This window comes from Choloepus didactylus, chromosome 4 (assembly GCF_015220235.1).
Source record: "Choloepus didactylus isolate mChoDid1 chromosome 4, mChoDid1.pri, whole genome shotgun sequence".
Taxonomy (NCBI): Eukaryota; Metazoa; Chordata; class Mammalia; order Pilosa; family Megalonychidae; genus Choloepus; species Choloepus didactylus.
Window position 1 is genome coordinate 16,276,440 of NC_051310.1, and position 144,179 is coordinate 16,420,618.

Here is a 144,179-nt window from a genome sequence, read left to right on the forward strand (position 1 = left end):
AAGTCTCTGATGAACAGTCAGGGTTAAGAACCCATTGTTATAAACCCTATAGAGAAAGGGGGACAAAGGTGGTCCAAGCTCTGGCCACCTTCACCTCAACATCTTTTCAGTTCATTGTGGGGCTCATCATCCTTTTCCTGATCAAGAACTTTGGATTTCCTTCAAGTCTTGGAGCCCCGGGCAGGGGCAAAGGGAACCAACTGTGTAAATCACAGACTGGGTAACAGTTGTAGGAAGCTGCCCAGTGGCTCATCCCAGGAAATCCCCCAAGGCCTTCAGAAGGAGGGGGTGCACTGGCAGACACCCCTGGCGGCCAACGTTGAGTCTATAAGATAGATCTGTGCATGCTCTTCTTGTCCTTGTTGGGGATACATTTATTAAAAACCTACCATGTTCAGGCACTGTGCCGTGGACTCATAGATTTAGTAGGGGGTTTCAAAGATGCTTAAGACTGGGTTCCTCTTTGGAGGGGAATAGCGTGTTCAGAACCTGCAGCCTGCGAGGTGCTGCAGGTCCACCTTCCTCATCCAGAGAACATTTCTCACAGCCTCACCACATAGCTATCCTTGCTGTTGACCGTGGTAATTTTTTTCTCTAACGAAAACAGAGCACATCCAGAGCATTTCTAATTGTGCTCCTTCAGACAGGTTCAAGTGGCATTAACAATAACATCACCAGCAAATGGCTCAGAACGCCCCAGTTTCGGAGCTTGGAAGAAAAACGATTTCCCACAGGTTGGCGAGCAGTGGGTCCAGCTCGGCTCTCCTCAGAGCAAGACCAGAAGGTCGCCCTTGAGCCTGGGGCTCCCCTGCTGTGGAGTCAGGAATTCTGAAGGTGTCTCTGAGCCCTGTACCCAGTCAGCTCCAAATTGCTGGCTTCCTGGTTCAACCACAACGCAAGAAGTTTCCTTTCGCTTCTGAAGAAGAAGGAAGGGGAGCTCTGTCTTGGTGGTTTGAGGACCCATTGGTTTCAGAGGTGCCACATTTGGAACCAGACTTGAGTCTCTAGGGCTTGCGATTTATTTGTCCATGTAAAAGCAGACTCAAAGGGTTTCTTGGACCTCGGATTGCTCTTTTCCAAACATGCTCTGATGAGTTCAGTGTAAATGAATCAGAAGCATGTGGGATCAATTTTCCTTAAAACACACTTGGGTCTAAAAATTAAGGGGAAAACAGCTTGGGGCAAAGTGTGTACTGTAAGGCCAAACCCCAAACATTTGGGAGTACCAGAACCCAAAGAGCTGTTTTCTTCACCCACCCCTTGAGAATAGTTGGATGTTATTATTTTCACAAGATTTAGGATAAGCCTGCTCTTTGCATAACAGCATTGTGCTCTGCTGTGGCGTCTGATAGGGCCGGCTGCTCCCCTGGACTCTGAGATGTCTGGGCTTTCCCACCTGTCTCTTTGTCCTTTACAGGAGCTGGACCAAGAGGTTGTCAAGGTTGTCAAGTGAAGCCTTCTCTGTGCTACTCCATCCAGTCCTGAAGAATGAAATGTCCTGGTGGTGCTGGATTAAGAGCTGGGTCACCTGCAGAAAAGTCTTTGTGTTACCACCTAATCTTCTGGATCCAACATGGATGAAAACGTCCATTCAGTTCCTTCCAATTATAAACTTTTGTGATTCCTTGAAACGTACTTTGGGGATGACAGCCAGCATTTCCATTAAACTTCAATTTTAGAGTTTCACAGTGGTTTGCCAATCACAACACTTTCTAATTGGCATGACACCCACCTACCTGGTGCCTCAGGCTTGGGCGACTTACTTAGAAATTTTCTTAAGTAACAGTCTTGGCTGTTGGGTGTTATTTTCCCAGATGGTGAAAACATTTAATACGGGTTGATTACTTCATTTTCAGTGTTTTAAATGTATTTTTGTGGCCCGGGTGTTTACTGTGCACAAAGTGTTCAATTTGAGCCAAGAGGGTCACCCAAGAGAGAGATGACATGACAAAGGAGCAATTATTCTTTACTCCCCATAGCAGAAACCCTGTTTGTGCAAGGTCTTTGTCTCAAGAGGGGGATCTTGGTGGCGCACCCACCCATCATATTTTGGTTGAGCCGGTTGCTGAATTTAGGGAGATGAACAAGATACATAAAGTCCACAGATAGTACAGTTTACCCAAGGGCTGACACAGCTTAGGAGACAGAACTGGAACACAACGTAATAGGAGCATTTCACCAAAGTTATTTTGATTAGGTTTTAAAATTACTGACACATCCATGTTATACAACAAAATTCCCATGCACGTCCTTGGACACGTTTAAAATTTCAAATAGGATGCCTCTGCTTAGATTATCAAATACATATAAAGGAAGCACAAAATCAATGTTAGATGAAAATTTTCTTTCTTTTTGATACAACTTGTAAGTACTTTGAAATGCAGTATTTTCTTGTCTGGGAAAAAAAGTGAACCTTTAGCAAGGCTGTTCATTACTTGGGAATTGGTCAATGCTCATCAACTACAAACAAATATACAGATTGTATGTTGTGCTGATAATTTTGTTCTCAAATTACTAAGTCCCTTTAGTTAACAGATGGCTGATATCTTCATTAGAATACCCAAGTGTAACCGAAAGGTTTTTTTTTGCTTTTGTTTTTGTTTTTTTTTTAAATAATGAAGAGGCTGTATGGACAAAGGGGTGCATAGAGGCAAGATTTATCACTTTAGTAGTTTTTGTTGTGATGACAGCCTCTAGTTAGAATCTTTTACTTGCTAATGGTTCCTAATAAAGAGTCTTGGCCAGCAGCCAACAGTGAAATAAATCATTAGGGTGAGAAAATAGGTATCAACACAGGAATGATCTATTAAATTGCCACTGTTGGTGCCCTTTCATAGAAGAGAATTGCATGTTGACAGGCAATGGCTAACCGATTTTGTCAGCTTGGAATGTTTTTGAACAATAATGCAAAATGAAGGTGGGAGTAAATTGTGCATAGATGCAAATGTCAAGGTCATTATGATATTTATCAAGGTTTGATAAATTATTAATTAATACTGATTTAGGGCCAGAGTCATTAGATAGCTTGATTCCATTTGAAAGTGGGTTTTGTTTGGGAAAGATTATTTTGGCTTCAACCTACTGCATTTTCTAATTCTTACTTTTTTAACCTGAGTCACAAGATAACTACAAAAATTTAAAATAGGTGCCTTAAGTTCTGAGTTTTAATGTACAATCCATTCATAATTTATTCCTTAAGAAGAACATAGATTGCTGTTACATTTAAGAATGTTCTCCATCCCCTGCTCTTAAAAACTTTGACAAAAAAGCCATCATTGAAACCAAGCTGTGGTCTTTGCAAACACCTTTACGTGGATCCTGTGGTCTTTTTTTGTTTTTTTTTTTTTTCGTTTTGTTCTAGCTCCACATTTAAAAAGATCCCCTGGTGGTTTTCCTCCCAGACCTGGCATTTCTACACTGCATCTTGCCAGCCAACAACACAGCTGCATTTTCATGTGTAAATACATTACTGAAATCACAATCTACTGTCACTCAAACCACGATCAGTCAAGGGGATCCATTCAGCTCATTTGGGGAGAGCTAAACTTCCTTGCTTCCTGCTTGTTTTTTTTTTTTTCCTGTTGGAACTCTGGAATTTATTAACATCTTAGAACCTTCTGTGCCATTTTAAAAAAACACTGGTGGCATCATTTTTCATCCTGGAAGCCAGGATTTTTCACAAGTAGGTTGTGTACTGCAAGAATTTTGGAACAATCAGGCACACAAAAAAGGAGTGGTTGCCTCATTTGGAATGGGGCCATTGGACAGAGGGGCTGGCCGGGTTGGAGAGGAAGTAGCTCCTTCCAGCTAACGCTGAACCGAAGCTGCCCCTGCTCCTCACACTCATTCCTCATGCACAAGCTTCCATCTTGTGAAATCTCCTCGAGGCTGCTCTTGTTCTAATGTTCACCAGATTTCACCTCATTCCTGTCCCACTCCGGTGTTGGTTCCTCAGTAAACTGCGGTGGCAAAGGAGAGGAGAAAGGAGTGGAATCCTCGGTGTCCCTGCCTCGCTCTGAGTAAGGGTGCTTGGGAGCACCCTTCGTTCCCCTCTCCCACACTCCTCACTCTTTCCCTTTCCTCTCTTCCCTTCTCTTCGTCCCCTATCTGCACTGCTTCCCGCACCTGATCTCATCTCAAAGGGAGAAGGGTAGGTCCTGTCCAATGAGAGCAAAGCTGGGTCCGAGGGACAAAGTACAAAGCTAGTTACACATTTTTACCTCTTTTCCTTCCAACTCCTCTTTCTTCCCTCTCAGTCACGTGGAGCTCTTCCCCAACTTGGGAATATCCCTTCCTGAGCAAAGCCATGGCTGCCTTTTTCTTGACCTTCTCCTGTTTTCCTTGCTCAAAAAAAGAAAGGATCTTTATCTAATCATCTGAATATGGGTCTTGCTTGTGGCTCTTCATGAGGATTCGTTCTCAGGAATTTTTCCAACCTCAACTCTCCATTCCAGGATTGACTTCCTTCCTTCCTTTCAACACTCATTGTCTGGAACTGGGCTTCCCCCACTCATTCCTGGAAATGCATTCTACCTGTTCAGCACTCCCTCTGTCCTGGTGCATCCTTGGCATCTAGAGGCTTGATACAGCGCCTGTATTCTTCACGAATGTGAGAAGAAGCTGGAAAACCTGGAAACTCTTTAAATACAGGAAGGTGCACAGTCTCTAAAGGCCAGGGTCTCTTTGTCAGTAACAAATAACTCTTGACTTTTTTCGTAAAACTCATTTTAGCACTCTTCACTAATCCACAGATTACAGAATTATTCATTGAAAGTATTCCTATATAGTACCAATATAAACCATAGTGTGGTTTTATCAACAGTAGTCTTTATTCATGTCAACCTACATCTCAGCAACCTGCACCCATACATCATTTTTCACAGTGGAGCTGATGTATGGCTATGACTTTAAGGATAACAAAGAATTTCTCAAGCATAGAAGGAGGAAAGGGCACTGAGAAGACCCATGTGGTAGAAGCAGAGGATGCTGGGGCATACGAATGGCAGAGGATGATGGAAGTTAAAGCTAGATCATTTATGACCCTGTTCACATCGTCAAGTTTGGACTTCATTGTGGAGGCCAGTATTTTCAAAGGACACTAGACCGGGGAGATGTTAATCAGTGCTCCAAGAACAAAGAGCGTATTTGTTTCATCAATTGGGGAATCTAAATGCCAAATCCCCTTTTTGAAAATTAAAGGCTCTGAGAAGTCCTGCAATGAAAAGGAAACCAGTTTAATTTTGAATTGAGTTTAATCAAACTTACTTGTAAGGAAAATGTATATATTTTCCTCAGCACACCTATTAGTATCTCAAGATACAATTTTCCTTAGAGTTCGAGAATTGCTGCTATTCCCTATGGGGAACAATGGTTAGGTTTCAATTTAATTTCACTTTGTTTCATTTTTTAATTAGGGAAGGGACATGATCTTGTTTTTAGGAAGAACACTTTGGAGGTAGTATATGGAGATGGGAGAGATGAGAGTCAGAAAAATATTACAATTGTTCACATAAGAGATCATTATCTCTAAAGTGGTCTTTATAAAAAGTTAGGCTGACCATTTCCTTGCTTCAAACACTTTATTGCTCACCCTCTCAACCCCTATGGTATGTTTCAAATTACTGAACATGACTGGCAAAGCCTTCCATGATCTGACCCCTGCGTACTTCTCCAGCTCCATCTTCTGCCACTCCCACCCCCCACTTTAAAACAGATTCTCAAAAATTACTGAAAGGCAGATATATTCCCTCAAGCTCTTCTTGTCCATGCTCTTCTCTGCCTGAAATTCAGTTCTTTCTTTGTCTGCTTGGCAAATGCCTATTCCTCTTTCAACATTCCCCTCAGATGTAGCTCCTCCAGGAGCTTTCCAGACCTGTCCCTGATGCCCTCCAACTGCACTGTCCCCCTTGCCCCCTCCTCGTGTGCAGAGTGAATCACTCCTTCTTTCGTGTTACCTGCACCTCGGTGGTTGGGGTTTATCACATGGTGTTCTGGAGTGCAAACTACTTCAGGACACTGTGTGCTGTTTACTTCCGTAGACTTACGGGCTAGCACAGTCCAGTACATAGTAAGCAGTTAGTGTCATTAGAGGTGTCGCTGTCATCAGTAGGATGTAATGATGGGAATTGACAAGAGAAAATGGACAGAAGGGGAAAGAGTCCAGAGAAATTTAGCACATGGAATCAAGAGGTGCTTGTGTGGGGGCGGGATGGGGGATGGAGGCTTAGGGAGCTAAGGAACCCTGAACTGAGGAGTTTTGATAGTGGAGGAAAAAGAATTTCAATTTTAAACTTGATTTTTTTTTCTTTCCTTCTTTTTTTTTTTTTTTTTTGTTGAGGTATAATTTACACACAGTGAAATACATAGATCTTAATTGCAGAGTTAGATACACATGGATGAATAAAACATGCTGAACTTGAGATGACTGTGAGACATCCAGGTGGAGATATTCTGCAGGTGGTCAGAAGTATGTATTGAAGGAGAAAGTTTGCAGTTAGGGACTGAGCCCTGGGGTCCTTGTGAGAAGCGGAGCTGGGGTGCAGAAGAGCTGGTCCCTCCAGGACAGGAAGCCTGACGGCCCATCAGAGAGTGTGGGTTAGAGCCCACCTCTCGGTCCCTGGGTATCTGCAGCCTCTCTCCCAGATCACTAGGATGCTTTTTTCTCATTCCTTTGACTGTTTTTTTCTTTTCTTTTCTTTTCTTTTGACTGGCTTTGGCTGGGCTGAGGGTTCTTTCTGTTGTTAGTTGAGGATGTGGAAAGGTTTAGAAGGTGTGAAGGAGGGAAGGGGCATGGGGCTGGAGAGCCGTTGCTTCCATGGGGACAGCAGCAATTCCCAAACTATAAGCAAAATTGTCCCTTGTGATGTTAATAGCTGTGCTGAGGAAAAAAAAAATCTAGTTCCCTTGCAAATAAGTTTGATTAAATATATACAAAATTGAACAGGTTTCCTTTTTCATTGCAGGACCTTTAATTTTCTAAAGTCAACTGTGAATCTCCAAAAAGGGGATTTGGCATTCAGAGTCCCCAATTTATGAAACAAATACATTCTTTGTTTTTGGAGCATTGATTAACATCTCCACGGACTAGTCTCTACCTTATTAATTGGGAACATTTGTGGAGGATCCATTCCCTGATTTAAATGGCCAAATATGCCCGTGAAAGCTGTGTTTCCTCATGCACTGAGCCACATTGGTCAACTGCTTCCTGAGTGAGTGAAGGGGCTTCTGTCCCCAGTGATCATTGTCACCACATATAACACATGAGGAAAGAATTCTAGGATAAACAAAAATGACTCATAGCCTAATATGAAAACTGAAAACATTAACCACTCATGGAATGCTCTTTTAGTTTCCTGAAGCAGCTGAGTCATTTTCTAATTAATCAATTAAGTAAATAAATCCTCTCGGTGGGAGGTTAGCATTCATTTCCTACCAAAGTTTAATGTATTTAATTAAATGAACAGGAAGAACTCTATTGGCCAGAGGATTTATGATGATGTGAAGGAAAATCCCTAGCCTGAAAGTCAACTTATCTTTGGTTCTTTTGCCAGCTCTCTCTGCTTTGTGACTTAGGGCAAGTTACTTGGCTTCTCTGAACCTCAGGTCCTTCTCTAGGAACCTGCAGAAAATATTCACACTGAATTTTGTATTCATTCAACTCCTCAATAAGTATTTTCAAGCTTCCACTCTGTTCCAGGCATTGACCTAAGAATCCTTGCTCTAAGGCTATTATTTTCAACACAAAAGCAGGTCTGTGATCTGCATGACAAAGGATGGAAAAGGGGGCTGTGCACCACTCAGGTCCCTTGTAGAAATTTTGTTTTTGCTCAGATGACTGGGGGGAGTAGTGCCATGTCTGGAGAGGTGGAAAGAACATTGGAATTGGAGTTGAAGAGAACTGGATTTGGGTCTCAACTTTGCCACTTACTAGGTTGAGACTTGGAGTCTCTGAGACTTGCTTTCCACATCTGTTAAATGGGAATAATAATACTCACCTCTCCCAGTTGTTTAGAGTAATAAGATGATATGCGGGGAAGTGCTTGTTACTTTTCTTCCTTATTTTCTTAGCATGCAGCAACTATCTGTCTTCACCTCAAAAAGCCCAAAGGTCCCAGCCCCTCACCTGAGCCATTACTTGGTTTATAAAAATTTCCTGGAACCTGGAGGACCAAAGTGACCCCTATTCTATTACTACACCCTTAACACTTTTCTTCTCTCCATTTCATTTCATTTCATTTCATTTATTTCACTTATTTCATTTCGTGACTTGAAATGTGGCCCATTTCACCTCTACTTTCTACAAATTGGTGTGCTGGTTTAGATGTATTATGTCCCCCAAAACGCCATGTTCCTCCATGTAATCTTGTGGGGGCAGAGGTATAAGTGTTGATTAGGTTGGAATCTTTGGGTTACGTTGTTTCCTTGGAGATGTGACCCACCCAACTGTGGGTAATACCTTTGATTAGATCATTTCCATGGAGGTGTGGCCCCACCCATTCAGCGTGGGAGTTGATTTAACCATTGGAGTCCTATATAAGAGCTCAGACAGAAGGTGGTCACTGCTGCAACCAAGAGAGACATTTTGGAGTTGGTCATTGAAAGCAGACTTTTGCTCCAGAGACGCTAAGAGAGGACAAAACGCTCAAGAGCAACATTTTGAAGAATGCACAGGAGCTGAGATTGGAGCTGGAACACAACCTGGGATCAGCAGATGTCAGCCACATGCCTTCCCAGCTAACAGGTTTTCCGGATGCCATTGGCCTTCCTTCACTGAAGGTGTACTCATGTTTATGCCTTGGTTTGGACACTTTTATGGCTGTAGAACTGTAAATTTGTAACCCCCTTTATAAAAGCCAATCCATTTCTGGTATTTTGCATAATGGCAGCATTAGCAAACCAGAACAATTGGGAATATGGTTCCTAATAACATTTTCACTCTTCACTACATTATGGCTGTGCCAGGGAGGTGATTTTAATGGAATTTGATTGATAATACTACCAAAGAATTAAAGAATCATAGAACATGACAGCTGAAAGGATCTAGAAATTATGACATGAGTGCCAGTCACCTCATTTGCAATGAGGAATAGGAGTTTGAGGGTGGGGGTGTTGACTAGCTCCAAGTAACAGATCAAGTTGGAAGAAGACTCACTTACAGGTTCTCTTGTTTCCTAGTCTAGTTCTCTTTCCCTGAAATCTCAGAATCTTTCCAGTTTGAAGCTATTTTAACTGCTTGTAGCTCAAATGATCTGAAAGCTATTTGTTTATTCCACAGGCCTTCCCTCACCTGTTTGTGTTGAAGGACATCCACTAATGTAGAACACTTTAGTGACCTTTCATGGGAATTCAGGTCCCCTCCGGCACCATGAGGGACATCAGAAACCACAATGGGACCAAAGTATGTGGCAACTCAAATTAGAGTTTGCACAGGATATGCATCATTGGAAAAGGACAGAAAACGTTCAGAGGCCTTGGGTGGAAAGCGGTCTTGCAGCCTCTTCAGTCTAAAGAACTGTGATGCAGAGAAGCAGACAAGGGCTCCCACACAGCTGTGGGCTTTGGCTGAACTTTATTAGGATCATGAGCAGGTGGCACTGGGTGACAGTGGAGGCAATTGCTGGGGACCCCATGTGAGGCTGACCATGCACGTCTATCCTTCTCTCCCTTTCTCTCTCTCTCTTTTCCTTTTGACCTCCCCAAATGTATCTTGGGCACTTTTTATATACCAGATTCTCTGCTGGATTCTTTACCCTGGCCCCAAAGAGCTTGCACTTTATTTCTCCTTGGTATCCCTTCAAAAATGCATCCATCTTTCTTACTCTTTCCCCCTTCTTTTATTCCTTTTGTCTTTCCTTCTCCACCTCTCTGTTTTTTCCCTCTCTATTGTCTTTTATTTGTAAAGCAGGAATCAGCTATGTGGTCCTGACATATGAGATCTAGAAAACATAGCCTTGAACTCCTCATCCTCTTCCCTGTGGAATTCCAAAGGCCTTCTAGATTTCTGAAAATTCCCACTGGGGTGAGGAGGCTTTTGTTTTCATGGTTTCCTCTGACTCCGAACTCTGAACTTTTCTTGAATTCGTTTGGTTCATGGGACATTTCAAACCCCCTTCCCATATACGATGCCCTTGGCAATTGATCCTGATGTGAAACTCCTCCTCTCACTTGATTTCCACGAAAATAAAATGAAACAACATCATTTTCCTTGGGGTATATGGCCAACTGTCCAGAGGCTTTGACAATGGAGGACAGGACAGAGGAATTCACATTTCAGTTCTCCTCCCCAGTCACTTTGCTGGCTATCTCTTCCATCATCTGTTCTTCCTCTTCCATGCTCTACTTGCCTCCTCATCCCTCCTTCCCATGTAGTCCTGTTCTGGTTTGCTAGAGCTGCTGTTATGCAAAATACCAGAAATGGATTGGCTTGCATAAAGGAGATTTATTAAGTTACAAATTTATAGTTGTAAGGCCAGAAAAGTATCCAAAGTAAGGCATCAACAAGAGGATAGTTTCATTGAAGAAAGGCCAACGGTGTCTGAAACACTCTGTCAGCTGGGAAGGCAAGTGGCTGGCATCTGCTGGTCCTTTGCTCCCAGGTTTTGGTTTCAAAATATCTTCTCCAAAATGTCTCTGGGTATCTGTCTCTCTTAGCTTCTCTCTCTCAGCTCCTGTGTATCCTTGCTTGTTCTCCCAGGGCATTTCTCTCTAAACATCTGGGAGTCCTCTCTTAGCTTCTCTGGGGCAAACACTGGGCTAGCAACTCCAAATGTTTTTCTGTCTGCTTCTCCAAGAATATCCGAGCATCAGCATCTGTGTTGGCTCTTGAACTCTCTTAAGTACTCCAGTGAACTAATCAAGACCCACCCTAAATGGGTGGTGTCCACCCTCCATGGAAATGATCTAAGCAAAAGGTCTCACCCACAGCTGGGTGAACAACATCTCCATGGAAGCATGCAATCAAAAGTTTCTACCCAACAAGATCGGATTAAAAGATCATGGCTCTTCTGGGGTCCATAACAGTTTCAAATTGGCACAAGTCTCAAATTCCAAACTCATCCTACTCTATTATGCAGATATCCTGCTCTCAAACTCAGTTCCCAGCCCTCCATGCAGATCAAAACCCTCCATAGACTTTGCAGCACAAAAATACTTTGCAAGGAATAGCAGCCACCTCTCACAAGGGAGACGTAGATTTAAAAAGCTATTCCTGCTCCCCTTTTGTGGGGACAGATTCCATCCTTACTTCCTGCCCTTCAGTCTGCCAGAGTCGATGGGGTGTGCTTTGTCAGCCTTTACCTTCACCCACCCCTTAGAAGGCTCAGAGGAATGTATTGTAGATCTCGAGAGGGGTCTGCTGGTCTGTCAGTCAGTCTGGACTGATTGTGCCTAAATGGTGTCCTGGGTGCTTTTGGAGGGAGACTAAAGGATTGCAAGTTGTTGTCCCACCCTCAAGGAATACTTCAGAAGACCGTCTTTCACTCTTCGTCTTTACGAGCTTTGATCAGTTTGTTTGGTCCTTTCCATCTTCTTATAACAATCTCTTGCATTCTGCTTCCTCCTCTTTTTCCCCTTTATTTCCTTATCACCTATGTGTCCATATGTATAGTGCTTTTGAAAGTCTTGTCACAATTATTCTATTTTTTTATGCTTGTAAATTTCTAAGACCTGTGGGACAGTATCATTCTTCCCCATTTTTATAGGGAATAAGGAAACTCGAGCCCAGAAGTAAAGCAAGTTGCCCAAGATCATCTGCGGTTAAGTGTTAGTGCTGGCCCTAAAACCCCAGGCCATTGCCTGTCCTGCAAATTTCAGAGCCTCTCTTTCACAGTGGTTGTGAGCTGCAGCCTTTAGCCTGGGAATATCCTTTTAATTTAGAATAGCTGTCTTCTTGTTAAAGGTAAGGCTCTGGATACTTCCTTCCAGTTAGACATCATGCTGGGTTTTAATAACAGATTTCTAGCTCAATTTTAAACTAAGTTTATTAATTGTCTTGACAAATGCTGTATTTTGACTCTGGCTTAAGATAAATATTCTTACTAGGTTACACAGATATTTTGAAACATAGTCCTTACTCTTTTTTTAATTCAATAAAAGTTTTTATAAACAATGCCTCCCATAGGAAAAACTTATGCCAGATCCCAGATGTTTAACACGTTTGCTTCAGATATTAGAGTTCATGGCCTCTTATGCTTATTAAACCAAAAAATGTAAGAGCATAGAAATAATTTTTAATAACTAGGAGTGCTGCAAGGTCAAATTGAATTCAGACAATTGCAATATTTCAACAGTTTAAGAATTCAAGCAGAGCATTCCAAGTTGTGGGCGGGGGACGATGATGGAGAGCATGAACGCTTTAATTTTGACTCAATTCCAGTTCAGTTCCATTGATCTACCCAGAAATGTTCAAAAAGTTCCTTTTCTAATCCTGGCATTGACTTTCTAGTTTGCAGTCATTCACTTGGGTCTGCCATTCCGTCATCCAACCATTTATTGAGGAGTCCTGGGGTCCAGAATGCCATAATAATAGGGAGCCTCTATTGGGGACTGTCGTTATAAGCAGTCATTATGCCGTTTTCTTTGCAGATGTTATATCATTTAAGTCTCACACCCAACACTTTCACTGCTAAGACTTTGGTCCCAGTCACCCTCCTCTCACCTCTCAATTGTGGTCAGAGCTGCTAGCTGGTCTATCTGCTTCCGCCTTTGCCCTCCCCCATGCACCCACCCCCTCCCCCAACCTTGCAGTCTCTTCGCAACTCAATGGCTAGAGTGCTCAGGATAACTGGCAAGTCAGTTTATGTCATTCTTCTATTCCAAACCCTCCCAGGACTTCTCATCCTGTCCAGAGTAAAAGCAAATGCTTTACAATGGTCCATGCTGTCTCCTTCACCCCTTCACCCAAGCTCCCACCCCGTGCTCCTCTGTCCCCGATTCCTACCCTTCACCCCCTCTTCCTCTTGCTCTAGTCACTTGGCCGCTCCAAACACGCCAAGCAAGTTTCTTTTGTATGGTCCACTGGTAAACGAAAGGTTAAATAAAGCACACATATTTTATTACATCTCTTAAGGCAGAGGAAAGTGGGTGATAAATTGTTTTGAACAGTTAACAACAAGCTAGTTATCGTTTGGTAATCACACGCCCATGACAATTCATTTTTTTTTTTCCAACAGTCTTGACTGCAGGAAACTAGGCCAAAGACAGGTTTCCCTTATAAATTAAAAACTAAAGATTAGTGAGAAAAAGCATTTTGATTCCAACACAAAGTTAAGCTTATTGCCGAGTGATTGTTCATTTTCATCTACTATACAGTGTTGAGGGTTGTGATCATTTAAGTGGAGTTATGCAAAATTTGTCCTTTGGTATTTGGCTTATTTCACTTAGCATAATGTTCTCAAAATTCATTCATATTGTAGCATGTATCAGAACATCATTCCTTCTTATGGCTGAAAAGTATTCACTTTAGATCATTTTTTAAACCTCCTTCTTCTGTATCCTCTCCATCTTGATGTTACTGCAACTCTTTCTAGCAACACTGGAGTTTGAGCACTTCTAGAACTTGGGACCAGGGATACTTTGACACCTGTTTAGACCACACAGAAGGGGGAACAACCAAAGAGAGCATGGAGGGGTACTGCACACAAATTCCATTCACTTCATAGTTTGATGATGGGAAACATTGTTCACAGATACCGACATTGTCATTAAGCCTAAGACCAACTTAACGTGCCGTTGCAACTCTTCATTCAAACACTCCTCTATTGTGAAGTGGTCATAACCATATTTATTCACATTTAAATAATGCTTTAAAGAATAAAAAACTGCTTTCCTGTTTTTTCCCCCTTTCATTCATCATTTGTTCAGTATCTACACCATTGTCCTGGGTCTTATGGTAGACATTAGGAATGCAAAGATGAATATGGCTGCATCTCTATGTATTTTCTTATTTTGATCATCATAATACCTCTTTTGGTAAGAGAGTTGGAAAGGACTTCAGACCTCATTTTCCCAGAGACAATTTTTTTTCCTTTTCCACATATGCTCCAGTTAAGTCAGTGAGCCTAAAAACTTGTCATTAGGCATTTGATATTCTCTTTCTAGTTCTGATGGTCTTTCTGTGAGTAAGGGAAGGAAAAAAAAATTCTTCTTGATCTTCTACATTTGTCTGTCCTACAAGGAAATCTATCTAATAAAACAAATCATTTTTAAACATCTGTGTGCTTAGCAGTCTGCTAGGTTTTGCAGATATAAAGACAATAAGATGTGGTTTTCTAGGAACCTAAAAAACAAATGGAAGGCAATTAGAGAGCAATGGGAGGCTACTTAAAATTAAACGCTAAACCAGGCATTACAGCTTGGAAGGAAAAGGGTAGTGAATAAGAGCTGAAGCATTTACTGGATTTCAGAAGGTCTGGCAGCAGATCACTAGACTCTCCCCTCCCTAGCTACCTCTGACTAGACCAGGGTGAGCATCTTTCCCCCGGTACCCAACCAAAGATCTGCCAGCAACCCGTGGCTTGTGTGTGGACTGGCTGGAAAACATGAGCTGAGCCAATCAGATTCATCTTCTAGGAATCTGGAAAGAGAGAGACGATCGCTTCTTAGATGGTGGGCCCTGAGCAAAAAGTCTAGGAGATTTAGCATCAAAGAAGTCATTATGGAATCGGGTGCAGGCTGATGCTTTGAGGGACTAGAAACATGCAGAGAGAAGCAGAATTGCTGTGCGTTGAGAAACTGAGAGGAGTCCAGGCTGCCCCAGACCCTGCCCTTTCTGACTTCTGCTTGTTCAGATTTCCTTCAATTCCTGAATGGCCCCATCGTTTCCTTACCCCGAGTTAGGACTAGGACTAGGACACCAACCCTGCCTTTTACTTGAGCTAATTTGAGCTGGTTTCTGGAAATTGTAACCAGCAGAACTCTGAGTGGAACAAGCCAAGATTTCATAGATGAGATGACAATTTCAATGGGCCTTGAGTAAACAGTTGGGTTTATGAAAAATAACTGCTATGTCTGGGGCTTTACAGTTTACCAATCAAGCTTATAGCTCAATGATGGGAGCTTGAGCTTTAAAGTCACACACAGCCTTGGGTTCAAATCCCGGCTCCTTGATTGCTTCTTTGTGATCTTGGAAAGGTTACTTCTCTGTAAAGTTTAGATAATCATACTTACTCTGCAAGGCTTTGGAAAGAATTAAAAATATATGTAAACTATTAGCACAGTGCTTGGCACATGGTAGGTTGATGGAGAATGGCAGGTATTATCACTCCAAAGTATTTTTATGTACATATTTGGGTGGGAGAAGGGAATTTATTTTCAACCCTGCTCCCAGTAATGTAAGGTGGTTTTGCTTGAAGCATTTCATATTTCCCAACCTTTTAAAAATGGCTTTATACATTTGCATGTGTGCATTTCTGTGTTTGCATGCGCTTGTGTACATGCATGTTTGCTTGGCAAGGGTTGTTGGGCTCCCCTTCCCCCCTTTCCTATTGAAGCTGTATTCATTATGGCTCAGACAAGTTACTGTTATAAATCAGGCATGTGGTATGGGATGAACAGGGGTGATGAGTCGGTTAGGCTGCCAACCAATTTCATGTTTTGCAGGAAACACCAAATTGTTTCCTGAGGGGATGTTTTTCAGGAGTAGAGGAGTATACTTCACTGGACCTCACAGCCCCTGTCCCATTCCTGGACTCCTGTCACCTTGCAGGGCAATATAATGGCTCTTTAAAAGCCAGCTGTGTTGGAAGAGTGTTTGCTTTGTTTTTGTCTTTTGCTAAATCCAAGCCACATCAAGTGGGAAATGAATTGCAGACCTCCCTCATTTCCTCAAAAAATATCTCAACATCATCAGTGTACTCATAAACTACAAGGGTGGGGGAAGCTAGTGAAAGGCTGGGAGTGGTGGGGAAAGAAAGCATGCCTGAAAAAATAGGATTATAAAGCATTTTGAGCATTTCCCATCAGTGCTTCTAACTCACCAATGCACACGTAAACTAACAGACTAAGATTTAATTGCCATAAAAAATATGTCTTTGGATATTTGGTTCATCTGCCAACCACATTTATTCATGTATTCTCCTTATGTACTTGGAGCAGATTTAAAGAGAGGAGGAAAAAAGCTCTGGCAGCTTAAGCTGCCCAGGGATTGTGTGAACTATCCCAGAACTCTGACGAGAGCAAAAATGACATGATGGGCTTCAGATTTTATTTCAGATAGTAATTTTGAGTGGCATTTACAAACAACCATTAATATTCAGAAGTAGCTGTGTAACACTTCCAAAGAATTTTAACTCTCCTCTGCTGTGATGTAAATTTAGCTTTACCTCAAACCCCAAGAAGAGAAAACATTGAAGAGAATTTTGCTGAGGGTAAGAGGCTGAAACCTCTAACTTACCACTGACCTAACTAGTACCCCCTGGGCAGGTTAATCTGGGGCGCACTGCTCTGGACCTCTGAGACCACAATGGAGTAAGAGCTCCCTCTACCCCATTTCAGAAAATCACAGTTGTAAGATGTATCAGAGAACTATTGCTGTGTAACAAATAGTCCTAAAAAATGCCAAGGCATAAAACAAGTCATTTATTATTTCTCACATGTCTTCTGGTCAGCTGGGAGTGAGCAAATAACATGGTTGAATCCAAAATCAAGAAGTAGGGAGATATACTCCACCCCTTTAGTGGAAAGGACTTCAAAGTCATGGCAAAGGGCACAGATTTCTTGAAGGATGAAGAATTGGGGCCAGTTCTGCCATCTTGCAGAGAGGAAGGGACAGGACCATGAGTGTGCCTCCTGAGAGTGGAACCACGCAACTTGTCTGAGGCCGTGACAGGTTGGTCCCTTCTGTGGTATTAATGATAGCCATCATAACTTGATGCTACTAAACATTCCTTCTACCTCCCCTAACTCTGGGTCCATGTTCCTCCTAAGTAACCTTCTGTTTATCAGTTAGCTTCCTGCATGTCTTCCAGAAAACACATGTGCCTGGGCCCCACAATAATTCTATTCCTCACTCTATATTGATAATGAAGCACCTTATTGTCTACTTCAGTCTCTAGTGAGCCTGGCTGAGTCTTCTTCAAGAGATAGATTTACTTAGTATGTTAAAGGGGGAAAGAAGCCAGTCTCTAAGCTTGAAAAGCTGAGTGTCACTTCTTGCCCCATGTTAACTTCACACTATGAAGCCAGTGGACAACCAATCCCCTCTTCTAGAGAGACCTCTATCGTGGTATAATTTTTGCCCAGATTTCTGTATTTCCTATATGTAACCCCAACACTTTGCCTTTAACAGTGGAAGAGTAATAGTCTTACTGTTGGGTAGCCAAGTGCATGTATGGTGTATCAGAGGGGTTAAATCAGGGAAAGCACAACCACTATGAGTTTTACTGAATAAAGGATTGACTATAGGAATAAGGTCTTATAGAATTGTGGGGGGAACTGGGGAAGCAAAGGACTGGAAGGAGGAATGAAGGATCAGAGAAAAGTCACTCACCAGTGCTGCTGAAGCTCAGGGGCAGGCGGGCTTGTGGGGTCAGAATTTGTGAGGAATCTAGGAAGTTGAGCACATCCAGTTGCTGGAGTGGGACCCTGAGTTGGGAGCTGTGGAAAGTCTATGTATAACTGTTACAGACTCATCTGGAGGTCTTCAGCCAAACTCTGGTGCTGGGTCTAGAGCCTCTGGGGGTCACCAAGGACAGCAGGTGGGAAGAAGAGCTGGACAAGCTGGAACCTGCCAGCACCTCTGTGTGTGTCTGTCATTGCATGCAATTGTGATGATCTTCAGAGTGTAACAGCTGCTCCATCACTTCTACTCTCCAAACCTTGCCAAATTCTTCTTTTGAACAAATCTAACTCAGAATCATACAGGGAAAGAAAGGTGGGAGAAATGTGTTTATGGCTTAAGCAAGTTGATACAGTTCAAATTATGGCACACAATGTTGCAAAGAATTTGGAGTCACTTCAGGTTTGATCATTTCTTCCTGTTCTTACAGAGAACACAGGGAATGGGGAGTTAGGAGATGTTTCTCTGCTCTATTTGATGAGTCTGGGGGATTTGTTCTGAAATCCCGGGGCTGTTTTCATGATCCACTCCATGTGTCTCTCATCTTCTTTGGACAGGTTGCCCAGGCTGGTGAGCTGTTCTTGCCGTTGGTAGAAATCTCTCTTTTTCCAAATCCTTTCTTTCTCTGTTTCCTCCTTCTAGCTTCCATTGATTTCTCTGGTGCTATTTGTCCTGTGCTAGTGCTCACTATTTTTCAATTAGGCCTCCAATGAAACTGTCAGCATTTTGATGCTATGAAGTTCCATTTCTTGTAGTGGTTTGGAGAGAGGGGATAGGGATATGGCAAGGAAGGGCTTTATGGGGAGGGCACTGAGAAAAGAGATCTGCATCACGATTTAGGCTCTTGGTGGAGCATTTGTGACCAGCCGTTTCCCATTGTTATCTCAGATTTAGTAGTTGCCAGGTACCCAGGAGAGAAGATGATGGAGGAAGGAAAGGAAAAAAAACGAAGACTCACTGTGGTAGATTGAATCATTCCCCCTCACCCCCCAAAGACATGTTCAAGTGTTAACCTCTGGTTCTTTGGGTATGGATTCCTGGTAAACCTATTTAAACCGTTGAAGGCCCTATTTGGATGAGGCCAAATGGAATTGGGGTGGATCTGAATCTAATATGGCTGAAGTCCTCATAGGCAGAGGGAATTCGGATGCAGTCAGTTAGTAGAAGTCAGAAGGAGAAACAAGAGGAAGAGACAGGAAGAGACAAATCATCACATGATGGGGGATTGCTGGAAAGCCAGCGCCAGAATGCTGCAGACACTGGGAGAAAGTGTGGCCTGCAGACACCTTAATGTTGGCCTTCTCATCTCTAAAACTGTGAGACAACAAATTCCTGCTGTTTGAGCCAACCCATTCTGTTATTTGTCATAGGAGACCTGGCAAACTAAGACATTCAGCCCATCACAAATAGTCCCTAGTTCGTTTCACCTTGTATCCTGTAGGTTAATGTGGAAACTCCTTGGTAGGATATCAAGATCCTTCAGGCCAACCTTCCTACTCCTATCTTCTGTCACTTCACAGGATATCCCTTATTTTGAGTAACTCTGGATGTCCTGAAGGAAATCCTACAAAGTGTATGAAAGAGACTGAGAAGGATTGATAACGATGAAGATGATGATGAGATGGTGACTGTTTGCTTATTTTCAGGTCAAGATGTCAGCATTCGCATCAGGTGGCCATCTGAGAGAGACCAAAGGGCTATGTATCCATTAAGATTTTTCTTGGTGCATTTGGGGAAAACTTTAGTTTCTAGGACCTTAGTACCTTCTTGGATAAATTTTCATGTTCTATGTTCTCCTGTTTTCCACACAACGCCTAGAGCAGGAGACAAAATTTTCTAGTGTTTTATGTAATCATTCATGACAATGTTAATCAGGGTAAGTAAAGCTAGTTGGTGGGGGAAAAAAGTCCCTGCATATCAGTGTTTTAACACAATAAAGTTTATTTTTCACTCACCTATTACAATTTAGTCAAGATTGGTGGGTGGTGGGAGGAGCTTTGTCCCAGGAAGTCAATCAGGGACCCAGACTTCTTCCATCTTGTCACATTGTCAGCTTTAGCAATGACCTCCAGGGCTGTGGAAGAATGGGAAGAGGGAGCGAATGGGAGTGAAGGTTCACCTGTTCATAACTGCTTAGATCCAGGAGTGAAACTCTGCTTCCATTGTTGAGAACCGTTCATGCGGCCTTACCCAAGCCTGAGGGAATGGACAAAGAACCCAAGGAGAAGATCAAGGTTTGGTGAATGTTCTAGTTTGCTAATGCTGCTGGAATGCAACACCAGAAATGGACTGGCTTTTATAAAGGGGTTTATTTGCTTACACAGTTACAGTTTTAAGGCCATAAAGTGTCCAAGGTAACACATCAGCAATCGGGTACCTTCACTGGAGGATGGCCAATGGTGTCCGGAAAACCTCTGTTAGCTGGGAAGACACGTGGCTCGTTTCAAAATGGCTTTCTCCCAGAACGTTCCTCTCTAGGCTGCAGTTCCTCAAAAATGTCACTCTTAGTTGCACTTGGGGTATTCTTCCTCTCTTAGCTTCTCCAGGGCAAAAGCCTGTGTTCAATGGCCATCTTCAAACTGTCTCTCATCTGCAGCTCTTCTTCTCAGCTCCTGTGCGTTCTTCAAAGTGTCCCTCTTGGCTGTAGCTCCTCTTCAAAATGTCACTCTCAGCTGCACTGAGTTCCCTCTGCCTGTCAGCTCATTTATATGGCTCCACTGATCAAAGCCCACCCTGAATGGTTGGGGCCACACCTCCATGGAAATATCAGAGTTATCACCCACAGCTGGGTGGGGCACATTCCAAAGAAACACTCAAAGAATTACAATCTAATCAACACTGATAATGTCTGCCCACACAAGATTACATCAAAGATAATGGCGTTTGGGGGGACATAATACATTCAAACTGGCACAGTGAACATCCATGACTCTGCTGAAATGTCACTTTCTCTCTGTAGCTAGTGCCTACCAATGTACCTGGTACAACATAGGGGCTCAAAAATGTTTGTCGAACAAGTAAATGAATGAATGAATGAATGACTATGTATTGGCTTCTGCTGTCATGTTTTTTAAGGCAGAAAATGAAAAGAAAATGTTGGGGGCGGGGGGGCAGAAATCTGTCTGCCACCTACCATTGTATTCATAACCACCATTTATATTTGTGAAATTATTTCTTTAGGAATTCATTTTCTTTTGAAGATTTGTTTTTCATTCATTCAACAAATATTTGAGCATCTTTTATGTGTCATATGTTATGCTATGTGCACAGGAAACAGGTGGGGTTAGTAGGAAGAGGGAAGAGAAGCCAATGATCATGGTTATTGTGTAATGCTACAAATATTATGTCATGGCACCTAATTCAGTCTGGGATGGTGTTCCGGTTTGCTAATGCTGCCCTTTTGCAAAACACCAGAAATAGACTGGCTTTTATAATGGGGAGTTATTTGGTTATAAAGCTACAGTCTGAAGGCCATGAAGTCCAAGGTAAGACATCAACAATTGGGTACCTTAACTGAAGGATGGCCATTGGTGTCCAGAAAACCTTTGTTAGCTCGGAAGGCACGTGGCTGGTGTCCTCTTGCTCCCAGGTGGTGTTTCAAAATGGCATTCTCCAACAAGTCAGTGTCAGCTTTCAAAGGTCATCTTCAAACTGTCTCTCATCTGCAGTTCCTCTCTCAGCTCCTGTGCATTCTTCAAAGTGTCCCTCTTGGCTGTAGCAAGCTTGCTCCTTCTGTCTGAGTTTATATAGTGCTCTAGTAAACTAATCAAAGCCCACGCCAGATGGGCAGGGCCACACCTCCATGGAAATTATCCAATCAGAGTTATCACCCACAGTTGGGTGGGTGGCATCTCCATGGAAACACTCAATCAAAGAATTACAATCAAAGAATTACAATCTAATCAACACTAGTAAGTCTGCCCACACAATATTGCATCAAAGATAATGGCATTTCGGGGACATAATACATTCAAACTGGCATAGATGGGTGTGTGGGTATTCATCTTCCAGAACATGTGATACTTCAGCTGAATAAATGTTAAGTTTGCCATTTGATACCCATAGGGGTAAAGGGAACATTATGTGCAAATTTGGCAATTTAGGGAACTGAAGTTAGTTCAGAATGTAAAAAAATGTGTGTTGGGGTAGTGGGAGATGATGCTGGAGAGGTAGGCAGAGACGCTTATAAATAGCATTAAATGAAAGAAGAATGAGTGGATTAGAAATAGAGATTACGCCATTTGTCTCTATCTAATAGAAGCATTGATACACACAGTAAAATCCAAACAACAGTGTTATCCACATCAACCAAAGTCTATTTTTCCTCCCAGATCTGCCTCAAATAATTTAAGACAAGGTTATTGGCAACAAACAAACAAACACTAAACTCAGGATGTTGCAACACATCATTTATGGGGAAAGATTAAACTTCAGAGCACAAAGAAAGGTGTACAATATCTTCTATTCATCTTGATGAAAGTAGAACAGGAAGGAGACCCACTGCAAGGAAAAAAAAATAAAGGAAGTGGTTTCATTAATTTCAATGAACTATATCTGTCAACAGAATGTATTCTTCTAAGAAAGCTTTTTTAGGTGGAAAATGGAAGAAAATGAAATTTGGGGAGCTCCTGCTCTTGGGATTTCTGCATCAGTAAAGAGGATATTAAAGTTGTTCAGTTAGAGAACCAAGTACTCAGCCCAGTTCAATCCGTAATTATTGAGCATTCATTCATTTATTCTTAGTTCATTCAGTACATTTTCTGAGTGACACTTTTGTGCCTTGCACTATGTTAGGTGCTGCTGAGGTGTAAAAGGATGTGGTCCTTGAGAAGACTCAGCTAGTACATGAACTAGAAGTTTCTAACCAAGGATGTGGTCTACTTGATTAAGGGTCAAATGAGCAGAAAATTAAATTTTATATATATATAAATAAAACTTTAAAAATATACATAGTGTAGTCTAAAAAGCCTTTGGAGCCAAAAGTCGAGAGTCAATTCTTGGCTCTATACTTGGGCAACCACTAATTGGTTTTGTGATTGACCCTCAAGTATCTCAACTGTAAAAAAGTGCATAGTAATAGCTACATCACAATAGCAAGGATTAAATGAGATGACTCATGTGAAAGTTTTGCATAAACAGGAGAGAATTTTGCAAACATTCAAAATAGAATGATACATAACTGAAGGTGAGTGTACTAGGACTTTAAAGCATTGTTTATCCACCTGTTTGTTGAGACACTAATTGCCCTAGGATGTCAATAGGCATTTCTCAAGTAAAGGGTTCTCTGGTCAAATAAATTTGGGAAATGCAGGATTAAACAAAGTTAAACATGGTTCTTTACTGCAGGACTTCTTAAGCCTGTAACATGCTAATGTGCACTGTGAATATCAAGGAGGGCTACCAACTTGTCTTTTTCCCCTAATTAATTTGATTTTATAATCTACCGCTCCCCTCAACTCCGGTGTTTCTAGGAACTGGAGATCTATGGAACGTACTCTGGGAAACACTGTTCTCCAGGAGGAAAAGCATTACCTTTGCTTCAATTTACAATCCATCTCTAAAAGCTGAGCCATTTATTAGCAGATAATCTAGAAATTCATTCAACTTTCCAAGTACAGTGTTGAGAGTCCCACCACGGGAGGTATATAAAAAGGGGGCCAGATTTAGAGGGGATTCCAGCATGGAACGGCAGGATTTAGAGAGGATTAAAGGTAGTGGTGGTGGGGAGGGTGTTGATATACCTTCTAATACAGCTACAGGTGAGGCAGTAGTAGACACAAAGCAACAAAAATGAGAGACGCGGGCTCATTCTCAAATGCTTTATAATTAGTATAGATAAACACTAAAAGGTGAAGTAACAGTAAAAGACAACTAAGAAAACTTCTCCGTTTATTAAGAAAAAGTGCAGAAATACGTCTGGCAAAAAGGACTGCTCCCTCCTCCCCTATTCAGAGAGGATCATCAGACCAAAAGCTTTCCCTTCGTACCCTTCCTACTGCTTACCTCCCTTCTAAGCCCTCAACACATTCTAAGCTCTACCTGTCTCCATTTTAGCGCCTGATCCGAAAGAGCAGCGGAGTGGAGTTGCCAGGAGCGGAGGAGTCCAGCGCGCAAGCGCAGCGCAGCTCAGGTAAGCGCGGGCGGCCCCGCTCCATCCCCGCCCTCCGCGCGCACCTCCCGAAGGGGGGCGCCAGGGCGGACCTGGGGGGCGGGGCTTCGGGGCGCGGCCGCGCGAGGTGACCGGAGTGGAGATCCCCTCCCGCGACACCCGCAAAGCGCCTGCTTCCTGGAGCCCCACGGAGCTGCGCGTGGAGATCCTGCGCAGGGCGGCGGAGCCCCGTCGGGGAAAGGTACGCTTCTCCCGGGCTTGCAGCGCGGCGGGGACCTGGAGCCGCCGTTGACCTCGCCCTCCCGGGGTCGGGGTTCGGGGCTCGGGGCTCGGGGCTTGTTGGGTGAGGGAGTGTGTGCGAGAGCGCGCGAACGAGTCTGCTCGTCTGCTCGGCCCCTGCCTCAGAGCAGTCGTCTCACTCCTAGCCTCGCGGGACTGGATGTGGAGCGACTGTTTCGCTCGCGAGCGCGCGCGCGGTTTCCTTGTTTGTCCTTAACTTTTTTATTTAATGTCGCAGTGGCTGGGGGGCGGGGGGCTGTTCCCGGGTCTCCTCAGCAAAGCCTGCCTCGCGGGAGCCCTGAGGGAGGTTCGGGTCCCCTCCACCACCGCGACCCCGGAGCCTGGGGGGCAGAGACTCACCCTGTGGAGGCAGAGCGGACGGCGGGGGAGGGAGACCCCCGAGCGGAGAGAGGGGTGACCCCAGCCCCGGCCGAGATGGCCGCCGCTGCGCTCCGTGCCCCGTGCTCGCGCTTCCGCGGACGCGCGCCCCAGGTGGGCTCTGGGCTGTGGGGAGCGAGAGAAGCGGATTTCCTTTCCCCGGCGAGGGCTGCTTAGAAAGCGTTGACGGAGTGTTTTCATCTGTGATGATTGTGGAACTTTTTGGAACAAAGAACAGGTGTTAAAATATCGTTTTCCTGTGGGTTTTGCAAGCACGAATTATCAACCAAATAAGGATTTAGATTTGTCTTCTACCTCTTCCAGTTATTTGTTTCTTTTTTGTTTGTTTGTTTCCTTTTTCTTTGCTAGGAAACTGCTATGGATGAATTGTGGTGTATTTTGCACACTGACAGACGTCTGTCTAGGTATAGACAAGATAGATGCCAAACCAAAAACATTGGTTCCTTCAGATTATTTAAAATACCACATGTAAAAAGAATATTTTACCTTTAAAAATATCTCTGGTTCTCGCTTCAGGCAGACAGTTAATAGAGTTGTGTCTGAATTAATAATATGAAAAATATCCTGGAAAATACGAAATAAACTTATCCCTATTTGCCAATTTAATATTTTGACGTATCATTTTATCATGGTTAAAAATTGCTTTTTCTGGAAGGAAGTGCTAATCTCGCTTACCTTTGAGAGCTGGGATTCGAGGAGATTTGTTTTTTATCATCTATTTTAGTATTCTGTAGTTTTTGCTAATGAATATGCGATACTATCCTGTGGGGGAAAGTCTCAATAAAAATTTTCTTTTTTTTTAACCCTTCAAGAAAAAAATGTATCTTTTGTATTTTATTGGCTCCGTATGAATTGTAATTGTTTATTCACAAATAAAATTAACAAATTGAGAGATTAATTCAGGTTGAGAGAAAATGAGTTTGAGATTCCTGTGGGACATTTTGCAGAGATGTCCAGTTGGCAGATATATTTGTATGGAGTTTTTCTGAAGTCAGGATCAGATTTCTGAAGCATCAGTAGATTTGTGGTAATTAATCCTGTAAGAGTGGAAGAAATAATTCAAGAAAGTGCACAATAAGAGAGAAAGACCAAGGAAGGCAAAGGCCAAATGCCAACATTTAAATGATGGTTGGAGATGGCCAAGGAGTCTAAGGAGGAGCATTCAGGAAGAAAGGAGGAAAACCAGGAGATAATGGTGTCACAGAAGCCAAAAGAGGAAAGAGTTTTAATGAGGAGAGAAGTTTATCTCTGAGTCAGATGAGTCAGAGGGATCGTGAAGATAGGAACTGGTAAGTGTCTATTGTCTATGCTAGTTAACAGTGGGTCATTGACGTCAGCAAAAATAATCCAAGTAAAGTGATAAGGAAGGAAGCCAAATTTGAATGAATTTGAGAATGAACAGAGGGTGAAGAAGTAAAGATATTAAGTATAGACTGTTTCTGAGAAACATGAAGAGGAAAGGTGAGAGTGAAAGGTAGGTGTAGTTTATAGTCAGATGAGAACCATATGTAAGAACCAAATGTAAGAACCGTAGAATACATTTATGTTAATATGCATCTCATGACGTTGTTCCTCTCTCATGGTTAACTATCAGAAGCTAAGAGCAAGTAGCTGAGTATATTGAATAATAAAGTATTTCATCTCCCTGCTCCAAATTATGAACACTATTTTGGTGGTATTTTGGTCTGCTCGGTTCCTGTGCTAACTATTAATATCACATTCACTGTACTGGATTATATTTCATTGTGTTCCGGTAGCTTGATACTCCCACTTACTTTTAAGTCATGTGATTTTTTTCATCGATATCTCAGTGACTCTTCTAAAAATCTTATGTAGAAATCAGACGTTTTAACTAAATCAGAATCTAGGAGGCATTACATCAGGTAGGGGGCCTTCACTTTAATTATTATTATATATTCTAGGGGAAATACTCTTTAGATTAAAATTTCTTGCTAATGAGTTTCACTTCAAAACTTCATTGAAAGTTTACTAGTTTTTGTTCTGTTCTATGGTTCAGACATGTAGTAGTATGCATGTTTTCTTTAGGAATGTGGAAAAGAAAGACCAAGATGGGAAAGACTGACAATCAAGTGTTAACAAGGATGTGGGAGCTGGAGTTCTGCTTGGTGAAGTGTAAATTGGTGCAATCACTTTGGAAACCTTTTTGGCATTATCTCCTAAAGTGCAACGTATACCTAAACTATGCCTAAAATGTACCCAGCAGAATTCTAGAAAATGCAGACTAGTCTAAAATGACAGAAAGCAGATCAGTGGTTCCTGGAGGTGGGATTCAGGAAACATAAGGAGGAATGGGACACAAGGAAAAGGAACATGAGGAAACTTTTAGGATATATTCATTTTTTTTTATTGTTATGATGTTGTAACCAAAGTATATTTATGTCTGACTCATCCAATTGTACATTTAAATATATGCAAATTATTATTTGTCTATTATACATCAATATAGCTGTAAAAAAAGATTAAATAGAAACAGTGAAAGAAAACACACCATAAAATATATTTATCTCCTTTAAGTACTGTAGTTATCTCAGAATGATGGGATTGTGGATAATTTTTATATTTTTCATATATTTTTTGTATTTTTCATATTTTGTACTACAACCATGTATTAACTTTGTTTTTAAATGAGAAATTATTTTCTATGTGCAAAATAGTGCTTTCAACACATCTACAATTGTAAGAATACAGATACAATACTTAGGTACACATATCATGCTTAAGAAATAATGGATTATCAATATTTTTGAAGTCCCCATATATAGTCTCCCTGATTGTATCTTTCTCTTTCCACTTCCTTGATTTTCTGTATAGGTTTACCATGTATGTATGTATTCCTAGACAATGGATTGTTTAGGTTTGCCTTTTTTGGAATGCTTTATAAATGGAATTATATTACATGATTTCTGTGACTTGCGTCTTTTGCACATTATATTTGTGACACTCGTCCAACTTGATGTGTTACAGTATGTTTACTTTTTATTGCTGTATATCCTTCCATTGTATGACTTTTGCTACTGCCTATCCGTATTCCTGTTGATGGATATTTGGGGTGATTCCAGTCTTCTTTTTTTTTGTAATTTAATTTTTACTTTTTGCCATTAAACACAATTTTGCTATGACCATCGTATTATGTTTCTTTGTATTCAGGTTCAAGAATTTCTTTAGGCTATTTACGTAGGAGTAGAGTTGTGGATCTTCAGTTTTACTAGATAATACTGCATTGCTTTATAAAATGATTGTACCAGTCTACTCTTACAAGCAGTGTGTAAGTGTTCCCTTTGTTTCCTTTCTCAATAACATTTGTAATTACCTGAATTTTTTCTTTTTGGCAATCTGGTAGGTGAGAAATGGTACTCCGTTGTGGCTTTAATTTAAATTTCCTTAATTATTTGAAGTTTTGAACCTTTCTTAGTTCTTTTTCTACGGGGTGTCTATTTATGTCTTTTATCTAGTTTTTTCTTTCCTTTTTGTCCTTTAAAAAGTGATTTCTAGAAGTTCTTCCTATATTCCGGATACTAATCCTTTGTCAGTTATGTGTGTGGCAGACATCTTTTTCCTGTGTATAACTTATCTTTTCACTTTCTTGATAGTGTCTTTTGATGAACCAATTTTATATTCTAATGTAGTGGAATATGTCATCGTTTTCCTTTATGGTTTGTGCTTTCGGCATTTTGTTTATTAAATCTTTCCCATCCCTGAGGTCATAAAGTTATGTTTTGATATTTTCTTCTAAAACTTTTAAATGCTGCCTTTTGTATTTATGTTAATCCATGTGGAATGCATTTTCATGTGAAGGGTGTGTGTGGGGTGTCTAGTTTCATTTTTTTACGTATGGGTAATCAGTTTTTCCCAGTATCATTTCTGAGTATTCTGTTTTGCCTTCCAGTGATCTATAAATCTTTATCATATATCAAATTTCCATGTATTTGTGGATATGTCCTGGGCAATTCTTTGGTCTGTTTGTATATCCTTGCAGCAGTCTTACTTACTTTAGGTGTTTAAAGAACCTTGATACCTGATAAAACAAGTTACTCACCCGTGTTCCTTTTGAGACTAGACTCCTTCTCAAATTAATGTTTTAATTAAAAGGTTAACCTTTATATAATGTGTTATTTTATTCTTACATATCTACTGTAATCACCTGAGGTCACAACTTAACTGGAAGCTACCTAATGTAGACTGGATCAGGCTGTCTATAGTTTTCACAAATCCTTTTTAACTCACTAGAGTTAATTTTAACTTGAAAAATAAATATAGGATTTTCATTTTGGGATTATAGTATGTTGAGGTATTGAAATCACCATGAAAACAGCTAAAAATTCTGTATTTAAAAAAGTCCAAAAAGTTAGAAATTAATGCTGAAATTTAAGAGAGAGCTGAAAATCCAAGAAGCTAAAGGAGTCTTTAGTCTTATTTGCTCAGAGGGTATTTGCTAAACTAGGGGAATTTGAACTGTGATTTTGGTGGATTTGCAGAATGAAAGAAAAAGATAGAAGTCGGCTCAGGGCTCATTCAAGGTAAACTAACAGGAGACTTTCTGTCCATAATTGTGGGATCCCGAAGAGCTGTGATATCATGGTAGGGATGAAAACTCACTCTACTTCCTTCAAGAGTCTGCAGGGAAAGTTGCCTGATGCCAAGTAAAACAGAGGGACGAACTCTCCTTGGGAAGTTGTAACCACCAAACAGACGATGAGGGAAAGTTTACATCACTTTGGTGGTCTCAAAGAATTTCAACATATAAATTTTTTGCCTTTTTTTGAGATATAATTCACATACTATAAAATTCGCCTATAAAGTATACAATTCGGTGGTTTGTAGTATATTCATAAAGTTGTACAGCCATCACCACGATCTAATTCCAGAACATTTTCATCACACCAAAAACAAACCTCATTCCCCATTTTTCCCCCCCTTCAGTCTCTAATCTACTTTTTATCTCTATGGATCTGCCTATTCTGGATATTTCATATAAATGGAATTATACAATATGTGGTTTTTTATGTCTGCGGTCGCAGCTAGGGGCGGGCAGCCACGGAACCCTCTGCGCTCAGCGTTGCTTGAGGGGTACCGGCAGCAGCTCTTCCCGGAGGCGAAGGTGAGGCGGGGGACTTGGCCGAGTCCCCGGCGGAGGCGTGCAAGGTGTGGAGGGCGGCGAGAGAGGGACGCGAGACACTCTCTTTTCAAGGTAGTAGAACAAAAAGCCTTTATTCAGGGGTGAGCACAAGTTATATAGGGTGGCATAGAGGGTGGGGTCGGTGTTAGGGGTGTGGGGTCCTTACATGGCAATGCTGAGGGGATAAAGGCTAGGATTGGTTCTGAGAGGGCGCGGAGGTCGTTTGAAAAGGGCGGGAGTTGCTCTGGCAACGGCGTATGCGCACTGGCGGTGGCGGGAGTTGCTCTGGCAACGGGGAGTGTGCGGGCAAGATAAAGGGGGCGGTTTTCTCTGGCAAGCTTCCTCTAATGGTTGTATTTTGGGTGAGGGAGATGGGGCCTGTAGCCGGCTCCACTTTCTCAGGCCCGGGGGGCTGTGGAGGGTATTACTGCCCATGCCCACTACCCTCTCCAGGGGCTGGCCAGGTTCCCTGGGGGGGGGCTGTGGAGGGCGCTACTGCCCATGCCCATCGCCTCCCCCAGGGGCTGACCAGGTTTCCTGGCCCCGGCCCGCCAAGTTGGAACTCAGCACTAGCAACCCGCAATTCCCCCTTCTTTTCTAATTAGATGAAGAAGCTCACAGGAGAGATCCGCCAAGGGATGAGGGAAAGGGGAGGCCGGGGAGGGGAAAAGGATTGACGGCCGCTCAGAGAGGCTGGAGCTCGGCGTTGGTGTGGCGCCCGGGCGCTCGAGAGGGGCCTCGCTGCTTGCGGGATGGACGAGGGTGGTGACGCTGCGGAGGGCTAGCTTTTTCAGTAGAGGCAAGTCGTTGATACTGGGCTTGCACAAATGATGAGAAGACAGCATTGGCCTGGCTTTTAGCAAGTTGGACAAGTCTGCGGATAACACAGGGCCCTAGGGTGAGAGCTAGAATAATTATTAGTAGGGGGCCGATGAGAGGGAGGAGGTATGGGAGGAGGGGGGCAAAGATGTGGGACTAATAGTTGGTGGCTTCACGGTCCCTTTTGCGTTGTTCTAGTCCCTCTCGGACCTTCTTTAGGCTGTCTTCGGCGAGACCTGTGGAATTGGCATATACACAGCATTCTTCTCCTAGGGCGGCGCAAAGGCCTCCTTCTTTGAGGAGAAGAAGGTCGAGACCTCGGCGGTTTTGGAGCACGACCTCAGAGAGGGAGTTAACAGAATTTTTAAGATGGGAAATAGCGTTTTGTAGGTGACGAATGTCCTCGTCAACAGCCGCCCGGAGGTGAGTTAGGGCGGAGCCTTGACTGGCTAGCGCAGTGATTTTGGTGCCAGTGCCTGCAAGACCTAGGAGGGTGGCGACCGTGAGGGCGGTGATGGGCTCTCGCTTTTGCAGAGGGGCAGGAGTTGCAGTTCTTTCTAGGCGGAGGAAGAAGTCTTCCTCGCTGTGGTATAGGACCCTAGGGATAAGGACAATTAGGAGGCAAGTTTCATGAGTTGTATTGAGAGTTCGCACGTTAAGGCAGGGGGTAAGTCCTGTAGAGGAGCAGAGCCATTGGGAGGAGTTGTGGGGAATAAGAAATTTGGCAGAGCTGTCGGGGGATGAGTAGTTGGCACAAGCTGTGAGGTTGGGAGAGTTGTATGAGAGAGGGCGGATGCACTTTCCTGTGGAGGAAACTGAATGAAAGGTTAGGGGGACGGCAGAGGTATTTCAATTGCATTTCGAGGGGCTATTCTCTGTATTTTCCGAAAAGGAGAGGTTGGAGGCGACGGGCTCATACAGGGAGGAGGAGGTGGAGAGGCAAAGCCAACAGGAGGAGGTAAGATTGGGGTGGGAGGAATTCACTGAGGTGAAGGCCGCTTGGATAAGGCTGAGGAGGGGAGAGGAGTAATGAGAGGGGGGCAGAAAAGGTTGGGGTGGTGGGGTTGGCGATGCGCTGTTTGCAGCTGAGGTGCGGCTGGAGGGCCGTGGATTAAGGGGGTTAAGGACTTTGTTGGGGCCAACGCCGCTCGGATTGGTGGCGGTGGGGTGTCTTTTTTGTATGGAGAAGAGACCACCCCAATCATAGCCCTCCATGTAGAGGCGGAGGCCATATGTGCGGCCACTAAGCCAATTGTCCTCGCCGGGGTTTTTAACCTTAAGGGTTATATTGCGCCAATTTGGCTTTGTCCATGACACTTGGAGGTGCTGATCTCTATTGGGAGCTCCAGACCATCCGTAGGCCATTGTTTCACACCCCCAGGAGGGGCAATAAAAATGCGAGGGGTCAGCACAGCCTTTGCCTGTGGAGGGACAAATGTAATAACCAGAAACGAGGCCGCCTTGACATTGATTACGTAACCAATTATTGTTGTTTAAACCTGTGAATTGAACAAAATCACAAATGCTGGCAGTAAACGAAGGAGCCTCGGCTGTAACATTATAGAGGAGGTCCTTCTCTATCCCCCCCATGATATGGACTGTCCAGTTAAAAGGTTGGTGTAGTGAGTTGGCCTGGGTGGAAGAGGCGAGGGCAAGCATGATCATTAGAAGGGAAGCAATGCTTGGGTGGGGGTTATGGAGGTGCAGGGGGCTTGCTTTTGCCCGTCTGTATAGGCGCATAATCTCCATGATTTCTTGTCTCTCCGGGGGTATCTCCGGACTGGGCTTCCGGTCTAGGTGCAAGGTTGTCATCTGGTACACCAGGTTGCGGAGACGACGGCGTTCTCGTCTCGTTAGACGCGTGGCTGCTGGTGGCGGGTCGGATTGCTCTTCCTGGGATCCAGATTGGCTGTGATGCATCATCTGGGAAAACACAAGCAAACCCGCGCCCCTGGGCGAGGAGTGGGGAGGGACCCTTCCAGGCATTACTCTCTGGGTCCTTCCAGTAGACCATCGGGGCCTGGATGGGCCTATACGAGGGCCCCCAATGTCTATGTAGGGGTGAAAGCCCTTCCTTATTGAATGTGAATAGGTTAAGGTGAATAAGGGCTGCTATGATAAGGTCCCCTGGAGCTGCCTGGGGGAGCATGGCCCTTTTTTTTTCAATTTGTGTTTTTAAGCGGCGGTGGACTGCTTTCACAATGGCTTGCCCCTGAGGATTATAAGGGATGCCAAAATGATGGGTGATGTTATATAACTGAAGAAAGGCCGCAAAGGAGGCACTGCGATAGGCAGGCCCATTGTCCGTTTTTATGTCCCAGGGGACTCCCATGAAGAGAATTCCTTGTCTCAGGGCCTTGATACAGTGTTTGGCCGTTTCCCCGGCAAGGGGGACTGCATAACACATGGCCGAGAAGGTGTCAATTATTACATGTACATACTTGAGGCGCCCAAAGGACGGAACGTGAGTTACGTCCATTTGCCATCTAGAATTGGGTTTTAGGCCTCGTGGGTTGACTTCCTGAGGTTGCAGGGGGCCAAGCGGCGCGAAGGGCGCACAAGTTGCGCAATTGCGGACAAGATGTTTACAGGTGTCTAGGGGGAGGCCACATAGATGATGCAACGATGCAGCCGAAAAGTGAAACTTAGAATGCAATAACTTGGCCTGGTTAACAGCGTCCCCCGGAGGGGCCGCTGTGCGAGTTAGCATTGCTTGGGTATCTTGAGCTGAGACCGCTTGGTCTACTATACTGTTGCCATCAGACAAGGGCCCCGGAAGGCCTGAGTGACTACGAATGTGGCTAATGAACCAAGAATCCTGTCGATGCTCCAAGATGCTCCTGAGGTCAGAAAGTGCTTTATCGATGGCCGAGTTTCCCGGGAAAAAGGTGGAAAACGCGAGGACTCGGCAGACCTGATAAGTGTAGAGGCTGTCGGTGAAAATGTTTACTGGGTGGTCCCAGTGGGTGTTCAGCGCGTATGACACCGCCAGGATTTCCCCCACTTGGACTGAATGAAGGTTGACATAGCTGAATAGGCGGGGTTCTGGGTGGTTTGGGGGATAAGAGAGGAAGGCGAAACGGGTTTTGGAGGCGTCAGTAAAGACGGTAGTGGCACCCGGGATGGGTGCAGAGGAGGGGAAAGGGTGGAAGGGGCTGCGGAAGGGAAGCTTGGCGAGCCCCTGTAACAGTCGATGGCTAGGATAGTGGCAGCTGAATTCCCCATGAAATCCTTCTAAAAGGATTTGCATATCCGGGTTATTACGTATAAGCAGGCGGGTTTGGCCTGCGTCCAGGGGCCAAACAATTTTTTCCGGCGGCGCTCCAAATACATGAACAGCCAGGGTGACTAGATCTGAAGCTAGGCTGATTTAGAGCCGCACTGTGGGGCAGATTTTCCTAAGCCGGCTTTTAGCGGGGTGCGCCCAAAGTAGGGGGCCATCTTGCCACAGGCAGCCCATGGGTGTTCCGGGCGTAGGAAGGATGAGTGCCATAAGATTGCCCTCTCTAGTGCTGAACCTGTTGAGACAGCAGGCGGCAAGCGCCTTGTTAATGGCGGCAATGGCTTCCTTTGCCTCCTGGGTGAGCTTAATGCGCCGGGAGACCGCTAGCGGCGGGGCTTCTGGGACACTCAGCAGCATAAAGAGTGGTTGGAGCTGCGCGGTGGTGATCGGCAACGCAGAGCGGAGCCAATTGATTTGACCGCAGAGCTGTTGGAGCTCAGTGATGGTGACCCGATCTGGTATGTCCAGCTGGGGAGCGGATGGGGCAATGGTTTTATCAATGCTAAACCCTAAGAAGGCCAATGGCGGCACAATCTGAACCTTTTCGGGCTGAACCGTAAGGCCGAGGTCAGCTAAATTAGTGGTGAGGTCTTTGAGGATTAGAGGAAGCGCCTCGGCGTTCTCAGAGGCCACCAAGATGTCATCCATGTAATGGATGAGCATGGCCCGCTTTTGCAGGGGGGCCACTGCGTGATTAACATACATTTGGTAGATGGCCGGACTGTTACGCATCCCTTGAGGGAGGACTTTCCATTGGTACCTGCTAGCCGCGCCCGCGTGATTGGGGACGGGGACTGTAAAGGCAAAGCGAGGGCGGTCTCGCTCATGTAGCGGGATGGAAAAGAAACAGTCTTTGATGTCAATGGTGGCTACGTGATAGTGAGCCGGGATGGCCACCGGATGGGGGAGGCCAGGCTGCGGGGAACCCATGGGAAGAATATGCTTATTGATCTCCCGCAGATCATGGAGGAGCCTAAATTTTCCTGTGGCTTTTTTATGAATAACAAACACTGGCGAATTATAGGGACTAGTAGAAGGTTTTATGTGGCTTGCGTCCAATTGTTCTTGGACAAGGGCTTGGAGTGCAACTAATTTGTGCGTGGGAAGAGGCCACTGCTCCACCCATATAGGTTCCTCAGTATCCCACTGCAGAGGAACGGGCGCTGGAGGTGTTAAGCGAGCAGTGGCGCACATTATTGGGGGGGCTGCGTGGTAAGCACTGCCTCAGAGGCGGCGAGGATATTACGGCCCCATAAAATTTGGTCTATGGTGTGTAGGAACAACGGGCGGAAGGTGCCTGAGTGGCCTTCTTCATTCTCCCACTTAATGGGTCCCATGGCCTGAAGAGAAGTGGAGGTACCGGTGGCTTCCACTACCGAGGGACCATTGAGAATCATGCACATGGTGGCACACTGAGCGGGCATGCAAGAGACTTCTGCCCCTGAATCGAGCGTGCCCGTGTACTATTGCCCCCCTATTTTTAATTTACGGGTAGGCTTTTCCGGAGTGATAGGGACTGTCCAGAGAAGCGTTTTATGGCCTTCCTTTTGAGGCTCTGGCGGGGAGATTTCAACGGTGCCGTTAGATGCCACATGCCACTGGTACGGGCAATTCCCCCTAGGGGAGGAAGGATGACAATGGTAGGGGCACTCGGGAAGTCCTTTGGGGCCACTGTTGTGGCCCCCGGTGGGATGATTAGTTCCATTAGAACCGGCTGGGACGCTGCCTCTTAGGGGCGGGGCTGAGGCTTGCCCCGCTTGGAGTTTAAAGCTTGCTCAGCGCCTTGGTGCTGACTCTGACTGGGGCGGAGGGGTTTGGGGTTAGATTTGCAATCGCGCGCCCAGTGATAGCTACGCTGACAGCGTGGGCAAGGAGTGGGAGGGGGGCGCCCATTGCGCGGCATGAAAGGCGGGCGGTTGACCTCCGCATTGGGGCACTCCCGGGCAAAATGGCCGCTCTGCCCGCACTTGAAACAACCGGCGGTGGCGGCTAAGGCGGCAGTGACAGCGCCAGAGACAGCCTGGGCTAGGGACGCGGCAGTTGGGTCAAAGGCGCTGCAGGCAAGTACCCAATCGTGTATGTTCTTCTCTCGCAAGGGAAGGATAGCCTGCTTGCAAGGGGGATTGGCTCCCTCGAGAATGAGTTTTCGAGCGAGGGCCAGTTGGGCCTGGGGATCACTAACCTTTCGAGCGCAGGTTTCTTCGACCCTGGAGACAAAGGTGGCGAAAGGCTCACTTGGCTCCTGGAGGAGCTTGGTGAATTTATTAGGCCGACAGGCGGAGCAGTTGGCAAACGCTCGTAAGGCGATTCCCCCAAGGATAGGCCAAAAGGTGGCGGGTGCATTGATATAGGCGGATGCGTGTATAAACGCTCCCGTGCCCACGTAAGCCTCGGGGGGATGAGTGGCCCCAGTGGCTGCGTCTTGCTCGCTCTGCCTAGCTGCTTCTGCCTGGAAGTGGGCACGCCAATCAACGAACTGGCCGGGGCCAAGGATGGTACGGGCAAGCGAGGCCCAGTCTTGGGGGAGGCAAAGGTCCATGGCGACCTCCTGCAGTATTTGGGAAGCGTACGGGCTACCCAATCCGTCCTCCTTGACGGCCCTGCGAAGTTGCTTGATAGTGTCTGAGTCAATGGGATACTAGTCTTACGGTTTTTGCGGTGTGGGGGTAACGTTAAGGGGAAAGCAGCGAAAAGCGCGAGGGAAAGGAGGACGCGCTTGCAGAGGGCCTGGCACGGGAGTGGGGGCAGGGGCAGCGTTGCCCCAAGGGTTGCCTTGAGGTGTAGAAGGCAGCCAGGGGTTGTTTGCCGGCGGGGCGGGAGGGGCGGCGGCAGCCGCCGGCAGCGGCTCTAAGGGGGAGAGGAAGGCGGGTTGTGAGTGGGGGGTGGGTGTGGGTTGCGGCGGCGCAATCCAAGAGTCCGCCGAAGGGGGAAGCGGAAGCGGGAGGCCCCAAGTGTCGCAAGATGGTGGCGCAGTGGGTGTAGCTAAGGCGTAAGATGGCGGACTAGCTCCGCCCTGTGGAAAGGCAGGGTAAAGCGCATGCGGTTTCCGGCCCGGCTCAGGGCTGACGTCATCGCTGGAGCACTTCCTCCCTTTGGTGGAAGAAGAAGGAGGAAGTTCGCCATCTTGGCGAGACTCGGTATTGTTTCGTTTTTGGGGGGTGACTTCGAGCGCGTTGTTAATCTGCTCGACTAAGGATTCTGTGTCCGAATCGTGGTCCGCATTGGTTTCACTGTCCGAATCTGTCGATTGAGTCGACAGGGCCTCCTTGGATTTAATGGGGCCTCGATCAGGGGGGAGGGAGCCTTGAAGGCAGGAGCGGACGGTTATTAAGGTGGGGAGCAAGCCGGGAGGGAAGCGCTTGCTCTCATGTTTCATGGCGTTGGTGACCCGATTAATAAGGCGATCATAAGTGACGGGGTTCCAAAGATGGCAAGTGGTGAGCCATGGGTTAAAGGGCAGCAGGAGGTCCCAGTATACTTGCAGCTGCCGGACAGACACCTTGCAACGATGTGTGTCCAGAAGACCCGCCAGAGCGCGAACTTGAGGCGCTTGGCGTGCAGATAGACGATTACCCATAGCGGAGGGGAAAGGAGGGGGGGGTCGTCTACCGAGCAATGAGAATGAGGTAAACCGTGGCCGCGAGGCCGAAGAAGACGACGAGAACAGAAAGCAGGACTCTCTGGTAACGGGAACAGTCTGGGGGGGGGCGGTCACGGCGAGGCACACTGCGCTGAACAGAGAAACGAAGACACAGAGGACTACACCAAAGTAATGAAGGGGTAGAGGGAGAGTGTTAGGAGGAATGGGGGTCATAGAAAGAGAAGACGAGAGGTAGTCGGGGGCAACAGTATTTGTAGCCGGGATAATTTGGCAAGGGAGAGGCGGCTCCGGGCGCGGAGCGGCGAGGGAGAGGCGGCCCTTACCTTGCAGGCGAGGGGAAGGGGAGATGGAGAGGCGTCCGGGCGAGCGGGCGATTTGCTGGACCGTTGTGTGGAGAGGGGACGAGTAGATGTGCCTCACACGGGGCACCAGTTGCGGTCGCAGCTAGGGGCGGGCAGCCACGGAACCCTCTGCGCTCAGCGTTGCTTGAGGGGTACCGGCAGCAGCTCTTCCCGGAGGCGAAGGTGAGGCGGGGGACTTGGCCGAGTCCCCGGCGGAGGCGTGCAAGGTGTGGAGGGCGGCGAGAGAGGGACGCGAGACACTCTCTTTTCAAGGTAGTAGAACAAAAAGCCTTTATTCAGGGGTGAGCACAAGTTATATAGGGTGGCATAGAGGGCGGGGTCGGTGTTAGGAGTGTGGGGTCCTTACATGGCAATGCTGAGGGGATAAAGGCTAGGATTGGTTCTGAGAGGGCGCGGAGGTCGTTTGAAAAGGGCGGGAGTTGCTCTGGCAACGGTGTATGCGCACTGGCGGTGGCGGGAGTTGCTCTGGCAACGGGGAGTGTGCGGGCAAGATAAAGGGGGCGGTTTTCTCTGGCAAGCTTCCTCTAATGGTTGTATTTTGGGTGAGGGAGATGGGGCCTGTAGCCGGCTCCACTTTCTCAGGCCCGGGGGGCTGTGGAGGGTATTACTGCCCATGCCCACTACCCTCTCCAGGGGCTGGCCAGGTTCCCGGGGGGGGGGCTGTGGAGGGCGCTACTGCCCATGCCCATCGCCTCCCCCAGGGGCTGACCAGGTTTCCTGGCCCTGGCCCGCCAAGTTGGAACTCAGCACTAGCAACCCGCAATGTCTGACTTATTTCACTTAACATAGTGTTTTCAAGGTTCATCCATGTTGTAGCATGAAGGACTATTTCATTCCTTTTTATGGTGAAATAATATTCCATCTTTTGGATATACCACCTTTTGTTTTCCATTCATCAGTTGATAGACATTGGATTATTTCCCTTTTTTTGGCTAGTATGAATAATGCTGTTATGAATATTCACGTAATAATTACAGAAAATCATAATATAATGTGACACCATCTTATAAAGAGGCAAACACAAAGTTCTTTGGGAATACATAGGAGGGTCCCATCCCAGTATTGGAGCAGGATCCTGGAGGCCCCCTGTTTTGCCAGACATTTACCCTAGGTATCTCTGAGGAGGGGCTAGCATAGCTCATGGCTTTTACCAACTGATTTGGAAGTATTACAACCTTTAACAATCAGTCCCCAAACTGGAATGTTCTGTCTGAATGTCAACCATGGCCTCACACCATTCCTGGAATTGGATAGAATGTTTAGAATGAATTGTATGGATGGTACATAGGATTTGATAACAATTATAATAATGATGACGATAATGGCAGCAAACATTTAGTAAACTTTTACAGTTTACCTGGCATCAGTTTAGTGCTTTGTGTGCATTACTGTGTTTGATTATCAAAATAACCCTTAGTGGTGTTTTTGTTTTTTTTTAATTGGTGAAGAAATTGAAGGTTTGAGAGGTTAAGTAACATGCCCAAGGTCATATAGCTAATAGGTGAAAGTTATGGGACTGAAACCTAGGCATTAGACTTGTAACTACTTATATGTGCTCTCCCTTGTTGCTAAAATGCAGACTGGTAGTGCTCAGTACAGATAGCCAGCACATGGCCTGTTAACCTGACTGGTCTTGACCCTCTGCTGACACCCTTCCTGAAGCAGTGTGATGTATTAGAAAGACATAAATTGGGAAATTTAGGTTTTAGTTCTGGTTCTAACATTATCTAATTGTGTGACTCGTATTCTGTATATAAAATGAAAGTCTTGGACAAAATGATTTCCAGTGTTTTCTGTTAATAAGCTATGAGTCTTCTTTCTCTGTTAATGTTCTGTGATTCTATTAACGTGTTACTTTGTTCAACAGCTTAATTGAGGTATAATTGACATGCAATAAACCACACGTACTGAAAGTGTACAATTTGATAAGTTTTTATAGATGTATACACTAGTGAAACCATCAGCATAATCAAGATAATATCCATTACCCCCAAAAGTTTCTCCCTTCTCCTCTGTAATCCCTCCTTCCCGCTGCCCCTCTCTGCCTTCTGCCTTCTCACCCCAGGCGATCTCTGATCTGATTTTTGTTACTATAGATTAGTTTGCATTTTCTACAGTTTTATATAAATGGAATCATAGAGTATGTACTCTTTTTGTTGGTTTTCTTTCACTCAGGATAATTATTTTGAGATTCACCCATGTTGTTGCCAAAAATATTAATTCTTTTATAGCTGCTATAATTTGTTCATTCACTTATTGATGGATATTTGATAGATATCTGATAGTTTCTGGTTTTGGGCTATTTTAAATAAAGCTGCTTTGACTGTTAGTGTGCAAGTCTTTATATGGACATATGATTTCTTTTTTCTTGGGTAAATATCTAGGAATGGAATGACTGTATCATATGGTAAGTATATGTTTAACATTTTAAGAAACTGCCAAAATGTTTTCTAAAGTGACTGTATCATTTTATATTCCCATTAGCAGGATGTGAGAGTTTTGCTTATTTCACATCCTTGTCAGCATTTGGGATGATTGGTGTTTGCAATTTTATCCTTTCATATAGGTGCAGAGTGGTCTCTTGTAGTTTTAATTTGCATTTCCCTAGTGACTAATGATGTTGAGCATGTTTTCATGCGCTTATTTGCCATTTGTATATTTTTTTTGTGTGGAAGTATCTGTTCAAAACTTTTGCCCATTTTTTTCCAATTCAGTTTTATTGAGATATATTCACATACCCCACAGTCATTCACAGTGTGCAGTTGTCACAGTACCATCATATAGTTGTGCATTCATCACCAAAATCAGTTTTTGAACATTGTCATTACTCCCCTCAAAATAAAATAAGAATAAAAATACAAGTAAAGAAAAACACCCAAAATATCCCATTTTCCCCATCCCTCCATTATTCAAATCCATTTTTCTACTCATCTGTCCATACCTTGGAGAAAGGAGTATGAGCCATAGATTTTCGCAATCACACAGTCACACCGTGTTATGTACGTAATTATATAATCGTCTTCAAGAATCAAGGCTACTGGGTTGCATTTCAGAAGTTTCAGGTATCTCCTTCTAGCTATTCCAATACACTAAAAACTAAAAAGGAATATCTGTGTAACACATAAGGATACCTTCCAGAATGACCTCTCACCTCCATTTGAAATCTCCCAGCCACTGAAACTTTATTTTGTTTCATTTCCCTTCCCTGTTTTGGTCAAGAAGACTTTATCAATCCTATGATGCTGGGTCTAGGCTCATCTCCGGGAGTCCTGTTCTGTGTTGCCAAGGAGATTTACACCTCTGGGAGTAATGTCCCATGTAGGGGGAGGGTGGTAAGTTTACCTGCTGAGTGAGCTTAGAGAGAGAGAGCCCACATCTGAGCAACAAAAGAGGATGGGGGAGACACTTAGCTTTGCCCGTTTTTTAACATTGGGTTACTAATCTTTTAATTATTAAGTTGTAATAGTTCTTTCAGTATCTGGATATATGCTCTTTATTGGATTTATGATTTGCAAATATTTTCTCCCAATCTCTGGATTGTCCTTTCACTTTCTTGATGACATCTTTTGAAACACAAGTGTTATAAATTTTGATTAAGTCCAAATTACCCAAATTTTTCTTTTATTGCTTGCATTTTTTGGTGTCATAGCAAAGAAATTATTGCCTAAGCCATGGTCACAAGGATTTACTTGTATATTTTCTTATGAAAGTTTTGTAGTTTTAGCTCTTAAATAGGTCTGTGATCAATTTTGAGTTATTTTTTTGTGTATGGTGTAAGGTAGAGTTCCAAATTCTTTTTCTTCTTCTTCTTCCTTTTTTTTTTTTTTTTTTTTGGCATGTAGATATCCAATTGTCTCAGCACCATTTGTTAAAAGGAATATTCCTAATTCTTATTAAATTTTCTTGACACCTTTGTCAAAAATCAGTTGACCATAAAAGTAAGTGTTTATTTCTGGACTCTCAATTTTATCCCATTGATTTATGTGTTTGTCCTTATGTCAGTACTACACTATCTTGATTACTGTAGCTTTGAATTAAGATTAGAAATCAGAAGAATAAGATTTGCAGCTTCATTCTTCTTCAATATTGTCCTGGCTGTTCTGGTCCTTTGCATTTCCATGGTTTAGCTTGTCAGTTTTACAAAGAAGCCAGGAGTTTGGTAGAGATTGTTTTGAATCTATAGACAAATTTAAGGTCTTCTAAAATTTCTTTCAGAAATGTTTTGTACTTTCCAGTGTGCAGGTCTTGCACTTCTTTTCTTAAAATATTCCTAAGTATTTCAGTTTTTTTTTTTATTTTAGCTGTTATTGTGAATGGAATTGTTTTCTTAATTTCATTTTTGGAGTGTTCATTGCTAGTGTATAGAAATATAATTGATTTTTTTCCCTTGCAATTTTATTGAGATACAGTCACATACCCTACAGTCATCCAACGTGTACATTCAGTTGTTCACAGTATCACCTATAGTTGTGCATTCATGACCACATTCAATTTTTGAACACTTTCTTTACTCCAAAAAAATTATAAGAATAAAAATAAAAGTAAAAAGAACACTCAAAACAACCCATCTCCCCCATTCCTCCCTATTATTCATATACTTTTTTTGTCCCCATTTTTCTACTCATCTCTCCGTACTCTGGATAAGAGAGAGTGTGAGCCACAAGGTTTTCTGCAATCACATGGTCACACCATATTAGCTATATACTTACACACTTATCTTCAAGAAACAAGGCTACTGGGTTGCAGTTCAACAGTATCAGGTATTTCCTTCTAGCTGTTCTAATACTCTAAAAACTAAAAAGGGACATCTATGTAATGCATAAGAATAAACTCCAGGATGATCTCTTGATTCCATTTGAAATCTCTCAGCCCCTGAAAATTTACTTGGTTTCATTTTACTTTTGGTCAAATAGCTTTCTCAATCCCACAGTGCCAGGTCAAGACTCATCCCTGGGAGTCATGTCCCATGTTGCCAGGGAGATTTACACCCCTGGGAGTCATGTCCCATGTAGCGGGAAGGGCAGTGAGTTCACCTGTCAAGTTGGCTTAGAGAGAGAGGCTGCATCTGAGCAACAGAAGAGGTTCTCTGGGGTGACTCTTAGGCACAATCATAAGTAGGCACAGCCTCTCCTTTGAAGCAACAGGCTTCATAAGGGCAAGCCTCAAGATCAAGGGCTTGACCTACTAAATTGGTAGTCCCCAATGTTTGTGAGAATATAAGGAATTCCCCAGGTGGGCAAATTTAATATTTCCACATTTACCCCAGTCCTCAAGTGGGTTTTGCAAATAGTATTTTATCCTCTGCTGAAATTATTCTGGGATGTATTGGGGCTTCACACTAACGTACAAACCGACCAGAGTTCACTCCCTATTCAAGGTTCCATGTAATTATGGTGTTTGAATAAACTGACCATACAAGTTAAATTATATAGTGTGCTACAGAAAATACAGATTTTTCACCAAATAAACATCTCTACCTTTGTCTCACATAGAAGTTGAAGTTCTAAAACACAGTCATTATCATCCTTTACCCTTTAGTCTGATTTACCTTAGTCCTAACCAAGTCCATTTCATTCATATCTCTAATTGAAGTCTGATCTCTTTTTCAGCTTCTTTAACATTTGCCGTATGGGGTAATGTTGACATTCATAGCTACTGAAGTCTAGCTCTGAGTCTCAGGTGTCACACAGATACCTGAAGTTCCAGGGACTGATCAGGTTATACACAACATCTCAGCATCTCAGAATCTAGGAAAAATCATTGCAACTCTGGAACTGATGTAATTTCTGTAAGACTTACAATCTAGAGCTTACAAGGTATTGCTTTTGTATCCTACAACCTTACTGAACTTATTACTTCTAACGTTTTTTTTTAGTGGACTCCTTAGGATCTTTCTAATTACAAGATGATGTCATCTGTGAATATAGAGAGTTTTACTTCTTCATTTCCAATCTGGATGGCCTTTGTTTCTTTTTCTGGACTTTATTTCTTTTTCTAGAGTCTGCACTGGTTAGACTCTCTAGTACTGTGTTTGGTAGGAGTGATGAGAGTGGAATTCTTATCTTTTTCCTGGTCTCAAGGTAAAGCATTCAATTTTCAGCATTCAGTTTAGGGTTAATTGTGGGGTTTCCATAGATGTTCTTTATTATTACTAAGTGTTTATCATGAATGGGTGTTGAATGTTTTCAAGTGCTTTTTCTGCATCTATTGCAATGATCATGTGGTTTTTGTTCTTTTTTTTTGTTTATATAATGTATTACATTAATTGATTTTCAGATGTTAAGCCAACTTTGCATTTGTGGGATAAATCCAGCTTTGTTTAGATGTATAATCCCTTTAAGTGTTGCTGCATTTGGCTTTGCTAGTATTTTATTTAGGATTTTTGTATCTATATTCATGAGGGATAGCCATCCTTTTACTTTTACCCTATTTTTTGTCTTTATATTTGAAGTGCATTTCTTATAGGGAGCATATAGTTAAGTCATGTTTTTTTTTTTTAAATCCACTCTGACACTATGGCTTATTTGGAATATTTAGAGTATTTACATTTAATGTGATTGTTGATGGTTAAGTTTAAATTTATCATGTTGCTCTTTGTTTTCTATTCATCCCATTTGTTCTCTGTTCCCCTTTTCTTCTCCCTTTTTTTTTTTTTGCCTTCTTTTCGATTAATTTGAGTATTTTTTATAATTCCATTTTATCTCTTGTTGGCTTATTAGCTTTAACTCTTTTCTTTTATTAGTGGTTATTTTAAGGTTTATAGTATACATCTTTAACTTATCACAGTCTACCATCAGATGATATTATATCACATCACATACAGTGTGATACAGATAAGGACCTTACAGTAGTGTTTTTTCATTTCTTTCCTTTGGGCTTTGTGCTATTGGTGTCACATTTTATTTTTACACAGGCTATAAACCTCATCTCACAATGTTGTTATTTTTGTTTAATTATCAATAATCTTTTTAAAGATATTTAAGTGATAATACATCTTTATTTACCCCTTTTGCTCTTCATTCCTTTGCATAGATCTATATGCTGTCTGGTATCATTCTTCCACCTGAAAGGTATCCTTTATTATTTCTTGTGATGCAGATCTGCTGGTGATGCATTCTGTCAACTTTTGTCTGTCTGAAAAAGTCTTCAAATCACCTTCGTTTCTGAAAGATATTTTCACCAGGTATCAAATTCTAGGTTGATGTTTTTTTTTTTTTTTCAGTACTTTAAAGATTTTGCACTACTGTCTTCTTGATTATGTTATTTCCAGTGAGAATTATGTTGTCATTTTTATATTTTTTTTATTGGGTTGCTTTTATGATTTCTGTTTTTCACTGGTTTGGAGCAATTATTATGTTCCCTGGTGTAGTGTTCTTCATGTTTCCTTTGCTTAGTGTTCACTGAGGTTCTTGGTTTGTAGTTATCAAATTTGGAAAATTTCAGCCATTATTTTTTCAAGTATTTTTTCTGTCTCCCCCATTTCCCCATCTCTTTTGTGGATTCTAATTACATGTACAGTAGGCTGCTTGAAATTGTCCCATGAGTTCCTGATGCTTTTTTCATTTTGTCTTTATTTATTTATTTTTTTCCCTCTGTTTCATTTTGGGTAGTTTCTCTTCTGTGTCATCAAGTTCTCTAATCTTTTCTTCTGCAATATCTAATCTGCTATTAATTCCATCCGGTATATTTTCATCTCTGACATTGTTTTTTCATCTCTAGAAGTTGGATTGGATCTTCTTTATATCTTCCATATCTCTACTTTTTTGAAAATATGGAATCCAGTTATAATAACTGTCTAATGTCCTTAACTCTTCTATGTAATTCTGGGTTGGTTTCAGTTGATTGATTTTTCTCTTCAGCCCTCAGATACATATTTATTTATTTTTTTCTCGCTTTTTTGCATGCCTGGTAATTTTTTTATTGGATATCAGACATTGTGAATTATACTATGTTTTGTGTGATAGGTATTTTTGTACTTTTACAAATATTCTTGAGCTTTGTTTTGAGACACCAATTAAGTTGGAAACACTTCGATCTTTTTGTGTCTTGCTTTTACAATTTGTTAGCTGGATGCAGAGTAGTGTTTAGTGTAGGGCTATTTATTCCTACCACTAAGGTAAGACCCATCTGAGTACCTGGTACCCTGTGAGTTATGAGGTTTTCTTGGTCTGGTTGGTGGGGACAGGCATTCTTCCTGACCTTGGTGAGTGCCAGTTATGGTTTTCCTTTTCTTTTTTGATGGTTTTCCTCCTAATCTTGTGTTGTTTTACTTGCATGTATTCTCTGATCTGTGCTCTGCTGTATACTCAGGTGGCATCCTCTGCTGATCTCTGGAGTTCTCGCTACTCTCTGATATTTTGTTATGTGACCTGTAGCCTCCTTATTCTCTCCTTAATCTCAGGTTTGTCTCTTCAACTCAGAGAATCTGTTGGGCTGTCATGGGTCACTCTTCCTTGTCCACAGCCTGAAAACTCTCACAAGGTAGTATGGTGGGGTTTGCTTTATGATCTAGGGTTTACATTATTTGTTTCCTCTCTTTCAGGGATCACTATTCTTTGTTGCCAGGTATCCAGTGTCTTAAAAATGTGTTTCAGATATTTTGTTCATTTTTTTTTTCCAGGTTGTAGGGTCCCTGTTATTCTATGATGGCCAAAAAATGGAAGTGTTATATTTTTGAAAATATTTTTCCTCAGGGTATTTCTGAGAGTTCATTTCAGTCAGATTTCACATTTCATTTATAGAAACTGCCTCCCTTTCTACATGCTTCCCTTGTCCTCCTCCCCAGCTCAGTTTTAGATGACCAAGGCTATGCACTTTGCACTCTTTCCCCAGAAGTAGTAATTGTTTTTAACCAATCCTCCCACATTCCCCTCATGATTAATGTTAAGTATTTGCAAGCTGACTGGGGTTAGAGATATGGTTTGATGAATATGCTGCAATACAAGTTTTTATATGTGCTAATTAGTACACTTACTTCATTATCTACCAATTAGGTATTTGCTGAGTTCCAGCTATGTTCCCAGCACAATATGGGGTGCTAAGTGTTAAAGAGAAAGTGAGTACAATATCATTTTCTAATCATTGAATATTCTACCAGGGAGATTAAACAAGGTTTCATGAAATGCCAAGCATAATGCTAAACTTTTATTTTTATTTTTATTTTTTTATGTGCACTAGATGTTTGGAGATGAGAGAAATCAGTATGAGCTGGGTCAAGGAATAGTTCCTCAAAGATACTGGGGCTGAACAAGGCCTTCAAAGATGAATAAATTTTGAAAACAGAAATCAGTTTTAAGATATAATACGAGATTCTATTTATGATAGCCAAACAAATTATATAGGCATACACTTAAAAAATATTCAGAATTTATGTGAGGAAAACTATAAAAACTCCCAAAGACATAAACATTGGTTTGAACCAATGGAAAGACATATCATGTTCTTAAGTAGGAAGACTCAACATCATAAAGATACCAGTTTTCTTCTAAAATAATTTATAAATTTAACATGAGCTCAGCGAAAGTACCATCAGATTTTCCCCCACAAAGCTAGGCAGATTATAAAGTTTATTTTCAGGAATGGACATGAATAGCTAGGAAAATTCTGAAAAGTGAAGAGCAGTAAGGGTAGGAGGCTATCTCAGCTAGCTATTAAAACATATTGTAAGCCTTCATAATGAAAATAATATGATATTAGTAATGGAATAGACAGATCAAGTGAAGAGAATAGAAAATACAGAAGTAAACTCAATTGCATGTGGAAATTTAGTCTGCAGTAGTAATGATAGCATCTTAAAATCAATAGAGAAAATATGGAATTTTAATAAGTGTTTGTGATGTCTGGATAGCCTTCTGGGAAGAGATAGGATTCATTTTTGATACCATCAGAATAGAATGTAAACAAACCATACTGAGTAATGGAAGAAAACATGGGTGAATTCCTTTATGACCTGTTGTTCTAGTTTGCTAATGCTGCAGAATGCAAAACACCAGAGATGGATAGGCTTTTATAAAACGGGGGTTTATTTCATTACACAGTTACAGTCTTAAGGCCACAAAACGTCCAAGGTAACACACCAGCAATCGGGTACCTTCACTGGAGGACGGCCAATGGCGTCCAGAAAACCTCTGCTAGCTAGGAAGGCAGCCGGCGTCTGCTCCAAAGCTCTGGCCTCAAAACGGCTTTCTCCCAGGACGTTCCTCTCTAGCAAGCTTGCGCCTCTTCAAAACATCACTCACAGCTGCACTCCGTTCCCTCTCCTTGAGTCAGCTCATTTATATAGCTCCACCGATCAAGGCCCACCCCGAATGGGTGGGGCCATGCCTCCATGGGAACATCTCATCAGAATTATCACCCACAGCTGGGTGGAGCACATTCCAAGCAAATCTAACCAGCACCAAAACTTCTGCCCCACACAACTACAAAGACAATGGCGTTTGGGGGACACAATACATTCAAACCGGCACACCTGTGGTGGAGATAACATTACTATAACTCAAAATCCAGAAGCAAAAGTAAAAACAGATAAATACGATTTCATATGTGTACATGTAATATATATGTACTTATGTATAATGTATGTACTTTTGCATAACAGAAAACGCCATAATCAAAGTAAAGAGACAAATAACAAACTTGATTTTTTTCCTACTTATATCTTGCATATTTGAGTTAATATCCCAAATATGTAAGAAGCTTCTTTGTCTGGAGAAAAGAAAAGACCAAGAGCTTTATAGAAAGATGGGCAAGAGATAATAAATAGAATTCATTGAAACATGTACAGATCAGCCTTATATGAAAAGATGTCCAACCTCACTCATAATAAGAGAGATGCAAATTAAAACACACGAGATAACATTTCTTTCCTATCAGATTGGCAAAATCCAGCATTTTGACAATATTCATTATTGGTGACAGAAACACTCTCATACATTGCTACTGGGAGTGCAAAATGGTACTTTGGGATAGAAATTTAGCACTATCAACCAGAGTTACATTGATTTGACCCAGAAGTTCTATCTCTTGGAATCTATCTTGATGACAGAGATATGCTAAGAAATAATCTGAAAATATGTGTGCACAAAGCTCTTGTGGCACTGTTTATAATAGCACAGGACTAGTAACAATCCAGATTTTTATCCTGATATGAACAAACCAACTGTAAAAAAAAATTTTGAGACTGTCGGGGAAATTTGAAGACCTACTAGGTGTTGATATTAAATTTTTTGATGTGATAATGCTTTTGCGGTTATGCCAGTTAAAAAAAGTCATTAACTTTCAGAGGTATTTGCTATTACAATCCATTACAGATACTGTTTGTTTTTATGCTTAAATGGATCCACCTTTAGCCAGTGAGAGCCTGTTGATGTTAACTCCTGGGTCCTTCTACTACAACCCTTTAAAGGTAATTACCTAAATATTTATAGATGAAATTATATGATTGGAATTTACTTCAAAATAATCCAAAGAGCAGGGAAAGTAGGGAGGTAGAGATGAAGCAAGATTTGCCATGAGTTGATAATTGTTTAGTCTTTGTGATAGGGATTTCATTTACTATATTCTATTCCTTTTTATATGTATTTGAAATTTCCCACAAAAGATGTACAGGGTTTTAATAGGTGAAAGTGAAGGAAAATCAATGAGACCAAGATGGAAAATTGCATTATATGTTAATTGCACATGAAGTTCTTAGATAGTTTTAAGATCCTGGTAAATTTAAAACAGGCACTTTAAAAAAAAAATGCAATTTTATTGAGATATACTCATACACCATATAATCCATCCAGAGTATAAAATCAGTGGTTCATAGTGTCATCATACAGTGTGCATTCATCGCCACAATTTTCAAACATTTTCATTACTACAAAATAAAGAAAAAAAATAAAAAAAATAAAGAAATAAAAACACCCAAATCCCTTATCCCCCCTATTATTTATATATTTTTGTCATTATTTTATTGCTCATCTGCTCACATACTGGTTAAAGTGTCCGTCACCAGGTTTCACTATCATATAGGCACACGATAAAAGCTATATAGTTATACAGTTATCTTCAAAAATCAAGTCTACTGGATTATTGTTCAACAGATTGAGGTATTTCCTTCTAACTATTCTAATACACTAAAAACTGAAAAGGAATATCTATATAATGTGTAAGAATAACCTCCAGATTGACCTCTCGACTCTATTGGAGATCTCTCAGCCACTGAAGTTTTATTTTGTTTAATTTCTTTTCCCCCTTTTGGTCAAGACATCATTGTCAATACCACAATGCCAGGGCCATACTCATCCCTGCGAGTCCTGTCCCTTACTGCTAGGGAGACTTACACCCCCAAACAGGCTTTTTTTATTTGCACTATATCTTATTTTGTTTTAGTTAGGTGGTGTCTTTTTTGTTTGTTTGTGATACAGTGTTTAAGATATATTTTTCTGTTGGCTAATTCTAAGCATTAACTCAAAGTATGAAGTTATTTGCTTAATGGCTCCCATTATAGGGCTTTGGGTTACCAAAAGAATTGATATGGGGAAGTGAAAGTTATATCACACTTTTATTAGGGCCATATATTTTTTTCACATATGTATAATGTTTTGCTTTTGCTTCTACTTGAACATAGGTTTAGGTACACCAGGCTAAAAAGAAAATTGAAAGTGAGATTTTTCTAATTTTTCAGTTTTAACACTGAGATTGTTATTTAGTGATTTTTAAAAAGCATGTCATTTTTATAACTTTTAAGGAGCCTAGGTTATATAGAATTACATGTGATAAAAAAATGGAATGATCATTCATCTTATCTTGCTTGTGAACATTTTTGCTTCCAAGCCCTCATTACGTCTTAGAAAGACAGATAATATTTATTAAGTAATATCTAATGACATAGCATGATTGTTTTTAATTGTTTTCTATTCCACCAACAGATTAATATTAAAATTGGAAGTTTGTATCTTTTGCTGGATTTTGGAAATTGAATATAATGGCAACAGAATTTATAAAGAGTTGCTGTAGAGGATGTTTCTATGGCGAAGCAGAAACACATGATTGTGAGTTTTGTTTTTGTTTGTTTTTACTTCAGTAAGCATTTATTTAGTGCCTTACTTGTGCATTTTGTCATACAAAGATAAATTAGGAAAGAGAAAAAAAAGATATATTAGGCATTTTTTTGCTAACTTTAAGGGATTTTTAAACTCCTGGGGGAGGCTGACATATAAGGTATACTAGCTAACTATTCCAGTAGCTCTAAGTATCCTAGAGCATAGGGAAGAGAGAGATGAATTCAGCCCAGGAGATACCCTGGGACATTGCCACAAAGAAGATGGCATTTGGTATGAAAGTCTGAACAGGGTTTAGCAAGCTGTCTGGGAAGAGGGAAGTAAGAGAGGGTGAGAGTTGGACATGGGTATGCCAGGAGGAGGAAATAGTACAGGCATAGCACAAATAGTACAAAGAGAAGGGAAGTGTTGGGTGTGTTTGGGGGACAACATACTCTGGGAAATATTAATATTAAAATATAGACGTTTTCTAATTTATTAACAGTACATTTAAAAATACCCTTCATGAATGAATGACCTGTAGAGAAGAGACCCACAGGTTTAATAGAGATTTCCATTTCTATTGCATGGTTTTTTCATCTCCAGGATTACAAAACTGGTACTATTTTTCTCTGTTTCTTTTATTTCTTAGTGTAGAGCAGTGCTTTCTAGTATATTTGAGTATGAAGACTTCTTTTTTACATTAAAATTTTTCATCAGTTCCTATACACAATAATAGTTGTGCTTTTATTTACTCTACCCACGATACTAAATTTGCATACAAATTAACTGTGGGTGTCCCTTACCTCCTGTCCTAAATCCTGCAGTTCAGTAATTACATATGATATAAAGATGAGAATTGTTATCATGGTGTATATCTAGAGTCAATTCTCATTTTATTTTACGATTTGGTGAAGATTTTTGTAGACTTGGAGACCTTTAATTTCTTTTTAGAATTGCTTTTTTAAAGTATTCAAGACTGGTGTTAAACAATAGTCTTGACAATAAGAATTACTTTGTTGACACCATTTTTAAATGACTAGATTTTACTTGAAAGCACTTTGGAATTACCTACAAAATAAACTTGTTTTCCATCTTTGAACTCTTTTCTGGCAATGAGACTCTTTAAAAACTGCTTTTACCATTATGATAAGCTAATGTACCTTGGTATTAATGTATTAATTGCTCAAATATTGATTGGACAGAACTAATGTAGATTCTAGAAGTGCTTGATGGGAACCAAGAATAGTTTATGTATCAGGAATTTCTTCTAAAATCATCAAATAAGTATCAGAACATGCTAGGTTTGGATAACTGTATATAAATCCGCATGCATATTTGTGAACTTTTGTTTTTCTTTTCTTTTTTCTTCCTTTATATGCAGTTTCCGTGGAAAGAGACTTTAAAGCAGCAGTCTCAAATAGTCAAAATACTATCTGTACACCCCCATTGGCTTCTGTTTCTGTAAAGCCTCAGGTTGGCTGTTCTGAGGATTATTTACTTTCTAAATTACCATCTGATGGCAAAGAAGTACCATTTGTAGTGCCCAAGTTTAAGTTATCTTACATTCAGCCCAGGATCCAAGGAACTCCTTCACATCTGGAAGAACTTGAAGGTAAACAACAAAATGGCAAGAATTAAAAATCAACATACAACATTTAAATTCTGTTATTGCTATTATTTTGCTCTTTTATATATTTTAAATATATTTTAATATAAAATTTATATGTGTATATAAAATTTTATATTTTGATTTTATATTTAACATCTTTATCTACTAATTCCAACATCCGTCTCATTTAGGGTTGGATTCTGTGGATAGATTTCCTTTTTCCTTGAGACTTGATCACATTTTCCTGTTTCTTTGTTTACGGAATAATTTGGAATTGTGTTCTGAAAATTATGAGTATTGTGTTTTGGAGACTTCACATTCTGTTATATTCCTCTGAGAAGGGTATTTTTGTTGGTCTTACTAGGTAATTAACTTGACTGGATGCAGACTGCAAACTCTGTCTTGGGTGTCAGCTTTTATCTCAGTTTAGTGCTACTCTTGTTACCATAAACAGAAGCCTTGTAGCACTATTCATGTGTGGAATGATTTAAGTGTTAGCTTATGAGGGATATAGGTAATAGCTCTCTGGCATCATAACTCCCTCATGACACCCCTCTGCCTGTTGAATATGCTTGGATTGAACTCATTGTTATTTGAACCGGAGTGGGAACAAAACCTTCCCTCATATCCCATATATGTATATGTGTGTGTGTGTGTATATATATTCATATATATATATTTATAAATATATATAATTTTTTTCAACAAACTTAGTGCAAAATCACCTGTTTTTTTTTTTAAATCAGTATTATTGAGATTTATTCACATACCATACAATCATCCATGGTGTACAGTCAACTCTTCACAGTACTATCATATAGTTGTGCATTCATCACCCCAGTCTTTTTTATTTTATTTTATTTTATTTTGAAATAAATTCAAAGTTATAGGAACAGTTGCAAAAACAATACTAACCCCATACACAGAATTCCATCATACCCTGACCCCCCTCCCCGGATAGCTCAATCCACCAACTTTAACATGCTGTTACATCGCTATTTCTTTCCCTCCCTCCCTCCTTCCATGTCTATCCTCCATCATCTATTGCTCTGTCTTCTGAACATATGAGAGCTAGCTGCACACGTCCTTGAACATACACTATAATTCACGTATACACTTCCTGTGAACAAGAACATTCTTTTATGCAATTCCATTAAGCGCAGCTAAGAAGTATTGAGATCCAACATTGATACAAAGCTTACATTCTATATTTCCTTTTCCTTATGTCTCAACTGTGTCCCTTTGAGCCACCTGTCCTCTATCCTCCAGTCCCATCCAAGTTCATCCTTAGCATTCAATTGTCACCTATTTAGACTTTTTTTTTTTTTTTCCAGTTGTGGAAACATATATACAGCCTAAATCTTCCCATTCCACCCCCTCCCTAGCCTTCCATTAGTGGGATTAATCACATTTAGAATGTTGTAATGCTCTTTCCCACCATCCATTACTAGAAATTTCCCTTCACCACAAACAGCAACCCTACACTCATTTCTTAACTCCCCATTGCCCCTTCCCCCATTTCTCTTAACGCAAACTCTACTTTTCATCTCTATGGTTATATTCTCTGATAATTTCTTTGTGTTTACTGTGGGGCTTAAAATTAACCTCTTAAATCCATATCAATCTTGTTTTTCTTTGATACCACCTTCACTTCAATAGAACACATAAACTATGTTCCTATACTCCTTCATTCCTCTACCTTTAGATAGTTGTCTAAAATTACGTATTTTGCATTGAGTTCAAAACCACTGATTTGTCATTAGAGTTTGTGTATTTTATATCATGTAGGAAGTAAATAGTGGAGTTACAGTTCAAAAATTATTGACTTCTATTTGTATTCCATTGTGGTAGGAGAAAGTGCTTTGAGTATATTCAATTTTTTTTTTTTTTTTTAATTTCTTGAGGCTTGTGTTATGTCCCAGCTTATGGTCCCTTCTGGAGAAAGATCTGTGATCACTAGAGAAAAATGAGTGTCCTGGTGATTTGGGATGTAAGGTACTATATATGTCTGTTAAAAATGAGTGTCCTGGTGATTTGGGATGTAAGGTACTATATATGTCTGTTAAAATTCTCTATATCTCTTTCTCCTTTCTTTGTCTCTCTGTTGGTAGGGCTCCCTTTAGAATCTGAAGTAGGGCAGGTCTTTTATTGGCAAAGTCTGTCAGCATTTGTTTGTCTGTGAAAAATTTAAGCTCTCCCTCAAATTTGAAGGAGAACTTTGCTGGATAAAGTATTCTTGGTGGGAAATTTTTCTCTCTCAGAATTTTAAATATGTCCTGCCACTGCCTTCTCGCCTCCATGGTGGCCTCTGAGTAGTCACAACTTAGTCTTATGTTGTTTCCTTTGTATGTAGTGAACTGCTTTTCTCTTGCTGCTTTCAGAACCTGCTCTTTCTCTTCAGTATTTGAGAGTCTGATCAGAATATGTCTCGGAGTGGGTTTATTTGGATTTATTCTATTTGGAGTTCGCTAGGCATTTATGCTTTGTGTATTTATATTGTGTAGAAGGTTGGGGAAGTTTTCCCCAACAATTTCTTTGAATACTCTTTCTAGACCTTTACCCTTCTCTTCCCCTTCTGGGACACCAATAGTCTTAAGTTTGGACGTTTTATTTTATCTATCGTATCCCTGAGGTCCGTTTTGATTTTTTCGATTTTTTTCTCCATTCTTTCTTTTGTTCTTTCATTTTCTGTTCTGTGGACTTCTAGGACACTGAGATGTTGTTCAGCTTCTTCTAGTCTTGTATTGTGAATATCCAGAGTCTTTTTAATTTGGCCAACAGTTTCTTTTATTTCCATAAGATCTTCTATTTTTTAATTTACTCTTGCAATGTCTTCTTTATGCTCTTCTAGGGTCTTCTTTATGTCACTTATATCCTGGGCCATGGTCTTCTTGATGTCCTTTAAATCCTTTGCCATGTTTTTGTCCCTTGATTGTAGTTCTTTGATTAATTGTGCGAGGTACTGTGTTTCTCTCGATATCTTGATTTGTGTGTTTGGAGTTGGATTCTCCATATCTTCTGGTTTTATCATATGCATTAAGATTTTCCGTTGTTTTTGGCCTCTTGGCATTTGTTTTGCTTGATAGGGTTCTTTCAGGTTGTAAAAAAAAAAGGATATTGATCTAATTTTTCAGCAACACAGTTTGGTGACGTACACTTTAACTAACCAGCAGATGGCGTCTGTGAGTCACCTATACTCCTCAAGTCAGTTCTCCACCTTGTTCTCGCTGTGTGTGGGGAAATGATTCTTGTGGGGTTCAGTTGGAGAACTCAGTTTGGGTGTGTTGCTGGAGCCGTCTGCCCTGAATGTGGGGCGTGTGTATGGGTGGCCAGGGAGGAAGGGCAGTTGTAATATTCAAATCCCCCAGGTTCCCGGAGATTCAGTGCCGCCACAAGAGTCTAGGCCTTCATTTCAGTTCAGCCCCAAACCCTCTCTCTTGCTGTCCCACAAACCACCGGATTTGGTGTAGCGTCCCTTGGTTCTCCGAGTGGTCACCCCTCCTAGCTGCGATCCACCAGGAGCTCAGCCGCGGGAATGCCATGCTACGTCACCAGTGCGTGCTGTCCCTCAAGGGAAGCCCCGGGCCGCCAGGCTGTGCAGTGGTGCGCTCTCAAGCCTGAAGCAAAAATGGCTGAACGGGGCGTCTCAACCCCCTCCTCCTCGCACAGTTCCTCCTTCCCAGCTCCGGGACAACTGGCAGGGCTCTGGGCTGTGGGCACGGCCCCAGGCAGGAGCTTATCCAGCCCTCTGGGGAGCCAGCTGCTAGCCGTGGGGTTTCTTTCTGCTTCCGGCTCTCCCCCGGCCCCAAGGTTATCTGCAGTGGGCTATCTTCCCGGCCAGACACCGAGAGGCCGGCCCAGCCCCCTCTTGCTGTGTTTTACTGCGTGGTTCCCACTATTGTAGCTACAGGCGCTCCTGGGTTTTTCCCTTTTTTTTTTTTTTTTTAAAGAGCCAGCCGGTCTCCAAACGTCAAACCCTGGCTTCTGTAGACCACCGCGCGGCTGCGGGTTTTCAAGCCGGCTTACTCGTTTCAGAATGCAGACTCCCGGTTTCACCAAGTATACGGCCCCTCTGGAACTAGGAGACCTTGTCCAGCTGGCACATCGCTGTAACCAGTATTCTGGGTCACTTTCTGGTTTTTAGCTAATGTTTTTCACGGAGGTGTTTTCTCGCCCTGTCTCACCTAGCCACCATCTTAGTTTTTTCTCCACCCCAATCTATTTTTGAACATTTTCCTTACACCAGAAAGAATCAGAATAAAAGTGAATAAAAGAATACCCAAATCATCCCCCCCATTCCACCCTATTTTTCATTTAGTTTTTGTCCCCGTTTTTCTACTCATCCATCCATACACTGGATAAAGGGAGTGCAATCCACAGGGTTTTCATGATCACACTGTCACCCCTTGTAATCTACATTGTTATACAATCATCTTCAAGAATCAAGGCTTCTAGGTTGGAGTTTGGTAGTTTCAGGTATTTACTTCTAGCTATTCCAATACATTAAAACCTAAAAAGTGTTATCCATGTAGTGCATAAGAATGTCCACCAAAGTGACCTCTCAACTTCATTTGAAATCTCTGAGCCACTGAAGCTTTATTTTGTTTCATATTGCATCCCCCTTTTGGTGAAGAAGATGTTCTCAGTCCCACGATGCCAGGTCCAGATTATTCCCGGAGTCATAACCTGTGTTTCCAGGGAGATTTATACCTGTGGGAGTCAGGTCCCACGTAGTGGGGAAGGCAGTGAGATATCTGCCAAGGTGGCTTAAGAAAGAGGGTCACATCTGAGCAGCAAAGAGGCACTCAGGGGGAGACTCTTAGGCACAATTACAAGCAGGTTTAGCCTCTCATTTGCAGTGACAAGCTTTATAGGGGCAACCCCAAGACAGAGGGCTCAGCATATCAATCCGTCAGTCCCCAATGTTTGTGAGAAGATCTGCAACAATCCAGCTGAGGAAGTCCAACACCTCCACATCCTCCTCCAGCTCCTCAGGGGGGCCCCGCATATCTATTTTTATTCTCCACCCAAATTACTTTGGGATGTGTTGCTATTTCATTCTAACCTATACAGACCTATCGTATCTCACTTCCTATTCAAAGTTCCATGTAATTGTCCACCTGTTTTTTTAAATGTTAATAAACTTTATTAAAAGCTAGGTTGTTTTGTTGCTTAGCTTATTTCAGAAAATTTTAGTTTGTACTGTCGGTTCTATTTTAGGTGGGACAGAGAATTCTTAAAATGGCAATAACTTATATGTTTGTAAAACTTCATTTTATGTCTGTCTGTTATTCTGAAAGTTATGATTAGCCTTTATAGAACTTTGATCTGTTTTACTCTTTAAAAATTTTTTGAAATATAATATACCTATGACAAATTGCACAAAACAGAAATGTATATTTCAGTGATTTGTTACAAAGCGAAAACACCTTTATAAACAAAATCCAGGGAAAGAAATAGAATATTACCAGCAGCTCAGAAGCCTTGTTCATGCCCCCTTTAAGTCACTATTACCTTTATCCTTTCTATCCCAGAGTAATCAGTATCCCAGTTTTTATAATGTATATATTTTTTTGCTTTTCTTCAGTTAAACACAGATCCCTAATTATTATGGTTTAGTTTTTTCCTGTTCTTGACATTTATATTAATAGAATTAATATATTCAGTAATATTCTTTTGTTTCTGAGTTCTTTCATTCAACAGTATGTTCATGAGATAATTCATTCAAGTTGTTAGCTTTAGTTCATTTTCATTTCTGTATAGTTAGTAAATGTATATTGCAATACTTCTATCCCATTGGATTTATGTATAGCATAGTATACAGTAGTGTTTCTGTAGAGCATACTATATGGTATGTTTATACAATAAATATATACAACAATTTATTGTAATATTCATGGGCTTTTAAGTTTTCTAATTTTGGGATATTATGGATAATGCTGCTTGTGAATATTCTTGCATATGTCTCTTGTTGTATGTGTGCAAGCATTTCAGTAGGGTATAAATCCTAGAATGGCATTGTTGGGTCATAGGGTATAAATTTCTTCAGCTCTAGTAAAAATTGCCGAACTGTTTTGCACAGTGATACTATCAATTTACATTTCCACGAGCAGAGTATGATAGCTCATGTTGCTCTACTTTTTTGCTGCCATTTGCTGTTGTCAGTCTTTTGAATTTTACCCGTTTTGGTGAGTGTGTAGTGGTGTCTCATTAGGGTTTTCACTTTCATTTCCTTCATGACTGATGAGATTGAGGACTATGTCATATGTATTGGCTATTTGAATAGCTTTCTTCTGAAGTGCTTTTTAAGTTTTTTGCCCATATATTTTTGGCTTGTCTGCCTTTTTCTTATTGATTTGTAGGAGTTCTTTCTATGTTTTAGATATGAACCCTCTGCCAGTTATATTTTTGCAAATATCTTCTCCCACTCTGTGAGTTACCTTTTCACTCTCGTAAATAGTATCTTTGGATAAGTGGAAAAATTTGATTTTACCGTAGTTTAGTTTATTAAAAATTTTTTATTGTTAGTATTTCTGCATCCCATTTAAGAAGGATTTCCCTGTTCAAGGTCATGAAAACTTTCTTATAAAAGTTAATTTAAATGTGGAAGCTTTGTTTGTCTTGAACATTTAATTTAGATCCATAATCCGCTTGGAATTAAGTTTTGTAAGTATATTAGGTTAGGGTGAAGACTTTTTTTTTTTGTTTTTTCATATGGATATCCAATTGTTCTACTACCTTTGTTGGAAAGACCATCTTTTCTCCACATTTGTTATAATTCACAAGTCCATAAATGTTTAGGTTTCTTTCAGGATCTTCCATTGTGTTCCATTGGTCTATTTTTCTATCATTGTGCCAGTATCCTATGACTTTATAATAAGTCTTAATACCTGGTAGAGCAAATCTTTCTATCTGGTTCTTCCTAAAGATTATTTTCTTGGTTATTTTTGGTCTTCTGTATTTCCATGTAAATATTTTCTATTCGCCTTTTTTGTTATTTGATTTCTAACTTAATTATATTGTAGTCAGAGAACATACTTTGATTTCAGTTATTTCAAATTTATTGTGACTTGCCCTGTGTATTTCAGCATGTGGCCAGTTTTTATAAATGTTGTACCCTTTTGAAAAGAGTGATCTCCAAGGAAAAGATAATCTTTTTATTTAAAAAGATGGTTGGTATATAGGTAGGAAAACAAAAGGAAACTTAGTTCATAAAATCCAAAGCATTTTTCTTTGCCAAAAATTTACCAGACTAACTTGAGAATGGAATTCATGGCTAATCCCTGTCATGATGCTTGGCACATTTAGAGCTCAGTAAATGTGTGTTGATTTTTTAGATCTCAGAGTCATGTGATTTAGTATTACTTGAGATCAAAATTTTTTTCCCTTTGTCTTGGGAGCACCAGCTATTGGTTAAAAACCCCAATAAAAGGATTTTTAAAACTTTAGTAACATTTGCTTTTCAGGATCAGCCAGAGCATCTTTTGGAGATCGAAAGGTAGAACTTTCCTCTGCATCCCAGCATGGACCCAGTTATGATGTATACAACCCATTCTATATATATCATCATGTTTCACCTGATTTGAATAGGCGGTTTCCTCCTCATTCAGAGGCAATGAGACTATATGGATCAGGTATGAAATTTGTTTGTGTGCTTTTCCTCTTAATGTTTCTCTTTAACATACATACAAATAAAAAATATAGAGCCTGGAAGAAATTATTCTTATTAATAGGAAAAACTTAAAAATAAGTGAAAAGCAGCCTTCAGAAATTATGTGATAGATATCATGACTTCTTTGTGTGGTATTATATCTAATATAAAAGTTGAAAGAGTAATATTATCTATGGTGGTAGTTCCTGATTCCATTTTATTTTTCCTTTTTTGGAATAAGTTTTTTGTTTTTTTTTTTCTTTTTTCAGATTATTTTATATACATTTTCATTTGTTATCTATCTATTCATAAATTCTATGGCATAATTTTTTAGCTTTTTTCTTTGCTGTTCTATTCAGTGAAAATGAAGAATTTAGAAATCCATGATGTGATTAGAAATATAAGCAAAGAAAATAGAAAATGCCTAAATGATTATAGTTTTTTTAAAAAATTTTCAGTTTTTTAGTTTCATATTTGAGACTGTATCAGTTGTGGTCTATATTGTACATATCTGACTCACAAATTCTCAAGTTTGTGATATATATAGCTGTCTCAACCACCAAATTCACAGTAAGCTATATTTATATTTATTTAAGGGTCTGTTATGTGTTCAGACACTAGGGTACACTCTTAGTACACAGAGTCCCATTCTTTAAGGAACTTACAATTTAGAAGGGAAACTAGAAATATAGGAGCACATGGGTTTCAGTATTGATTTCTTTATGTAATAAGTGTTCATTAAGTAGTAGTTGAATTGCATTTTGCACAGAGTAGTTACATTCTCTTAAATTATACTTCTGAGATGAAGAATTGGGGAAGGGAAGCAAAAAAGAATAAACTTCAGCTGTTTAATATTTAACATAATATTCATGGTTTATATTTATAGAGATTTAGTTCATGGTAATTAGTAGAATTTCATTGTTTCTTCTTTACTTTAAAAATTAGTACTTTTCTTATGTCCTTTTGTAGTTTGTGACTTAAGGACCAACAAACTTCCCAGTTCCCCTGGGTTAAGCAAATCAATGTTTGATCTTACAAGTTCATCTCAGCGATTCATTCAGGTAAATTATTTATGTAAAATTCATTATGTGTAATAATATATTTTTAAGCTAAAAATTCACAAATGTATTGAATTACATTAGAGACGTGCTGAATATCTTTTGTATACATATGTATTCTAATATCTGAAGATACTAGCGTTTGGTATTTTCCATGTGCATTATTTAGAAAGCTCTCAGTACTTTTTTAAAAATGAATTTTACATCTCTCTGTTGTTATGTACTCAGGAAAGCTTGAGGCGGTTGGAATTTTTTTTTTTTTTTTTTTTTTTTAATCATCATTTTATTGAGATATATTCACATACCACGCAGACATACAAAACAAATTGTACTTTCGATTGTTTACAGTACCATTACATAGTTGTACATTCATCACCTAAATCAATCCCTGACACCTTCATTAGCACACACACAAAAATAACAAGAATAATAATTAGAGTGAAAAAGAGCAATTGAAGTAAAAAAGAACACTAGGTACCTTTGTCTGTTTGTTTGCTTCCCCTACTTTTCTACACATCCATCCATAAACTAGACAAAGTGGAGTTTGGTCCTTATGGCATTCCCAATCCCACTGTCACCCCTCATAAGCTACATTTTTATACAACTGTCTTCGAGATTCATGGGTTCTGGGTTGTAGTTTAATAGTTTCAGGTATCCACCACCAGCTACCCCAATTCTTTAGAACCTAAAAAAGGTTGTCTAAAGTGTGCGTAAGAGTGCCCACCAGAGTGATCTCTCGGCTCGTTTTGGAATCTCTCTGCCACTGAAGCTTATTTCATTTCCTTTCACATCCCCCTTTTGGTCAAGAAGATGTTCTCCATCCCATGATGCCGGGTCTACATTCCTCCCCGGGAGTCATATTCCACGTTGCCAGGGAGATTCACTTCCCTGGGTGTCTGATCCCACGTAGGGGGGAGGGCAGTGATTTCACCTTTCAAGTTGGCTTAGCCAGAGAGAGAGGGCCACATCTGAGCAACAAATAGGCATTCAGGAGGAGACTCTTAGGCACAAATACAGGGAGGCCTAGCCTCTCCTTTGCAGCAACCGTCTTCCCAAGGATAAAACTTAAGGTAGAGGGCTCAACCCATCAAACCACCAGTCCCCTATGTCTGTGGTCATGTTAGCAACCATGGAGGTGGGGTAGGCGAATACCCCTGCATTCTCCACAGGCTCCTCAAGGGGGCACTACATCTTTTTTTTTTTTTTTTCCTTGTTTGTCTTTTTTCTTTTTTTTTTTTTTTTAACTTTCCCTTCTTTTTTCAAATCAACTGTATGAAAAAAAAAGTTAAAAAGAAAACAAACATACAATAAAAGAACATTTCAAAGAGACCATAGCAAGGGAGTAAGAAAAAGACAACTAACCTAAGATAACTGCTTAACTTCCAACATGTTCCTACTTTACCCCAAGAAAGTTACATAATATAGCAACATTTCAGTAAACTTGTTCCTACTACATCCATCAGAAATTAACAGACCATAGTCATTTCTGGGCATCCCCAGAACGTTAAATAGCTTATCTGTTCTTCTTGGATTATTGTTCCCCCTTCCTTAATTGCTCTCTACTGCTAGTTCCCCTACATTCTACATTATAAACCATTTGTTTTACATTTTTCAAAGTTCACATTAGTGGTAGCATATAATATTTCTCTTTTTGTGTCTGGCTTATTTCGCTCAGCATTATGTCTTCAAGGTTCATCCATGTTGTCATATGTTTCACCAGATCGTTCCTTCTTACTGCCGCGTAGTATTCCATCGTGTGTATATACCACATTTTATTTATCCACTCATCTGTTGAAGGACATTTGGGTTGTTTCCATCTCTTGGCAATTGTGAATAATGCTGCTATGAACATTGGCGTGCAGATATCTGTTCGTGTCACTGCTTTCCGATCTTCCAGGTATATACCGAGAAGTGCAATCGCTGGATCGAATGGTAGCTCTATATCTAGTTTTCTAAGGAACTGCCAGACTGACTTCCAGAGTGGCTGAACCATTATACAGTCCCACCAACAATGAATAAGAGTTCCAATTTCTCCACATCCCCTCCAGCACTTGTAGTTTCCTGTTTGTTTAATGGCAGCCATTCTAACCGGTGTTAGATGGTATCTCATTGTGGTCTTAATTTGCATCTCTCTAATAGCTAGTGAAGCTGAACATTTTTTCATGTGTTTCTTGGCCATTTGTATTTCCTCTTCAGAGAACTGTCTGTTCATATCTTTTGCCCATTTTATAATTGGGCTGTCTGTACTATTGTCATTGAGTTGTAGGATTTCTTTGTATATGCAAGATATCAGTCTTTTGTCAGATACATGGTTTCCAAAAATTTTTTCCCATTGAGTTGGCTGCCTCTTTACCTTTTTGAGAAATTCCTTTGAGGTGCAGAAACTTCTAAGCTTGAGGAGTTCCCATTTATCTATTTTCTCTTTTGTTGCTTGTGCTTTGGGTGTAAAGTCTAGGAAGTGGCCTCCTAATACAAGGTCTTGAAGATGTTTTCCTACATTATCTTCTAGGAATTTTATGGTACTTTCTTTTATATTGAGATCTTTGGTCCATTTTGAGTTAATTTTTGTGTAGGGGGTGAGGTAGGGGTCCTCTTTCATTCTTTTGGATATGGATATCCAACTCTCCCAGCCCCATTTGTTGAAAAGACCATTATGGCTCAGTTCGGTGACTTTGGGGGCCTTATCAAAGATCAGTCGGCCATAGATCTGAGGGTCTATCTCTGAATTCTCAATTCGATTCCATTGATCTATATGTCTATCTTTGTGCCAGTACCATGCTGTTTTGGCAACTGTGGCTTTATAATAAGCTTCAAAGTCAGGGAGTGTAAGTCCTCCCACTTCGTTTTTCTTTTTTAGAGTGTCTTTAGCAATTCGAGGCATCTTCCCTTTCCAAATAAATTTGATAACTAGCTTTTCCAAGTCTGCAAAGTAGGTTGTTGGAATTTTGATTGGGATTGCATTGAATCTGTAGATGAGTTTGGGTAGAATTGACATCTTAATGACATTTAGCCTTCCTATCCATGAACATGGAATATTTTTCCATCTTTTAAGGTCCCCTTCTATTTCTTTTAGTAGAGTTATGTAGTTTTCTTTGTATAGGTCTTTTACATCTTTGGTTAAGTTTATTCCTAGGTACTTGATTTTTTTAGTTGCTATTGAAAATGGTATCTTTTTCTTGAGTGTCTCTTCAGTTTGTTCATTTCTAGCATATAGAAACATTACTGACTTATGTGCATTAATCTTGTATCCCGCTACTTTGCTAAATTTGTTTATTAGCTCTAGTAGGTGTATCGTTGATTTCTCAGGGTTTTCTAGATATAAGATCATATCATCTGCAAACAATGACAGTTTTACTTCTTCTTTTCCAATTTGGATGCCTTTTATTTCTTTGTCTTGCCGATTGCCCTGGCTAGCACTTCCAGCACAATGTTGAATAACAGTGGTGACAGCGGGCATCCTTGTCTTGTTCCTGATCTTAGAGGGAAGGCTTTCAGTCTCTCACCATTGAGTACTATGCTGGCTGTGGGTTTTTCGTATATGCTCTTTATCATGTTGAGGAAGTTTCCTTCAATTCCTACCTTTTGAAGTGTTTTTATCAAAAAGGGATGTTGGATTTTGTCAAATGCTTTTTCAGCATCTATTGAGATGATCAATTGATTTTTCCCTTTCGAGTTTTTAATGTGTTGTAATACATTGATTGTTTTTCTTATGTTGAACCATCCTTGCATGCCTGGAATGAACCCCACTTGGTCATGGTGTATGATTTTTTTAATGTGTCTTTGGATTCGATTTGCAAGTATTTTGTTGAGGATTTTTGCATCTATATTCATTAGGGAGATTGGCCGGTAGTTTTCCTTTTTTGTAGCATCTTTGCCTGGTTTTGGTATTAGATTGATGTTAGCTTCATAAAATGAGTTAGGTAGTGTTCCATTTTTTTCAATGTTTTGAAAGAGTTTGAGTAAGATTGGTGTCAGTTCTTTCTGGAAAGTTTGGTAGAATTCCCCTGTGAAGCCATCTGGCCCTGGGCATTTATTTGTGGGAAGATTTTTGATGACTGATTGGATCTCTTTGCTTGTGATGGGTTGGTTGAGGTCTTCTACTTCTTCTCTGGTCAGTCTAGGTTGTTCATATGTTTCCAGGAAATTGTCCATTTCTTCTACATTATCCAGTTTGTTGCCATACAGTTGTTCATAATATCCTCTTATAATTTTTTTAATTTCTTCAGGATCTGCAGTTATGTCACCTTTTTCATTCATTATTTTGTTTATATGGGTCTTCTCTCTTTTTGATTTTGTCAGTCTAGCTAGGGGCTTGTCAATCTTGTTGATCTTCTCAAAGAACCAACTTTTGGTGATGTTTATCCTTTCTATTGTTTTTTTGTTCTCTATGTCATTTATTTCTGCTTTAATCCTTGTTATCTCTTTTCTTCTACTTGGTTTAGGATTGGTTTGCTGTTCATTTTCTAGCTTCTTCAGTTGATCCATTAGTTCTTTGATTTTGGCTCTTTCTTCCTTTTTAATATATGCGTTTAGTGCTATAAATTTCCCTCTTAGCACTGCTTTTGCTGCATCCCATAGGTTTTGGTATGTTGTGTTCTCATTTTCATTCGTCTCTATATATTTAGCAATTTCTCTTGCTATTTCTTCTTTAACCCACTGATTGTTTAGGAGTGTGTTGTTTAACCTCCAGGTATTTGTGAATTTTCTAAGTCTCTGATGGTTATTGACTTCTAATTGTATTCCATTGTGGTCAGAGAATGTGCTTTGAATAATTTCAATCTTTCTAAATTTATTGAGGCTTGTTTTATGTCCCAGCATATGATCTATTCTGGAGAAAGTTCCGTGAGCACTAGAAAAGTATGTGTATCCTGGTGATTTGGGATGTAATGTCCTGTAGATGTCTGTTAAATCTAATTCATTTATCAGATTGTTTAGGTTTTCAATTTCCTTAATGGTCTTCTGTCTGGTTGATCTATCTATAGGAGAGAGTGATGTGTTGAAGTCTCCCACAATTATTGTGGAAACATCAATTGCTTCCTTTAGTTTTGCCAATGTTTCTCTCATGTATTTTGTGGCACCTTGATTGGGTGCATAGACATTTACGATTGTTATTTCTTCTTGCTGAATTGCCCCTTTTATTAGTATGTAGTGGCCTTCTTTGTCTCTCAAAACATCCCTGCATTTGAAGTCTATTTTATCTGAGATTAATATTGCTACACCTGCTTTCTTTTGGCTGTAGCTTGCATGAAATATTTTTTTCCATCCTTTCACCTTCAGTTTCTTTGTGTCCCTGTGTCTAAGATGAGTCTCTTGTATGCAACATATTGATGGTTCATTTTTTTTGATCCATTCTGCGAATCTATATCTTTTAATTGGGGAGTTTAATCCATTTACATTCAACGTTAAAACCGTGAAGGCATTTCTTGAATCGGCCATCTTATCCTTTGGATTATGTTTGCCATATTTTTCCCTCTCTCTATTAATATCCTTTATTGTACCCATACCGAATCTCTTTAGTACTGAACCTTTCTCCAAGTCTCTCTGTCCTGTCTTTGTTTCTCTGTCTGTAGGGCTCCCTTTAGTATCTCCAGTAGGGCAGGTCTCTTGTTAGCAAATTCTCTCAGCATTTCTTTGTCTGTGAAAAATTTAAGCTCTCCCTCAAATTTGAAGGAGAGCTTTGCTGGATAAAGTATTCTTGGCTGGAAATTCCTCTCACTCAGAATTTTAAATATATCGTGCCACTGCCTTCTCGCCTCCATGGTGGCTGCTGAGTAGTCACTACTTAGTCTTATGCTGTTTCCTTTGTATGTGGTGTATTGCTTTTCTCTTGCTGCTTTCAGAACTTGCTCCTTCTCTTCTATGTTTGACAGTGTGATCAGTATATGTCTCGGAGTGGGTTTTTTTGGATTTATTCTATTTGGAGTTCGCTGAGCATTTATGATTTGTGTATTTATGTTGTTTAGAAGATTTGGGAAGTTTTCCCCAACAATTTCTTTGAATACTCTTCCTAGACCTTTACCCTTTTCTTCCCCTTCTGGGACACCAATGAGTCTTATATTCGGACGTTTCATATTATCTATCATATCCCTGAGGTCCATTTCGAGTTTTTCAATTTTTTTCCCCATTCTTTCTTTTATGCTTTCATTTTCCATTCTGTCATCTTCCAGGTCACTGATTCGTTGTTCAACTTCCTCTAGTCTTGTACTATGAGTGTCCAGAATCTTTTTAATTTGGTCAACAGTTTCTTTAATTTCCATAAGATCATCCATTTTTTTATTTAGTCTTGCAATTTCTTCTTTATGCTCTTCTAGGGTCTTCTTGATTTCCTTCATATCCCGTACTATGGTCTCATTGTTCATCTTTAGTTCTTTGAGTAGCTGCTCTAGGTGTGTCTCTTCTGGTCTTTTGATTTGGGTGCTTGGGCTTGGGTTATCCATATCGTCTGTTTTTTTCATATGCTTTATAATTTTCTGTTGTTTTTGGCCTCGTGGCATTTGCTGAACTTGATAGGGTTCTTTTAGGGTTTGTAGACCAGTTGAAGTCCTTATCTCTAATTTATCAGATCTACAGCTTCGTGGAGTACACTTTCTCTAACTAACCAGCAGGTGGCGTCCACGAGCCACCTGTTCTCCACAAGCCAGATCTCTCCTGCTTAGCCTTTTTGGTGAGTGGGGGAGTGAGTCTTGTGGGGTCCAATTGGTGTACCAAGCTTGCGTGTGTAGTTGGTGTTGCCTGCCCTGTATGTGGGGCGTGTTTCTGGGCAGTCGGGGAGGGGGGGTGGCCCTAACAATCAAATCTCCCTGATGATCCTAGAGTTTTAAAGCTACTGCAATAGTCTAATCCTTCAGTTCAGTCCTGCCACAGTTTGTCTCTGCCACTGACCCACAAGTCTTTGGTATTGGCGTATGGCTCCTGAGACTTGCAAGTGGGCCCCTCTTCCAGGCTGTGCACCCCGGGTCTTCTGTTGAGGGATGACTGTGCTATGTCACAGGTGAGTGCCGTCCCCCCAGGGCATTTCTGGGCTGCTGGGCTGTGTTGGGAGGCTCCCAGTCTGCTCAAATGATGGCTGAATGGGGCTCTGTTAATTCACACTGCTCCCCCTTCCCAGCTCTGGGACATTCAGCTGAGGTTGCAGGGAAGGCTAATGTCCACGCCCAGTTTTGTGGTGTGTGCCTGTTATTTGAAGCACTTCCGTCACACTGGGTTGTCTGGGGCAGCTCTGGGCTATGGGGCTGGCGATGGGCAGGAGTGTTTCCTGTCCACCAGGATGGTGGCTGTGAGCGGACACCCCCCTTTTCTTGGGAAGTTGTGTTGTTTAGTGAATTTTCTCAGCCACTGGATTATTGCCTTTTGTCTCAGAGCTCTCTTAGTTCTGCTCTTGACTTGACGTGCCCAAATTTCAATTCTTTGAAGCTTTCTGTATTGAGCTTCTTAGAGTAATTGTTTTAGAAAAAGCAAAAAGGATTTAAAAAATAAAAAAAAAACAAAAAAAAAAAACGGCCCTCCTCAGAGATCTAATGGGTTATTGAAATGCTAATAGACAAAGCAACCAGGGCCATTAAGGAAAGGTGCACAGGGCAGAGAGATCAGCCTTGCTTCGGGATTTGCATATGCGCCTCAAGGCCTGATCTCCGCCCTTCCCCTTTCTGTGTTCACCAGAACTCCAAAAATCCTCTGCTTTTATTTTGGAGTTTTTCGTGTTGTTTTTTTTCTATGCCCGTCTCCTCTCTGCTGGGCTGGCTGCTCTCAGAGTCTCTGGTGTCTGGTCTCAGTCTATCTATGGTTGGAGTTTGAATCAGTAGAATGAGTTTCCGATAAGAGCAGCCACTGCAATTCTCCCTTCTCCTTCCTGGAGCTGACAGCCCCTCCTCCCCCGGGACTGAGCCTGGCAGGGAGGGGCGCGGGTCCCCTGGCCGCAAAAACTTACAGATTTCGCTGATCTCAGCAGTTCCACGTTTTCATGAGTGTTGTATGAAGTATGCCCAAAGACAGATTGCTCTGTGGTGTCCAGTCCACGCAGTTCCTGGCTTTTTACCTACTTTCCTGGAGGAGTAACTAAAACATACAGCTCACCAGTCTGCCATCTTGCCCCGCCTCCTCGAGGCGGTTGGAATTTAAAATGGTATAAGTAAAAATGCTTATTGTTTTAAGTTTCCTTATTAAACATAACTACCTAGTTATTAAAAATTAGTATTTCCACTGAGCTATAAGGACTTTAATTATTCATTCATATTAACACAGTATCCCTCTATTTTTGAAACAGAATTGAGAATTTTTTGATAATTAAAAAATTTTTTTTGCAAGTAATCTGTGATAATTATTGAAAAGTTAAAAAATAGAGATAAAGGGAAAAAACAAATCACCTATATTCCTGTAACTAAGACAGAAATCATTGTTAAAAGAGTTATATATACTTGCGGATTTTTTCAATGCAAATACATGTACATATATTTTATAAAAATGGAAATGTATTCAAAATAAGGTCATCAATCTTAAGTTAATTTTCTGCAGAACTTTATTCTTTTGAGCACCTTTTCTTTAACATGCATCAGAATCATTTATAGAGCATGTTAAAATACAGATTACCAGGCTTCGCCCTCAGAGCAGTGGCCCCGAGAGTTTGCATTTTAAAAAGTTCCCAGGTTCTCCTGATGCTGCTGATCCAGAGAGACTGCACTTTGAGAACTGCTTTTCAGGTTTTGTTTAGGTAATGGGACACTTCGAATATTTGTTTAAGTAATGGGACGCTTCGAAATATATTCTGGTTTTCATTAGTACTTTCAAGTATGACATTAAGCAGTAACCTCTTTCTCCTTAGTAAAAAACCAAACCAAACTTAGCAAAGGTTTTCCTATATATTTTCTAAAAAGATGTTTAAGTGTTTCCCAATAACACACAAAAACACAGAGCTTTTTTCCCCTTTTACTATCTAAAAGTGGGAAATTCTGACTGGTAACACTGTCAAAGTGGTTAGCCTGCAGTTTTATATTAGGGTGGGTATTGGGGTATTGGGGCAGCTGTGCAATCTCTGACTAAAAAAGAATTTTATTTGTAGAGACATGATTCCTTGTCCAGTGTACCCAGTAGCTCTTCTTCGAGGAAGAATTCTCAGGGGAGTAACAGAAGTCTGGGTAAGAAATAAAGTATTCTATCTCTTTAATCTTCTGGAAATTATTTCTACCCAATAGTAATTTGAAAGTGTATATGATAAGGTGAAAAAAATCTCTAGAGGATTGTATATATGTTGTCAGAAAGATCAGTATGTGGATACTCACATCATAGGGTGTTCATTTTTCAGTGTTCAGGCGTGACTGCATTTTAAAAAAAGTGGAGCAGTTAAATACCTTTCTTTCTTTGATTTCAAGTATATTAGTGAAGGAACTTCCAGAAGCATGAAGTATTAGGCTTTATAAATGTTATTTGGGGAGGCTTTTTTTTTTAGTTTTAACTTAAATCCCTCATATTGTAATTCAAGCCAATAGGATTAAGTTTTTAAACCTTGTACTTTTTATAGTATATCTTCTCCCAGCACTTGAAGAAGTGTAATTTGTCTTATTAATGGTAACAAAAAACATAATTATCACATTTTTTCAGTTGTGCTCTTAAAATTGTATTGTATCAGAACTTAATTTGGTCAGAAGAATTGCATGGCATTTCAGACTTCTTTGTCCTATTATGATTCAGATACAATTACTCTATCAGGAGATGAAAGAGATTTTGGGAGATTGAACGTGAAATTGTTTTATAATTCTTCAGTAGAGCAGATCTGGATCACAGTTTTACAGGTAAATCAATATAGTTAATATCAACTTTTTTTTTTAAATAAAATTGAATATTTAGACATAAAATTATAAGTATCTATTGTTGCTTTGTTCTGGGGAATGGACTAATAACTTCTTTGGAATTTAAATAGTATTTAATAAATAAAGCATCTGAAGAAAATAAATCTGTAACTATGATAGACGTATGTGTTTTTACCTGAAGAAAGAAATTGATAGATTTAGAATATTAATAATAATGTTAAATTATTTTAATGTGGAGGAAATGGGGTCTTAGTAGACTAAAGTTTGTCGTTTTTGTCTAATTCTGATATCAAGAAAGATATCAAATATTTGTTTTGTCAGAGTTCTTTCTAAAATTCAAACTGTATTTTAAATTTTTTAAGTGCAGAGATTTAAATTGGCCCTCTAGTTATGGAAACACTCCTACTATTTCTGTAAAAGGAATGTTAACTTTGCCCAAACCAGTGCATTTCAAGTCTTCAGCCAGAGAAGGCTCCAATGTAAGTGGCTGATGTTTATTTGGATTTCTTTCTCTGTTTCTCTCATATTTGTTATTTTTATATATATAAAATAATTTGAATGAGAAAGTGTCTTATTTTCGGGAAACAGTAAATTATGCACCCAGTACTTTTTTTTTTTAGTGTTTTTTTTTTTAAATGCAATTTTATTGAGATAAATTCACATACCATACAGTGCATCCAAAGTCAACAATCAGTGGCTTACAGTATCATCATATAGTTGTGCATTCATCGCCACAATGAATTTTAGAACATTTTCATTACTCCAAAATAAAGAAAAGATTAAGAATAAAAAAGAACACCCAAACCATCCCATACCCCTTATCCCCCCTATTGTTTGTAATTTTTTGTTATTTTATTACTCATTTGCCCATACACCCAGTAAGGTGATTGTCAGTCACAAGGTTTTCATAATCACACAGTCACATGATAAAAGTTATATAGTTATACAATTATCATTAAGAATCAAGTCTCCTGCCTTGTTGCTTTTTTTAGTCTTGAGTATCTGGTATTTCAGTGTCCAGTATTAAGATGCATTTTAAAAAGAAAATCTTAATCACTAAAACATAAAGAAGATAAAGAGTGTCTAAGAAAACTATTTACTTTTTGTATGCAAAGGAAATAAATGTCTATATTTTCAGTCCTCTGTGAGCCTCACCCCCGCTTTGACTTTGCAAAATAACCACATGAATGTAATTAATTTCTTTTAAATACTTCCATTTGTTATAACTCGATTTGTGATCCTGAGTTTGGTTTTGTAGATTCTAACTTTCATATTAATTTAAATATGGGTTCATGTTTTGCTTCTGATATGGGTTTGAAAGATTAGTGTTTTTCCATGCAAATAAAAAGATGCCCTCTATATGAACATATTGTTTAAAAATAAGATGATTAAAATGACTAATAAACATGAAAAAAATTTACTCTCACTAGTAATCTTAGAAATATAAATTTAAATGACATGTTCTTCCTTACTTCGCTATCCCTCTCTCTTTTTCTTTCTTGCCTGCCTCTCTTCCTCCCTTACTTTCTTATTAAAATTGTATATTCTAGAACACACAACTTTCTGGAAATTATTTTGACAATACACATCAAAACCTTAAAATATTTATATTTTTTAACATACTAATTGTACTTGGAATCTGTCCCATAGAAATAATCTGAAATGCAAACAGTATATATAACCATATTATTTTCAGTGTTGCTCATAACTGAAAAGTTTGAAACAATCTAAATGTTTCATATAGGGGAATGGTTGAGAAAAATCATGTATGCACATGTGATAGAATATTAAGCAGTTATGAAAAATAATGTTGAGGAAGAGTTTTTAAGGACATGGGAAAATATTCTTAATAACTGAAAAAAAAAGTAGTAATTAAAAGTCTGTGTTATATATATTAGAATCTTATTTTATGAAAATATGCGTCATAGAAAGACTAGAAAGCAATAAATCTTAACTCGGCCATAATCCTGCCACTCAAAGATGAATGCTTTCTGAATTTTGTTAAACTACTTTACTTTTTGATTTTCAAATAAGACTAATTAAACTATAAAGTGTTCTTGTATTAAGGCTTGCATGTAATCTTTCATTTTTAAAGTTTATGATCATGTAATCTTTCATTTTTAAAGTTTATGATTACATACCAAGTTGTTTGCTTTTTCTTTGTGAGAGCCCTATTGTGCCATAATGTGGAAAATCTGATGCAAACCAGATACTTACTTCATTTGTAAGTTCATTGCATCAGAGTTTAAAAAGTCAACATTTTATATATATATTATTGGTGCAATCTGATGACTTCAGACTCTTAAAGGAAAAGATAGCTGAAGTGGTTGGGAGGGTCCCAGAAACCGAATTCTGACTGTAAAAACAAGTGATTGCAATAAAAGTGGCAATTTGGGCAATTCAAATTATTGATGTTAATTGCCCACTTATCTTTGCTAATAAGCTCATTTTCAAAAGGATATTCTAAGGATGCAAAGAAGGAAGTGTGTAGCCAAAAAAAAAAAAAAAAAGAATCTAATGTCAAGAGGATGATAGTCCATGGTAAGCCAAGCTTTCTTTAAAGATATTAAAATAACAAAAAGAACCATTTGAACATTTCTGAGTATGGAAAACACTGACTTGCTGCCTGAAGTGGATGCTTCTGAGAAAAGGTAGAACTTCAAACTCATGTTTTCCTTTTGTCTTCTGTATCAAATAAATTGATTTTCAGATTGGAAAGCATTGATCAAATATCCCCAAAACAGAAATTGAAACCCAGGATGGGTGGGAAGAACATTAGCCCTTTTAAAAGAGAGAATTCAAGTCTCTTACTGTGAACAAGTTACAGTGTGGGGGACTGAGGGAACTTGACTATGAGATACTTGAAACACTCTTATTAACTATTGAAGAATTGTAGTGAGTTTTCAGGGAAAGATCCCCAAAACCAAAGATGGCAAAACAATCTAAATTTCAAAAAGGAAAAAGAGTAGATTTTTAAAGCTGTATTCTGGTGAGCTTGGTATTGATCTTGCCTTAAAAATTAATAGAGTGATTTGTGAAATTAAGAAAGGCAGTATGCAGGATAAATTCTGGAAAAACTAGTCGTGGTCATGCCCATTTTCATTTGCATTAAAAATACTTTTTTTTGGTAGTAAAAAAATTAAATCTGCCTTTCCTAGATTATAAAATAATGTATTTTTAAAATTTTGTTTTAGCATATCAGCCTTTTCTTCAACCCTTTTATTTATATATTTTATTCTTGTTTTCTTTTTTCTTTTTTTTAGACTATTGAATTTATGGAAACTTTTGTATTTGCTATTAAACTCCAAAGTCTACAAACTGTAAGGCTTGTATTTAAGATTCAAACCCAGACTCCCAGGAAGAAAACCATTGGAGAATGCTCATTATCCCTCAGAGCTCTTAGTACACAGGAAATGGATTACTCTTTGGATATAACGCCACCTTCAAAAATTTCTGTAAGTGATAGTAGTATGTAATGTGAAAGCATTTCAAACTTTTTGAGTTAGGAAATGGAGGAAGAGCTAATTCTACACTTACACATTTAGTTATTGTACTTTTGTTTGTTGGAGGGTAACTTGTACACTGTAAAATATTAGAGGAACAGGAAGGTTCTCAAGAAGTAATAATAATAATAACAGTCATTTTAAAATAGTGAGTAAAAGGTTAACAGAACCCTTTCTCCTTGTCCATGGGAAAATAATCTGAGGTTTACCTTCTCCTAGCACATTCCCTGATTATTGTTTCATACTTTGGGGAAACTAGCTCTGAAGTATGAATAATTTAAATTACTAATTAAATAACTTTTTTTTTTTTTTTTCGGAGCAATGGGAATGTTAAGTAACTTTGTAAAGTTTTATTTAGTAGCTGATAACTTAGGAAAAACAAAAAAATTGTAAAATCAAACTCAATCAGAGATTGCTCTGAAAAAGATTTATAAAGTTATTTTAATCATGAGTAAGATACATACCTGCCCATAAATTGGGTAAAATGGAAGTTCTTATAGCTGATTTTTGTATGTGTGTAAAAAGCTATAGTGCTGATTGATTTTTTTTTAATTCAGTTTTATTGAGAAATAGTCACATACCATACAGTCATCCATGGTGTACAATCAACTGTTCACAGTACCATCTTATAGTTGTTATGCATTCATCACCCCAATCTAGTTTTAAACATTTTCCTTACACCAGAAAGAATCAGAATCAGAATAAAAAATAAAAATAAAATAAAAACAAAAACAAAAAACACCCAGATCACACCCCCCCCATCCCACCCTATTTTTCATTTAGGTTTTGTCCCCAGTTTGCTACCCATCCATCCTTACACTGGTTAAAGGGAGTGCGAGCCACAGGGTTTTCACAATCACACTGTCACCCATTGTAAGCTACATTGTTATACAATCGTCTTCAAGAGTCAAGGCTACTAGGTTGGAGTTTGGTAGTTTCAGGTATTCACTTCTAGCTATTCCTATATATTAAAACCTAAAAAGTGTTATCTATATAGTGCATAAGAATGTCCACCAAAGTGATCTCTCGACTCTATTTGAAATCTCTCAGCCGCTGAAGCTTTTCATTTTGCATCCCCCTTTTGGTCAAGAGGATGTTCTCATTCCCACGATGCTGGGTCCAGATTCATCCCCAGGAGTCATGTCTTGCATTGCCAGGGAGATTTACACCCCTGGGAGTCACGACCCATGTAGGGAGGAGGGCAGCGAGGTCACCTGCCACGGTGGCTTAGTTAGAGAGGGTCACATCTGAGCAACAAAGAGGCACTCAGGGGGAGACTCTTAGCCACAATTATAAGCAGGGTTAGCCTCTCCTTGCAGCAACAAGCTTCACTGGGACCAGACCCTAGACGGGGCTCAGTACATCAAGCCGTCAGTCCCCAGTGTTTGTGAGAACATCGACAACAATCCAGGTATGGAAGTCCGAACACCTCTGCGTCCTCCTCTAGCTCTTCAGGGGGGGCCCTAATATATATTTTTATTCTCCACTCAAATTACTTTAGGGTGTGTTGCTATTTCATTCTAGTCTGTACAGACCTACCATAGCTCACTTCCTATTCAACGTTCCATGTAATTGTAGTGTTTGAACAAACTGACTGTAGAAGTTATATTGTTTAGAGAATATAGATCCTACATCAAATAAACATCTCTTCCCTTGGTCTCCCATGGAGGATGGAGTTTGAACACAGTCAGTTTCAGCCTTTACCCTTTGGCCCGATTTGCTCTAGTCTTAACCAGATCTTGCTTTATTCATATCTCTAATTGAAGTCTGGGCTCTGTTTCAGTTTTTTTTTTTTTTTTTTGACAGTTGCTGTGTGCGTAAATACTGCTATTCATATCTGCTGAGCCCTAGCTCTGAGTTTCAGGTGTAACACAGATACCCAGTGTTCTAGGGACCAATCAGGTTATACATTGAGGGATCAACATCTCAGAGTTTGGAGATAGCCATTACGATTCAGGAATAGATTTGACTGCTGTAAGAGCTTACAGTCTAGGGACCATTACAGTAATCATTTCCCTGTTAGGCTGTGCTCTAAGATTTAATACTGAGTTTACACATTGTAGTTAGTCCATATTGGTGAGGCATTATAGTGTTTGCCTTGTTTTCTGGTGTACTTCACTCAACATGCTGTCTACAGGATCCATTTACCTCGTTGTGCATCTTACAGCTTCACTTCTTCTCATAGTTGCTCAATATTCTGTTGTATGCATGCACCACAGTTCACCATTCTGTTCCTCAGTCACTGTACCCTTAGGCCACCTCCACCCATTGCAAATCATGAACACTGCCTCCACAAACACCAGTGTGCAAATGTCCACCCATGTCTCCGCTCCCGGCTCCTCCAAATACACACCCCACAATGAGGGCACAGGACTCCATGGCCCCACTTACTCAGCTTCATGTGGAGCCACCACAGTGACTTCCAGAAAGGCTACACCATTCTGCCTCCTCCTCCTCAGCAGTAGTTACATCCCTCTGTCCATGTTTTCTCCAGTGCTGATTGATATTTGAGACTTGATACTTGCTTCTGTTAACTAACCAGCTGAAAACTTTCTTTAAATTATTTAGAAATCCCCCCAAATTTAATTATATAGTCTCTATGCCTTAACAGTTATAAAAATCAGTCGTAAGCTTATATAAGGTCAAACTGATATGTAATTTAAAATTTATATAGGATTTATATTCTACCTATTTCTGATAATTTTAAGGTGAATTTAAGTGGTTCTCAGCCCTGACTACTCCTTGGGAGCTTTTTGTTTTTCACTTTGGGAGCTTTAAGAAATGCCCACACTTAAACAAATTAAATCAGAATCTCTTAGGAGTGGTAAAGAGGCATTTCCCTAATTATGTGTAACTTTTCACTTGCAACAATTCCAGGAAGGCTAATAAAGGTTATTTTTTTCTTTTTCTTTTATTTTAAAAATAATACATTATTCAGGAGCAGAGGTCATCTTATATCTTCCATAGTTTTGTGCTCATTAGATGCTCTTGTTAATTGATGGAAATGCTAATTTTTTGGTTATTACGAGATTGAAAACCACTTTGAATAGTTACTTATGATCTGAATTAATATCCTGTACATAATTTGAGTTAGTGAGATAAACTTGGCAAGTAGGAAATGGTAAACCCAATGCCAAATGCTGCTCTGTTATATGAAAGTGAATTCTACCATTGTGTAACATTAAGAGCCCTTTTGCTAGGTTTAGGTGTTTTCATAGGTGTTATTTCATTGTGGGTACAAGACTGTAATGAAAAAATTAATGAAAAATTTTAGACAATGGTTTCCTTTGTGTTTTATAAATAAGTGTATGACTGTTTTTTTTTAATATTCATTTTACTGAGATATATTCACATACCACGCAGTCATACAAAACAAATCGTACATTCGATTGTTCACAGTACCATTACATAGTTGTACATTCATCACCAAAATCAATCCCTGACACCTTCATTATCACACACACAAAAATAACAAGAATAATAATTAAAGTGAAAAAGAGCAATTAAAGTAAAAAAAGAACACTGGGTGCCTTTGTCTGTTTGTTTGTTTCCTTCCCCTATTTTTCTACTCATCCATCCATAAACTAGACAAAGGGGAGTGTGGTCCTTATGGCTTTCCCAATCCCATTGTCACCCCTCATAAGCTACATTTTTATACAACTGTCTTCAAGATTCATGGGTTCTGGGTTGTAGTTTGATAGTTTCAGGTATCTACCACCAATTCATTAGAACCTAAAAAGGGTTGTCTATATTGTGTGTAAGAGTGCCCACCAGAGTGACCTCTCAGCTCCTTTTGGAATCTCTCTGCCACTGAAGTTTATTTCATTTCCATTCACATCCCCCTTTTGGTCAAGAAGATGTTCTCCATCCCACGATGCCAGGTCTACATTCCTCCCTGGGAGTCATATTCCACGTTGCCAGGGAGATTCACTCCCCTGGGTGTCAGATCCCACGTAGGGGGGAGGGCAGTGATTTCGTCTTTCAAGTTGGCTTAGCTAGAGAGAGAGGGCCACATCTGAGCAACAAAGAGGCATTTGGGAGGAGGCTCTTAGGCACAATTATATGGAGTCCTAGCCTCTCCTTTGCAGCAACCGTCTTCCCAAGGGCAAATCCTGTGGTAGAGGGCTCAACCCATCAAACCACCAGTCCCCCATGTCTGCGAGCATGTGTATGACTATTTTTTAAAGGTCAAGGACAACAACAGGTTTTCTTTAATCAGCAAAAGTTTTAGTCTATATATGGCAACTAAAATAGTTCATGTGAGAAGAAGGGTTATTCCATTTTCATTCTGATTAAAATTAAAACAGTACATTGACTTATTTATTAGAATTCAGCATTTGTTAATATAGGCAAATTTTATCATCATTTTAGGCTTTTTCAAGAGAGAATCTAACCTCGACAGTTCAGTTTATACTTTTTATTTACTTTCACTATATATCTCTTTATTTCTTATGGCATCACCAATTTTAAAATACAGGAGCATATTTTAGGAAAAATGTCCAAGCTTCAGTCAGTGCTATGTACATAGAAAGGTTTCTTCTAGTGAACCATAACCATAGGGGAGTAAAGGGTGAGCGTCAAATATCAACCTTAAGTATTCAGCTGTTCTGTAATTTTTTTGGAATCATTATTAGCGATGACTTTTTCAAATGTCTGTGCTGAGTGTTAGTGAGATCTGTCAGCAATATGTACTGGCTTTATTCCCATTTTTCTTTTCAACAGGTGATACTGAAAATAATAATATATTGTTGTGTTTGAACAACTTTATGTTTCTTTAGTTTTCCCTCCAAGCATCTTGGAATACACATAGGCTGGTTTGTGTTGCATTTTACAGATAAATTACCAACTTTGTTCTGCTGTTTGTCAGCAGTACTGCGAGCACATTTTAATTTTCTCCCCATCTCTAAATCTTCATTTTACTATTTGCCTCAGGTTTCTTTGACCTTTTCCTTTTTATTTACCACCTCATCACTTGCACTATCTTCCTTCTTGCCAACTTTCTTCTTTGTCTTGCTTCCATTAAACATAGTAATTTGGCTCTTAATCCACAAATCTGTTCATTGTAGTAATCTTTTGTCTTCTAATTTGGTAGTACCTACTCTGACTTCTGTAATTAGAAAAAAATTGATTCTCATATATAGCATTTTTAATGCAATTTTATTGAGATATATATTCACGTACTATACAGTCATCCAAAGTGTACAATCACTTGTTCACAGTATCATCATAGTTGTGCATGCATCACCATAATCAATTTTTGGATGTTTTCATTACTCCAAAAAATAAAAATAAAACTAATAAAAATGTAAGTAAAAAAGAACACCCAAAACATCTCATACCCTTCCTTTCCCCCATTATTCATTTACTTTTTGTCCTCTTTTTTCTACTCATCTGTCCATACACTGGATAAAGGAGTGTGAGCCACAAGGTTTTCACAATCACATGGTCACACTGTGTGTTCTAGTTTGCTAATGCTGCTGGAATGCAAAACACCAGAGATGGATTGGCTTTTATAAAAGGTGGTTTATTTGGTTACACAGTTATAGTCTTAAGGCCATAAAGTGTCCAAGGTAACACATCAGCAATCAGGTACCTGCACTGGAGGATGGCCAGTGGTGTCTGGAAAACCTGTTAGCTGGAAAGGCACGTGGCTGGCATCTGCTCCAAAGTTCTGGGTTCAAAATGGCTTTCTCCCAGGATGTTCCTCTCTAGGCTGCAGTTCCTCAAAAATGTCACTCTCAGTTGCTCTTGGGGCATTTGTCCTCTCTTAGCTTCTCCAGAGCAAAAGTCTGCTTTCAAAGGCCATCTCCAAAATGTCTCTGCAAACTGAAGCTCCTCTCTCAGTTCCAGTGCATTCTTCAAAGTGTCCCTCTTGGCTGTAGCTCCACTTCAAAATGTCACTCTCAGCTGCACTGAGTTCCTTCTGTTTGTCAGCTCATTTATATGGCCCCAGTGATTTAATTTAGACCCACCCTGAATGGGTGGTGTAACACCTCCATGGAAATTATCCAAAGTCATAACCCACAGTTGGGTGGGGCACATCGCCATGGGAACACTCAAAGAATTACAATCTAATCAACACTGATATGTCTGCTCACACAAGATTACATCAAAGATAATGGCATTTGGGAGGACATAATACACTCAAACTGGCACACCATGTAAGCTATTTGGTTATATGATCGTCTTCAAGAAACAAGGCTGCTGGGCTGCAGTTCAGCAGTTGCAGGTATTTCCTTCTAGCTATTCTAATTGCTCTAAAAACTAAAAAGGGATGTCTATATAATGCATAAGAATAACCTCCAGAAGGACCTCTTGACTCCATTTGAAATCTCACAGCCCCAGACACTTTATTTTGTTTCATTTCTCTTCCCGCTTTTGGTCCATAAGTCTTCAATCCCATGATGCCAGGTCCAGGCTCATCCTTAGGAGTCATGTCCCACATTGCCAGAGAGATTTACACCCCTGGGAGTCATGTCCCATGTAGGGGGGAGGGTAGTAAGTTTACCTGCAGAGTTGGCTTAGAGAGAGAGTTCACATCTGAGCAATGGAAGAGGTTCTCTGAGGGTGACTCTTAGGCACAGTTATAAATAGGCTTAGCCTCTCCTTTGCAATAACAAGCTTCAGAAGGACAAGCTTCATAAGGGCTCAGCCTAGTAAATTGGTAGTCCCCAGTGCTTGTGAAAATATCAGGTGGGGAGGTTTAATAGTACTGCATTTCCCCCCAGTCCCTCACGGTGACTTTTGCAAATGCTTTTTATTTTCTGCCCAAATTATTCTGGGATGTATTGTGGCTTCACACTAACCTGTACAAACCAACCAGATCGCATCCCCTATTCAAGGTTCCATGTAATTATGGTGTTTGAATAAACTGACCATACAAGTGAAATTATATAGTGTGCTACAGAAATTATAGATTTTGCACCAAATAAACATCTCCTCCTTTGGTCTCACAGAGAAGTTGAAGTTTTAGAAAACAGTCATTATCATTTACCCTTTAGTGTAATTCACCTTAGTCCCAACAGAGTCCCTTTTGTTCATACTTCTAATTGAAGTCTGATCTCTTTTTCAGCTTTATAAACAGTTGCTGTAGGGGGTAATGCTGACAATCATAGCTGCCGAACTCTGGCTCTTAGTCTCAGGTGTCACACAGGGACGAGGAAGTTACAGGGACAAGCCAGTTATACACAAACAGCTCAGCATCTCAAAATTTAGAAATAACCATTATAACTCCTGAATGGATGTGACTGCTTAAGAACTTACAATCTAGGAACCTTTACCATAAGCCTTCCCTTGATAACCTTTCTCTCAGATTCAGTTCTCAGAGTTTGTACATTATAGTTACTCCATGAGTGAGGCATTATAATGTTTATCTTTTTGATTCTTGCTTATTTGACTCAATATACTGTCCTCAGGGTCCATTCACCTAATTGCATATCTCGCAATTTCATTCCTTCTTGCCGCCGCTCAGTATTCCATTCTTTGTGTACACCACAGTTCACCATTCCATTTATCAATTGATGAACCCTTAGGCCACGCCACCTCCATCCATTGAAAATCATGAATACTGCCACAATAAACTCTGGTGTGCAAATGTCCATTCGTGTCCCTGTTCTCAGTTCTTCAAGTATATACCCAATAACTGGGTTGCAGGACCGTATGGCAAACCTCTTTCTTAGCTTCCTGTGGAACCACCACACTACCTTCTAGGAGGGCTGCACCATTCTACTTCCTCACCAACAGGGAATAGGTACATATTTCTCTCCACATTTTCCCCAGCACTTGTATCCTTGTTTATTTTTTAAACACTTTTATTCACATCCCATACAGTCCGTCCTAAGTAAGCAATGAATGATTACTGGTAAAATCTCATACTTATGCATTTACCACTGCAGTCTATATGAGGATATTTCCAATTCTTCTGCAAAGAAAGAGGAAGAGGAGAAAAAAATGAAGAATAAAAAAAATGAAAGGAGGAAAATAAAAACAAATACAATACAATGAAAAGGTCAGACACCACCACCACCACCAAGAATCCCATACTGCTTGTTTATATCCCCCTCTTATAGACATTTAGCTTTGGTATATTGTCTTTGTTACAGCTTATGGACTATTAACTATAGACTCTAGTTTGCATTGTTTGTATTTTTCCCCCTATACCAAACAATTTTCAACACCTTGTAATGTTGACATTTTTTCCATCATGTAAAACATTTTTACTTTGGTACATTTATTCACTGTCATTGACCACTTTAGGTTTTGTGAAGTTATGCAATCCCAGTGTTTATCTTCTATCTTTCCTCTGATGTCATACATGCCCCTGCCTTCCTCTTTCAGCTACCATCACACAGTATTGTGCTATCCATTTCTGAATCTATGCAATGAATTCTGTTGAACCTTCTGTATTCCTTCAGCATCAAATGCCCAATCTCTAACCTTTTTCTATCTCCTGATAACCTGTGTTCTCAGCTTCAACCCTCAAAGTTCGCACATCAATGTTAGTTCTTTTCCTTTCTCTGTTTTTACTCTTACTGATAGTCTTCATTTCTACACTCTTCTCCATATCTCTCTCCTTGTTTCTCCTATCTGCCTGTATTGCTCCCTCCAGTATTTCTTGTAGAACAGGTATCTTGTTCACAAACTCTCTCAGTATCTGTTTGTCTGAAAATATTTTAAACTCTCCCTCATTTTGGAAGGACAGTTTTACTGGATAGAGAATTCTTGGTTCGTAGTTTTTCCCTTACATTATCTTAAATATATCATACTACTGCCTTCTTGCATCCATGGTTTCTACTGAGAAATCCTTACATAGACTCATCAAGCTTCCCTTTTATGTGATGGATTGCTATTCTCTTGCTGCTTTCAGAATTCTCTCTTTGTCTTTGACATTTGATAATGTGATTATTAAACGTATTTGAGTAGGTCTATTTGGATCTGTTCTGTTTGGGGTATGCTGTGCTTCTTGCATCTATAATTTTATGTCTTTCATAAGAGATGGGAAATTTTCAGTGATTATTTCCTCCATTATTCGTTCTGTCCCCTTTCCCTTCTCTTTTTTTTTTCTGACACCCATGACATGTTTCTTTGTGCATTTCATGTTGTCCTTCAATTCCCTGAGACACTGCTCGTATTTTTCCATTCTTTTCCCTATCTGTTCTTTTGTATGTAGGATTTCCAGTGTTTTGTCTTCTAATTCATGAATTCTTTCTTCTGCTTCTTCAAATCTGCTGTTGTATGTCTCCATTATGTTTTTCATCTGTTCTATTTTGTCTTTCATTCCCATAAGTTCTGCCATTTGTTTTCTCAAGCTTACGAATTCTTCTTATGATTCACCAGTGTCTTCTTTATATCCTTCATCTCTTTTGTCACATTCTCTCTCACCTTGTTGATTTTATTTAAAAGATTGTTTGAACATCTATAATTAGTTGTTTCAAGTCCTGTATCTCACTTGAAGTATAAGTTTGCTTCTTTGACTGTGCCATATCTTCATTTCTCCTTGTGTGATTCTTAATTTTTTGTTGTCTAGGCATCTGGTTTCCTTGATTACCCCAGTCACGTTTTTCCAAACCAGTTGGGCCCAGGTCTCAGGAGGAGGGTGTAATCAGTATCAGGCTACCGTGAGGATGAGCCCCAGAAGATTGTCAGACTTTTCTGTGAGGCCTCTAGACTCTGCTTTTCCTAACTTCCCCAGCAGGTGGTGCTTATCAGCCCACAGGTCCCCACTGGGGTAGAGAGATGTGGTGCCTTTAATTCTCAGCAGACCCTGTCCCTGCCAGGGACTGAGGGTGAATCAGAGGCCAAGCTTAAGCTGTTTCTGTTTTTGTTTATTGTGGGTTTTTTTTTTTTTCCCTTTTCCTGGGGCCCTGGGGTGAATCTTTGAGGGAGGTCAGCACTCCCCCCCTTTACTTTGGGAAGAGAAGCCCTTTTGGGAATTATCTCCTTCACTTGACTTCTTCCTTTTTCTCTCTAACTATTTTAACTCCACCTTTGCCTGGGTCAGAGATGACAATTGAAAATGCTTGAAGCTTTCTCTAATGAGCTACTTAAAATGAGTGACAAAAAGAAAAAAGAAAGCAATCCCCCTTTCAGAGCCAGCCTGCAGCTCCCCAGGGCTGCTGGTCAACAAGAGTTAGTTCCTGGTTCTAAGTACCCCTTTTCTTGGGACACAGCCCTTTTCCAGGATTCTGAGCTCAGCCAACTCCGTAAGCCTGTGTTTTTTTTTATTTTTTTTTTCCCGTCAGCCCTGCTTCCTCTCTGCAGGAGAGATTTCAGGGTTTCTTTCCTGCTTGCTCTGGGTTTATTTGTGTTCGTAGCCTGCTTTCAGTAGTCCAGATTTATTAAAACTGCAATTGGAGTGTGGTTGAGCTACCTTCCCTTGTTCCCAGCAGAGATTGCTTTTTTTCCCGTAGGGAAGTGTTCTTAGCCTGCTGTGCCGATGGGGGAGGGGCACCAGCTCTGCAGCTAGGGGAGCTTTACTTACAGTTCTATGCTGTGATGTCTGCTGGTTCACCCATTCCAGACTGGTGTGTAATGTGTGTCTGGTCACAGATGTCCCCAAATCATTGTTCTAGACTATTTTCCAGTTATTCCTGGCTATTTACTAGTTGCTGTAGGGGATGAACTAAATTCTACACCTCCCTATGCCACCATCTTGCCCTGCCTCCCTATATATAGCATTTTTAATTGTTGTATTTCACATGTTCTTAAATAATAATTCAAATGACTATGATTAAGTCTTTAGAAAGTATGCTCCTTTGTGTTCATTTCAGTGGTATTTTCTTTCTTTTCAGTAATGCTGCTTAGGAATTTGATTTGTTTTTTATTTGAATTGCCTTTGGTCTCACTGATTTTGAAGGTTTAGTGTGTAGGTTTAGCTTGTATTTACAGAATCCATGAAGGTGAGTATCTTGTATTTGCAGAATCCTTTTTATCTTCTCTTATAACTGTGACTTTGAGTAATGGTTTCAAAATTTCTAACCTTAGCTCTCTGTATTTGAATTTTTGAAATACCCTCCAAATATATTCTTAATTACCAAATGACATTTTATTGATATGCAGGTTTGCCATGCAGAGCTTCAATTGGGGACTTGTTTTCAAGCAGTAAATAGCAGGATTCAGTTACAAATTCTTGAGGCACAATACCTTCCAAGCTCATCAACACCTCTAACTTTAAGTAAGTATATTTGTGGTTCAAAGTGGAACCTTCAAAAAGTACTAGTAAAAGGTAGTTTTTTACCTACATTTCCTGCAACGGAGATTAAAATCTTAGTCACTTTTATTTTTGAGATTGTTCTTTTAACTTAAAATTACTTTATTGGATTTCAGATTTTACTCATTGTGCCTGCCTTAATCCAACTAGTTCCTTGATTCTTAACTAATTGTGACCTGTCTGCATTTGGGTACTATTCCTTACTTAGTTCATCATTTAATTTAGGTTGAGTGTCCAGAGGACTCTCAGATTTGTTTCACCAGCCTTGATCATCTATTCTCTCTCTAGGTCTATGTCCTTATTTGTATACTCTGCTAACTAGAAACTTAATTTGAAAAACCCAAAATTTCAAAAACAAACCTTGTACCACTTTTCCTTCCCTGTGCCTTGGAGAGAGTCATGCTTGAATTCCTATCAGCCTTACTCCATGGTCCCATTTATTCCTTGTCTTCCCTTTATAATTCACCACCTTGGAATTGGATATGACTCCTCTCTTGCCTTTAATTCCTGTATTTAATCAATCACTAAGATTTGTCATTCTTTTTCCATGTCATTTTAAAAAAATTCATGCTGTTCTTTCCATAGCTAGAATTGCCATTTATCCATACTATGAGTATTAATTGCCATCAAGGTAGCGTCTGGCTTGCTTACTGTCATTCCCCAGTATCAGGATGTGACTGGAGCTGGAGATGTGATGGTGAACAAAACAGACAACAGTCTCCATCCTAATTGCAGTATAGTGAGAGAGGTCATTGTATGACCAAATTGTTGTGGTGGTGGAATTTCTAAATTGAAATGTCCAGGAGTCAGTGCTTGAATGGAATGTTTGGAAATAATCCACATAGAAATGGTAGCTGAAATTGAGATACTGGAGGGTGTGTTTTCTATCAAAGGAGACTAATGAACAAGAGTGAAGTATATGCCTTAGGGAAAGCCTACTGTAAGGACAAAATGAATAAGAGAAGAGCTATTGGAATGATAGGAAGGCAAACCACATGAGTGGGAAAGAATTAAGGAAAAAGGAATGAACGAACTAAGGTAGCAACACGATCTTTGCAGTTGGAAATAAGACAAATGTTGGTGACTTTTTTTTTTTCTTTTTTTTCCTTTTTTTTTCCCTAATGTTATTGAGATTGTTCATACCACAATCAACCAAAAATCCAAAGTGCACAATCATTTGCCCATGGTACCATCTATGGCTGTGCATCCATCACAATTAATTTTTTTCAATTTTTGAACGTTTTCATTACTCCAGAAAGAATTAAGACAAAAAAGAAAACTCAAGTCCTCACATACCCATAACCATCCCCTCCCCCTCCATTATTGACTCATAGTATTGGTATTGTACATTTGTTACTGTTGATGAAAGAATGTTAAAATACTACTAACTACAGTACATAGTTTGCATTAGGTATATTTTTCCCTATATGCCCCTCTATTATTAACTTCTAGATATAGTGTCATACATTTCTTGTAGTTCATGAACAAGATTTCTAATATTTGTATAGTTAATCAAGGACAGTGTGCACTACAAGATTCACTGTTTTATACATTCCCATCTTTTAACCTCCAACTTTCCTTCTGGTGACATATGTGACTCTGAGCTTACCCTTTCCACCACATTCACACATCATTCAGCACTCTTAGTTATTCTCACAATGTGCTACCATTACCTCTGTCCATTTCCAAATGTTTAAGTTCACCCTAGTTGAACATTCTGCTCACAATAAGCATCTGCTCTCCATTCTTTAGCCTGGTTCTATATCCTTGTAACTTAAATTTCATTTCTATGAGCTTACATCTTATACTTAGTTCATATCAGTAAGACCTTGCAATATTTGTCCTTATGTGTCTGTCTTATTTCACTCAATATAGTGCCCTCAAGGTTTCTTCATCAACCTTTTTTTTTTTAAGATGGTTTTGTTCACACATGATAACATTCCATCCTAAGTAAACAATCCGTGGTTCCCTGTATAGTGACGTATTTCTGTATTCACCACCACCACCACTATCAATATAAGGACATTTCCATTTCTTCCATAAAGAAGGGGGAAGAGTCAAAGAAGGTAGAGAGACAAAAGAAAAACAAAAAAGAGAGAGAGGAAAAAGAACAAAACATGACAGCTAGGAAGCAACAAAAGGAGAGATAGCATTAAACTAAAGTAGAATAAAGAGTCAGACAACGTCACCAATGTCAGGATTCCCATACCCTTCCCCTATGTCCGCCCCCCCGATATGCATTTAGCTTTGGTATATTGCCTTTCTTATATTAAAGGAAGCATAATTCATTGTTTCTGTTAACTGTAGTCTCTAGTTTGCATTGATTGTTGCCCCGATCCCACCCCATTTTTAACACCTTGCAGTGTTGACATTCATTTGTTCTACCTTATGTAAAAACATATTTGTACCTTTTATCACAAACATTGAGCACCCTAGTTTTCACTGAGTTAAACAGTCCCGGTCTTTATCTTTCCGCTTTCCTTCTGGTGTCCCACATGCTCCTAACCTTCCTCTTTCAACCATACTTACAGTCATCTTTGTTCAGTGTACTTACGTTGTTGTGCTACCATCTCTAAAAATTGTTTTCCAAACCTCTCACTCCTGTCTTTTCCTTTCTGTCTCTAGTGCTCCCTTTAGTGTTTCCTACAGAGCAGGTATCTTGTTCACAAACTCTGTCATTGTCTGTTTGTCAGAGAATATTTTAAACTCTTCCTCATATTTGAAGGACAGTTTTGCTGGATATAGGATTCTTGGTTGGTGGTTTTTCTCTTTCATTGTCTTAAATATATCACCCCACTTCCCTTCTTGCCTCCATGGTTTCTATTCAGAAATCCACACATAGTATTATCAAGCTTCCTTTGTATGTAATGGATCACTTCTCTCTTGTTGCTTTCAGGAATCTGTCTTTATCTTTGATGTTTGATATTCTGATTATTAAGTGCCTTGGCGTAAGCCTATTCAGATTTATTCTGTTTGGGGTACGCTGTGCTTCTTGGATCCATAATTTTATGTCTTTCATAAGAGATGGGAAATTTTCCTTGATTATTTCCTCTATTATTGCTTCTGCCCCCTTTCCCTTCTCTTCTCCTTCTGGGACACCCTTGACATGTACATTCCTGCATTTCATGTTATCATTCAATTTCTGGAGTTGTTGCTCATATTTTTCTGTTCTTTTCTCTATCTGTTCTCTTGTATGTAGGCTTTCAGGTGCCTTGTTCTCTAGTTCCTGAGTGTTTTCTTCTGCCTCTTAAGATCTGCTGTTTTATGTCTCCATTGTGTCTTTCATCTCTTGCATTGTGCCTTTTGTTTCCATAGATTCTGCCAGTTGTTTTTTTGAACTCTCAATTTTACCTTGTGTACGCCAGTATTTTCATTATATGCTCCATCTCTTTTGCCATATCATCCCTAAACTTTGAATTGATTTATCATTAGTTGTTTAAATTTGTGTATCTCAGTTGATGTGTAAGTTTGTTTCTTTGACTGGGCCATAACTTCATTTTTTCTTAGTTTGGATTGTAGTTTTCTGCTGTCTAGGCATCTGGTTTCCTTGATTACCCCAATCAGGTTTTCCCAGACCAAAACGGGCTCAGGTCTTAGAAGGAGGCAATAATATCTGGTTTCCCTGAGTGTGTCTTAGAAGATTGATACACCCTGTGAGGCCTCAAGTCACTGTGTTTTCTGCCCAGCAGGTGGTGCCTGTCAGCCATAGCTCCAGACTGGTGTAAGGAGGTGTGGCCCATGGCTGTTTTCCCCCAGGCTCTGGGGTCTGGTTCTGAATGGAAGGTGGGTGGTAGAGCTTGGCATCACCTTCTTCCTCTTAGAGAGGATACACCCCCTAGGGAGAGGTCATTAGCATTTGAATAGTCTCTCTTGACTCTGCTATTTCCATCTTTGTCTTGGTCAGAGCACTGGGAACTGAAAATGGGTGAGGCTTTCTTCACTGAGCTGAAAAAGGGACAGAAAGCCCCTTTTCAGGGCCGGTCTGCGGACCCCTCAGTTTCTCCCCTCGGCCAGAGATAGCACCGGATCCTCTGGGTTTCCCTTCCATCCCGGAGAAGTCCTCTTGCTCTCCAAAGTCAGTCGTCACCAAAAGCCTCTGTCTTCCTGTTTGAGATTCTTAGCTTGTATTGAGCAGTCCACATTTTTAAATTAAAACCCCCGTTGGAGCTCAGCTGAGGTATATTTGCTTGCTTGGAGAGTGCTGCTTTCTAGCACTGTGAGGCTTTGCAGTTGGAGTTGAGGGGCTCCCGGCCCCGGTCCACAGATTTTTACTTACAGATTTTATGCTGTGATCTCAGGCATTCCTCCCAATTCAGGTTGGTGTATTATGAGTGGACAGTCATGTTCATCCACCCGCACTTATTCCAGATTACTTACTGGTTGTTCCTGGTTGTTTATTAGTTGTTCCAGAGGGACTAACTAGCTTCCACTCCTCATTTTTGCCTCTGTCTTCTTCCTCCTCTAAATCTGCACGTAATCTTATCAAGCTTCCTTTCTATTTGATGGATCATTTTTCTCTTGCTTTCAGGAATCTCTCTTTGTCTTTGGTGTTTGATAATCTGATTATTAAGTGTCTTGGCTTAGGTCTATTCAGATCTATTTTTTGGGGGGTATGCTGCACTTCTTGGATCTGTAAGAAGCTGGGGCCTGACTCTACTGCCGGGCTTCCCTTCAGAACTCAAACCCCAGAGCCTGGGGGAAAACAGCCAAAACAGAAACTAATGGGGCCACACCTCCTTACACCAGTTAGGATTGACAGGCTGACAGGCACCACCTGCTGGGCAGATTAGGAAGAGCACAGTGACTGGAGACCTCACAGAAAAATCTGTCTATCTCTAAGATGCCCCCTCATGGAGACTTGAAACTGAGTATAACCCCATTCTGAGATCTGAACCCGTTGTGGTCTGGGAAAATCTGATTCAGATAACCAAGGAAACCAGATGCCTAGACAACAGATAAGTACAAACTACACTTGGAAAAACAAAAATATGGCCCAGTGAAAGAAACAAACTTACACCTCAGTTGAGATACAGTTGAGATATTGTTTCACTTTAATGAAAGAATCAATTAAAGATTTTCTATGCTAAATCAAATCAAAAACAAAATCAATGAGTTCAGGGAAGATATGGCAAAAGAGATGAAGGATGTAAAGAAAACATTGGGCAAACATAAGGTAGAATTAAAAGTTTGAAAAAACTGGCAGAGTCTAATGGAAATGAAAGGCACAACACAAGAGATGAAAAATACAATGAAGACATACAACAGCAGATCTCAAGCGGTGGAAGAAAACACTTTCAGGAACTAGAGAATAAGACACTTGAAATCCTACACACAAAAGACCAGTTGGGAAAAGAATGGAAAACCATGAGTGACGTCTCAGGGAATTGATCGACAGCATGAAGTGCATGAATGTACATGTCATGAGTGTCCTCAGAAGGAGAATTAAGGGAAAAGGGGGCAGAAGCAATAATGAGGAAATAATCAATGAAAATTTCCCATATCTTAAGAGAAGACATAAAATTACAAATCCAGGAAGCACAGCGTACCCCAAACAGAATAGATCTGAATAGACCTATGCCAAGACACTTAATAATCAGAATATCAAACATCAAAGACAAAGAGAGAATCCTGAAAGCAGCAAGAGAAAAGAGACTTATCACATACAAAGGAAGTTTGATAAGACTATTTGCGGATTTCTCAGTAGAAGCCATGGAGGCAAGAATGAAGTGCTGTGATATATTTAAGATACTTAAAGAGAAAAACCATCAACCAGAATCCTATATCCATCAAAACTGTCCTTCAAATATGAGAGAGTTTAAAATATTCTCTGACAAACAGACAATGACAGAGTTTGTGAACAAGATACCTGCTCTGTAGGAAACCTAAAGGGAGCACTACAGACAGAAAGGAAAAGACGGGAGGTGAGAGGTTTGGAAAACAGTTTTGGGTGATGGTAGCATAGCCAACAAATGTAAGTATACTGAACAAGATGACTATGAGTGTGGTTGAAGAGAAGGTTAAGAGCATGTGGGAACCAGAAGGATAAGAGGAATGATAAAGACTCGGACTGCATAACTCAGTGGAAAACCTAGAGTGCTCAACAATTGTGATAAAAGGTACAAATATGTTTTTACATGAGGATAGATAGCAAAATGAATGTCAGCACTGCAAGGTGTTAAAAATGGGGTGGTATTGGGAGAAAATACAATAAGTGCAAACTAGTGACTACAGTAAACGGAGACATTGTGTTATGCTTCCTTTAATGTCACAAAGAAATATACCAAAGCTAAATGCCTATAGTAGAGGGACATACGGAGGGGGTTTGGGACTCTTTGTGTTACTGATGTTGTCTGACTGTTATTTTACTGTAGTTTAATTCTATGTTTCCTTTTGTTGCTTTTTAGCTGTCATTTTTTAATTTCTTTTTTCTTTTTTTTTTTTTTTGGTCTCTCCTTCTTCTTGACTCTTCCTCCTTCTTTGTGGAAGAAATGGAGATGTCCTTATATAGATAGTGGTGATGGTGATGAATGCATAAATATGTGATTATGTAGGGCACTATCGATTGTTTCCTTAGGATGTAATGTATGGTGTGTGAACAAAACTGTCTTAAAAAAAAAATGGCTTGATGAAGAAACATTGAGGGCACTATATTGAGTGAAATAAGTCAGACACATAAGGAAAACTATTGTATGGTTTCACAGATACGAACTAATTATAATATGTAAACTCATAGACATGAAATATAAGTTACCAGAATATAGAACAAGGCTAAAGAATGGGGAGTTTTTGCTTATTATGAGCAGAATGTTTAACTAGGTTGAACTGAGGTGATGGTAGCACATTATTGTGAGAATAGCTAACAGTGCTGAATGGTGTGTGAATGTGGTGAAAGCGCAAGCTTAGAGTCACTGTGTCACCAGAAGGAAAGTTGGAGGTTCAAAGATGGGAATGTACAAAATAGTGAATCTCGTGGTAGACAATGTCCTTAATTAATTATACAAGTATTAGAAATCTCTTCCATGAACTAAAAGATATGTTTGATAGTATAACTGGAAGTTAATAGTAGAGGGTTATATAGGGAAAAAATAAATGTATTGCAAACTATGTACTACAGTTAGTATTTTAACATTCTTTCATCAACAGTAACAAATGTGTGATACCAATGAGTCAATAATGGAGGGGTAGTGGTTAGGGGTATGGGAGGATTTGAGTTTTCTTTTTTTGTCTTGACTTCTTTTCTGGAGTAATGAAAATGTTCTAAAAATTGAAAAAAAAAATTGCGGTGATGGATGCACAGCTGTATGATGGTACCATGGGCAATTGATTATGCACTTTGGATCTTTGGTTGATTGTTATGGTATGTGAACAATCTCAGTAAAATTAAGTTTAAAAAGAAACAAAAACCAAAACCAGTTTGAGCTGGACTGAGCTATATTTGCTTGCTCCGAGACTGATGCTTTCTCCTACAGCGGGGTCTTGTAGCTCAGCCTTCCATGGTAGTAGAATTCTTCTGGCACGTTTCCGCCGTTTTTGCTTACAGATTTTTATGCTGCAATCTCAGCTCTTCCACCCAATCCAGGTTGGTGTACAATGTGTGGACAGTCACAGTTGTCCCCCCCCAGTTTTTCTAGATTATTTACTCTTTGTTTCTGGTTGTTTATTAGTTGCTCCAGGGGACTAACTAAATTCCACCACTCTCTATGCCACCATCTTGTCCTTCTCCCTTCTAATTGGTTACTTTTGAGAGAGTCATTTCAATAAAGAATTAGGTTAAAATCTAAGCTAATGTGTTTTATCATTTTACGAGCTTCTTATTCCTACTTCTTTAACATTGATACCTGCTGTTTCTTTAAAGCACTTTCTTTAGATCCTCTTTGCTGATTTTGGCCTCCTACCTTCTTGAAAAAGGTACTATGACTAGTAATTCAAGTAGACCATTCTACCTGGCTCTATGTTCAATTTATCTTCTATTTTATTCCAATTATCTTAAAATGTTATCTTTCACTTTATTATTTGTCTTTAGTTTTAGCAGGGCACATTGCTGCCTAGTGTTAAGTCAGAAGATTTAACCTAAGAAAGAGAAAATGGATCGTGGTGGCAATTATTGGTTATTGCTACAAATGCTAAAGGCAAAATGACATATGTTAAAATAAAGTATTGCTCTAGTATATACCAGGAAACTAGTAATAATTCAAGCAGATGAGGTAATTTTATACTTAGGCAAAGTAGGTTTCAAGGCAAGAAATTGTTAAACTGGACAAAGATATTTTTTCTTGATTAAGTACATGTACCAAGATGATACATCTCAGACATTTATGTACCCAACAATAGAGTATAAATTAAACTTGTTAAATCTATAAGTAGAAATCGACAAACCCAGAATCATTGTGGGAACCTTGCCCCAATTCTCTCTCAAAATTTGATGGATATTTATAGCAAAAGTCCTCAAATTTTAGTTTCATTTTTATGTCTTAGACCACTTATCCACCTCCTGAACCACTCTCTATTACTAGGGATTGTGATACTTTGGTTGTCCAATCCTGATTCACTTGGCTATACCTAGAGGTGGAAGTTTGAGGTGACTCCTAACTAAAGGGCTAACAAAGAGGTAGGAGTGTCTTTTCTCCCATAGGAGGGAAACTATCTGGGAGTAGACAAAAGAAATGGATGTCCACTGTAACTGCAGAAACTGAAAATAAATGAAATTGAGATTCAATTCAAGAAGCTAGAAAAATACCATTTGACCAAGAAAAGTCGATGTTGATGTTGTTAAATACGGGTACAAAAACAAAAGATACCAAGAAAGCCAAAACCATTTTCTTTGAAAAGATCATTAAACAAACCTGTAACAGGTTGGATCAAGCAAAAAAATAGAGAACAAATGAATGATATTCTGAACAAGGACAATGATATCATTTCAATTTCAGAAGAGATTTATGTATATACAAGATAATACCATGTATAACTTTATACTAATTTGTTTTGAAATTAACATAAAGTAAATGATGTTCTAAGGAAAAAAATAGTTGAAAGTCACTCCAGAAGAGAGATAAAATCTGAATAAAACAATAACCACGAAAAGGTAAAGAAATGCCTTTAATAAAAGCTCCAGGCCAAGATGATTTTACTCGTAAATTCTACCAAACTTTCAAGGAACACGTAATTCCTGTTTTATATAGGCTGTTTCAGAGAATTGAAAAAAAGATGGGAAAAGTAATTTTGTGAGTTTAGGGTAATGTTGATATCAAAACAGAAAGGATAGCACAAAAAAAGATAACTGTAGATTAACATCATTAATGTACAGAGATGGAAAAATCCTAAAATAAAAAATAAGCAAATATAATCCAACTTGGCACTAAAAGAATAAATCACCATGACTATGTAGGGTTAATTCTAGGAAACAAGTCAATGGCAGAAATCTACAAGTATAGTTTATTACATTAACAGCTGTCTTCCCTTAATCAGAAATGCTAATCAGAATTACAAATGATCTCTGCATTGCAATAACATGGTTGGGTCTTTGCAGCTCACTTCTTTCTGGGATTTCCCTCCTCCCAGCTCCCACCTCTGACTACTCAAGTTTGTCAGCCTGCACTTTCAGCTTGAGCTGTAGGTACTATGTATCAAAGTGTGGAGTATGCTTAAGTGCAAAGGTGTATAAACCTGCAATTTACCCTGTGCAGTTCATCTTTTAAGAGTTGACTCCCCTTTCATTTCTTCTTGCTTTTTGTCTTCCTCTAATGTCTTTAACTTGTTTTTTCTATTTTGCCTAGAGTTTATAATTGTTATCCATGGTAGGGGTAATCTGGTACAAACTATTTTACCCTTACTGGAAGCTCTGCATCTCAAATTTATTTGAAGAAGAGATTTTCTGTAGTGGCTATGCATTTCACTTCTGGAATCTGAAGCAAAGACTTTTATCTATATAAAATTGTGAAATAAATACTTCCAGTTGTCCAGAATTGACACTTCTCTTTTGTGTAATTCTTTTCAATGTGTACTTCATTGCTGCCTAATTGTTATCTATTTATACCTATAGTTGCAGTCTGTAATGGCATTTAGGTCAGAGGACAATTAAATTCATTTGAGGTTACTGTGTAGTTATTTATAAAATATGGTAAAAGTTATAATGTTTACTAGAAATGTTTTCTGTTATGGCAATAGCTCATAAGACCTTAATAGTGGTTTTTTTATTTTTAAATTAAATATAATATATAGATATATATCTTTACATGGCATTTAAAATTAATTTTTATATGTCAAAATTTGTTTTCTAGGTTTTTTTGTGAAGGTGGCAATGTTTAGCTCAGGAGATTTGATTTATAAGAAGAAGACATGCTTACTGAAGGCCTCCAATGGAAGAGTAAAATGGGGAGAGACTATGATTTTTCCACTTATACAGAATGAAAAAGAAATTATTTTTCTCCTTAAGCTTTATAGTCGAAGCTCTGTAAGAAGAAAGCACTTCGTGGGCCAGGTTAGTAGTGAGTTTTTGTTTTGTTTTGTTTTGTTTAAATACATTTCTTTATTGTGAAATTTAACATATATACGGAACAGTGATAACTTTCAAAGTATGATTTAACAAGTAGAGAGCAAATTTCAAAGAATGTTTTAGGTTATAGTTCCACAATTTCAGTTATTTCTTTATTGTGATACATAACATATATAGAAAGGTGACAACTTTCAAAGTATAACTTGCCACATAGTTATATAGATAATTTCAAAAAATGTTATGGATTACAGTTCCACAGTTTCAGTTATCTCTTTATTGTGAAACGTAAGGTAAATATAGAAAGGTGATAACTTTCAAAGTACTATTTAACGGGTAGCTATAGAGCAAATTTCAAAGAATGTTAAGGGTTACAGTTCCATGTTTCACTTATTTCTATCTAGCTATTCTAATGCCCTAGCATCTAAAAACATGTGTGTGTGTGTGTATATATGTGTGTGTGTGTGTATATATAAGATTCAGTGTTTGTAATCCTTTGTTAAATCCTATCTTGTCTGTTGCTACCCCCCTTTCTCCCATTTAATCACTTTCTCGATCTTCAGGGGTGTCTAGGCAGTGACCACCCTAACGTGTTCATATTGAAAAGGGATGTTGACATTATGGGGAAGGGGGCTGCATCTGGTTGATGTTCTTAAAGAGGCTATTGCCTCTGGATTTTGGACTTGTCTGGCATAGGAACACTCTGGTGGATTTAAGTTTTTGAAAAATAAACTTAGTGAGTGAAACTTTTATAGAGTCTCAAATAGGGACTTAGATATTTTGAGACTACTGTTGGTTAGGGCTTGGCATACTGAGGTCATTTGGGATATCTAGCTGGAGCTTGCATAAGAGTAACCTCCAGGATAGCTTCTTGACTCTATTTGAAATCTCTTAGCCACTGTAACCGTATTTGGTTACCTTTCTCTTCCCCCTTTTGGTCAAGAAAGCATTTTCAGTCCTTTGATGCCAGGGCCAGGCTCATTCCTGGGAATCGTGTCCCATGTCAGCAGGGAGATTCACTCCCCTGGAAATCATGTCCCATGAAGTGGGGAGGGTAAATGGGTTTATTTCCCGAGTTGCACTTACAGAGAGAAAGGCCACATTTGAGCAACAAAGGAGGTTCTTTTGATGTGCCTCTCAGGCATAATTATAGGAAGGCTCAGCCTCCCTTTTACAGCTATAAGTTTCACAAGAGCAAGCCTCAAGATCAAGGGCTTAACTTAATGAAATACGGGGTTCCTAATTTCACATAGCATATATTCTGTCCGAAGTAAACAGTGTCTCACATTATCTTCACTTAGTTTTACAATCATCATCACTCTCAATTTTAAACAATTATAACACAAAACATCCCAAAGTTCTTATCAGCGCCGAATTATTCATTCCTAGTATTAATGTAGTGCTGGTAAGGTATTCCTATTAATATAGTCTATAATATGTAATGGGTAGTTTTACATATACCACTCTGTTAACTCTTTGCACCAGTATCATACCTTAGAAGTATATCATGCAAGCACTTATTTATATTTGTAGTGCTAATCTGTGTGATACATGCCTTTAAACAAACACTTTCAATCATGTTCACCTTCAGTGTGGCACTGATACTTATAATCCCATTAACGAACCATCATCACCCCTGTCCATTCCCACCCTTTAAGTTCACCCTCACTATCATGACTTTACATATTAGGTTATCATTCCCCCTGAAGGGGAATAGCTTTTATCTATCTTTAGGTCCTCTATGTTCTACAATATAAGATACTTACTTTACATTGTTCAGGGAGTTCACGTTAGTGGTAATATACAGTATCTCTCCTTTTGTGTCTGACTTATTTCACTTATGTCTTCAAGGTTCATCATATTGTCATATGTTTCAGGACCTCATTCCTTCTTACTGCTGCATAGTATTCCATTGTATGTATATACGACATTTTGTTTATCCACTTGTCTGTTGAAGGACATTTGGATTGTTTCCAGCTCTTGGCAGTTGTGAACAATGCCACTGTAAACATCGGTGTGCAAATGTCTGTTCATGTCATTGCTTTCAGATCTTCTGGGTATATACCAAGAAGTGAAGTTGCAGGATCATGGGGTAATTTGATATCTGGTTTTCTGAGGAACTGCCAAACTGTCTTCCATAGCAGCTGTACCATTCTACATTCTACCAGCAATGAATGAGTTCCAGTTTCTCCATATCCTCTCCAGCATTTGTAGTTTTCTGTTTGTTTAATAGCAGCCATTCTTAGTGGTGTGATATCTCATTGTGGTTTTGATTTGCATTTCTCTAATAGCTAGTAAAGATGAACATTTTTCACGTGTGTTTTAGCCACTTGTATTTCCTCTTTGGAAAAATATCTTTTCCTATCTTTTGCCCATTTTATAAATGGGCTGTTTGTTCTATAGTTGTTGAGTTGTAGGGTTTCTTTGTAAATTCAGGATATTGGTCTCTTATCAGATACATGGTTTCCAAATATTTTCTCCCATTGTGTTGGCTGCCTCTTCACCTTTTTGACAAATTCCTTTGAGGTACAGAAGCTTTTGATTTTGAGGAGTTGCCATTTATCTATTTTTTCTTTCATTGCTTGTGCTTCAGGTATAAGGGCTAAGAAGCTACCTCCTAATACTAGGTCTTAAAGATGTATCCCTACATGATCTTCTAGGAGTTTTATGGTACTGTCTCTTATATGAGGTCTTTAATCCACTTTGAGTTAATTTTTGTATTGGGTGTGAGGTAGGGGTCATCTTTCATTCTTTTGGATATGGATATCCAGTTCTCCCAGCCCCAGTTGTTGAATGACTGTTTTGTCCCAGTTCAGTGGATTTGGAGGCCTTATCAAAAATCAGTCAACTGTGGATCTAGGGGTCTGTTTCCAAGCTCTTGATTTGATTCCATTAATCAATATGTTTATCTTTTTGCCAGTGTCATGCTATTTTGACTTCTGTGGCTTTATAGTAGGCTTTAAAGTAAGGAAGTGTAAGGCCTCCCACTTCATTCTTCTTTTTTTGGGAATGTTTTTAGCAATTCAAGGGCACTTTCCTTTCCAAATAAATTTGATAACTGGCATTTCCAAGTCTGCAAAGTAGGTTGTTGAAATTTTGATTGGAAGTGCATTGATCTGTAGACCAAATTGGGTAGAATTGACATCTTAGTGAAGTTTAGCAGTCCTGTCTATGAACATGGAATACATCTCCACCTATTTAGTTCTCCTTTGATTTCTTTTAGTAAAGTTATGTAATTTCTGTGTAGAAGTCTTTTACGTCCTTGGTTAATAAGTTTTTTCCTAGGTACTTGATTTTTTAAGTTGCTATTGTGAGTGGAATTTTTTTTCTTGAGTGTCTCTTCAGTTAGATCACTTCTAACGTATAGGAAATTGCTTGCGTATTAATCTTGTATCCCCCCACTTTGCTGAATTTATTAGCTCAAGTTGCTGTATTATTGATTTCTCAGGATTTCCCAAATGTACAATCATATCCTCTGCAAATAATGACAGTTTTACTTCTTGCTTTCCAATTTGGATGCCTGTTATTTCTTCGTCTTGGTGGATTGCTCTGGCTACAACTTCCAGCACAATGTTGAATAATAGTGGTGACAGCGGGCATCCTTTTCTTGTTCCCAATCTTAGGCAGAAGGCTTTCAGTCTCTCACTGTCGGTACTATGCTGCCTGTGGGTTTTCTGTATATGCCCTTTAACGTATTGAGGAAGTTTCCTTCAATTCTTCATTTTGAAGTGATTTCATCAAAAAAGAATGCTGAATTTTGTCAGTTGCTTTTCCAGCATCTATCAAGATGATCATTTTATTTTTTCCCTTTCAGTTTGTTATTGTCTTGTATTACATTGATTGATTTTCTTATGTTGAACCACACTTGCATGCCTGGAATGAACCCCATTTCCTCATGGTGTATGATTCTTTTAATGTGTCTTTGGATTCAATTTCCAAGTATTTTGTTGAGAATTTGCATGTATATTCATTTGGGAGATTGGCCTATAGTTTTCCTTTCTTGTGGTATCTGTATCTGGTTTTGGTATTAGAGTGATGTTGGCTTCAAAAAGTGAGTTAGGTAGTGTTCCATTTTCTTCAATTTTTTGGAAGAGTTTGAGTAGCCATGGTATCAGTTCTTTTTGGAAGGTTTGGTAAAATTCCCCTGTGAAGCCGTTTGGGCCTGGACTTTTATTTGTATGATACTTTTTGATGACTGATTGGATCTCTTTACTTGTGATTGGTTTGTTGAAGGCTTCCATTTCTTCTTGGGTCAGTCTAGGTTGTTCTTGTGTTTCCAGGAAATTATCTATTTCCTCTAAATTGCCTAGTTTGCTGGTGTACAGTTGTTCATAGTATCCTCTCATAGTTTTTAAAATTTCTTTGGGACCCAGAGTGATGTCCCCTCTCTCATTTCTGATTTTGTGTATTGGGTTCTCTCTTTTTGACTTTGTAGTCTAGCTAAGGGTTTGTCAATCTTGTTGATCTTCTCAAAGAACCAACTTTTGGTTTTATTTATTCTCTCTACTGTTTTTTTCTTCTCCAGATCATTTATTTTGTTTCTTCTCCAGATCATTTATTTCTTTTCTTCTGCTTGCCTTAGGGTTAGCTTGCTGATGTCCAGCTTCTTCAGTTGTTCAGTTAGGTCTTTGATTTTGGTTGTTTCTTCCTTTTTAATGAATACATTTAGAGCTGTAAATTCCCCTTCAGCACCGCTTTTGCTGTATCCCAGAGGTTTTGATCTGTTGTGTTCTCATTTTCATTCATCTCTAGATATTTGCCAATTTCTCTTGTAGTGTTTTCTTTGACCCACTTGTTAAGGAATGTGTTGTTTAACTTCTATGTATTTGTAATTGTTCTGGCTCTTTGGTGGTTATTGACTTATAGTTGCATTCCATTATGTTCAGAGAATATGCTTTGAATAACTTCAATCTTTTTAAATTTATTGATGCATATTTTGTGCCCCAGTATATGATCTATCCTGGAGAACATTCTGTGAGCACTAGAAAAGAATGTATATCCTGGTAATTCACAATGTCACTCTATATATGTCTGTTAAGTCTAATTCATTATCACATTGTTTAGGTTCTCAGTTTTGTTATTGGTCCTCTGTCAGGTTGTTCTGTCTATAGAAGAGAGTGGTGTATTGAAGTCTCCCGTGATTAGTGTTGAAACATCTGTTGCTTCCTTCAGTTTTGCCAGTGTTTTTCTCATGCACTTTGGAGCACCTTGATTGGGTACATAAACATTTATGACTGTTATTTCTTCTTGGTGCATTGTCCCTTTTATTAATATATAGTGTTCTTCCTTGCCTCTTATGACATTTTTGCATTTAAAGTCTATTTTGTGTGATATTAGTATTGCTACCCTTGCTTTCTTTTGTCTGTAGTTTCCATGTAATGTATATTTTTTTTCATCCTTTCACTTTCAGTCTCTGTGTTGCTGGGTCTAAGATGAGTCTCTTGTAAGCAGCATATTGATGGTTCATATTTTTTAATCCGTTCTGCCAATCTGTAATGTTGTAATTGGGGAGTTTAATCCATTCACATTCATTGTTATTACAGTGAAGGCAGTTCTTGAATCAGCCATCTTATCCTTTGGTTTTTATTTGTCATATCTGTCCCCCACCCCCTTTTTTTTTTCCTTTAAGTTACCCTTACTAATACTCTTCAGTTCTATGCCCTTTTCCAGACGTCTCTCTCCTTCCTTTTTTTCTTAGCCAGTAGAACTCCCTTTAATATTTTTTGCAGGGCAGGTCTCTTGTTACAAATTCTCTCAGCATTGTCTCTGAAAATTTTAAACTCTTAATTTTGAAGGAGACCTTTGCTGGATTAAGAATTCTTGGCTTGCAGTTTTTCTCTTTCGGAATCTTAAATATGTCACCGCCTTTTCACCGCCATGGTGCCCGCTGAGTAGTCAGTACTTAGTGTTATGTGGTTTCCCTTGTATGTTGTGAGTCATTTCTCTCTTGCTGCTTTCAGGACTTTCTCCTTCCGCATTTGACAATCTGAGTAGTATGTCTTGGAGTTGGTTTATTTGGATTTATTCTATTTGGAGTTCTTTGGGCATCTTTGATTTGCATATTTATGTCGTTTAGAAGGGTTGAGATGTTTTCCTCGACCATGTCTTCAAACTCTTCCTAGCCCTTTTCTCTTGCCTTTCCCTTCTGGTATGCCAGTGATTCTTACATTTGTGCAGTTTATGTTGTCCATCATTTCCCTGAGATCCATTTCAAATTTTTTTATTTTTTTTTCACCATTTGTTCTTTTGTGTGTTCACATTCAATTTTCAGTATCCTATAGCTCACTTATTTTTTCTTCTGCTGTTGTGTTTATCTAATATATTTTTACTTGGTCAACAGTATCTTTTATTTCCATAAGATTTCCTATATTTTAATTTACTCTTTCAAATTCATGTTTATGTTTTTCTGTAGTCTTCTTGATGTCCTTTATGTCTTAGCCAAGTCATTCAACTTGTTTTGGAGATTTTTATGTACTTCTTTGATTAATTGCCCCAAGTTCTTTGTCTTCTTTTGCTTTTTAATTTGCTCATTTGGCTTGTCTATATTTTCTAGTTTCTTCATGTGCTTTATGATTTTCTCTTGTTGACTTTGGGGCATTTCCTTATCTTGATAATATTATTTTGGCATACATAGGATTATTTGAACATTTATTTATAATTTGGCAGTGCTGCAGCTTGGTGGGGTACTTTCCATGTCGTACCAGAAGATGGCGTTCTTGAGCCACCTCTTATTCTCAAGCCAGCTCTCTCCCAACTTCGTCTGTGCATTAGGCAGAGTCCAAACTGGGTGGAAATCTGATCAGCGCACCAGTTCTCTGTGTGCACTGGAGACTGCTAGGTCTGTGGGTGAGGGGCGGGCCTTGCGGAGTTCAGCAGGGAGTCTGCTCCAGGGTACAGGGGTCCAGCAGTTCCTGGGGCTGCAAGTGGACCACTCTGGGCCTGTGGGGCTGTGCATCTCACCCTCCATCTCATGTGTACCACAGCCCCTGTCCTCAATTCGCCTGCCAGCCTCTGGGGTTGGGGAGGGACTCCTGGCGCTTCAGTGCAGTGCCACTGCCTCTCTCCACCTCTTAGCTGTGCACACCACAGGCTTCTGTGGAGGAAGAGCAAAGGCAGCCACCTCAAGTCACTGAATCCTGAGTTCCCTCACGGGAGCTCCACCCTGTGAGGCTGTGAAGGGTTATCTCTCCAGCCAAGTGCTGACATGGTGCACAGGACGTGGAAAGCTGCTCCCTCCTTGCTTGGCGTCCAACTCCAGTCTCCCGTTCCTGGTGGTGGCAATCCCAGCTGAACACACTCAGCCTGTCCTTTCAGGTGCTGTCTCTCTGCCTCTCCGTCAAGTCCCCACTGTATGTTGTAGAAGTCCTTGATCAGCTGGTCGTACCCTGGAACTGCTGTTCTGGGGCACTTTCTGCCCTTTATCTAATTTTTTTTGTTTTTTCACAGAGGAAAAGTTTGGTCTACCTCTCCTAATCTGCCATCGTCCTGGAAGTTAACTGTGCTTTGGCTTTTTTGAGACAGCTTCTTTCTCTAAACTTCATGAACCAAACTCTTCCAGCTTCAGACTTTTCTTTTGTAGCTTCCTCACCTCTCCCAGCCTTCACAGAATTGCAGAGAGTTAAGGCCTTGCTCTGGATAAGGCTTTGGCTGAAGGGAATGTTGTGGCTGATTTGATCTTCTATCCAGACCACTAAAACTTTCTCTGTATCAGCAATAAGGCTGTTTCATATTCATATACTTGCGTGTTCACTGGAGTAGTGCCTTTAATTTTCTTCAACCAACACAACTTGGCTGTTTGTTACAAGATGCCTAGCTTTCTGCTTACCTTAGCTTTCAATATGCCTTCCTCACTATGCTTAATCATTTTGAGCTTTTGGTTTAAAGTGAGAGACCTGTGACTCTTCCTTTCACTTGAAACTTGAAGGCCATTGTAGGGTTATTAAGGCCTAATTTCAATATTGATGTACCTTGGAATAGGGAGACCTGAGGATAGGGAGAGAGACAGGGTGGAGCCTTCAGAACATACACAACATTCATCAATTAAGTTTGCTTTCTTATAGGTGGTGGTTTGTGGTGCCCCAAAACAATTAAGATAGTAATATCAAAGATCACTGATCACAGATCACTGATCACAGATCACCATAATAGATATAATAATAGTGAAAACTCTGTAATATTGTGAGAATTACCAAAACGTGATACATAGACATGAAGTGAGCACATGCAGTTGCAAAAATGGCTCCAGTAGATATGCTCTACCCAGGGTTGAAACAAACCTTCAATTTGTAAAAATGCAACGTCTACAAAATGTTACAAAGCAAAGCATAATAAAACCAGGTAGACCTGTATCATATCAAGTTAAGTGATTGTACTCTTCTTTTTCAGATTTGGATAAGTGAAGACAGTAATAACACTGAAGCAGTGAACCAGTGGAAAGAGACAATTACAAATCCAGAAAAAGTTGTTATTAAGTGGCACAAATTAAATCCATTTTGAATATTTCAAACATTAATTTGGTGAAGAATTTAACGTTCTTTTAGAAGACTTATGATTTCAGTTCGCTACAGATGAGAAGTGAATCACAGCCTTTGTCAAGACTTTTATGGAAGCCATAATTACAGTATATAATGGATCTGATAAAAAAATTAAACTTGATGAAGAATATATTGAATTATATCAGACATCCAAAATGAGGGAAATGTTTTAAAATTGAGCCCAAACAGATAATAAAATAAAGGTTAGTATTGTTAGGGCAACTGAATAAATTACAAAATCAGCAAGAATATCAACTATAGATATTGCTTTACTATGGTTTTGGTTTTTTTCAAACTTTACCTAGATATTTAAAATCTAGCGTATCAAGTCTCTGTTGATACTGTTAGACATTTAGAAGACTTTTCCATTGACTACTTCGGTCAGTGGTAAAAGTTGTTGTTTATCTCTTCTACATATTTTGTTGTTTGTCTCTTCTGCATATTTTCTCTCAAAGTAAAGATCAATGGAGCCTTTTCAACCTTTTTTGTATTTGGGGAAAATTTGTGCCCTGTGTTTTGAAGTTGCTTCCCATAAGGCATATCACATTGCCACTTTGTAATCTATTTATCTCCAAAAAACTAGTAAGTCATTTCCTTCAGAAATAGGTAACTATATTATGGCAAGAATAAATTAAAAACCCAGAAAGTTGAAGTTTCATTGGAAAGCTAGAATATATACATATTTTATTCCCTCAAATCTTGTACTGTTTTATTTAGAGTTAAAATAAGGTTATCATTCCATGTGGCCTATCCTAATTAGCAGAATGAAATATAGAAAATTCAATATTTTGTGGTAATCACTTCACTGTTTTTATTTTTAAGATAAATTACTTATTTTATAATCCACAATGTTAGAGTATTTCCCCATTTTTTTTATAACCATACCTGGTAACGCTATGTAGTAAATAAATATTTTCTGTTGCAGTTCTCTTTTAGGTATTCAATAGAACTCAGTTTGTGGGGATAATTTTACATTATTTGGCCATCTGAGATATTACTAAAAAAATCCCAGCTTTTTGGGGAAACAAAAACAACATCCACAATCTTAAAAAATTAGACTTTATTTTTGCTAGTGAGTAGACCAAATGCTCTGCGTTCATGGTCTTCCTTTTTTTTTTTCCTTTCTTAATTTGTTCTATACATGCCAAGAGATAGATGGTGCTATTTAAGGCCAGAAATATGCCCTGCTATAGTTCAGTCTTGCCCTCTTCTTTCCAGTTTCTGTGTTCTGTATATCATTGCAGTTTCCCCAAATAAAAACCTAATTCCCCTTTTCCTAGCACCACTTCCTCAAACTACAGAATGTATCCTCTTGACATCCCCTTTGCTTTATGGTATGCCAGTAGAGTCACTTTGCCACTGTGCATTTTGAAATACTTTTTGATTTGTGGTAATTCTCACTTTTGAGAAATTGTTTGTAGTATTTGGAAACTTTGAGACAAATGCAGCTGTTTTAATAGCCACTGAAGAAGTAAGCTTATTGGCTTTTAGGTAATAACAAATTTTATTGTTTTTTTAAAAAAAATCTAGAATTCTATTTTAACAGTTTTTTATGTGTTCTATTAATGCTTTTAGTTCCTAAATTCTAATATATGTGGTCATATATTTAACTCTTTATTTTATTTACTTTTCAATATTTTTACAATGTGTGTATAATGTGTAATTATATATGGGAAAGCTTCTTGGTTTCTCATTATCTTAGAATGAATCCTAGGTAAATGAAACAATAAAAAGAAAAACTTTTTATTTAAAAGACTTTTCAAGTAGACAAGTGTGAAATACATCTAAAATCCTAAATGATTTAATCAGTGTTTACTGAAGTCTTTTTAAGGTGAAGAAATACTGAATCCACAGCTTATATTTTGGTTGTTTCCTTGCAACTTTACATGGAAATATAAAAAGAAACACAGTCTTTGTTATACCTATTCATAATGTGAGGAAGTCATTAGGAGGTGGTAATCAAAAAATGACATGTTATTCCAAAAATCATTTCTCTTTGTATTTGCTTGTGCATTTGTTAACCTTTACCCACTGGTATCAAGTGGAAGGGAATCAGAATGATGCTGGGTCACAGAGGAAGCCATGGAAGGTTCACATTGATAACTGAAAGTTTACACAGTGCTAATCCCTAACAGAGTATTTACAAGCTTTCATATTAAACAGTTCAATAGCTGCAACCCGTATCAAGATTTACCAGCATTATTTGGCTTTCATTTCAGTTTTACATGATTTTTTTTTTTTTTAGCAAAACTCTTAGAGAAATTACTATTGAAGTATATATCATTTCCAGCTCTTATTGGACTGTAAAGAAGGAACCAATGAGATTTTGAATATATGTGTGTAATTGTGATCTGAAAGTAAGCAAAACTGAACTTCTGTTTGAATATAGTTATGTTAATTTCTATAATCCTACCGTATCCACTGTTCATCTAATCAAATATTTGCTTATATTTTTGAAGCATTTCAGAAATTTGCAATAAATATCAACTTTTCATATCATGGCAGTAATGGATATTTTTAAAATATACATTTCATTTTGGTGTTGAATAGGATATATTGAAAGAAGTACCAGGTTAAATGTCTGCAACCACATTAGTTTTGAGGAAACTTTATAGTGTCCTCTTGATGCATAAGCTATACTTGTTCAAAATTAAATTTCAAATTCTTGGAGTTTTAGCTGAAACACTGAGTTGAGGAAACATGAAAAATGGGCACAGATGAAGTACCATGTCCATTTTGAAATTTATATTTAAGATTAAATAATATATTAAGAGTTAACTGTCCAAAATGGGATTTTATTTTTTGAGCACATTGTCTGAAGATGAATGCTGCCTTTCTTTTTAGTAATTTGCTGGTGGAATTTTTTTAACTTGCTACTTCTTGATTCTTTAATTTTTTTAATCTGTAAAAATATTTGATTTTTGAAAACAGTGATCAAGAACTATGTCAAACTGAGATCTCTGATAATGGCAGTAGATATCTGGAAAAAAAAGTTCTCAGATAGCCAAAAGGTGCCTTAATTTATGGTGAAGTAAATCACTGAATGAAATATGTTTTTAAATGATGGTGGTTATTCAGTGCTGATTTTTATATTCTCATTCCTTGGAATTTGTTTTCTGGGTCACCACTCTTTAGAATCTGAGGCAGGAAGATGATAGAAATCTCTTCCCTTTATCAAAGAACTAGTCATATTTTAGCAGAGATAAATTTGGTTGATTGAGGCTCTTAATTGTCTTAATTTCTGGGTCTTTCATCTTTCTTGATTATACAGTATATGGGGTCTTGAAATAAGTTTTTTAAAAGAGCCTATATATGTATTAATTAAATGCAAAAAATATATATATTCAGTACTTTTAGCAAAGAACTGTGCTAGGTCCTTAACAGGGATACAGGGATGAATAAGCCATCACTCTTTATTCTGGGGTTTTATATTTTAATAGGGGAAAAAAAACAATATAAAACAGGATTGTAGTAAAAAGCAGGATTTGAGGTATGGACAAAATGCTCTAGAAGCTCAAATAAAGAAATTAAATGCAGTTGAAGGATTTAGGAAAGGAATTGATTGTGCTCTGTTACCCAAAACTTGCAGAATCAGGCAGACTGGTAGCACTATTAATTCATGTTCACCAACTCTGCTTATCTGGAACTCTTCATTTCTTTTGCAGATTGACTCACTGAGATAACCAGTTTAAAGTTCCTCAACTCTGTTCTTTTAACCCACCTCTTTTCTTTACTCTTAGTAGATCTTATTTTGTACTTCACAAAGAAAACAGTCAAGGCAACACCTTCAACTTCCCACCACCATATCAACAAACTTATTTTTACCCACATCCATCCCTCATATTCCATTATGTTAGGAAAGCTAGTTCTTCCTTGTGAATTCTGAATCCAGTGCTTCCTGTTTTTTTTTCCTCAGGAATATGATTCCATTTGTTATGTCGATTCTCTCCTGTTTCTTGAGCCTCTTCTCAACTGGATTCTTTGTATCATCATTCAAACCTCCCAGGTATATGGTTGCCCCAAAATGTTCCATCACTCAAAACCGCCTGATGCATGGCTATCCCAAAATGCACTGGCAATGAGTTCGATGGAAAAAACCCAACAGACACAATTTTGGAGGTAAGGTTTCTGTATTAGCCAAGGAACTTATGGAAATATTACATAAAGCAGGAGACAATGCAGCATGCTTCTGCCATGGAGATATGTCTTCCCAGGTCCCCAAAGTTCCCCTCTCGATTGTACTATTATGAATGAGTCTGCATGTGGCAAGTGAAGATTCCTCTTGGTACCAGAAGCTCTTTTTACCATTCTTACAGGGGTTTTCATTTTTTCTTAACAATTTCTTCCACCTGACTATTCCTGAGAGTAGCCATTCATGTCTGCTTGTTCAACAGGTGTTAGTAACTATAAAACAGGCCTAACAAATTCCCAAGTAATTACTAAGAATTTAAGTGTGATTAACTCACGAATAGGAGGGTCAGTTTCTCAGCCCTAGCCTCTATTGCCTAGGCTTGAGGCCTCTCTGAGGTCTTAAATTCCTAGATCTCTCCTACCCTATTCTAGATTCTGCCTTATCTGGTCCTTCTTTCATAGATAAATTCTAATTTCTCTGTCCTTAGCCCACCCTCTTCAGATTTCTGTCTCCACCACTCCACTGAAATATGCTGAAGTCTTTAATACTCATCACCTTTCTAAACAATAGATTATCTCCTTAAAACTACCTCTTTTAGCTTTCATGTCATAACACTCTGCTTTTACTATTACCTTTGTAGCCTCTCCTTTTCTTTGTTGGCCATCCTCATGCACCCGAGTTTTTTAAAAGTTGGCAGTTCTGTAGGACTCCGTCTTAGGCCATTTTCTCACTCTACACGGTCTCTTTAGGCAATCTCAACCATTCCCATGGCTTCAAATACAATCTACTGGCTAAAAGCTGCCAAATTTATCTCTCTATCCAATCTTGTTTATGAGCTCCAGTATCATATAGCTAATGTGGGCATCTTTTCTTGAACATGTCCTAAACCAAACTTGGTCTCTACTTTTTTCCATCTAAGTACAATCACTATCACCCACCTTCTAGTTGGTGACACGGGGAACGTAGCAGTCACTTTGGAACTTCTCTCTCATCTGTATTCAGTCAATCACCCCATTCAGAAATATACATCCTAAATATATCTTGGATTCACCAGCTTCTTTTCTGCTGTAACTTCATAGTCAAAAGCAACACCTTGAGTATTGTACTCTCCCCATAATGGTCTTCCTGCCTCTCTCATGTTCCCTTTAGTCCATCCTACATCCAGCAGCCACAGCAGTATTTTAAAAATGCAAATTTGAATGTCATTCTTGAGTTATTGTTCTTGGTATGAAGTCCAAAATCTTTAATACATCTATAAGGCCCAGCATAATCTGAGCTCTACATTCCTTTCCAGTCTCATCTTGAACTATTCTCCTCTTCTTTACTCCCACAGATCTTTCAGTTTTTGGAAGACAATGTGCACTTAGCTTCCTCAAGATTTTCACATATGCTGTTTAATCTATGTGGAATAGTTTCCTCTTCATTCTTCCCTTTGCTAAATCCTGTTCTTTCTTTAGGTGCCAGCTTAGATGTTTGTTTTTCAGAAAAGTCTTTGATATCTTAGACAGTTTTACTCCCATTTTGATATACTATTATAATTTCCCTTAGTGTCTTTCATCACAATTGTGATTAAATGATTACTTGCATGATTTTTGTTTAATGTCTCCCCTTCTACAATGTAATTTACATGAAAGCAGGGTCTTGTTTTCTGCTGTATGGCTGAGACTAGGTCAGTACCTGGCACGTAAGAGGTACATAGTAAATATTTGTGCATTCATTCATGCAACTCTAGGTAATATTTTGAGTACTAGGGGTATAGTGGTGTACAAACAGATAAAAATGAATGTACACATTGAGTCAACTTTTATTGCTTAGTAAAGTGATAGTTAAAGGCTAATATCTTCTTATTGAGAAAGGTAATGCTCATTATGTATTATTAGTACATTTACTTTTGAAATTCATTTATGCATTTCTTAATTTAAAGAAGAGAAATAGGATAGTTTCATATCTCTAACTCATGCTATCAAGACCCAGAAGAAAAAAAAAAAACTTCTGAAACTCTGAGCAGTGTTTATGACATACAATTTAATGCTAAATTTAGTAGTTTGCTGATATTGGTCAGGTTTTACCTTATCATTACATATTAGCAGCTTAATATATATCATTACCAAGCATAATTTTATTAATTTACTTAAAACATTTATTTTTTGCAGGTATTGAGTTAGATTTGCTGTCCTGTGTAAAACAGGCAAGGCATTGAGATTGTGTTCAGCTTTGGAAATTTTCTGAAAATGTAAATAACCCGCATAAGTTTAAGGAAGCCCCAAATAAGCACATAGTTATTATATAACAACCTAAACATGATTCACAGGACTTCTGTAGGAAAGCAGGCTAGTAGAAAATTGGTTGGGCAACTTTTCTCTACTCCTGCAAGGATAGAATGAGAGTTTTGGAGACTTTTCCTGATGTAATTTACAAAAGGGATTCAGGGAAGAGTCTGAGAGAAGCTAGTCTAATGCCGTATACATCTCAGGACTAAGAACAATTTCCTCTTCCTCCTCTTATCTAGGAAAGACAGATAATAAGTCTGGAGATAAGGAAGGTGGGGAAGATTGCTGCATAATGTTTTCTTACTCAGAGTGAAAAAGGAACCAAGGGAAGAAGTACAGATTGACAGCCAGAAGGACAAGAGGCCTGTAAGAGAAAGGAAAGTTTACAGAGAACAGGGATAGAAAAGTAGGAAGGTAAGGTGCATTGTCAGCAAGTAACTTATGGTTTCCTAATACTATATATGTTTTCTTTTTACATAAGACATCTGTCATAATTCAGATTTCTCTCAGAGGAGTATATACAAAATTCTTATATTGTCTCTTCCTCTCCTCCTTTCTCCCTTCCCTCCTGCCCTCTGCCCTTCAACTTCCCCCTTATCCCCCCACCCTGGTGCCTGCTATTTACCAAAGCTAATGCTCAATTTTTGCTTTCTTCGTAGAAAATCTGAAAACTAGTGTAGTTTATGATCATAATAAAATCAATGACCCTTGGGACTTGAAAAGACCTTACAAGTCCTCCAGTGTAAATGTTCATCTAATTAGAACATTTTTTTGTATTTATTCAACAAATATTTTCTGAGTGGCTCCCATGTGCCACTCATGGGTGCTAGGGATACAACATTGAACAAAACAAAAACCCCTACCCTCATGGAGCTTGTATTTTAGTGACTATATCAGAATACGTAGACTACGTGATGGATTTCATGTAGTGGATGAGCAGATAGGTTGAAAATCTATTTCTGGTCTTTCCATCTGTGTGACTGTTTATACATTAATCATTGATCATTAATCATTAATCTTCTGCCTTAGTATACTTAAAATGCTCATTTTCACAGAATGTTAATGAATTACCTCAATTTTTTTAAATGGTAAGTTGAAAGATATTATTTTCCTTGAGCCTCTGTTTGAGCTAAAATGAGTATACATGAAGTGACCATTTGATTGAAAAGAACCATTTCAGAATTCCTAGTCTAGGGATGTATTGAGATTATTTTAAGAATAACCCACTTTCAAATTGGCTTTTTTCTGGGTTACTTGTGTGTTTGGGTGTTCCTGATTTTAAAAGATGGAAGAGGTAAGGTTGATTTTGCAAATGTTATTTTGTTTTTTATTGATCATTCAAAAAAGACAATGGACATCTTTGTATTGTAGGAGATTATTTTTAGAGTATCTGGAAAGGTCAAGGAGACAATACATTAAATTTTAAATTCTCTGCATTTATTTTCTGTGTGTGTATGTGTGTGTGTGTGTGTGTGTTCATATTTACTCTCTCCATAGCCATATATGTTAATCTTTTTCTATCTTATAAGGCTGGAAGAGAATTCTTAGAAAGGGATCAGAGACATTTATTTTTAATGTAAAACTAGATTGTGTATTAACTAAACAGTTTCTTCTCTGGTACTCTAAAGAAGTACTCAAGTCTTTTCTAAAAATATCTCATTTCTTTTTTTCTTAAAGATATCTTGATTTTTTTTTTTTTTTAAGCATGTGGGCAAAGGGAAAGGAAGGGTGAAAAATATGCCAAGATTTAAATATCTACTCTTTAGAATACCTAAAGATAGTGGGCTTTTACAGGGAAGTGGTGACATCAACAGTCAAGAAAATCACGGTAGGTGGTAGGATTTGGCTTATGATTATCTGTGTGTGTGCAGGCACGTGCATGCAATCACACATGACCAGTTTTAAAAACTGACATCTGTTTTCTTGAAATTGGGGGTGTATGTATGTGTGTGTGTGTGTGTGTGTGTGTGTGTGTGTGAATGATTAACAAGGTTAGAAGAGTGATAGAAACATGACAAACCATTATGACAGATTTTATCACAGCAGACATTTCTTTTCTCAGTCTAGAAAAACCCAATCCTGAGGAAAAAAGGGGAGAAGTTTTCCCTTTCATAGTTGAGAGGAAAGTAAATTACAGAAACAAAGGAAGAATGTTTGAAACAATGCATTTGGTTTGGGGGCTTAGATAATACGGTTCTAAAGGGAAGAGCTCAATGTGTGTAGGATTCTGTTTCTGTCATGCAGATAATAAATAGTAAATGCTCTAGGGGTACTGAGTCCTATTCTTTGTTTCTTCTTGAAAGCTAAGGGAGTTAATTTTTTTTTTTCCTAATGGTATTACCTAGACAAATGAAACAAGATAGTAGTTCAAACTTTTTTCCTTCTCCAACATACCTGAGAGATAGGATACACATCCATCACTTACAGTGGGTCACAGTGGCAATAATTTGCACCCAGGTTGTAAGTCCTGAAAAAAGCTGTAAAGGTGATTCAATAATGGAATTGTTGAAGTAGGCAGACCATTGTAAAATTCATAGACATGCCTAGGCTGTCTAGTAGTTTATCTTTAAGAAGCTCACACAATAAATGTAATTTCTCGTTTTGAATTTCTTGATCACATTTTCTTTGTTAATATATTGCCTAGATATTTTCCATGTCCCAGGAGTGAGGAAAATGAACTAGCTATATATATATTTTATTTTTTAAATCAGGATGTTGGAAGATGTTAATCTTTTGGTCTTTGGGCCACGTTTAGAAAACATTGGTTTAATCACTCAGATTGTTCTTTTGCAAAGTAAAGTGATAGTTCCTTTTCAGGACCCTGTCTGGTTGCTGTTGCTGCTATCAGTGGTTGGTTGTTTGAGAAGGGAGCTGGGGATAACTTGGGGAGTCCAGGACTGCTCAGGATGGCTCCACATGTGTAAAGTCCCTAATTGTAGGGTCTGGGCCACAGTTTGCAAGGTTTGAATTTTGTCAGGATCTTAATAAATTGGGGGGATTGGCTCAGCTAACAAAAGTTGCCAGGGTCCAACATACATACTATAATGCCAATTTACTGATTTATAAAGAAAAGATATTCCCTTCCAAATACAGAAATATTTGTCTGTCTTAACAACATCTCTGTTTTGTGTCAGGGCACTCAAGAAATTGAATTTTAGAAGCTGGATAATTGTTTGGAGAGCATGAAATCAAAGCAAAGGGAAGTGAACTGTAGACAGAGGTATTATCCAGGCTATGGTGCAGTCGGTAAAACATCCTGGCCTAGAACAGGGACTGCTGAGGAGCCTTACTGTCCTGATGCCCTTATATAGTATCTTTCTCCTGGAGAGAACAGGACTCACCCAGTTTATTCTGACTCTTTGACCTTCCCTTTTGCTAAAATTCATTCTAACCATTCCCACCTGGTTACAAAGATTTTGGCCAGGCAAGTTATCATTTAATTGATGATATTTCAGTGTGCTAAGTTATAATCACATTTTATGGTGTCTCTGACATTTTACCGAGGTCATATGAAGTACAGTTTTGGGAATTCTCTCTACTCTTTGGTAATAAATGTCTGTCTGATGTCTTTAGGTTTGTAGTGCGATCTGTCAGTACTTTTGAAGTATTTGACACAGTTGATGACTTCCTCCTTTTAAAAACTCTTCTTCACTTGTCTTCTGGGAAATGTTTTTTTTTGTTGTTTCTTTATTACCCCCATTAACTGGGGTAGCTTTAAGCACTATTTTGAGATATAAAGGAAAATATGACACTATCTGTTCCGATTTGCTAATGCTGCTCTTATGCAAAATACCAGAAATGGATAAAGGCCATGAAAATGTCCAAATTAAGGCATCAATACTAGTATACCTTCACTGAAGAATGGCCTGTGGCATCCGGAACACCTCTGTCAGCTGGGCAGCCACGTGGCTGCCATCTGCTTTGGGGTTCTGGTTTCGAAATGGCTTTCTCCCACGGTTTTTCTCTCTAAGCCTTTGGGGGTGTTCTGTTAATTTCTCCCAGGCAAACTGTGGGCTAGCAAAAGTCTGCTTCAATGGCCATCTCCAAAATGTCCCTTTCAGCTGCTGCACATTCTTGGTTCTTGCTCCCAGGACGTTTCTCACTTAAGTGCCTTAGAGTCCTGTCTTAGCATATCCCAGGCAAACTCTGGGCTTCATCTCTTAGCTTAGCATCTCCAAACATCCTTCTCTCTGCATGTCCAAGCATCTCCAAGTGTCAGCATAGGCAAGCTTCTGGGCCTGTGTGGCTGTTTTTAAAGGACTCCAGTAAACTGCTCAAGACCCACACTGCATGGGCAGGGCCACACTTCCATGGAAATAATTCAATCAGAGTTATCACCTACAGTTGAATGAGCCACATCTCCATGGAAACACTAAATCAAAAGCTTCCAACTTAATCAACACGAATATGTCTGCCTCCACAAGATTGCATTAAAGAACATGGCTTTTTCTTGGGGGCATAATGTATCCAAACCGGCACACTATCATTCAAAGAATAGGAAACCTAGACAGGGTTTATATTGTAGTTGATTGGTTGGCTTCACCTCCCAAGGAGAGTAAGAGGAAATTATCAGGAGAATATTTCTCCCCCTTGTCAGAGGATATCTCAGATCGTTGTCATAGTCATGTAACGCTGCATGCCAAGAATGCATTGGATGACTGGAGTTGAGAGTTACCAAATAGTGATCTATTTTTCAAAGATATAGGGAAATTGTTATAATAAAAACACCTGTTTCTGTTTTGATGTGCTCCTCACACTGTCTAGTAAGATTTCCATTTTTACTGCAGTGCCATTTAAAGTGTTATAAGTACACTTTAAAAACAATGTGATGTCTTTACTTATCTGGAAGTGATAATGTTTTATCATTTTTCTTCCTTAGGAAGAAAACGATGAGAAACAGATTTTCCACTCCAAGTATGACACATGGCTGTTTGAAAGACATGTTAGCCTTACATTGGTATTATGTTTTAAAGAGTTACTGTGATTCTCTGTACTGTCAAAATATTTTCTGCAAGTTTCAGAAGAATTTCTTCATTATGAGATTCATAATGTTTATGTTACCTAAATTTTAAGGAGATTGCTTCACTCAGTGCTGTTTTTCCCCTTTTGTTGGGGTGGTAGTACTGAAAAGCTACCTAAAAGCAATTTATTATCCACATTCTTAGCCAACATGGCAGGATGATTCTCTTTGTCAGTTTAGCATATTACAGTGGCGCTTGCTAGACAAAGTTACAAGTTCTTAGAGCTAAAGCTACTGAGGAATTTACCTGATCTGAGGTTAGGCTTTCTGCTTTCTGTCTCTATGATATGCTCATAATTCCAGAGACCATCAATACTTTTAGGAAATGGGGTGGTTTCCTATATTGTACTTATAAAAAACTGTAGGTTTACATTATGGAAAAGGCTGTATCTGTTAAGACTTAAAATAATTTTGTCATGGAGAATGGCAGCAATAATGAAACAAATACAGACAATAAATAAAGTCTAGTTTCCAAGCAAGGAGAAAAAGCAAGAATAAAAACATCACTACCCCAACAGGCCAATTGGTCATAAGTGCAATCATGCCCATTTGAAGAGGAAAATTTAATGTCCATACCCAGAGAAAACTATAAACACATGAGAAGTGGCTTATCTTACATAAGTAAATGACTTAAAATCAATCCAGGTTAAACATAGCTTTCAAATCAACTAATGTACACTCGTTATCTATTATATGTGGGATCCAGAGAAATCTGTATTTTTGTGTTTTTTTTCATTTTATAATTAAATCTATGATTCAGATGACACCTATTAGCAATTCTAGTATCATACCAAGCTTTGTGAATCATTAAAAAATTTTTAATTTTCCATTTATTCACCGCGTATTTATATACTGCCTCACATGTATGTCCAATCAGGAAAAGTGCCTAGCTGACTTCTGTTGTAACCTAATGACCATTAATGGTTGGAAAGCTTCCAAATTAAATCTGATTCAAGTTAAGTAGCAATAGTTACATTAATTGAGAGATTAATTACATGCCAGAGGTCTCTCAAAATAGTCTGTACTGAGAAAAAGAGAAGTGATTTGATGATGTGTAAATCCATGTTCTTTGGGAATTCTTATTTCTCCATTTCTCAGGATATAGATTAAGAGGCAGACTCTGATAAAATCTCAATATATGGATCATTAGTTTTGGTCTTGGGGCTTATATGTGGGCTTCTCATATGCAATCTTGCCCTTTAGGGCTGTGCTAATGTTTTTTCCACTGCCTAGAACACTTCTGTCACTGCCCTCTTTCTTACTCCCTACCCTACTTCATTCCCTAGTTTTTTACTTATTTTGAGGCTCTCAGCTTGGAATCACTTCCTTCAGAAAACCTTCCCTCATCTTACCCCAAGCCAGGTTTAGGTTAAGGGCTTCAGATGCCTGAATTAATATTTTCAGTGCCATGCCACCTTTGCTTTTGAAGAAACATTAGAATTTATTTTATAAAATTAAGAAATGGTAGTGTTTCTGGTTTGCAGTTATACTGAGTGTTAGATACAATCTGATCAATTCATAACACATGCAAAAGATTATTCTCTTCTGTAATGTGACTGCTATATTTATATTAATGTGACCTAATGGTTCATTCATTTTACCACTAGCCTTATCACTCTTTGAACATTCAATTAAACCATTAGGTGTTTTTTTCCTATATGACCTATTTTTAGGCCAATTTCTTCCCTCCTCTTCCAGTTCTATTTTTCAGTAGTTGATGGCATTGAATGTGAAGTGTAGATTTTCACATAATAATTCCTATTTTAAAATATTTATTATTTAGGCCATCTGAACCCAAGAGCTGAAATTGACATTTTACAACAAAAAACTGGGGTCCAAAGTAAATGATTTGCATAAGTTCATCAGCTAATTAATGACAGAGCTATTCTAGGATTCATGTTTCCTAATGTCTAATCAAATGAGCTTTGACACACAGGTATCGAGTACCTGTTATATCTCTATGTAATGTATTACATGCAATATTTTGGTTAAAATCATTTTAGAATATATGACAATTTTATAACAAGTCACTTGCCCGTTTCATTTGTAGAAGGTGAAGTATTGAGATATCAAATATTGTCCAGGTAGTAGACCTATGTCTTTATGTAATTCAAAATTTAATAATAATTTTTGTTATATCTTTACTATTGTTACTGATATAATTCTTAAAGCAGCCAAGGTAGGGGGCTGCTGTATTGCCTGCTACTAGGAGCTGTTCCTTTGATAAGTACTTATTAAAGTTAGGAATTTACTTAGTTGAATTATATTCCTTCCTTTCCCTGTCTCTTTTTTGAGTAATGAAATAATATTATTTTGATATGATTATATTTTACTATGAATATGTGCTTTGCCTTGACCTTTTGTTTCTAAATCAAGTAAATATTGACATGTCAAATTATGAAGAGAAGAAGGAAACCTTATTTTTGAGTTTATTATTATTTTTGATCCCACTAATAACAGTAAAATATCCTTCATTTGAATCAGTATCTTCAGTTGCCCTGCCCTCCTCTCCCCCACCACCCATTCAAGATTAAATGCATTATGCCTAAACTTATTTGGAGGAGAATCTCAATAAATATTAATTCCATTCCCTTTGATAATATACAGTTTTTCCCCTAAGCATGATAGTATGGATAAAAAAAAAAAATCACTATTTAGTTTTTTTAATTTTACATTTAGTAAATATAAGCAGTGCAAATTACAACCTAAAAATTTGATTGCTGCTGACTAAACACTGGCAATTATATATTATTGAAAGAAAATACTTGTCTTTGAAGCTTGGATCTGAAACTTCATTTCTGTTAAATTTGTACTGGTTTGGCAATTGACAGCAGGTGGTTGAGGTGCCTTGTGGTGGTAGTTGTGGTAGATGATATCTAGGCTCTTATTCTAAGGAGTGGGTCTATTGGTGATACCAGAGAGGAGGATATGTCTCTCCCTGCCTGATTCCTGATGGGCAAGACTTGGGTGATGTGCAGGATGCAGACTCTGCTCTGTCAGTCCATCCATCTCAGGCTAGTTTATCAAATGAAAACTTTGGTCTCTGTCTTAGCCGTCAACTATCCTTTGAGTGACAGCAGTTTAGCTTGTCTTTTAGATTTTTAAGCAACTTAGAGGATTTTCTGATGGATATTTCAGTATATTAATACCAAAAATGAGAGAGAATTCATTACGTCAGATTTATTTCAAAGGACTTAAGTATGTGCTTAGATCACCATCAAAAAAATTAACAATCCAGAAATGAATGCTTTCATTTCAGCCTTCCTAATGTGGCTACTAGAACAGGGCACTTGACTGATAATGAAACTCAGAAACCCTTTTATTTCTGGAATTTCCTGTTGGGAGTGTAGAGTTTTCTGAGCAATATGTAATGTTGGCTAGTTATGCAATATGTCAGATTTTACTGCCAGCTCTTTATTTAAAAAGGGTGTGAGACGATTTGACTCACAAGCGTATGAAGTCCAAGTTAAAGTATGGTGTCATCCTAGCACCTGCCAGTTGAATAAAGCCAGATTCATAAGCAAATATTTCATACATTTAAATTTTTATCAGCTCAGATAAGCTAACTATAAAATAGTTAAGTTTTCTCTTATTCTTAACTGCATGTGATTTGAGGAAGCTTCTTTTTTAGCTCCAGGAAAATATTAGAAGGGGAAAATGGCCCTCCAAAGTTGTATCCACAGATTAATGTGTATGTGAGGGAATGGAATAGAATCTGGATGTGTACTCATAGGATATTTAAATCTCAGTATGTGGATGAGAGTTCATTCTTGAGAATCAGGCTCCTGTTCACCTCTCTGGAGCTACTCGGATAGAGCTTGTTTTCCCACATAGCATTTCAAGATCTGGTTAGAATCATCCCTTCCAGATCTTAATACAGAAAAGCATATATAGCCTGTGTTGTTTTTAAGGTTTTTAGAGGATATTTTCTAGTCTCCTTCAATAACATATTGCCACATTTAATAATTCTAACCATCAATAATTTCTTAAATTTATATCTAATCTAATGGTCTCTTTAAGACAGTTTCTCATCCTTGGCCGGATAATTCTTTGTTGAAAGGGAGGGCTTTCCTGTGCCTTGCAGGACATTCAGCAGCATCTCTAGCTTGTTCTGACTTGATGCCAGTAGTGCCTTCATCCCTGGTTGTGACAACCCAAAATGTCTCCAAACATTGCCAAATGTCCTCTGAAGGGCAAAATCAACCCAGTAGAGAACAGCTGCTCTAAAACAACATAGAATGTTAGAGCAAAGGCCTTCACATCATCCAGTTTTTATTTTTTCATTTTCCTTATGACTGTAAGTTGCTTAAGATAATGGCTCCTTATTCAAAGAGATGAGGCTGGAACTTGGGTTTCCTAACTTTCCAGTTGGGTTTTTTCTGCCTTACCTACTTTCTTGGTTTGGGTTTAAGATACTCTGACCTCCTGCTTATGGGCTTGTCTAATTACATGAGTTCTATTAGAATAACCAGCCATTCAATAACAGAGATAAGGCTTCAGCTCTACTGTGTACATAAAATCTCTAGTTCTCCTTAAGTATCCATTTATACATATTATTTTGGATTGTTTACCCCAGAAGCAACCCTGAGATAAGGATTTGTGTAAAAGTGGTTTACTGGGAAGTGTTCCCAGGAAAAACTGGAAAGGGAGTTGGGAAGTGGACAGGTAAGAGAGCCAAACAAGGATACAATATCAGGCAAACTTTGAAGGAAGTAATTTTAGCTCAGCCCCACAGGAAAGTTCTGGAGACAGTGTAGATCATATCTCAGAATTGTTCGAATTAGGTGCAAGGGAACTGGACTATTTATACTTTGTTGTCCATATGTTATTTTTTGTTTTTGTTTTGTTTGTTTCTTTTTTTACTTTTGTTTTTCATCTGCTACTTTCTAAGGTAGAGTTTCTTATCCTTGATGCCATTGACATTTTTTAAATTTAAAACTAGTTTATTTGTCAAATACAAAAGCATTTCCAACAAAACAAAGCAATGGGAAAAACCATTGGTATTTTGGGCCAGATAGTTCTTTGTTGTGGTGTCTGTCCTGTGCTTTGTAGTATGTTTAGCAGCATCCTGAACTTCTACCCAATGGATGCCAGAATCACCCCCACCCCCTCCCCATCCTCCAGTTTGTCAACCAAAAATGACTTCAGACATTCCAGTTGTCCCCTGGGCTTCAAAATCACCTCCAGTTGAGAACCACTGGTTTAAGGGGTACTCCAGCAGAGGTATAAATTCTCAGGAACTTTAGGCTGTTAGGCAAAGTGGTCTCTGGCAACCTGAGAGCAGCCCTCTGACAGAGACACAGCAGAAATCAGTATGCATGAAAATGTTAATGAATCACAGTGGATATGGATAGAGCACTGACATCATCTTCTACTTGTATATTAAATTATCAAATTTCTACTTTTCAACTTCTGTGAGCTTATTTCAGGAAGAATCTATCTGATACAGAGGCACAATTTTCTTTTAGGGGTTTGTACAGGATGGACTAAACCAAGTGTGTCACATCTTATAATCAGCACCGCTAGAGCAGTACTTGAGTCACTCCTACCATCACTACCACACACTCGAAATTCCTCTCCATTAGGGATAATTTTAATCTCTGTGGAATTGGTTTGATAGAAATCTGATTTGAGAAAGAGTTTAAGAATTTAGAATTAGTCCTACAAGAGTAAAGCTCCTGACTTTTGTTTTACTTTATCACAGAAAATTATTGGTTTGGGGGCTGTTTTTTTTCTAATCTTGGACCTTGTTCTAGTTTGCTAATGCTGCCAGAATGCAAAACACCAGAAATGGATTGCCTTTTATAAAAGGGGGTTTATTTGGTTACACAGTTACACCATAAAGTGTCCAAACACATCAGCAATCGGGTACCTTCACTGAAGGATGGCCAATGGTGTCCGGAAAACCTGTTAGCTGGGAAGACATGTGGCTGGCATCTGCTCCAAAGTTCTGGTTTCAAAATGGCTTTCTCCCAGGACATTCCTCTCTAGGCTGCAGTTCCTCAAAAATGTCACTCTTAGTTTAGTTGTACTTGGGGTATTTGTCCTCTCTTAGCTTCTTTGGAGCAAGAGTCTGTTCTCAACGGCTGTCTTCAAACTGTCTCTCATCTGCAGCTTCTGTGCTTTCTTCAAAGTGTCCCTCTTGGCTGTAGCTCCTCTTCCAAATGTCACTCACAGCTTCACTGAGTTCCTTCTGCCCATCAGCTCGTTTATATGACTCCACTGACTCAACTTAGACCCATCCCGAATGGGGGGAGCAACACCTCCATGGAAATTATCCAATCAAAGTCATCACCCACAGCTGGGTGGGGCCCATCTCCACAGAAACACTCAAAGAATTCCAATCTAATCAACACTGATAATGTCTGCCCACACAAGATTACATCAAAGATAATGACGTTTGGGGAACACTATATTCAAGCTGGCACAGACCTATTTTCCTTCTGTCCGCCCTGACATCCATCCATTCATTCATTTATTCAACAGATGTTCACTGAGGCCTAATATGCCCCTGGTCCTTTGCTAGAAGCTAGGGAATATAATAGGGGACAAAAGATTTATGGTCCCTGTGTTAATGGAGCTTTCATTCTAGTAGAGATAAAGACAAGAAATAACTTGTAGTTCAGAGAGCAGGATTGTCTGCTCTCACCTGGAGTTTCCTGGACAATGAGTTAGCTAGGAGTGTGGGCTTCCCTTGTCACTGTTTGAAGGGGTCTATCCAAATTCTTATGGGGCTGGTGGCTTTGTCTTCCCAGTAGAGCTGATAGTTTTGCCAGGAAGCTGGCATTCTTAGACACTCCAGTTGCCAGAGCCTGAGCATTCCTCTAATGTAAACAGGGGTAAGAGAAAGGAATGGGGGTGGCTCTGGAGCCAATGTTTTCCAAGTAGAGCAGAGCCCAACAGTATTCTGGTTCCTATAGGAGGAAGATAGGGTACCCATATCTTTTTTTTTTTATTTTTTTTTTAATTTTTTATTTTTTTTTAAATTCAGTTTTATTGAAATATATTCACAAACCATACAGTCATCCATGGTATACAATCAGCTGTTCACAGTATGATCATATACTTATGCGTTCATCACCACAATCTATTTCTGAACATTTTCCTTACATCAGAAAGAATCAGAATAAGAATAAAAAATAAAAGTGAAAAGAGAATACCCAAACCATCCCCCCATCCCACCCTATTTGTCATTTAGTTTTTACTCCCATTTTTCTACTGATTTTTTTTCAATTTTTTAACTTTGTTTATCAAAAAATTAAAAACAAACAGGCAAACAACAACCAAAAAAAACCCCACAACATTTCAAACAAAGCAATGGATTAAGGAAAACAAATAACCTAAAATAACTACTTTGCTTCCAATATGTTCCTACCACACCCCAAGAAAATTAATAAACCATGTCCAAACAGAGGAGTAAGAAAAACAAATAATCTAAAATAACTACATTGCTTCCAACATGTTCCTACCATACCCCAAGAAAATTAACAACCCCTAAGAAAACAAAGGAATAAGAGAAAAAAAAAACCTAAAATAACTCTATTGCTTCCAACATGATCTTACTATATCCAAGAAAGTTTACAAACCATAATCATTCCTGAGCATTCCCATAACATTGAGATTACCCTCCGTAGTTTATCTGTTCTTATTAGATTATCATTCCCCCTCCACTAATTGGTATCTCTAGGTCCCCTACATTCTACAGTATAAAACATTGTACATTTTTCACAGAATTCACATTAGTGGTAACATACAATATCTCTCTTTTTGTGCCTGGCTTATTTTGCTCAGCATTATGTCTTTTTTTTGTTTTTTTGTTTTTTTTTTTAATCTTCATTTCATTGAGATATATTCATATACCACGCAGTCATACAAAACAAATCGTACTTTCGATTGTTCACAGTACCATTACATAGTTGTACATTCATCACCCAAATCAGTCCCCGACACCTTCATTAGCACACACACAAGAATAACAAGAATAATAATTAGAGTGAAAAAGAGCAATTGAAGTAAAAAAGAACACTGGGTACCTTTGTCTGTTTGTTTCCTTCCCCTATTTTTCTACTCATCCATCCATAAACTAGACAAAGTGGAGTGTGGTCCTTATGGCTTTCCCAATCCCCTTGTCACCCCTCATAAGCTACATTTTTATACAACTGTCTTCGAGATTCATGGGTTCTGGGTTGTAGTTTGATAGTTTCAGGTATCCACCACCAGCTACCCCAATTCTTTAGAACCTAAAAAGGGTTGTCTAAAGTGTGCGTAAGAGTGCCCACCAGAGTGACCTCTCGGCTCCTTTTGGATTCTCTCTGCCACTGAAGCTTATTTCATTTCCTTTCACCTCCCCCTTTTGGTCAAGAAGATGTTCTCCGTCCCACGATGCCAGGTCTACATTCCTCCCCGGGAGTCATATTCCACGTTGCCAGGGAGATTCACTCCCCTGGGTGTCTGATCCCACGTAGGGGGGAGGGCAGTGATTTCACCTTTCAAGTTGGCTTAGCTAGAGAGAGAGGGCCACATCTGAGCAACAAAGAGGCATTCGGGAGGAGGCTCTTAGGCACAACCATAGGGAGGCCTAGCCTCTCCTTTGCAGCAACTGTCTTCCCAAGGGTAAAACCTGTGGTAGAGGGCTCAACCCATCAAATCACCAGTCCCCTATGTCTGTGGTCATGTTAGCAACCATGGAGGTGGGGTAGGCGAATACCCCTGCATTCTCCACAGGCTCCTCAAGGGGGCACTGCATCTTTTTTTTTTTTCCTTGTTTTTTTTTGTTTTTTAACTTTCCCTTCTTTTTTTTTTTTTTTTTTTATCATCATTTTATTGAGATATATTCACATACCACGCAGTCATACAAAACAAATTGTACTTTCGATTGTTTACAGTACCATTACATAGTTGTACATTCATCACCTAAATCAATCCCTGACACCTTCATTAGCACACACACAAAAATAACAAGAATAATAATTAGAGTGAAAAGGAGCAATTGAAGTAAAAAAGAACACTAGGTACCTTTGTCTGTTTGTTTGCTTCCCCTACTTTTCTACACATCGATCCATAAACTAGACAAAGTGGAGTTTGGTCCTTATGGCATTCCCAATCCCACTGTCACCCCTCATAAGCTACATTTTTATACAACTGTCTTCGAGATTCATGGGTTCTGGGTTGTAGTTTAATAGTTTCAGGTATCCACCACCAGCTACCCCAATTCTTTAGAACCTAAAAAAGGTTGTCTAAAGTGTGCGTAAGAGTGCCCACCAGAGTGATCTCTCGGCTCGTTTTGGAATCTCTCTGCCACCGAAGCTTATTTCATTTCCTTTCACATCCCCCTTTTGGTCAAGAAGATGTTCTCCATCCCACGATGCCGGGTCTACACTCCTCCCCGGGAGTCACACTCCACGCCACCAGGGAGATTCACTTCCCTGGGTGTCTGATCCCACGTAGGGGGGAGGGCAGTGATTTCACCTTTCAAGTTGGCTTAGCCAGAGAGAGAGGGCCACATCTGAGCAACAAAGAGGCATTCTGGAGGAGACTCTTAGGCACAAATACAGGGAGGCCTAGCCTCTCCCCTGCAGCAACTGTCTTCCCAAGGGTAAAACCCATGGTAGAGGGCTCAACCCATCAAACCACCAGTCCCCCATGTCCGCGGCCATGCTAGCAACCATGGAGGTGGGGTAGGCGAATACCCCTGCATTCTCCACAGGCTCCTCAAGGGGGCACTACATCGTTTTTTTTTTTTTTTTTTTTTTTTCCTTGTTTGTCTTTTTTCTTTTTTTTTTTTTTTAACTTTCCCTTCTTTTTTCAAATCAACTGTATGAAAAAAAAAGTTAAAAAGAAAACAAACATACAATAAAAGAACATTTCAAAGAGACCATAGCAAGGGAGTAAGAAAAAGACAACTAACCTAAGATAACTGCTTAACTTCCAACATGTTCCTACTTTACCCTAAGAAAGTTACCTAATATAGCAACATTTCTGTGAACTTGCTCCTACTATATCCATCAAAAATTAACAGACCATAGTCATTCCTGGGCATCCCCAGAACGTTAAATAGCTTATCTGTTCTTGGATTATTGTTCCCCCTTCCTTAATTGCTCTCTATTGCTAGTTCCCCTACATTCTACATTATAAGCCATTTGTTTTACATTTTTCAAAGTTCACATTAGTGGTAGCATATAATATTTCTCTTTTTGTGCCTGGCTTATTTCACTCAGCATTGTGTCTTCAAGGTTCATCCATGTTGTCATATGTTTCACGAGATCGTTCCTTCTTACTGCCGCGTAGTATTCCATCGTGTGTATATACCACATTTTATTTATCCACTCATCTGTTGAAGGACATTTGGGTTGTTTCCATCTCTTGGCAATTGTGAATAATGCTGCTATGAACATTGGCATGCAGATATCTGTTCGTGTCACTGCTTTCCGATCTTCCGGGTATATACCGAGAAGTGCAATCGCTGGATCGAATGGTAACTCTATAATTAGTTTTCTAAGGCACTGCCAGACTGACTTCCAGAGTGGCTGAACCATTATACAGTCCCACCAACAGTGAATAAGAGTTCCAATTTCTCCACATCCCCTCCAGCATTTGTAGTTTCCTGTTTGTTTAATGGCAGCCATTCTAACCGGTGTTAGATGGTATCTCATTGTGGTCTTAATTTGCATCTCTCTAATAGCTAGTGAAGCTGAACATTTTTTCATGTGTTTCTTGGCCATTTGTATTTCCTCTTCAGAGAACTGTCTTTTCATATCTTTTGCCCATTTTATAATTGGGCCGACTGTACTTTTGTCATTGAGTTGCAGGATTTCTTTATATATGCAAGATATCAGTCTTTTGTCAGATACATGGTTTCCAAAAATTTTTTCCCATTGAGTTGGCTGCCTCTTTACCTTTTTGAGAAATTCCTTTGAGGTGCAGAAACTTCTAAGCTTGAGGAGTTCCCATTTGTCTATTTTCTCTTTTGTTGCTTGTGCTTTGGGTGTAAAGTCTAGGAAGTGGCCACCTAATACAAGGTCTTGAAGATGTTTTCCTACATTATCTTCTAGGAGTTTTATGGTACTTTCTTTTATATTGAGATCTTTAGTCCATTTTGAGTTAATTTTTGTGTAGGGTGTGAGGTAGGGGTCCTCTTTCATTCTTTTGGATATGGATATCCAACTCTCCCAGCCCCATTTGTTGAAAAGACCATTATGACTCAGTTCAGTGACTTTGGGGGCCTTATCAAAGATCAGTCGGCCATAGATCTGAGGGTCTATCTCTGAATTCTCAATTCGATTCCATTGATCTATATGTCTATCTTTGTGTCAGTACCATGCTGTTTTGGCAACTGTGGCTTTATACTAAGCTTCAAAGTCAGGGAGTGTAAGTCCTCCCAGTTCGTTTTTCTTTTTTAGAGTGTCTTTAGCAATTCGAGGCATCTTCCCTTTCCAAATAAATTTGATAACTAGCTTTTCCAAGTCTGCAAAGTAGGTTGTTGGAATTTTGATTGGGATTGCATTGAATCTGTAGATGAGTTTGGGTAGAATTGACATCTTAATGACATTTAGCCTTCCTATCCATGAACATGGAATATTTTTCCATCTTTTAAGGTCCCCTTCTATTCCTTTTAGTAGAGTTATGTAGTTTTCTTTGTATAGGTCTTTTACATCTTTAGTTAAGTTTATTCTTAGGTACTTGATTTTTTTAGTTGCTATTGAAAATGGGATCTTTTTCTTGAGTGTTTCTTCGGTTTGTTCATTTCTAGCATATAGAAACATTACTGACTTATGTGCATTAACCTTGTATCCCGCTACTTTGCTAAATTTGTTTATTAGCTCTAGTAGCTGTATCGTCGATTTCTCAGGGTTTTCTAGATATAAGATCATATCATCTGCAAACAATGACAGTTTTACTTCTTCTTTTCCAATTTGGATGCCTTTTATTTCTTTGTCTTGCCGGATTGCCCTGGCTAGCACTTCCAGCACAATGTTGAATAACAGTGGTGACAGCGGGCATCCTTGTCTTGTTCCTGATCTTAGAGGGAAGGCTTTCAGTCTCTCTCCATTGAGTACTATGCTGGCTGTGGGTTTTTCATATATGCTCTTTATCATGTTGAGGAAGTTTCCTTCAATTCCTACCTTTTGAAGTGTTTTTATCAAAAAGGGATGTTGGATTTTGTCAAATGCTTTTTCAGCATCTATTGAGATGATCAATTGATTTTTCCCTTTTGACTTGTTAATGTGTTGTAATACATTGATTGATTTTCTTATGTTGAACCATCCTTGCATGCCTGGAATAAACCCCACTTGGTCATGGTGTATGATTTTTTTAATGTGTCTTTGGATTCGATTTGCAAGTATTTTGTTGAGGATTTTTGCATCTATATTCATTAGGGAGATTGGCCGGTAGTTTTCCTTTTTTGTAACATCTTTGCCTGGTTTTGGTATTAGATTGATGTTAGCTTCATAAAATGAGTTAGGTAGTGTTCCATTTTCTTCAATGTTTTGAAAGAGTTTGAGTAAGATTGGTGTCAGTTCTTTCTGGAAAGTTTGGTAGAATTCCCCTGTGAAGCCGTCTGGCCCTGGGCATTTATTTTTGGGAAGATTTTTGATGACTGATTGGATCTCTTTGCTTGTGATGGGTTGGTTGAGGTCTTCTATTTCTTCTCTGGTCAGTCTAGGTTGTTCATATGTTTCCAGGAAATTGTCCATTTCCTCTACATTATCCAGTTTGTTGCCATACAGTTGTTCATAGTATCCTCTTATAATTTTTTTAATTTCTTCAGGATCTGCAGTTATGTCACCTTTTTCATTCATTATTTTGTTTATATGGGTCTTCTCTCTTTTTGATTTTGTCAGTCTAGCTAGGGGCTTGTCAATCTTGTTGATCTTCTCAAAGAACCAACTTTTGGTGATATTTATCCTCTCTATTGTTTTTTTGTTCTCTATGTCATTTATTTCTGCTTTAATCCTTGTTACTTCTTTTCTTCTACTTGGTTTAGGATTGGTTTGCTGTTCATTTTCTAGCTTCTTCAGTTGATCCATTAGTTCTTTGATTTTGGCTCTTTCTTCCTTTTTAATATATGTGTTTAGTGCTACAAATTTCCCCCTTAGCACTGCTTTTGCTGCATCCCATAGGTTTTGGTATGTTGTGTTCTCATTTTCATTCGTCTCTATATATTTAGCAATTTCTCTTGCTATTTCTTCTTTAACCCACTGATTGTTTAGGAGTGTGTTGTTTAACCTCCAGGTATTTGTGAATTTTCTAAGTCTCTGATGGTTATTGACTTCTAGTTGTATTCCATTGTGGTCAGAGAATGTGCTTTGAATAATTTCAATCTTTTTAAATTTATTGAGGCTTGTTTTATGTCCCAGCATATGATCTATTCTGGAGAAAGTTCCGTGAGCACTAGAAAAGTATGTGTATCCTGGTGATTTGGGATGTAATGTCCTGTAGATGTCTGTTAAATCTAATTCATTTATCAGATTGTTTAGGTTTTCAATTTCCTTATTGGTCTTCTGTCTGGTTGATCTATCTATAGGAGAGAGTGATGTGTTGAAGTCTCCCACAATTATTGTGGAAACATCAATTGCTTCCTTTAGTTTTGCCAGTGTTTCTCTCATGTATTTTGTGGCACCTTGGTTGGGTGCATAGACATTTACGATTGTTATTTCTTCTTGCTGAATTGCCCCTTTTATTAGTACGTAGTGGCCTTCTTTGTCTCTCAAAACATCCCTGCATTTGAAGTCTATTTTATCTGAGATTAATATTGCTACACCTGCTTTCTTTTGGCTGTAGCTTGCATGAAATATTTTTTTCCATCCTTTCACCTTCAGTTTCTTTGTGTCCCTGTGTCTAAGATGAGTCTCTTGTATGCAACATATTGATGGTTCATTTTTTTTGATCCATTCTGCGAATCTATATCTTTTAATTGGGGAGTTTAATCCATTTACATTCAACGTTATAACCGTGAAGGCATTTCTTGAATCAGCCATCTTATCCTTTGGTTTATGTTTGTCATATTTTTCCCCTGTCTATTAATATCCTTTATTGTACCCATACCGAATCTCTTCAGTACTGAACCTTTCTCCAGGTCTCTCTGTCCTTTCTTTGTTTCTCTGTGTGTAGGGCTCCCTTTAGTATCTCCAGTAGGGCAGGTCTCTTGTTAGCAAATTCTCTCAGCATTTGTTTGTCTGTGAAAAATTTAAGCTCTCCCTCAAATTTGAAGGAGAGCTTTGCTGGATAAAGTATTCTTGGCTGGAAATTTTTCTCACTCAGAATTTTAAATATATCGTGCCACTGCCTTCTTGCCTCCATGGTGGCTGCTGAGTAGTCACTACTTAGTCTTATGCTGTTTCCTTTGTATGTGGTGAATTGCTTTTCTCTTGCTGCTTTCAGAACTTGCTCCTTCTCTTCTGTGTTTGATAGTGTGATCAGTATATGTCTCGGAGTGGGTTTATTTGGGTTTATTCTATTTGGAGTTCGCTGAGCATTTATGATTTGTGTATTTATGTTGTTTAGAAGATTTGGGAAGTTTTTCCCAACAATTTCTTTGAATACTCTTCCTAGACCTTTACCCTTTTCTTCCCCTTCTGGGACACCAATGAGTCTTATATTTGGACGTTTCATATTATCTATCATATCCCTGAGGTCCATTTCGATTTTTTCAATTTTTTTCCCCATTCTTTCTTTTATGCTTTCATTTTCCATTCTGTCATCTTCCAGGCCACTGATTCGTTGTTCAACTTCCTCTAGTCTTGTACTATGAGTGTCCAGAATCTTTTTAATTTGGTCAACAGTTTCTTTAATTTCCATAAGATCATCCATTTTTTTATTTAGTCTTGCAATGTCTTCTTTATGCTCTTCTAGGGTCTTCTTGATTTCCTTTATCTCCCGTACTATGGTCTCATTGTTCATCTTTAGTTCTTTGAGTAGCTGCTCTAGGTGCTGTGTCTCTTCTGGTCTTTTGATTTGGGTGCTTGGGCTTGGGTTATCCATATCGTCTGGTTTTTTCATATGCTTTATAATTTTCTGTTGTTTTTGGCTTCGTGGCATTTACTGAACTTGATAGGGTTCTTTTAGGATTTGTAGACCAATTGAAGTCCTTATCTCTAATTTATCAGGTCTACAGCTTCGTGGAGTACACTTTCTCTAACTAACCAGCAGGTGGCGTCCACGAGCCACCTGTTCTCCACAAGCCAGTTCTCCCCTGCTTAGCCTTTTTGGTGAGTGGGGGAGTGAGTCTTGTGGGGTCCAATTGGTGTACCAAGCATGCGTGTGTAGTTGGTTTTGCCTGCCCTGTATATGGGGCGTGTTTCTGGGCAGTCAGGGAGGGGGGGTGGCTCTAACAATCAAATCTCCCTGTTGTTCCTAGAGTTTTAAAGCTGCTGCAATAGTCTAATCCTTCAGTTCAGTCCTGCCACAGTTTGTCTCTGCCACTGACCCACAAGTCCTTGGTATTGGCGTATGGCTCCAGAGACTTGCAAGTGGGCCCCTCTTCCAGGCCGTGCACCCCGGGTCCTCTGTTGAGGGATGACTGTGCTATGTCACAGGTGAGTGCCGTCCCCCCAGGGCAGTTCTGGGCTGCTGGGCTGTGTAGGGAGGCTCCCAGTCTGCTGAAATGATGGCTGAATGGGGCTTTGTTAATTCACACTGCTCTACCTTCCCAACTCTGGGACAATCAGCTGAGGTTGCAGGGAAGGCTAATGTCCACGCCCAGTTTTGTGGTGTGTGCCTGTTATTTGAAGCACTTCCGTCACACTGGGTTGTCTGGGGCAGTTCTGGGCTATGGGGCTGGCGATGGGCAGGAGTGTTTCCTGTCCACCAGGATGATGGCTGTGAGCGGACACCCCCCTTTTCTTGGGAAGTTGTGGTGTTTAGTGAATTTTCTCAGCCACTGGATTATTGCGTTTTGTCTCAGAGCTCTCCTAGTTCTGCTCTTGACTTGACCTGCCCAAATAGTAAGTCTTTGAAGCTTTCTGTATTGGCTTCTTAGAGTAATTGTTGTAGAAAAAGAAAAAAGGATTTAAAAAAAAAAAAGAAAAAAAAAAAAAAAAAAAAAAACAGGCCCTCCTCAGAGATCTAATGGGTTATTGAAATGCTAATAGACAAAGCAACCAGGGCCATTAAGGAAAGGTCCACAGGGCAGAGAGATCAGCTTTTCTTCGGGATTTGCATATGCGCCTCAGGGCCCTTCCCCTTTCTATGTTCACCAGAACTCCAAAAATCCTCCGCTTTTATTTTGGAGTTTTTCGTGTTGTTGTTTTTCTATGCCTGTCTCCTCTCTGCTGGGCTGGCTGCTCTCAGATTCTCTGGTGTCTGGTCTCAGTCTATCTATGGCTGGATTTTGGATCAGTAGAATGAGTTTCCGATAAGGGCTGCCACTGTACTTCTCCCTTCTCCTTCCTGGAGCTGACAGCCCCTCCTCCCACGGGACCGAGCCTGGCAGGGAGGGGCGCGGGTCCCCTGGCCGCAAAAACTTACAGATTTCGCTGATCTCAGCAGTTCCACGTTTTCATGAGTGTTGTATGAAGTATGCCCAAAGTCAGATTGCTCTGTGGTGTCCAGTCCACGCAGTTCCTGGCTTTCTACCTACTTTCCTGGAGGAGTAACTAAAACATACAGCTCACCAGTCTGCCATCTTGCCCCGCCTCCTCCCATATCTTTTTTTTTCTTGCTAATCCTGGCCTTTTACTTCTGTTTTCTCTTTCCCCAGTAAAACCTACCTTAAACCCATGCTGTATAATGTTGTGAAATTTGTCCTGAAACCTGCATAGTAAGTGCTGCAAAGAAAAGATTTAAGAGAGACATTATATACTGTCAACAAAAGAAATAACCAGGGGACTTGCTGTAAAGGCAAGAATGAGGTTTTATTGAGCAAAAGCAACATTCATGTGGAGTGGTCTCAGAATGGTGGACTGCTCGGAGAGTTGCAGACTGGGGATGACTGATAGGGCCACTCAGGGGAGACGACGAGTGAGGGGTATGTGTATGGGGCAGAATGTCTTCGGGCAAACTGTCGATTAATCAGCAAGCCCTAGGAGCAGGATGTTTGCACAAAATCTGGGCCATCTGGTGAATGTCAGCAGTCTCTCTGCCACCAGCTTTGACTTGTTTTTCTCACAGGGTCAGAAGTCTCTGTTGCCACTGCAAAGAATCACTGGTATGTCAACTCAGCTAGCCTCCTTCTCTTCTTCATAGTTCCCTGGATAAAGTGGAAGTTTAAGCAGACCAAGATGATTAATAATGATTTCATTTTCACATACTTGGGATTATTAGAGTGATCACAAAAGGCCTGTCTGAGAAAGTAACATTTAAGCTGAGATCTGAACACTGAGTAAGATCGTGTGAAGACCTTCCCAGGCAGACAGAAGATGTGGACAATCCCTGAGGTGGGGAAGAATTTGGTGTGTTTGGGTGATTGAAAGAGGGCTGGCCTGTCTAGAGCACAGTAATTGAGGGAAGGGAGAATGAAAGTGACATGAAGCAAAGTTGGAGAAGTACAAATTACAATAGGGGCCAGGCAATATTAAATGACTCAATGGCCATGGTTAAAATTCTTATTTTATTCTAAGTGCAGTGGGAAGCTACTGAAGAATCCTACAAGGTTTCTGATTCTGATTCTGATGTAGATTTTAAAAAGATAGCCATTGTTCCTATATGGAAAATGTTTTGGAATGGGAGCAGGGAAATCAGGAAACCAATACAGTAGTCTATTTGAGAGATGATGATGGCTTTGGGTAGGATGGCTGATTTAAAGGTGGAAAGTAGAGAGAATTGAGATAAATTTCAGAGGCAGAATCAACTGGATGCGTTATTCTATAGGATGGAAGGGTGAGAGAGAAAAGAATCAAGGATGACTAACAAGTTTTTGACTTCTGCTACTAGACAGGTAGAGTTAATTTTTTTTTAATTTTTAATTCAATTTTATGGAGATATATTCACATACCATACAGTCATCCTCAGTGTACAATCAGTTGTTCACAGTACCATTATATAGTTGTGCATTCATCACCACAATCAATTTTTGAACATTTTCATTATCACACATAAAAAAGAATAAGAACAAAAGTTAAAATAAAAAGGAACACCCAAAACATCCCATACCCCCCATCCCTCCCTATTATTCATTTACTTTTTGTCCTCATTTTTCTATTCATCTGTCCATACATTGTATAAAGGGAGTGGAAGCCACAAAGTTTTCACAATCACACAGTCACACAGTGAAAGCTATATAGTTATATTATTGTCTTCAAGAATAAAGGCTACTGGGTTGCGGTTCAACAGTTTCAGGTATTTCCTTCTAGTATTCTAATACACTAGAAACTAAAAAGGGATATCAATGTAGTGTATAAAAATAACCTCCAGAATGACCTCTTGATTCTATTTGAGATCTCTCAGCCACCAAAATTTATTTTGTTTCATTTTTCTTCCCCCTTTTGGTCCAAGAAGACTCTCTCAATCTCAAGATGCCAGGGCCACATTCATCCCCAGGAGTCATGTCTTACGTTGCCAGGGAGATTTACACCCCTGGGAGTCATGTCCCACAAAGGGCGGAGGGCAGTGAGTTTACCTGCAGAGTTGGCTTAGAGAGAGAGGCCACACCTGAGCAACAAAAGAGGTCCTCTGGGGGTGACTCTTAGGCACAATTTTAAGTAGGCTTAGCCCCTCCTTTGCAGTAACAAACTTCATAGGGGCAAGCCCCAAGATCAAGGGCTTGGCCTTCTAAATTGGTAGCCCCCAATGCTTGTAAGAATATCATTAATTCCCCAGGTGGGGAAATTTAATATTTCCACATTTTTCCCCAGTCCCTCAAGGGGCTTTGCAAATACATTTTTATTCTCTGCCCAAATTACCCTGGGGGTGTACTGGGGCTTCACACTAACCTGTACAAACCAACCAGATTTCACTCCCTATTCAATGTTCCATGTAATTATGTTGTTTGAATAAACTGACCATACAAGTTAAATTATATAGTGTGTTACAAAACATATAGATTTTGCACCTAATGAACATCTTTTCCTTGGTCTCACACAGAAGTTGAAGTTTTAAAAACACCATCACTGTTGTACTTTACCCTTTAGTCTGATTTACCTTAGTCCTAACCGAGTCCATTTCGTTCATATATCTAATTGAAGTCTGATCTCTTTTTTCAGACTCTTTTGCTGTATGAGGTAATGCTGGTGTCCATAGCAGCCATACTCTGGCTCTGAGTCTCAGGTGTCACCCAAAGTTCCAGGGACTGAACAGGTTGTATACAAAGAGCTCAGCATCTCCGAATTTATAAATCACCATTACAACTCAGGAATACATGTAACTCTTGTAAGAGCTTACAATCTAGGAACCTTTACAATAACCCTTGCCCTGATAACCAATGCTCACAGACGCAATTCTCAGATTTGCACATTATAGTTAGTCCATATTAGTGAGGCATTCTGTTTTTCTTTCCATTTCTGGTTTATTTCACTCAACATACTGTCCTCAGTGCCCATTCACCTTACAACTTCACTCCTTCTTGTAGCAGCTCAATATTCCATTGTATGTATATACCACAGTTTGCCATTCGGTTCATCAGTTGCTGTACCCTTAGTCCACCTCCATCCACTGCAAATTGTGAATACTGACTCCATAAACCCCACTGTGCAAATGTCCATTCATGTCCTCTTTTCAGTTCTTCCAAGTAAATACCCAGTAATTGAATGGCAGGACCATATGGCAACCCCATGCTTAGCTTCCTGTGGAACCACCACACTGCCCTCCAGATGAGCTGCACCATTCTACTTCCCACCAACAGTGAGGAGGTACCTCCCTTTCTCCACATTTTCTCCAGCACTTGTATCTCTCTGTTTATTTTTTAGATAGTTTTATTCACATACCATACATTCCATTCTAAGTAAACAATCAGTGGTTCCCTGTATAATCACATAGTTATGCATTCACCACCACTATCTAAGGACACTTCCATTTCTTCCACAAAGAAAGGAAGGGGCTAAAGAAGGAAAAAGGAAAAAGGAAAAAGAAAAAGAAAGAAAAAGTGACAGCTAAAAAGCCACAAAAGGAAAGATAGAATTAAACTACAGTGGAATAAAAGAGTCAGACAACATCACCAATGCCAACAGTCCCATACCCCTCCCTTATATCCCCCCCTTATAGGCATATAGCTTTGGTATATTGCCTTTGTTACAATTAATGGAAGCATATTGCAATGTTACTGTTAGCTATAGACTCTAGTTTGCATTGATTGTATTTTTCCCCAATACTACCCCATTTTAACACCTTGCAAAATTGACATTCATTTGTTCTCCCTCATGTAAAAATATATTTATACATTTACTCACAAGCATTCACCACTCTACGTTTCACTAAGTTATACAGTCACAGTCTTTATCTTCTATTTTTCTTTCTGATGTCCCATGCGCCCCTAACCTTCCTCTTTCAACCACACTCGCAGTCATCTTTGTTCAGTGTACTTACATTATTGTGCTATCATCACCCAATATTGTACACCAAACCTTCCTCTCCTGTCTTTTCCTATCTGTCTGTAGTGCTCCCTTTAGTATTTCTTCTAGAGAAGGTATCTTGTTCACTAACTCTCTATGTCTGTTTGAGAGTATTTTAAATTCTTCCTCATTTTTGAAGGACAGTTTTGCTGGATATAGAATTCTAGGTTGGCAGTTTTTCCTTTTCAGTATCTTAAATATATCGTACTACTGCCCTCTCGCTTCCCTGATTTCTACTTAGAAATCCACAATAGTCTTATCGAGTTTCCCTTGTATGTGATGGATTGTTTTTCTCTTGCTTTCAGAATTCTGTCTTTGTCTTTGACATTTGATAATGTGATCATTAAGTGTCTTGGTGTAGGTCTACTTGGATCTATTCTGTTTGGTGTATGCTGCACTTCTTGGATCTGTAATTTTATGTCTTTCATAAGAGATGGAAAATATTCAGTGATTATTTTCTCCATTGTTGTTTCTGCCCTTTTCCCCTTCTCTTCTCCTTCTGGGATACTCATGACTCATACTTTCATGCACTTCATGTTGTCATTCAGTTCCTCAAGATGCTGCTCATATTTTTCCATTCTTTTCCCTGTCTGTTCTTTTGTGTGTAGGATTTCAGATGTCCTGTCCTTCAATTCATGAATCTTTTCTTCTGCCTCTTCAAATCTGCTATTGTATGTCTCTATTGTGTTTTGCATCTCTTGTATTGTGCCTTTCATTCCCATAGGTTTTGCCAGTTCTTTTTTCGAACTTTCGAGTTCTTACTTATGTTCGCCCAGTGTCTTCTTTATATCCTTCATCTTTTTTGCATGTCTTTCCTCAGCTTGTTGATTTGATTTTTGAATTGATTTAGGAGATTTGTTTGATTAATAATTAGCTGTTTCAATTCCTGTATCTTGACGTGTAAGTTTGTTCCTCTGACTGGACCATATCTTCATCTTTTCCTAATGTAATTTGTACTTTTTTGTTTAGGCATCTGGTTTCCTTGATTACACCAATCAGATTTTCCCAGACCAATGGGCCCAAGTCTCAGGAGAAGGCTGTATTCAGTATCAGGTTTCTCTGAAGACGACACGCAGCAGATTGTGAGACTTTCCTGTGCAGCTTCTAGACTCTGTGCTTTTCCTAACCTGCCCAGCAAGTGGTGCTTGTTAGTCTGTAGCTCCCTACTGGTGTAAACAGGTGCAGCCCCTTTAATTTTCAGTGGACCCTGTCCTGGCCAGGGGCTGAGAGTGAATCAGAAGCCAAGCTTAAGTTGTTTCTGCCTCCCCCCCCCCCCAGGCCCTGGTATCTTAATTCTCTGAGGGAGGGCAGCCACTTGAGCTGGGCTCCACCCACCTTTTCTTAGGGAAGATACACCCTTTAGGAAGTTGTCTTCTATACTTGAATTCCTCCTTTGTCTCTCTGACTTTGTTAACCCCACACTTGCCTGGGTCAGTGCTGACAATTGAAAATGCCTGAGGCTTTCTCTAATGAGCTACTTAGGATAAGAGGGGAAAAAAAAAAGGAAAAAGACAGAAAGCTCCCTTTCAAAGCTGGTCTCCAGACTCCCCCTCCCAGTTTTGCCAGTTGACCAGTGTTGGTACCCGGTTCTCTGTCCCCTTTTTCTTGGGAAACAGGTGTTTTCCAGTATTCTGAGCTCAGCTGTCTCTAAAAAGCCTCTGTTTTTAATTATTTATGTTTTTTGTTTTTGTTTTTTTTTCCATCAGCCCTGTCTCCTCTCTGCCAAGAGGAACCTCAGGTTCCTTTCCTGCTTGCTCTGGGTTTATCTGTGCTTATAGGTTGTATTCAGTAATCCAGATTTGTTAATTAAAACTGAATTGGAGCTTCATTGAGTTACTTTCCCTCACTCCAGGTAATCTGCTTCTTTTTTCCACAGGGAATATTTCAGCTCAGCCTGCCATGCCAGTGGGGGAGGGGTGCCAGCTCCGCAGTTCGGGGAGCTTTACTTACATTTCTATGCTGCGATCTCAGCCATTCCACCCAATCCAGGCTGATGTACAATGTGTGTTCGGTCATGGATATCCCCCAACAGTTGTTCCAGACTATTTACTGGTTGTTCCTGGCTACTTACTAGTTGCTTTAGAGGACTAACTAAGTTCCACACCTCTCTATGCTGTCATCTTGCCCCACTTCCAGGAGAGTTAATTTTTAATGAGATGGGGGGAAGTGCTGGGGAGAAGATTTATTGGGGTTCAGGGGTCAGGGTGAAGAGTTCCATTTTTATCATGTTAAATTTGAAATTTGAAACATCTAAGTAGAGATTCAAGAGGATGGTTGAGTACATATGAGTTAGTTCAAAGACAGGATCTAGGGTGGAAATATAAATTCTGGAGTTGTTGTGTATAGGTGATATTAAAGCCAAGAGCCTGGCTAGGATTGCCAAGGGCACAAGTTTAGATAGACAGGAGTACCAAGGCCTGAGCCTTGGGGTTCTTCAATATGAAGAGGTTAGGGAGATGAGAAGGAACCAGAAAAAGATACTCAAGTGATGGGCTTTCTCCAGTGCTTTTGATTAATCTAACAAAAATTAAAATTGGGGGTTGGGAAGAGAAAGCAATATTGTGAATTGTTCTTTCTATTCAAACTTGTAACTCTAAAGAACTTTAAAACAAACACAAAGATATAAACACATACTTGGGCAATACAATTGTATGGCAGTACTTAAATATATAGAGCCATGGAAATGATACAGAAGATAATTCTATCAGCTTTAAAATATTTTCATAGAAATGAAAATATGAAATTTAAAAATTCAAGGAAGGCTTCCCTATCCCAACAAGGCTTTTTATGCTTCTTCTTTGTTCTCTCATTGCACATATTCTTATATCACTTTGAACCATAGAATCATATGATGGGGAAGGATCATTAGGAGTTCACATGCTTTCATACCAATATCCTCCTTCCCAGCTGCTAAATACACCACAACTCTTCACATGCAGGCTTGCTGCTCATCTTTTAGTTCAGGTGTCATCTCAGAGAGGCCTTCCATCATTAACTCATACTCCTTACGTTGTCGTTCTATACCATATCACAATACTACTCACAATCTCTTATTTTACTCAGTTATTTCCTAATTTTTGTTTTTCTCCCTCTCTGGACTGTAAATTCCATGAATGCAAGGACATGTCAGTATTTTATTACAAGGATATAGTGCAGTCTGCACATATTTAATAAATATTTTTGCATGTATGTGTAAATGAAGTGATTATGAAAATTTTTAAATAAAGTGAAATAAAAAGTTATTTTTTCTTTCTCACTAAATATAAATGTTAATGTCTTACCAAATGTAATTTCCTTTCATTATTACTTTTCTGTGTCTAGGTGTGTGCCAATGCTTCCCCCCACCAACTTTTCTCAGCTTCTGTTAATTCTGCAGGTTTTGTACTATATCTGCCTACTCTTTGCCTTACAGCTTTACCTGCTTTTCAGTACCAGTAGTTTTGTGCCCTCCCCACACACATACCTTTTTAAACAATCTAGTTCTTTAATAGCCATATTGTACAGCCCCTTTATTGCCTAATTTCAGCTTACTGCTTTGTTTGAAATTCTGGTGCATATGTGCAGCCTACCATGTGTACTAACTTAAGTCAACTGATTAGGGTCTTTTATTAAATCTGCATTTAGATTAGTGTTTTATTGAATATCTAGGAGAAGGTGTGTGTGTTCCTGAAAATGACTGCTGCCTCCCCTTTTATTCTCATGAGAAAATATCACTTGTAGCCCACCCTAACTATTCTGGGGAATGCTGTTCAGCCTAGCCAAGTTGACACATCAAAAGCCATCACAATCCATCTGTTGTCAACTTGGCCCCTAAACTCATCTGAAATCATACTCAACTTAATCTCTAAATAAAGGCAACAAAGTCATACTTCTGCCTAACATGATCCAACTACCCTTTATACAACTGAAAACAGGTTATTTGTTAATATATGTACAAACATATATTAAAATAAGGAGGAAATACTCTTAACTATTGTAGTCTTCATTTCTGCAACTGATCACATGGTCATAGCTAGTATTTATAACTACCTTCTACTACCAATTCCATATTCCTTTTGTCCTCAGCAAGCACCTCAGCTGGTTGTGTTCTTTGCTTGATGATGTGACCCATACCTTCATTCTAAAACGGTCTGAGCTATTAACAGTCCTGTCTTAATTGGGTTGCTTTAGTTTTCCATTAACTTTAACAATAGGACTTGGAAGTACTAAAAGATGTTCTAGGAGATCTCCTGTATTCCACACACATTCCTCCTTACCCCAATTGTGAGGTAGCAATCCAATATCCCCTTGGTAGTCATGAGCGATCATCCCAGCGAGTATAGTAACCTTCTTCTCTGCCTGTTGATTCAGAGCCGGGGAGGCCAAAGTTGCCATGTGGCATTTTCAACTTGCAGTTCAATAGAATTATTGTTGAGATGTGTTTTGGTTCACTATTGCTCCATAACAATTTACTACAAGCCTAGTGGCTTAAAACAACACTTTGATCTCATAGTTTCTGTGGGTTAGGAGTCCAGGTATGAATGCTGGGTTCTCTGTACAGGGTCTCACAAGGCTGCAGTCAAAATGTTGGCTGGGATTTTTCACCTGGAGGCTTGATTAGGGAAGAATTTGCTTCTAAACTCATTCATATTTTTGGCAGAATTCATTCTTGTGACTATATGACTAAGGGCCCTGGCTTCTTACTGGCTGTTGGCTGGAGGCTGCCCTTAGCTCCTAGGGGCTGCCTGCAGTTCCCTGCCATCTGGCCCTCTCCATGGGTCTACTGTATTCTTCTATTATAAAATGTAATCACAGGAGTGACCTCCCATCACTTTAGTCATATTAAGTTACTTAAGAGAGTGACATCACATCATCTTTGCAGATTCGGTTGGTTAGAAACAAGTCACAGATCCCACCGACACTCAAGGGGAGGGGATTATACAAGGATGTGGAACAATGTGGGTCACATTAGGGTGTGTCTGCAACAATGACTGTGTAAATACTGTTCATTGCCAGGCCAAATAGTGTGGCAGGATTATATTTCCTCCTCTGTGGGTACAATGCCATGACCTCTGGGTCATCAAAAAGAATATTCCCAGCCTCAAAATCAAATGGATTTATTTTTTGTATCAATTGTTTAAATTCTTGGTACACTTAGAATTTCTGTTTATTGGTTTTGGACACTTATTTATTCTCACTCCTTTAGAACTAAAAAGCTAAAGGGATTTTTTAAAGTGGCATTACTCCATAAGGATGGGGAGAACTGAAATGACAGTAGGAACACAATTTAAAAATCTGGAAAGCAGATGGATAAGTGGTAAATGAATTAGCAGATCTGGGAAAGCTGAATCCTAAACTGGCAGAGGGGAAAGATTAGAAGCAATGGGATTTATACTGCAGAATCCCTAAAGTGCTCACATCTTGGCAGCACTAAATACCTCTTGAAGTGGAGTTGAAAGTGGGGCTAAAAATAAGAATGTTTGAATACACATGTAGGAAATTTTTATATCCCTTCTCCTATACTTTATAGCCCAGCAGTTGCCCTTCCCCACCCTTCCCCACCTAGGCAGAAGCCTGGAGGTTTATTCTTGGGGGAGGGTAAAATAGAGGGTTTCTGGACTTAGGGATATCAAGAATACTTGAGAAAGGGGGTAACAATCAGTGGGATGTCTTAAGAGTGAGAACTAAGGGCTCTAGGAATCAGAAGGAATTCTGCCTCAAGACTATACCCTCCACTCATTAAGTTTCCAACCTAGGGAAACTCAAGACTTCAGTATCACTCCTACTAGAATTTCCAGCCTCAGGCCTGCCTTATAGAGTTCATACTTTGCAGCCTCCACAATCTTGTAAGCCAATTCCTTATAATAAATCTTGTTAAATTTCTTTTATACACATGACACACACACACATACACATACATCCTTTTGGTTCTGTTTCTTTGGAGAAACCTGACTGATGATACACATACTGAAAACAGAGGGATACGATGAACGCTTAAATCCTGAACACTGACACCCTAGAATGCTTACAGCTGGGTCTGTACTCTGCAGGAAGGAGATTAGAAGACCTACAGCAATTTGAGAAGCCCGAGAGAAAAGACATAAAAGCTAAAAACACTAAGCTTTTTTCCCAATGAAACAACCACTCAAGAATATGCTACCATGAAATTTGCAGTTGATTGACCTCTCTCAGATCCAGAGCTTCAAACTACCTTCTTAGTACCTGCTTTTAAATCCAAGCAGACAACTAAGGATCAGGAAAAATATTGGGAAAGTCTCAAAATTGAAAGATTGAGACCAGAAAAATTAAAAAGGAAAAAAATGACTTGAAGAACTCAAACTATGCAAGGAGATTTTTAAAAAAGAGGAAAATACAATGATTAATATTCTCAGTAAAGAGACAGTGCTACATAAGTAAGAATAGAACCTATAAAAGAAACATTCTGAGAAAAAAGAATTAGTGGAAAATAAAAGTATTAGAGGAATCTAAAAAAAATTAAAAGAGGATTTGGAAGACAAAATTGAGAAAATACTTAGAAAAGTAAGTAAAGGACAAAGGGATGGAAATAGGAGTGGAAAGAAAATTAGGTGAACAGGCCAAAAGATTAGTGAATATTTTCAGCAATCAAAAAAGGGAGTTGGAAAAAATAAATTGGAGAAAATAGGGTGAAGGAAATCATCATATAATTTAAGAAAATTTCCTAGAACTGAAGAAAATCAAGTTTCCAGATTAAAACTCTCCTCTCCCCTCCCCTCCCTTCCCCTCCCTTCCTCTCCTCTCTTCTCCTCTCTCTCTCCCCCTCCCTCCCCGGAACCTCTCCCATCCTGTTCCAATCTGGATAGGTGTTCCAGTTTGGTAATGCTGCCATTATGCAGAATACTAGAAATGGATTGACTTTTATAAAGGGGATTTATTAGATTACAAATTTACAGTTCTAAGGCCATAAAAAGTGTCCAAACTAAGGCATCAGCAAGAGGATATCTTCACTGAAGAATGGCCGACGGCGTCTGGAACACCTCTGTCAGCTGGGAAAGCACCTGGTTGGTCTTCTGGTCCTGGTTTGTGTTTCAGCTCTTCTCACTTCCTGTGCTTCCTTTCTTCTTTCTCCCTGGGCATTTCTCTCTAGCATCTGGGGGTCTTCTCTTAGCTTCTCCAGGGCAAACTCTGGGCTAGCATCTCCAAACGTCTCCAAGCATCTGCTTTAATGGCCATTTCCACAATGTCTGTCAGCTTCTCTTAGGGTGTTTTGTCCTCTCTGCTCTCTGTGTGAGCTCTCTTTGAAGGACTCCAATGATTTAATTAAGACCCACGCTGAATGGGTGGGGTCCACACTTCCATGGAAAGAATTCAATCAGAGGTTCCATCCTAATCAACAGACTAATCATTCTGCCCCCACAAGATTGCATTAAAGAATATGGCTTTTCTGGGGTCATAATATATCCAATCTGTCACAACAAGTTACTCTCTAGGCTTGCTGCCCACCTGAAATCCCAGGACTCCTTTGCTTTTCTCCTGGGTTCATGCTAATCCTTTGAGGATCCCATGTTGTGTCCTTTGTTTTGCTGGAGTACATCCTCAAGTAACTTCTTAAGAATAATTCATGGAATATAAATTTCTGAGTCCTAATTGTATCAGTTAGATACTGTGGTAGAAAGTCTCTTAATAAAAAAAGGAATTCATTTGAAGTATAATGGGGTGCTCACAGACTCAGGGAAATTACTAATGGCAGGTCCAGAGAGTGTTATAGCAGAAAATGCTTCTCAGTCTTGTTTGGAAACTTTCAAAAATGGTCTCCAACCAAAGGAGAGGCTAAACTTGCATATAATTATGCCTAAGAGTCTCCCCCTGAGTACCTCTTTGTTGCTCAG

General features: G+C 39.2%; 1 protein-coding gene across 4 annotated transcripts; it reads left to right on the forward strand.

Moving 5' to 3' along the window:
• Window positions 1-23,823: 23,823 nt before the first annotated feature.
• TC2N (tandem C2 domains, nuclear) lies at window positions 23,824-117,100 on the forward strand. Of its 4 annotated transcripts, none has more exons than XR_005216234.1 (15): window positions 23,824-23,904; window positions 46,537-46,598; window positions 48,853-48,947; window positions 50,458-50,580; window positions 51,953-52,183; window positions 59,647-59,814; window positions 60,801-60,892; window positions 69,945-70,020; window positions 70,574-70,674; window positions 71,055-71,171; window positions 73,956-74,147; window positions 85,254-85,368; window positions 95,682-95,881; window positions 104,279-104,630; window positions 115,709-117,100. XR_005216234.1 is itself a non-coding variant. In XM_037832048.1 (14 exons), the coding sequence occupies exons 4-14, from the start codon at window positions 50,514-50,516 to the stop codon at window positions 104,387-104,389; spliced, it is 1,470 nt and encodes a 489-aa protein (XP_037687976.1). In that variant the 5' UTR covers window positions 23,824-23,904; window positions 46,537-46,598; window positions 48,853-48,947; window positions 50,458-50,513; the 3' UTR covers window positions 104,390-106,928. The 4 variants fall into 4 exon arrangements, 2 of the variants coding, with proteins under 2 accessions (XP_037687976.1, XP_037687978.1); XR_005216233.1 differs by lacking the exon at window positions 115,709-117,100 and adding an exon at window positions 108,344-108,456; XM_037832048.1 differs by lacking the exon at window positions 115,709-117,100 and having other exon boundaries at window positions 104,279-106,928.
• The last annotated feature ends 27,079 nt before the right edge of the window (window positions 117,101-144,179 follow it).

What these genes read in the sequence shown, in the direction of transcription:
- TC2N (XM_037832048.1), top strand. Translation starts at nt 50,514, where the DNA reads ATGGCAACAGAATTTATAAAGAGTTGCTGTAGAGGATGTTTCTATGGC. An exon ending in ACATCTGGAAGAACTTGAAG is followed by an intron (nt 52,184 to 59,646) that starts GTAAACAACAAA and finishes TTTGCTTTTCAG; the next exon opens with GATCAGCCAGAGCATCTTTT. An exon ending in ATCAACACCTCTAACTTTAA is followed by an intron (nt 85,369 to 95,681) that starts GTAAGTATATTT and finishes TTTGTTTTCTAG; the next exon opens with GTTTTTTTGTGAAGGTGGCA.